The following is a 122,811-nucleotide window of genomic DNA, read 5'->3' on the forward strand; positions in this document are numbered from 1 at the left end:
ATAGACGTCACAAACGCAACAGAAACGAGTACGTGTCATCATTATTTATTTTTAAATTGTCTATTTTCTGGCTATACTATATTTAACATTGTAAATATTTGTTCACATTTGTCAAATATTTAATTTTACATTTACGAAAATGTGTATTTATCGTCATGCTATATTCGCCTACATGATGATAAAACTGTTTTAATCTTCTCCTCTAGTATACAGTTCAGATTTTAGAACTTTGAGCCCTAACAAATACTTATTACTTAAAATGTCTGTGATGTTGGGGGATTTTTTTGGGGGGTTGTTTTGTGTTTTTTCTTTGTTTGCTTGTTGTTTTTGGTTTTTGGGGGGTTGGGGGAGGTGTGTATTTGAGGAGGGTGTTTTGTTTTGTTTTGTCTGGGGGTTGGATTCGGGGGGTCCTTTCTTTTCTGTTTTTGTTTTGTTTTTTGTTTTGTTTGTTGTTTTTTGCTTGGGTGTTTGGGAGGTTTGTGTTTGTTGTTTTGTTTGTTTTTATTTTGTTTTGGGGGTGGTATCGGGTATGCTTTCGTTTTTGTGTTGTGTAAATTAACACTTGAAGTTTGTACAGATGACCAAAACTATCTTATAGATGTGGTTATCCAATAAAAGGTTGTCTTGTGCAATATCATGCATACAATAAAAACAAATGTATCGCATATCAACAGTGTGTATCGAATCGATTTAAAATATGTATAAAAGTTGTGTATTACATAGTTCTAAGATTTATATAAGTTTTCTTTAGGTGAACTTTGCTAATTAATTGAACTTTACTACAAAAAGTGAATTCTTCAGTACTGTGAACTTCAATTAATTGGATTGTACTACACAAAGTGAACTTCAATAATGTGAACTTCAATTAATTGATTTTACTACACACGAATGTGAACTACAGTTTTACAAGGCGAACTTCAATGAGTTATATTGTGCTGCTCGGTCAAACGACTCGACTATGTTTTTTTCACACAAGGATTCGAACTTCAAACCATTGTTCTTTTTAATCAAGATGGTCATTGATTGATTGTTGTGTGCTACAAAACGTGAAAAATTAATTAATTTTGTGCCACAAAAGGTGAAATTTACTTTTGTGCTACGAAAGGCGAAATTTAATTATTGTGTGCTACAAAAGGTGAAATTTAATTTATTGTTTCATGCTATAATTTAAGATGATAAGATGACAATAGAAAAAAATTAGTCTGTGACGTTAAAAGGGGGAAATACTACCTACTAATAAACTGATTGTAGGGAAAAAAGTCAAAGGAAAAAAGTCAGGGGAAAAAGAAGTCATAGGAAAAAAGTCAAAGGAAAAAATCAATTGATTCCATTACACAGGTAGATTCAGTGAATTCTCTTTTTACTTGGGCCTAAAAAGACTTGTGTGTTTCCGGGAACTCGAACCTACCTAGAAAACAGGACCGACCTAAAAACAATATTGGATGTATATTTTTGTTTTCGATTTATTACTGTAGGTACGTACATAACATTTTACATGGGTGTTTTTTTAGACCTAGTCGAAATTAATTCCAAGGAACTGATTTGTTTACAATACAGTGTGAACTTAACTGAATATGTTTTTGTTATATATACGTATATTGTAAATCTTAATGAATTGTCTTTTCAATAGGCAAAGATCTTTAGATTTCTGTTATTATTGTATAATTGTCCGTTTCATGAATAAACATTTTATGTATAATTATAGACTTGTTTTAAGTATTTGTTATTTAAAGTCCAAAACCCTTTTTTCAATCCATGAAAATGGACACTAAGTTTGATTAATCTACAAATCTGTAACGCATCTGGATAAAGTTACAATAGTTGAATAGAACAAATTTAGTTTGTGACGTTAAAAGAGGGAAATACTACCTACTAATAAACTGATTGTAGGATAAAAAGTCAAAGAAAAAGTCAAGGGAAAAAGAAGTCATAGGAAAAAAAGTCAAAGGAAAAAAAAAAGTCAATGGAAAAAAAGCTCGTCTCTCTAACCATTACTTCTCAGACGTACGTGCGTTTTAAGAATTATAAAAAAAAAAAAAAAAAAAACCCCATTACAAACACCAGGATAATTAGAAATACTTTGGGTGTATGAAAATGGCTAATCTAAACAGTAAAACGCAATTATTGTGTAATTTCAGTTATCAAAAAACGGCTCTATTAGTTTAAAATACGCCGTAGTGTCGATCACTTTAACACTCGGCTAATGTATATAATATCGAAATGTCATCGCTCGGGAAGACAGAGTCGTTATTACGATAACTGTTTTGTTGTTAAGATTCTTAAGATCATAACATGTTTAGTTTGGTAATTGACCACGTGGCTGTGTCTCACATTTAGAGGCTTCTCCATCTAATTGTCAGTATGAATTAGAAATAATCGAACATCACTGCGTAACAAAACACTGACACATATAAGGTACAGCTATTAGCATGATTAGCAGTCCACACACCGGAGATGGTTATCGAGACTAACAAGTACCACGTGATTACCACGAGAAGTCACCATTAAATTATTGTGGCGCATGCGTTGTGGATTCCAACTTTGTCTCAGGAAAGAGAAAAAAAGAAATGTTTGTTTTAGACACCTCAGCACATTTTAAACTATGACTATTAGGTGTCTAACGTGCGAATATTTTGTCACTTGGTTGATAAAAAGAGGGAGAGGGTTTTCTCTGTTGCTAGAATTTAGTTGCTCTTTTTTTTATAGCGATAAAGTTAAAGTTTGTTTTTTATTTAACGACGCCTTATAGCGATAAAGTTAAAAATTTCTTTTGTTTAACGACACCACTAGAGCACATTGATTTATTAATATTTTATGGTCATTTTGACACAGTCATAGAGAGGAAACCTGCTACATTTTTCCATTAGTAGCAAGGGATCTTTTATATGCACCATCCAACAGACAGGATAGCACATACCACGGCCTTTGATATACAAGTCGTGGTGCACTGGCTGGAACGAGAAATAGCCCAATGGGCCCACCGACGGGGATCGATTCCACACCGACCGCGCATCAAGCGAGCACTTTACCACTGGACTACGTCCCGCCCTTATAGCGATAAAGCAACAAGGGACCAGTTACGTCGCCAGCTTGTGGTGTTTGTCTTGTAGGGTGGAACCACCTCAGTGGACTCATTATATGATTGTTTGTCCCGTCCCAACCAGTGCATCACGACTGATATATCTAAGGCCGTGGTATGTACTGTTCTATAACCATCGATTACTTCTATTTCTTTTCTTTTCCTGTTCTGTCCTTTCAGTTTATTTAATCGTTTTTATTTAATCGTTTTTCACAAGTGCAGTCGCCATTATTGCACAATTTAATGTTTGTAATTAGGAGAGGGCCTCGTAAGTTGGAAACATTGTGCCCATTCCTTTTGTGTGTGTGTGTGTGTGTGTGTGTGTGTGTGTATATACAGTTATATATATATATATTAATATATATATATATATATATATATATATATATATATATATATATATATATATATATATACAGTAAAATGTTTTCAGTCACTGCACTGCCCTGCATATGGGAAAGTACATATAAAAGATCCCTTTCTGCTGATCATCCTAATGGGAAAATGTAGCGGGTTTCCTCTATAATTGCGAATCAAAAATCAACATACAATATACTATAATTAAAAAAATCCTACGACATAACGCACCCAAAGCGAGCGCTTTTCCACCGACCCTCATCCCGTCCATGCATGTTAATTTCTTTGGAAACTTAACTCTCATAAACCTTGACTGCATCCGAGTGTGCCACGCAAAATGGTATCAACAATAAACCATTCTTATTGTATCGAGCTGTGATGGCCGAGTGGTTAAGGCGTTGGACTCGAAATCCAATGGGATATTCCCGCGTAGGTTCAAATCCTACTCACAGCGATATTTTGTTTTGTTTTTTCTTCTTTTTGTTTTTTATTTTTTTGTTTTGGGTGGTTTTTGTTTCTTTGTTCAAAGCTATTTGCTATATTGTTTATATTATTATTATTATTAAATAAAGTGATGGTTTGAGACTACGCGTAAGAAAGAAATGTGAACTATCTCAGATCAGTTTAATAGTCGTATCACTCTTCATAATGTGTGACCAGAATAACAGATGGTGATAGTGGTCTAAGTAAGTTAGAAAACATGACTTTGTCTTCATTTACATGATTGTTTTTCAATTACAATAAATGTAACACATTAATGAGAATTAGGCACTACGTACAGGGTCGTAGTTAGGGTTTTTTGTTTGAGGGGAAAACTGAGTAGTTAATAGTCAGTGGCGTAGGCAGGATTTTGTATTGGGGGGGGGGGGGCACCTGTGTAGTGGGATATGATACAGGAACCTTTTTAATGTTATTAATAAGCGAAAAGGTAAACATTTCCCGGGATTGGGGGGGGGGGGGGGGGCATGCCACTGTTAATAGTCTAAAACGTTAAGTTCCTATGTTTTCCGGGGTTTTTGGGGGGTGGGGGCGCAACTGACCCTCCCCCTCCCCCGCTAGCTACGGCCCCGACGTAGATGCTGAACGGATGGATTGATGTTTAACGACGCCGCAGTTCCAAAGGAAATCACAACTGGCTGTGAAACAAAGATAGATTGAGCAATGAATAAAATGTATATGTTGTGGCCAATCCCTTAAAATAAAACACTGTATGCTGTAACTTAATTATTAGGGCGGGACATAGATCAGTGGTACAGCGTTCGCTTGATGCGCGGTCGATCTGGGATCGATCCCAGTCGGTGGGCCCATTGGGCTATTTCTCGCTCCAGTCAGTGCACCACGACTGGTATATCAAAGGCCGTGGTATGTGTTATCCTGTTTGTGGGATGGTGCATGTAAAAGATCCCTTGCTGCTAATCGAAAAAGAGTAGCCCATGAAGTGGCGACAGCGGGTTTCCTCTCTCAATATATGTGTGGCCTTAACCATATGTCTGACGCCGTATAACCGTAAATAAAATGTGTTGAGTGCGTCGTTAAATAAAACATTCCCTTCCTTAATTATTATTGAAATATTCCAAACTAAGTTACCATTAAAAACTGTACAATGAATGAATGAAACATTAGCTAATTACATCACAGATCAAACATTTCACAACATTGTGAACAAACAACATCTACGAAGAATAAAAAGTATCAAGTGAGTGTGTATGTGTGTGTGTGTGTGAGAGAGAGAGAGAGAGAGAGAGAGAGAGAGAGAGAGAGAGAGAGAGAGAGAGAGAGAGAGAGGGGGGGGAGAGAGAGATGTTTTTTAAAACTAATTTTAGAAACTAAAGAAATACTGGATGATTTTTTGCTAGCTGTATTCTTCTCTGTCACTGAAAACCTCCACGATGATGTTGCCACTACACACCGAGGTGAAGAATATTAATAGTATAAATTTACAGGTGCGCTACAACAGCTTGAGCTTGCTCTGAATGTGCACTTTAAACGCTATGACCTAATGTCGGGTAGTATTTAACCATTGTCATTTCACCGAGCTAGTACTTAATAAGGAGTTGGGCAAAAAAAAAAACCCGGCTCCAAGTACACAATTGCTTTGAACCCAGATGGGGTCGGACAAAAGAATACACACACACACACACACACACCAAATACTTGCTGCTGGTGTACTTGACGGATAACATCAGATGGGAGAGACAGAAGAGGAGGATGACACAAGATGGGAGAGATGGAACAGGACAGCAGGAAGAAGGACAGACGAAGGAACGGAAAGACAAAAGGGCATCAACAAGAACCTGCCGGCCTTGTTCCCCATACACAATTGCTGTGAGTCTCCCCTGTGTTCTCACGCCACGATCTGAACAGATCAGGCCCTTTTAAGGACCCCTATGTGCAATCTAGGGAGACAACTCAACGCCATCTAGGTCCACTTAACGAGCTACTCTCGGCATACTAATCTACCAAAAATATACATAGCTCCCTATTTTAAATTTTTGGCGGACCGTTCAGAATTGCGCCTAATTTCCTTCACAAAAATGCGCACCCATTCTCCTTGGCTTAATCCTACGGGACTCTCCAAATTCCATAGCACCATACCACCCCCGCCTGTTACCAGCGCCGGTCGGACTGCTGGTGCTCCCTTGCACCAGTCAGTGCAGGCGGTCCCCCACCCCACCCCTTTCCTGTCCTGGACAGAAGAGCCGGCATCTGTGTCCAGGACAGTCGTGCGCTACAACTAGAGTTGAAAATGGGCAGAATTTTGAAAATAGCAGTTAAAGGCGCTCTGTCACGGATGGTTGACCTAATTAATGACCTAACAAAGTATTATCTGAAAATATATACATTTGATTTGTCGCTAAAAGTACTTTATTTAACCATCTACATATCTACCATAACCCACTAATTACTGATATTTTGTAACAATAATTGAATTAAAATAACGGCTATTTGGAGCGAAGAGGTGTGACGTATTATTTTTGTAGTCACGTGATGGGCAACCCCCATCTTCATAAATCAAGGCTAATATTCGTTCCTCGTATTCAGCCTTGATACATGTCGTCAAGAAATCGTGCCACAAAATGCTTAAATTTCATTGGATGCGATGAGATCTGATTGCAACGAATCGCAACGCTCCTTATAGATTCCCTTGTTATTGTAAACAAAGATGGCAGCGTCAGCGTCCGTGGAAACGTGTCGTGTTTGTCACGATATGTTAAAAAAAAAGGTTTCGGCGGTTAATTTTTGATATTGCTTTCAAGATTGTCACCTGTTACCGATGCTGTGATTGGTCAGCGATGTCATCGTGTAAGGGACATAATCGGTGTTACAAATTTTCTTCCAATAGAGGGCGCTAGTAGTGAATATCAGTAATCTTGACTACATGTATCAAGGCTGAATACGAGGAACGAATATTAGCCTTGATTTATGAAGATGGGCAACTCCCGAATAACTGCAATGTCAAAACGATTTGCCAAGCTCCTGTAACGAGAACGCTTGACCGTCCTATGCGACGTAGGGTAAATCGAAAGGAAAACAATGAAAATAAGTTATAAAAAGATATATAAACATGTACTGAATGATAATAAGCTTATACATTAATTTATTTTAGGAACAAAAGCATTTTAAACGGCGACGATTCGACTAGTTAGGCCTTTGCATGTACAGATAAATTTATCGTTTGTTGTTCGCGGAAAAATCTAAACACCTAAACACCGCATTTATTTTTCAGTTTGTCAACCTCATACCGACTTGCACCAAGCACCAGCCAATGAAACGACAGCGTTGCGAGATCTGGTTGGTGACGTCACGGGCCGGTTTTCATCGACGAACAGCTGAGAATGGATGTTGACGAGTTTGTCAACATTGACAACGAAGCAGAGACATTTGCTAATATCACAGGGCTAGAAATGAAAAAAAAAATTCTACATGCACCAGATGCATGCTGAAAAAAAAGTTACATGCACCATTAAAATTCTGCATGCACCAAAAATAAAGTAAATCCTGTTAACAATGAGGAAAATACTATTTTAATTACCTTATCTGAGGTCGAAAATGTTCAAGGCAATTACGGTACTTTGTATTGATCACAGATCTGGCGGAGTTCAATTTGTCAGTGACGACAACAACTGTGTTATGCGCGTGGATACCCCAAAGTCGGTCTCGACCACCTTCCCTAATACCGTTCACGGATATAACCGATATTGCCTGCAATTTTCGCAAATATATTTCACGGAAATGACCGAAAGGGCGCCATTGTTGTAAGTAGGATTATGGGATACAAAATGGATGCGCCCATAAGATAAGTTATTGTTTTCATGTGGCGAACAGATTACAAAATGCATACGCAAAATTCAACAATTTGAGTCTGAATTTGGTAGACAACAGGATACTAGTATACGCAATACACAGTACTTGAAAAATATTAGCATGCACCGCGTGCACCCAGTTTTAAAAGTTACATGCACACGCAAAAACCAGTATGCACCAGTGCATACATGTACTAACACTGCATTTCGATTGCGAGTGCGAATAATTTTAACATGCTCATATACCACTAGAGTTTCGAGCATGTCCGTCCCGGGGCCTTTCTCTGGATGGTCAGTGACTTGCTCCGGGACAGAACAAAATTAAGGGGACACTTTTGAAATTTACGTCCAAAAATTAAATAGTGGGCCTTTAAAATTTTGATGCGCATCTCTAATTAATATAATTAATAAAGAAAATTCTACTCATTAAATTTGGTCGCTAGATTAGATTGGGCAGTCAAAATGAAATTAGATAGATAACACGCCTGATTTGGGATGGAGTGGGGGGTGGGGGGGGGTAGGTGAAAATGGGCAGAATTTTGAAAATAGCAGTTAGTAAAAGAAATTAGTAGGATTAAAATTAGAAAGAAAAAAGTTACAAGCCAAAAATAAAAAGAATTGACTGCTCGGTCGAATATTTATATAATTTGGAGCATTTTGGAAGGACAGTCCAAAAATAAATAAGAGAAAGAAGAGAGGATCGGACTATTTAATAATATTTTTAAAAAAAGAAGAAGTAATTTCGACATGAATTTTTGAACGAAGGTCTAAAAGTTTTTAAAGTCCGATCTATACGTCCACGTGAGTGGCCTCGTTAAGGCCGTTAGGTTGTTACGTCGGCGAGGCTGGAGTGTCCTGGAGGTTCGGCAGCAGATGTTGGCGTCGTAACAGGGTACTGACTACCGTACCGTAGTCGGGGCCGCAGACCGCTCGGATCATCTTATGTAGATTCCGGTTGTCCAACTTGTTCGAAAGTATGGCCTGTCTATAGGTCTGCTCCCTCCGGTGCGTCACGACTACGGTGTGGTGAGTACCGAACATCTTGCTGTGAAGTTCGTACTCGCTGCCGTCCTCCAGGGGTCTCCAGTCCGCGTTGAGGTAACTGCCACGGAGCTTAGTCGGGTCTGTCGTGTCCCCCTGCATGTACTGATGAAGGTGTTTCTTCAGTCCGCTCACTGCGACGGTCCACTCGGACTCTTCGGGGGGGGGGGGGGGGGGGCGACTACCGGCGCTGGTCTCTCGGTCTTGGCTGGCTGGTTGGTCGGTGATGTTGCCTTCCTCTTGCCAACGGCGGATGATCGGGCCTGTGGCGTGGCGACTTGCTGTACCGGCGATACCGGCCAGTTCTGCCTGGGCCACGTGACGGTCGGAGATGGAGGGTCGTCGTGGGGTGTCTCACACACCGCGGTGTTGAGTCGGTCCCTCTCGGTGGTCGACGGTTCCCGCAGGGCTGGGCTGGGGGCGGCATCGCAGAAGGGACCGCCGATGGCGGTTGAGCCGCCAGCTTTGGTTCCCCCCCCCCCCCCGTGCCGTTCCTGGCGCGCTTTTCCTCTTCCTCCATCTCCTCTTCTTCGTCGGTACGATCGCGTCACCGTACACCAGTCACGGAAGCCCGTGACCCAGTGTACGAGACGCGATACTCCAAAAGTTTTCCATAACTGCATAAGAGTCCCCCCAGGTGGGGGGGGGGCAACTCGAGAGTACACGGCGACACGTCTGTTCTCATCGTGAATCAGTTCGGAAGTCCTGCATTTCGAGCCCTGTATCAGCGACGAGCAGATTCTTTAAAGTGTTAAACAGATTCACGACGAAACGACTGATGACCAGGAAGAAAGAGTCCGACGCTGAACCGGAGCCCATTCCGTCGGCGGTTAGTGCCAGGGATGCCATGAACACGGTGATACGTTTTGTAGAAGGGAATCAACATTCTGTTGATTCAGATATTAAAATTTTGACAGCCTTCCAAACACGACTGAATGAGATAATTCTATCAGGTGCTCAGCAAAAAAACATTCTGAACTTTTTCAAAAAAGATTAAAGAACAAAAATAAATGTATTTCACAGATCGATTGAAACGCACGTTTTAGTGTATTGACTTGCCATGTTTATAGACAAATAAAATAATAATGTTGTTACCTGGTTGTTGTTACTTTTGTTACTGTTATTTACATTTAAAACATATGTCATATTCTTGACATTCAGCAACTTAAAACAAATTTAAGTTTAGTAGTAAACCCAAGGCGACTCGATATAACGCCAAAATTATTTTGGAACATTGGTTGGCGTTAAATCGAGGTTAAATAAATAAAATTATCAGCTTCTGAGATTATCTTAAAAAGAAAATAAATACCCACCAACTACGGACAGTACACAAACTAACAGTTTAGCTAGTTTCGCAGATCGGTACGGTTAGAGGACATTATGTTGTGTATAAAGCAAAAATGATTGTGCCACAATGTTTTTTGTCTGTGCAGGCATATACCCATCTCCTTGTACAAACAATTTTTGTCTGTGATACATTTTTCGGGGAACATGTCTCGACCCCTCACCGTAAACTTCGCTCGCCTCTGTGTAGACCTCCTTCCCATGCTAAAATCCTTGCACACGCGTCTGCAATGGTACTGTGTACGGAGCACTGTAAAAAAAAAAAAAAAAAAAAAAAAAACAAAAAAAAAAAATTAAACAACAAAATAACCCTCGTTCCCCCTCATCCCCCCAAAATAAATAAAATAAAAATAAATAAAAATAAAAATCGCTTACTCATTCCCCTGCTCAAGCAAATTTAGTTTTCTGTTGTTTTTTCCCCCGATAATTGTTCGGCGGAGCGTGTCACCCCCTCAGTCTAGACCCCACCCTTGCTAAAATTCATGCACACGCGCCCGCAGTGGTCCTGTTTACGATAGCTCCGTAAAAACCCCCACACAAAAAAACCCAAACAAACAAAAAACAATAATAAAAACAATAAAAAATAAAAATAAAACAAATAAATAAAACAAATAATAATAATAAACAAAAATCGTGAATTTATGTTCCAACTATTTATTATTTTATTTCAGCGTATTCGCCGTGTTTTTGGGGTTTTTTTGTGTGGTTTTTTTTTTTTTTTGGGGGGGGGGGGGGGGGGGTGTCAAGAAATAATATATTTTAAATTATTTTGAAGTCTCTACGGTGGCCGTGCACTGTATATACAATTCAAAGGTACTTTACACGGCTGTCGTATATATAGCCTCATCAATACTCGGTTTTGTCGTACGTTTCAGACTCCTAATAAACGAGTTCCAATTTTTAAAAATGAAGCTGCTCACAGGTTGTCATGGGATTCCCTCAATCATGGTTCAATTAAAATGTTTTGGGTGATACAATAGCAAGGTGTGTGTGACGGTACATGCTCTTAATTTGTTTTCGCCTGTGGCGATTTTACTTGTGTTAGAGGGCCGTGTGCAGTTTAATTGCACTTAAGCCCAGATGGGCAACTTGTTACGTAATACTTCGCGCGATCGGACATTCCAATATGCACTTAGTCCAACTGTGGAGGCCATGTGGCGAGTAGTTACGTAATACCTCTGCGAGTGCGGGTTTTACAACCGTGATTTGGCGACGATGGCGTCAGTAAGTCTGACGATCAGAGAAAAATAATACCGACTCTAGTAGAGTTGGAATATGAGATGATACGTGAGGTACCGCCTTGTACCCCCAGGCAAACTCCTGATTTATAATAAATAGCTAGTGTTTTAGAGATATGGAGGAGAACGAATTAGGAAGGCTCCAGGGGATCACGGACGTCTTCCACTGAACGAAATATATTAGTTCAGACGGGACTTTGGTAATTATATATTTTCTGCTCTGTGTATAACCTTGATGTGATTGATGTGACTTTAAATATTTTAATACTGTATTATACCAATATTCTTTAGACAGTGTCTTCGGTCATCTGACGAAGTAAATCGTAGACTTTTTGTTCTAACATTATACGAGTATTTGGTAATATAAAGCTTAGCCAGTCATCCTAGCGGACCTAGGTACACTGTAGGTTATTGTCTTTATTGTGATCGGTACCAGTATTAATTCTGTGTTACAAGGTTACTGAATGAGTAGTTAGGGGTAATTAAAAATTAACCCGTTAGGAATAGAGCTGTAATTCCTTTATTAATTAAGTTCCCCTGGAAGCGTTCCTAAATTATCACACGTTACTGAACGAGTAGTAAGGGTTAATTAAAAATTAACCAGTTAGGAATGGTGTTGTAATTCCTTTATTAATTAACTTCTCCTGGAAGCGTTTCTCAATTATCACACGTGTGGGTGTGGTGTAACGGTGAAGTGATTCGCATATTGTGTAACTAGACACCTAGAGATTAACTAATTAAGTGATCAGTTCTGGGTTGTTATTATTGCTGTTATTAATTAACTACTACGGCTGTACATTTGTCAGCGTAGATTAATACAGATTCCAAAGTGTATTGTGTTTTGTTGTGTTTCTAGTGAGCTAAACGTGCTATAATAATATATACTTTATATAAGATCGTATCTCTGATCATATCTAGAGACGAGCCATACTGGGGTTTAACCGCCTGTTACAGAGAGATCTAATAGATATACAGTTAGGAGAGATATTTTGATAATCGTGTTTTATTCAGTTAGGGGTATTATAGAATCCCCGTGACAGGAGTAGTATTCCAAATTAATGTAAATGTCATTTATAATCCATATTTAGAGAAATAAGACCCACTAAATCTGTGATTGAGCGCCTTTAATAATATTTAAAAAAAGTAATTTTGACATAAAATTTTGAACGCAGATCTAAAAGTTTAAATCCGATCGATATGTCCACGTGAGTGGCCTCGTTAAGGCCGTTTGTGTGCACAGCTTATAGGGACGAGATGGGTTGCATCCCGTCAAGAAAACTCCTAGGCTGACAATCGTTAGACGTTGAAGGTGTAGTGCTGTGCTGAAATACAGATCTTGAGAAGCCGGATCCGTCTGAATTAGAGATTATCAGACTAGGGTATAGTCCAGTCGTCATGGATTGGTATAGTGGTGCGGACGGGCCCGACTCCGGAGGATACGAGATGGTATCACTTTAAAGCAAAGTAAAGTCTAGAAAAGAGTAGTAGGGGCCGACCCCGCTTCCTATTTCTTCTTAGAGTGGGGCGGTCAATCTTCCAGTGCTGCTAGGACAGGCTCGGACATGTAGAGACTAAACGCGAACAACCGTGGCGTTCTGCAGAATGGCGGTCATACGAGTTACGAAAAAAACAAGTCGACATAGTCAGCCGGAGAAATGACGTGGAGGAAAGGAATCTCGCTAAAAAAGAATCCAACTTGGTGGTGCAGGCTGTCGAAACGAGAAGCGTTCCAGCGTTCAATCAGTTCCAATGGCCGCATACATCCCTGTAGAAAACTTCATTTCGCTGACAAAAACAACGAAATGAAGGATCCCCAAGTCGAGCACATGCAGTGTGCACAAGCGAAACAAACACGTCTTACCGCGTTGAGCTCCAGACTGGGAATGGCTTGTTCTGAATGCACATTAAACACTCTGACCTGACCTGACCTGACCGAGCTGTGATGGCCGAGTGGTTAAGGCGTTGGACTTGAAATCCAATGGGATATACCCGCGTAGGATCAAGTCCTACTCACAGCGGATTTATTTTTTAAAATCAGGTTTTCATATATTTCTTCAAAGTTTTTTTCTTTTATTTAATTACATCACTAGAGAACATTGATTTTATTAATCATCATCTATATATATATATATTCACATGTAATAGTGGAGCTAATTTTAATAAGATTGGACACCACCGAGGCCGGTCCGACGGTTTAGGAATGCTCACGCAAGGCTTTTGGACTGGTATGGATATTCAACGGTGTATAAGGTACACTTTTGCTTAATATCAACAAGTATATTATTATATTTAATTAATAAAACGATTAAATGTGACGGCTACTATATATAACGGGGGATGCCATTTTGTACCATACGCCCTCTGGCGAGCCGGTAGTTACGTAATATTTAACGCGTCACGTCAGGAATTATTCAGGTCAATAGACTTCTTTCTCATTCCACTGCGCATGTGCCCGTTGCGGAGTTACTCGAGGACGCAAACCGCGAGATCTCGCCAAAATAGACCTATCTGCAAATTGTGGGGTAAAAGCAATGGGAGGCCACGACCATTGTTCAATTATTAACTGTTCCAATCGCATATGTCCGGGAAATTCGTTATCCTTCCATCGATATCCAGCCAGTGGATATCGGAAACGTTTGTGGGTAATCGTTTCACGTAGAAAACGATTTTAATGTTATTCTAAGTACGAGGGTTTGTTCGGCACATTTTGTAGGGGGGAAGCCAGTGAACGCATAAGGGACCAAAACCTTACCGGTTCTGTACAGGACGTTCCTACACAGGGCGGTCTAGTATACTTAGATATGGTGGAAAACACATTAACAGTAAAGAAAATAAATATATATTTTGTATATAAAGAAAATATATGTACATTTCGGATTATACTCAATAAAATATATAACGTGTGCGTGTGTAAATATATAATATATGTAGTCAGGACAGCTCTGTACAGAACGTTCCTATGCAGGGCGGTCTAGTATTCTCTACTTAGATATGGTAGTAAACAGTAAATAAAATAAAATAAATATATATTTTGTATATACAGAAAATATATGTATATTTCGAACAATACTCAATAGAATATATATATATATATATATATATATATATATATATATATATATATATATATATATATATGAACTTTTAATGTTGTTATTACTCAGTATGTTTCAAATTTAATTATAAGTATTGTCTGTTATTACTTTTACGTTCATCTAGGTATGAACACAAAAAATCATCTGCAAACTTATGTGAGAACGGCTTCGCCGATTCACACAGTTTACGGATGATTTATTTTGTTCATACCCCGATGAACGTAAAAGAAATAACAGACACTCCTTAAATAATAATAATAATAATATATAAATATATATAGAGTGATCACGGCTCTGTACAGGACGTTCCTACACAGGTCCATCTAGTATTTTATATACTTAGATATGGTGGAAAACACATTAACCGTAAAGAAAATAAATATGTTTTGTATAATACTCAATGCGTGCATGTTGACACTGTATAAAAACGTGTGTATGGGTAAACAGAACGGCACCTACCTTCAACCCCCCCCCCCCCCCAAATCCCCCTTTTTTAAATTCCCACTTTATGGATATACATGTAACAGCATAAAATCTCTTCTTTTTTTTAACTTTTCCCAATTAGATAGACACTAAGAAAAATGCAACAAAACACCTTCTGATATATATATATATATATATATATATATATATATATATATATATATATATATATATATATATATATATACAGTAAAACCTGTCCTAGCGGCCACCTGTACTCAGCGGTCACCTGCCTTAAGCGGCCACTTTGTTCCTCCCAAACGATTTATAATGTAACTGCACCTGTAATAAGCGGTCACCTGTCTAACGCGGCCAGCGGCCACCTAAATCGGATCCCAAATCGCTAAAATACCTGCATTAAGCGGCCACAGTAAAATTTTACTCTTATATAAAAGGGATATTTTAACAACAGCGATAAGGTGCAGCAAATAACCGATCTTCACACCTTCAGGAATACTAGTACCCATTCAGTCCCGACATCTCCACTGTGTATCAATTAAGGAAGTATGAATCTGACATGCATCTAATTGCCTCTGGGCAGGCTACGCTTGACATTTGTAGATTCACTTACTATGACAATACATCGCATGAAGTCGGAATTAAATAATTAAATGGAAAAAGAAAACAAACTTGCGGAGAACGGTTAATTTAATATATTCTATTTGCATTATTTCTGAAGGAGACAACATGTTAAAAGTTGATTTATAGTCAACTATGAAGCACATATCCGTTAATTAGCAGTACAAACGGTAAAACAAGAAACAACAACAAATGTTTTAAAGACTATATATGTGGCAACCGGTACTCAGCGGTCACCTGTCCTAAGCGGCCACGTTTATCTACTCCCTTGTGTGGCCGCTTAAGACAAGTTTGACTGTATATATATATATATATATATATATATATATATATATATATATATATATATATATATGTGTGTATATATATATGTGTATATATATTGTATATATCTCTCTCTCTCTCTCTCTCTCTCTCTCTCTCTCTCTCTCTCTCTCTCTCTCTCTCTCTCTCTCTCTCTTTCTCTCTCTCTCTATCTCTCTCTCTCTCTCAAATATATATATCGATCGATGCCATAACCTATGGAATCTGTCAAATGTTTTGTTTATACTTTTTACGAGATAGTCTTTTAATTTGAACCATACCGCTGTAATTTTCAGCGGACCGTTTTCTAAGGCCATTATACCATCTAATTCGAAATATGTACATGTTAGTTGCCAAAGTTTAAAAGTCTCCTACGAAGCTACTCAAGTCGCCCATAACAACCTGTCTGTCACGCCCCCCAATTTGTAAATAGACTAGTTTCAGTCTATTTTGTCAAGGGGACGTTACTCTTCGCGCGCATGCGCAATAGGAATGCGAAATACCTCTATTTTTCGTTGACGGCTCAAAGCAGCTAGGTTTAAACCTTCGGTCAAGATCAACTAAACCTAGATCATAATAAACCATTATTCATTTCACATCCTATTTCACGTGCGAAATCATTATCTCGCTCAGCTAACCAGGCTGTTCCATGAAGCGAACATTTCATGCACCCCGTCACATTTTCATGTTTTGTTTGTTTTTGTCAGTTTTGACAGCCCGTAGTAACAATTATGCCTCATATGAACGAGAAATACTTATTTCTATTATTAGTCTAAGTGAACATAGGGATGTTGTCGAGGACAAAAAAGAAAGGAAAAAAAAGCAGACAGCAGAAGCAACAGGGAAAACAAGTGCATTGACGACAATAACCACTAAATTCAATGCAGACGAAGGCACCCGAAATCGTACAATTAAACAATTAAAAGGATGCTGGAAAAACCTCAAAACAAGGGCCAAAACCAAAAAACATTGTGAGGCAGGAAACGTTCCACACCGGGGGTGGCTCTGCTGTACAGAGTCTAACTACTGAAGATAACGCGGTTGAAGGAATTATCCAAAATGTATATGACCCTCTGCCTAATAATTTTGATGATGATGTCATACTGAATGAAAATGGTACGTGTATATTTTAATTATAAAAATAACTTATAACTTTGTTTTCTATAATATTTTAAAATAATTTATTACCAATTTCAGGCCATTTAAATGTGTTTTGTAAAAATTGATTTCTCAGCATTTTTTATTTGTTTTCAGTGTAGGGCGAGCAGACATATTTATATTTTATTTGTATTACTTTTGTATTGTACACCAACTGACAATTATCTGGTGGGTAATACCTGGGGGGGGGGGGGTTAACTTATATACGACCAGATGCAAGGGAAAATCCCCAACTCACCCACTCCCGCCCCTTTAATCTAGTTCTGTTATCAATAATGTTACCTATTTTAAACAAAACAAGACCACGGTGTTTATTAAATAGCTTTAATTCAATTTTTAATATGACAAATGGGAAAATTACAATACAGTGTTTATACCATAAAATACAATAACAATTTTATGTTACAGATATCCCATTTGAGGTCCTAATTACTAAGGAAGAAAATGTTTTATTTAACGGCGCACTCAACATATAAATCACAAAGGAAAAGTCGCAGTCACCCTACGTACAGTCTGAGGTAACTGGAAATGTTGCAGTCAGTGCATCTGGTACTACAACTGGCACCTGCTACTTCATCGCTGTTTTTTCATTTCAACTTATTCTCGTGCTTATATCCAATTAAGGTTTAAGCACGCTGTCCTGGGCACACACCTCAACTATCTGAGCTGTCTGTCCAGGACAGTGGGTTAGTTGTTAGTTGGTTAGTAGTTAGTGAGAAAGAAGAGGGTGTAGTGGCCTTACATACACCCACTGAGCCCTTAAGAACTCGCTCTGGCTTGGAGCCGGTACCGGGTTGCGAACCCTGTACCTACCAGCCTGTAGTCCGATGGCTTAACCACGACGCCACCGAGGCCGGTATTCATCGCTGTCAAGTGTGACTTATAAGAAGTCACTTACAACTGCAAAAAGAATGCAAGCAACTTGTAAAGATATGGATACAATTTTAAATTTCAAAAAAAATTGAACATCGTGTAAAGATGAAAATTTACAAAAGAGAACTTGAAATTATGGAAACTGAACATAATTTGAAAAGGGAATTACTGAGATTGAAAATAGAAAATGAAAACATAAAACAAAAATAACTGCCGATATACCTTATCAGTTATCTTCCACAATATCTTGTTTGTCCACGAATGGTTGCTCGTCTGTTTACAGCTTGATCCAGTGGTGGCAGATTGTCGTAACGGTTGTCGTTGTTGTTATCATTGTCAACATTCATAACGTTTCCCTCATCTACTGCTTCCGGTACAATCCAGTTTTAACAGCTGGTAAAGAACTGCTGCTGCAGAAATCAAACCAAGGGTACGGTGCAGTTTCAAACGTGTTTCAAAATGTAAACAAGGAAATCTCCTTTTCCAAACTCCAAACAGGCGTTCTATACAAGAACGTGCTCTTTTATGATAAAAATTGTATCTTCTCTCAGCAGGTGTCTGCGGATCAGCAAATGGTGTCGTCAGGTAGTATCTGCATGCATAACCACCATCACCCAACAATATTCCCAAGATAGTTTCATCTTCAAATTTGATACGTAGTCTACTGTTGTCAAATGTGCGACTGTCGTGTGTGCTACCGTGCCAACGAATAACCATGTTGCTGATGTTCAGGTTAACATCACACACCGTCTGTACGTTGATGGAGTGATAACCTTTTCTATTTCTAAAAATGTCCGCATTTGTTTTGTGTGTACAGTCCATGGGCGGATCCAGGAAATATTTTTAGGGGGGGACCAAAAAAGAAGGGCACACTGACTCGTCAAAAGGGCACCTTACTACAAGTTTTGATATTTACAATTAATATGAATTCCTACAGTTCTACGTCATAATATACTAGCAATAATGAAGTAAATTGGCGTCACTCGCGTTAGAACCTCAATGGGGCCCCATTGAGACTCAATAACACAGACACATATCTGCAAGCTTGCGCATGTACACGAAAATCTTGATTTCATTTATCTACAATATAATTATTGTTTACTTAAAAAAAAAAAAATTCTACAAACGAAAAGGGCACTTGGACATTTTGAGGGCACTTGAACAATTTTTTGGGGGGACGCGTCCCCCTGGTCCCCCCCCCCACCCCCTTGGATCCGCCCATGCAGTCAATAACACCCACGACTACTGGGAATCCACTGTAGTTGAAAAATGTTTGTTTCGTAACATCTATCTCGTATCCAGATGGGAATTTTATGTATTCCCTGTGTCGTGCAGCAATGACTAAAATGGTGCTATACTCATAGACGTTAATCCGCACATACTATTTGAAACGATCCTGTTGCAAGAAACCTCAACGTGACCAATAGTTGTTGCATGGGTTGCATGTTTATATATTGTAATTCATTACGAAACATGTTATGCGCACCTTCTTTGGAAAAAACGGAACCGTTGCAGAAATTCGTCGTCACTGTATGCATCAAATGGGTTAAACTGTAATCTAAAAACACGCGGTATGTTGCATATACGCCTATTTTCTAGCATTATTTCCATATCGTCAACGTCCGAGTCCGCCATATTTGTATGGATCAAGCTCTTAAACGCCTGATATTGGGCGTTTAATTTGAACTTGGTTTAAAAGGATTTTGATCCAAGATTCAAATTTGATCAGCAATGAGAAATGAAATGAGCGGTCGATCCTTTCTTAAACCGAGTTTAAATTGTGAATCGAGGTTAAACCATCAACGAGAAATCGGGCCTAGACTGAAGAAACACATGTACCTGATTTTTGCGCAATGTTCTGTAATACTTTAGTAATATCCACCCCAGTAAGCCAGCAATAAGTATATATTATTTTACAATACAAAATAAACCACCATTGTCAAAATGTCGAGATAACTGTATCATGTTTTATCCATGCAATAACCTACGTACAATTTTCACAATTATTTTGTTATAAGCAATATATGGATTATCTTTATGCTGAGACATTTAGATATGCACTGACCAGACTTTGCGTAGCATCACAAAGATTATCGGTTGAAACAGGAAGATGGAACAAGCCTAACCCTATTTTATTAGAAGACAGAACGTGTCATGCATGTAATGACAGAGGATGAATATCACTTTGTACTTGTCTGTCCACTGTATGATAGTATACGAAACAAGTATATTCCACAGTATTTTAGAAAATACCCTAGTATGTTCAAATTCTTTTAATGCTCAGGTATTAAAAAATTTAGCTCTGTATTGTTTAAAAACATTTCAACTAAGGAATACTATATTATCCATCGAAAGCTTCTCCCCGTCCTAGCAGCACTGGAAGATACGACAATATTTAAGTATATGTTTAATTCATTACGTGTTCATGTAACAGAAGTCTTTTGGGAACTATATATATATATATATACAATAGAATCTCAATGGCTCGAACAACCAACGGTCGAACCTACCGGTATTCTCGAACCAAGAACAATGTCCCGATTTTCTTCTTCTATTAACCCCTTTTATTTTGGTGATGATTGGTCGAATACCCCCTGGGTCGAACAGAAGCTTTCTCTCGAACCAGTTTATTGGTCCGAACTGTAAAATTAAACATATTTAGCTCGAACGACTAAGTCTGTCCGAAGAAATACAAAAAATTATTTATGTACAACTTTTTCATCGACCCTTTCACGTCAGTCACAAAGTAAGTTATTATAAATTTGGAAGTGGAACGAATAAAGCCTAGATCATATGCCGCCTTATCATGTTGTTTATTTAGCACCTATCGGTAATTATCTTTCTAGTACAGATAATTGTACTACGATAATCGTTAGCTGAATGAACCTTGCATGTAACACCAATCAATTAGTGAGCCTTGGCAGGCCTCGCCGGTTTACTTTAATCATTTTAATCGCTACTCTACGCATGTGCGTCGGCATATTTTGCTTTTAACTTGAAATACACGAGAGATCAATGTAATGTAGTGATTGCAACAATAACAGGTAGGCTAAAGGGCCTCCGCCTGTGCTTCATGCACTTTCATTTTTTCTCAACGTTGTCAATATGTCGCAAAAGATTCTACAACAGCATAATAAAGAACGATTTTTTTAATTAATAAATATTTATAAATACAAACTATCAGTGTGTTTGTTATTTGTTTATTTAACGGTGATAAATAATAGTTACAAATATGTATCTCATCCGACATTTGACGGCGACTTTGTTACTCATGAGTCAATCGGACCATCTCGCCCAAGCCAGTTTTATGGAAATATGCGAGGTGTTCGTGTTACAGAAGAACCCGACAACGGCCAAATGCATGGTTCGAACTACCCGATGGGTCGAACAGACTTTGATGCACCGATAGTGTTCGAGCCAATGAGATTCTACTGTATATATATATATATATATATATATATATATATATATATATATATATATATATATATACGTACTGGATTGCATAACATGTTAATGTGCCTATATTCAATTAAGGTTCAAGCACGTCTCTCCCTGGCACAATCGCTGACTTCGTCAGTGACTGGGTCCGGTACAGAAGTGGGCGGGGTTGAATATGGGCAGAATTTTGAAAATAGCAATTAGTACAAAGGTTAATACATATAGAATGTGGGGGTTTTTGGGGGGTTTTTTGACTGGTCGGCCGAATATTTATATAATTTGGAGCATTTTAGGACAGTCCAGAAATAAATAAGAGAAAGAAGAGAGAATCGGACTATTTAATAATATTTTAAAAAAGAAAAGTAATTTCGACATAAAATTTTGAACGAAGGTCTAAAAGTTTAAAAGTCCGATCTATATGTCCCCGTGACTGTCCTTGTTAAGGCCGTCAGGGTGCACAGTTTGTAGGCACGAGATGGGTTGCATCCCGTCAAGAAAACCCTTAGACTGGCAGTCATTAGACGTTGAAGGGTAGTGCTGTGCTGAAATACAGATCTTGAGAAGCCGGATCCGTCTGAACGAAAGAGAGTATCAGACTAGGATATAGTCCAGTCGTCATGGATTGGTATAGTGGTGCGGGCGGACCCGACTCCGGAGGATACGAGATGGTATCAATATAAAACAAAGTAAAGTCTTGAAAAGAGAAGTAGAGAAGTAGGGGCCGACCCCGCTTCCTATTTCTTCTTAGAGTGGGGTGGTCAGTCTTCCAGTGCTGCTAGGACAGGCTCTGACATGTAGAGACTAAACGCGAACAACCGTGGCGTTCTGCAGAATGGCCGGCATACGAGTCACGAAAAAAACGAGTCGACATAGTCAGCCGGAGAAATGACGTGGAGGCAAGGAATCTCGCTAAAAAAGAATCCAACCTGGTGGTGCAGGCTGTCGAAACGAGAAGCGTTCCAGCGTTCAATCAGTTCCAATGGCCGCATACATCCCAGTAGAAAACTTCATTTCGCTGACAAAAACAACGAAATGAAGGATCCCCAAGTCGGGCACACGAAAGCACGTGCAATATGCACAAGCGAAACAAATACGTCTTACCGCGTCAGCTCCAGACTGGGAATGATACGTACTGAAACGGGGTGTTTTCTTAGTTAATTGGTCTTTACCGGTACTTTCAGAGGACTTCACCTGTTATTCCTGCTTGGCAGGTGTATATTTGGTAGGTAGACAAACCATTAGGCCCTAATTACCGCCGTCTAGACACAAAATTACGTACAGGCAGTATTCTTTTAACATCACAGGGTATTGGGATATAGCTGTCTCCCTAAAATGGTAATGGAATTATCAGCTGTCATGCTTTATTACTGTAAATCATTCTGTAAAACTCTAGATTAAGTAGACTTTCCCATCTAAAATCACAGAACTGACGAATTACGTAGTCCCAAAGAAAAGAACATTATCACTTGGATATCGTGAGTGGTCGTTTTTGCTCTAACGTACCCTACCAATAGGCCTAATAGTAATATGGTTTTTTTCTTTGGTTTTTTAAGAGAGAAAAATACTATAACCCTATTTCGTTCTATTAATACAAATTAAAATATATTTATTTAAATAGTTTATTACATGATCAAGTCATTTATGTTGTGTTACAAGTCAGGTTGATGAAAACGAAGCGCCTTGTCGTAAATGACTGCGTTTGTTTACACTGTACGTGAAAAAACGTGTTACTGATGATTTAACCGTTAAAACATTTGGAATGAAAGTATGTGTCAAACTACAGGTATGCGTTTGTCAAATGGTCGTGCGAAAGGTGACACAACTGGACGTTTTACATTTTACAATCATCTTGGATCAAGTGTTATTGATTATATTATTGAGCACAGACGTAACGCTGTCAAACTTTCAAAAATGCAGGTTTGTGATTTTAACGAGTGGTCAGACCACGCTCCGGTAACTTTTTGTATGAACTACACCAAAGCTGATGAATGTCATAGGACATGTATTCACAACCAAGTTCGAACCGGTACTGTATTCAGGTGGAACGCTGACAACGTACAATAGATGAAGAGTGAACTGAATAAAAAGATAAACGATTTTCACGAATGTTGTAATAAACTGGAGGCGTCGGCAATGACCGTCAATGAAGGTGTCGAGCGCATAACATTCATTCTGAATGACATCCTGAGTCCTTATTGTAGTAACACATTTTATATCTCAAATAACCCAGCTCGCCACAAGCCCAAACAAACGAACAAGCCATGGTTCGATGCTAAGTGTAGAACGTTATATAATACCTATCGAACTGCTCTGTATTTTTTAACACTGAAAGAAATTTAATGAATAGACAATTTTTATGTGATGCTAAACGCCAGTATAAGAAATACGAACTCTATGTAAAAAAGAAAATATCTTAGACTGGAAAGTGACAGAATTGGTTATTTAAGAAAAAGTAACCCTAGTCAGTTTTTTAATCCTACTAATTTACCCATTCGTCTAGGGTCAAGAAGAGTAGTTGCAACCGCATCAGTGGTAGATGCTAATTGTGTGCATACTCTAGCAGGTGTCCCAGACCCTCCATCAACTCATCCATATGTTTTTTCTATCACACCGTCAGAAAATCAATCCCAATCAAATGACATATTCTTTGATCTTTCTGACTCTGACCTCACTCCAACACAGAAGGTACAGCTACAACAATTTCTCTCAGGTCATCGCACAGCATTTGCTAAAGATTGGTCTGAACTGGAGAAAACTGACTTGCATCATCACAAAATTGACACAGGTGATGCTAGACCTATCCGACTTCCCTTCTACAGACAAAATATACAGGTTAGGAACGAATGCTCAACACAAGTCCAGCAGATGCTTGGTGCGGGTATTATTCAACCGAGTTCCTCTCAATGGCATTTTCCAGTAGTCATGGTGAAGAAACATGATGGTACTTGCCGCTTTGCTGTTGACTACAGGAAGCTTAATGCGGTAACAAAATCAATTATCTTTCCATTGCCTCGATTTAAAGATGTTATTGACTTGGTTGGTGAATCACAAGCCCAGATGTTTAGTGTTCCTGACTGTGCTAGCGGATTCTGGCAAATTCCTCTTGATCCTGCTACCAAAAACCGCTCAGCTTTCATAACCACTGATGGTATTTTTGAATGGAATCGGCTACCCTTTGGATTGAAGAATGCTCCAATGGCATTTCAACAAACCATTTCATCAGCCCTCAAGGAGATGAACTGGAAGTACATCTTGATCTACGTTGATGACATCATTGTTTTCTCAAAGAACTTTACAGAACATCTTCAACATTTGGCATGTGTGTTCCAAAAGATTAAAGAAGCTGGGTTGACACTGAAACCTAGTAAATGTCGGTTTGCTGCGAAAAAGGTAACGTATCTTGGACATTTGTTTAGCAAGAATGGAATTGAAGTGGATAAGACAAAAATTGAGGCAGTTGTAAACATTCCAACTCCAAAGACAGTCCATGATGTCAGACATTTCTTAGGAATCTGCAGCTACTACCGAAAATTTGTTCATAACTTTGCAGGTATTGCTTCTCCTATGAACAGCCTGTTAAAGAAAGATGTTCCTTTCCATTGGACAGACCAGTGTCAGAAGACTTTCTTACAACTCAAAGAAACCTTAACATCTGCACCTATTCTCGCCTATCTTGACCCACATCGTCCATTCATCCTGACAACAGACGCCTCTGGATCTGCACTTGGGTATATTCTGAGTCATCTGGATTCTTCTGGACAAGAGCATGCTATTTGCTATGGAGGACGTTCTCTGCATCCAAGTGAAAGAAATGGGGAACTACACAGTTAGAGTGCCTGGCTGTACTGGGAGGGCATCAGAACTTACAGGGTGTATCTGACATCACAGAAGTTCAAACTCTACACAGATCACAAAGGTCTGACATGGCTGAAAGACATTAGAGCAGATTCAGGACGTTTAGCGAGATAGTCACTCATGCTACAAGAGTATGATTTTGACATTATCCACAGAGCAGGAACCGCGAACAAAAATGCTGATGCCTTATCTAGATTACCATATGCTGAACAAACAACAGTACCAATAACAGATGACATTCATTCACTAGATCTACAGACAAGACAGACAAAAGATCAGATGGTGACACCGATAGTTACAGAAGCTTCAGTCTGTACAAACAATAACACTGATCTATCAGGTCATAACGAATCAAGTTCTGCATTTAGCTACCATCCAGAAACGGCATCACACAATACACAAATCAATCGCCAGTTACATGCCAATGATGCGACATCGATACAATCAGACCGGTGGAATCATGATCTTATGACCACTGAAGACTCAGTTAATCAGCCAACAGCTGAGCCAATTCAGCTTTCCGTTGAATTTCATTATAACCATGAAACAGTTCCATTGGGTCCATTTGTTCTGCCAGTAGAAACAAACCTTGATGAACAGAACATTGCAGACAGACAACATAAGTCTCCTGATTTAAGACCTGTGTTCGACTACATTGAGAAGAATGAAATACCATCTACTTACACAGAATCACAGTTGAAGGGTCTCCAAGGTCGTGCCCAAGAATACGATGTCCGAAATGGCATTTTATACCATTTTTATCTGCCAATACACAGAGGACAGAAGCACAACCGCCCGCCTATGGTAACACAACTGGTTGTTCCTCTTCAAGACAGAAAGGATCTTCTAATTGCCTATCATGATTCAAAAGCAGGAGGATGTTATTTTGGAAGAGATGCAACCCGACAAGCGATTCTTACCAATTATTTTTGGCCAGGTATGTACCAAGACATAGAAAACTGCATCTATTCCTGATAAGAGTGTCAAAAGTCAAAACGCAACACTCATGCAAAACCTGCTGCCATGGTGCCCATGCCTATAGAAGATACCTTCTCTAGATTACATGTTGATATTCTTGGTCCCTTACCAGTAACCAAAGAAGGCTACAAATACATATTTCTAGCAGTCGACTCATTCACACGCTGGACTGAAGCATTTCCTCTACGTACACAGGAGGCAACAGCAATTGGAAAGGTTCTTTTCAATGAAGTATTTACAAGATACGGTGCACCACGCACTCTCCTTACAGATCGAGGACGCCAGTTCACCTCCCTACTGGTGAATGCAATTTGCGAGCTGTTTGACGTGAAACACCATTACACATCATCATATCTTCCTCAAACAAATGGCATGTGTGAAAGGAGAAACAGCACAATTGAACAGGTCCTCAGATCTTACGTCAATAAAGAACAGACAAATTGGGCTGACATCCTTCCGTGTATTATTGATGGCAATGCGAAACACACCATGTCAGTCTACAGGTTACTCTCCACATTACCTTCTTTTTGGCAAAGAGATGCATCTTCCCTTTGATACGTCACTTCTTCCCAAACCAACGTCTGTTTTTAAATTAATACAATTACTGTCTGTTCAGAATAGAAAACAACTTTGTAACCTTCGAAAATATTTAAAACATGCATTACATTTAAGATCGCAACATGTATAACTGTCCATCCTCGAAATACACATCCACTTGTTTATGTTTATGCTGATGATTATTTATATATGACTTATAATATTGTATATACTTGTATGCTTATGAGCCACACGGCTTAAAGTAAATAAACTACTACTACATACAGGAGTTGGTAGGAGCTAACGTCACTTCGCCCCAAGGTAGACTACCGGATGAAATGAAAACAAAAGAAAAGAGCCCCCCCCCCCCCCCCCCCCCCCCCAGTTAGCAGGAATAATAACGGTTTTTTATTAACTCTAAAATTTACGTGTTTTTCATTTTTTTAAAGTGTCAGTATGTGTCGGTGGTCCGGGTTTCTAACACATACGGCTCATATATGAGTTTTGTTCCCCTTTAAAGGTCAAATTAACATGAGAATTCCAAATGTGTAAATAAACGGTGCAAAAGGACTCCGCAAAAAGATTCTGATGCACGATATTTCCGGTTCACCAATATAGATTATAATCTGTTGCTGTTTTAACTACGTGTGTATCTGTCCCACGGACCTAAAATGTTCACTGAAGGTGGCAAATATCCATACAGCAATGGTTGCGAAATATAAATGTTACACTTCCCATACTTTTTAAATAATTATATATTCAGTTGGGTTATCGTTGGGTGGGGGAAAACGTCTTATGTTCATGTATTGCACAAGGTTTAATGTTTAACGGTAATGAAGGAAAAATCAATTGATTTTTAAGAAATTACGTGTTGGTCATTCGTACATATTATGAGCCGATTTGCACAATATATTAGTGTGTCATCGCATGTCAAATTTCAACCATTTACAAACTAAGCATTTTATTTGGAGTACAGGAACTTTTTCCGATAGTAAAATAACTACACGAAAAGTTTCTTTTGTTTCACGACACCATTAGAGCACATTGATTTATTAATCACCGGCTACTGGACGTCAAACATTTGGTAAGTTTAACATATAGTTTTAGAGAGAAACCCAGCTACATTTTTCCATTAGTAACAAAGGATATTTTATGTGCACCATCCAACAGACAGGATAGAACATACCACGGCCTTTGGTATATAATACCAGTTATGGTGCACTGACTGGAACGAGAAATAGTCCAATGGGCTCACCGACGGAGAGCGATCCCAATTGAGCGAGCGCTAATAACCACAAGGTAAATAACTTACGCAAATTCAAATCAGGCATGCACTCATAAACAGTGAAATATCGTCCGACTGTAATCGTGTGAAAAATGGCTTAGTTTATTCACAAACGAATACCCTGTAATTTAATATTAATTTGTATTGGACGTATTCGGTAACTCGCATAAATAAAACCCAAGAAGTAAAGACGTTTTTCGTCTACTTTTTAGGCTATCGAACGTTCGCATGTTCACAAGATAATGCTAATCATTGTTGTTATGTAGAACTGTACCGAGTTCCCTCCACCCCGACAGACCGCGACTCTTCGGGATCGATGTAATTTACAAATAACGCTACGATTAACTTGCCTCCCTCGTAAGCGCCGTGAGATGAACACGCATCGTTAGGCTACGTTTTTTCACTTTATTGCGCCTTTATGTCGATAGACGTCCAAAGAGAATGATTTCCGAGAATACACGAGAGGGCGTTAGATACAATTTATATTACAAATTGTTTTAAAACGAGCGAAAGCGAGTTGGATATGTTTTTGAGTGTAGTATTCTGATTGGTGGGGTTTTTTTTTTTTTACATATTATCATAAAATTAAAGTTCCTTCGCAACTAAAGCCTATTTTTGACAATTACGCTTGGAATGCTAATACCAAAAAGGTAGAAATCAGTTTCGGAAGTGTTAATTTCAGTTGACTGTTTAATTTTGGTCAGAATAGAATAGACAGAATAGATGTTTAGCGACACCCCAGCACGAAAAATACATCGGCTATTGGGTGTCAAACAATGGTAAATACAAACAAGTAAAGTGATGAATGAATGAATGAATGAATGAGTTTTGGTCAGATACGCGTCATCATTAAGAGCAGGCGGTCAGGTTTCTTTAAATCAACCTCGCTATATTATACCGTAAATGATTGTGTAAGACATTTTGTTCCATTCGTCCTATAATGTAACAACACTGTGAATATCTGTATTTAATAAAGAAAGAAAGAAAGAAATGTTTTATTTAACGACGCACTCAACACATTTTATTTACGGTTATATGGCGTCAGACATATGGTTAAGGACCACATAGATTTTGAGAGGAAACCCGCTGTCGCCACTACATGGGCTACTCTTTCCGATTAGCAGAAAGGGAACTTTTATTTGCGCTTCCCACAGGCAGGATAGCACAAACCATGGCCTTTGTTGAACCAGTTATGGATCACTGGTCGGTGCAAGTGGTTTACACCTACCCACTGAGCCTTGCGGAGTCGGTATCTGGATTACAAATCCCATGCCTCGACTGGGATCCGAACCCAGTACCTACCAGCCTGTAGACTGATGGCCTAACCACGACGCCACCGAGGTCGGACTGTATTTAATAAAGGCGTATTATAAAATTAGTAGTATTGATCTGTCGCATCGGCGGATCTAGAGGGATATTACAGGGGTCCCATTACCTCCCGCTCCCGCCTGTACGAAGCTTAAGTGCTCTTTCTAATCTTTTTCTTAATTTATCATCCACAATATACAACACAAAATTGCCCTGAAACTGCGTCTCTGGACGTCTTTATTTTAACCTTTTCTGGGGAGCATACCCTGAACCCACTGGAGATATCCATTTGGGAACTTGGCTCATTTGCATTCGACAAACTCAAATCAGACCAACAACCCACCTCACCTCCTACAAAATCCTGGATCAGTACTGCTGTCGCGTGCAATACTTTGATTACTCAAGCACTGACGATCAGTTTTCGGAAATGCCCTAATCATTTAAAGTCTCTCGCAATCTATAATACACTTCAAGTTGACCAGATTTCTGCATAAGACTATAAGTAGTATAAAATAACATAAACGTTAGCTAAACGAACTATATATATATAGCAAGCTCTTAATCCATCACAGGCAACACAAAACAAACCCATAAAGAATATAACTTATCAGAAGAATCTGCACTGATGACGTTTAATCTTTGTCTTGAAAATAACAAATTCCCAAGTCATCGGTGGCTGTCGTCCCATACGCTTATTCTTAGCAGGGGTCGAAATTGGCCGAAATTCCTGCCAGACCGAAGCAAAACCTATCTGACCAAACATGATCATAAAGTATAAAGGCAAACTAATTTCCGGTCTGACAGAACGGAAGGCAAAACTATTTGCCGGTCCGTGGTGATGTTGACCGTCAAAAATAATCGGAACGGCAGTATTTTGACCACCTCTCAGGTACTCTCAAAATACACATCTCATAAATCGTTAGTGCAGTTAAGTTGCACTGTGAGAACTCACCTATAAGTTATAACTCTAACAGGATATTGGCAAATTGAATGTACTACATGAGGTGTGACGGGTCAATATCGCTTGGTGCATAAAGTTTTCACTTATGTTAACGGATGCTCCGTGAATGATGTGATAAACATAGAAATGCATCGTCTTGGGAAATGACACTTTTTTTGTAGGCAAACCACCCAACAGTTATTCATGGCATTGGAAGCAATCAACATCCTGTCAAAACATCCGTTTGACTTTATCTTGTGCAAATACACACATACGATTTTCAAAATGTTTTTGTAATTTCTCAATCAAATTTGATTTAAGTGTGTTGAGTCGTGTTGACCAAAAAAAAAGTTATTCCTATTTTCCCCTGTATTCCAAATGAAGTAATAGGCTGAAGGAAAAAGTAAAGTAAAGTTTGTTTTATTTAAAGACGCCGCTAGAGCACATTGATTTTTTATCTTATCATCGGCTATTGGACGTCAAACATATGGTCATTCTGACACTGTTTTTAGAGGAAACCCGCTGTCGCCACATAGGCTACTCTTTTTACGACAGGCAACAAGGGATCTTTTATTTGCGCTTCCCACAGGCAGGATAGCACAAACCATGGCCTTTGTTGAACCAGTTATGGATCACTGGTCGGTGCAAGTGGTTTACACCTACCCATTGAGCCTTGCGGAGCACTCACTCAAGGTTTGGAGTCGGTATCTGGATTAAAAATCCCATGCCTCGACTGGGATCCGAACCCAGTACCTACCAGCCTGTAGACCGATGGCCTGCCACGACGCCACCGAGGCCGGTTAAAGGCTGAAGGAAAGAGCTGATTAAATGTGTCATATTGTACACAGCTTTAACGGTTCAACACTTAGTCGGAAATAATGAACAGTATAACTGGAATTAAAACCAGGAACGACATCGTAAACGTCTGCGTTTGTTTGGTAATTCTGATTTAGGCGGGACGCGCTGTGTTCAGCTGTGTGCTTAGCCGACTCGACACGGCTAGCATCTATAACATGATGAATTACATCGGCAGGTTATGGCTTGTGAATTATCCACTCTAGTTCTCTCGTTCGGATGATGGATAGGCCGATCTAAAAGTGGTTTTGGGGTGATAACTGTTTCCAATATATTGGTGAATGAGTATTTTTACACAGCGCTCGCACGGTTTTATGATGGGGCGTTTCTAATTACTCGAGTTCTTGCATCTGAAAAACAGACCATACTCAATATCCCTGAAAACGCATTTCTTATCAATGCATGTTTTCTCATTGATGTATCCAGAGAGGGACAAAGTGGTCATGCTCCATCCCGTCAGTGGCGGTATTTGGGGATTAAAACCCATATGTTATCATCCATGTGTTCAACATTGGTATGTACAAACGCACGCAAACATCCACATATACATGTATATAAATACACACATGTATACCTATATAAATACATACAAACATGCAATATACATATATATTCATACATATCTACATACTTTCCAGTGCCAAGTTTGGCCATAACTCTTATTCGTTAAGGTCAGGTCAGGTCAGGTCATAGGTTTTAACGTGAACATTCAGAGAAAGATGTTGTAGCACACGCCTGCCATGGGTGCAGGGATCGACTTAAGCCGGCTCCTCCGTCCATGATACGTTAATGGACCGTTTGGTTAATAGGCCCACGTATTTTGTCGGTTCACTGAACATTCGTTTTGTGCATGTCTCGGTAGCCGAAAAGTTAACGTGATTGTCGAGTCTCAGCAACGGCATAAAAAAGAATTTGTGAGGCCAGAAAGGTATCTCTAGTGAGTGAGATATATATATATATATATGTTTGTATGTAGTAATGTGCTGGGGAAACCCGACATACATACATATATACATACATACATACAGTCATTGAATATATGTATGTTTAAGTCAAAACCCGACATACATACAACAGAGATATTCAAACTATAAAAAATACATACATACATACAACATATAGATATTTATATACAATTATATGCATGTAAACGCGCACGCTTGTTTCACGGTCGGTCTAGGATCGATCCTCGTCGGTAGGCCCATTGTGTTACTTTTTGTTCCAGCCAGTGCACCACGACTGATATATCGAAGGCCGTTGTGTGTGCTATCCTGTCTGTGGGAAAGTGCACATAAACAATCCCTTGCTGCATTAGAAAACGTAGCGGGATTCCTCTGATGACTACGAGTCAGGATTACCAAATTCTTGACATCCAATAGCCGATGATTAATAAATCAATGTGCTCTAGTGTTGTCGTTAAACAAAATGAACATTAACAAACGAACGCGCACACACAGACACCCATACATAGTAGAAAACGAATAATTTAGCTGATGGTTGACATATTGTTTCAATAATCTCGGGGCAAGCTGTTTTTCGTTACAGACGAGCCACAAACATATTTCGATTAGAAATAAAACATGGGTGATAATTATACCTTTTGGTCTTTTAATCGTTATCTCGAATTTATAGTACCTATTCTTGGCAGTTTGATTTATCGGCAGTTACAAATAACATGGTTATTGCTTGTATCTGGTCGTCAGTTGTGGGGTATAACACAGTGGAAAATCGACTGTTCCAATTTTTATAATTGCAAAGAATTTCCCCCTAATTACGATTTATGACCGTCTGTGGCCAGTCTGATGTTTATAGTGAGCAAAATATGTTAACGATTTCTACTGGCGTAGCCAGGATTTTATACTGGGAGCCAATGTGTGTGTGTGTGTGTGTGTGTGTGTGTGTGTGTGTGTGTGTGTGTATGATGTATGTATGTATGTATGTATGTATGTATGTATGTATGGATATCTATATATTGTATGTATGTCGAGGTTGACTGTTACATACATAGATATTAACGCACTGGCGCAGGGGATAATTAAATCCTGTATGTATGTATGTATGTAAGTATGTATGTATTATTTTATAAAATTTAATAGAAGTTTTAAAAAAAAGGTTTGATGGGGGGCTATGACCACCGTGCCCTGTCCTACCTCTCTACGCCACTGACGATTTCCCTTTAAAAAATATCATATACAGTTTAAACTTTGGTTCTTTATTGTATTTACTGTATTTACAGAACTGGATAATGGCGGGGAGCGCTTAAAGGGACATTCCTGAGTTTTCTGCAATTGTTAAGATGTTATCGATTAACAGAGACTTTCTAACGATTATAATTATATACCAAATATGTTTTTCTGCATAAAATATTAGTGGCTGTATATTAAATGTGTTTCTGATCGTTCTAGTATTTGTACTAGGTTAAATTTAATTTTATTTCCTAAAAATTATTTACAAAATCCAGTTTGGGCTTCATACAAATATTGAGATGACCAGAAGCACAATGGATATACAGACACTGAAATTTTAAACAAAAAAATATATATATTTAATATGTAAGTTTAATCGTAGAAATAGTTTTAGTCCGAAACATCTTACAATGTAGCAAACTCAGGAATGTCCGTTTAAGCATTATCCATAACAATACATACATGCATGAAAAATACATTACATTAATAAAATAAATAACATATTAAAAATAAACACCTAATGTACATGTATATAAACTAAAGGCACATATACACATAAATAAACACAGACACATAGAATAAAGAAGTAATTTACGTATACATGTACAAACTAAATACACATAAATCCATATAAACACCAATAGATCAAGACTGAGAAACTGACGTGTATGAATTAACGCTACCAGTGCGCTAGTCGATCTCTCATTGCATTTGCTCTTATTAAATACTGTAATCTTTGAACCATGTGTTAAGAAGCCACCAAAGGGAGCGCCTAAACTTCGCCCGTTAAAGGAACAATCCTAAGTTTGTTACATTGTAACATCAGGGGTCGAATTTTACACTATTCCGCTATTCCACAAATAGTAAATTTCTAAACGGAATAGTAAAACAATTCTTCCAATATTCCGTCATGAAAGTGAAAATAAAGCATGGAATACCGAAAATCGCCTGCGACTATTCCGCTTACGCTTTTTCGTTTGTAATTCCAGCTAGTACGCAGTAATGCATAGACTGGTATATAAACAATTGTTCATTAAGCAATGTTGTACAGGGCGACATAGCACAGTCAGGAAAACTAGTGGTACATTAATAATTGAAGGGATAGTACATTTGTAGACGGAATAGTGCTTTTTAAATTCACTATTCCTTTGGGATAGTGGTAAAAAAAATAATTTAAAAAAATCAACCCCTGAACATGTAACATAACAGATCCTTATAGGGTGTATACTACCAAATCAAATCCCATAGACGACAATAGTAACGTATGTGGCTAAAACTCCTACCTGCAGTTTATCAATCAACATAAAGACCGGCCTCGATGGCGTCGTGGTAGGCCATCGATCTACAGGCTGGTAGGTACTGGGTTCGGATTCCAGTCGAGGCATGGGATTTTTAATCCAGATACCGACTCCAAACCCTGAGTGAGTGCTCCGCAAGGCTCAATGGGTAGGTGTAAACCACTTGCACCGACCAGTGACCCATAACTGGTTCAACAAAGGCCATGGTTTGTGCTATCCTGCCTGTGGGAAGCGCAAATAAAAGATCCCTTGCTGCTAATCGGAAGAGTAGCCCATGTAGTGGCGACAGCGGGTTTCCTCTCAAACTCTGTGTGGTCCTTAACCATATGTCTGACGCCATATAACCGTAAATAAAATGTGTTGAGTGCGTCGTTAAATAAAACATTTCTTTCTTTCTTTCAATCAACATAAACGCCACGGATATAAATACTACCACCTCTCACCCTTAAAGTGAATCAAAACAAACCTGAGTGACAAGCAGCTCATTTCTGAGATAACGGGTAGTATCTATGACTACCCTAGTTTCGCACAAAATTTGCAGGTACCCCATACATGTTTCAAGCACAAGACTACTTGACACAGTGGTACTAGATGAAATAAAATTGCACACATTTTTTGCCCACATGAAACTTTTTTTTTTTTGTACAACCAACACACTTACATTTATCACAAATCACAGGACTTGTGGTGTTCATTTCTCTATCAAACGTTGTGTGCACCTTGAACTTTGACCCAGCCGGAAGTTATTTGGTTTAGTACGATCTTTAACGATTACATAGAGGATATTTCATGTTGGCTTTTTTGGTCAAATAGATTTATATCTCATCGAGTGAAGTTTGCAATCATATCTCACGAGTCGCGCTTGCGCTACGAGTGTGATATGATTGCAAACTTCACAAAATGAGATATAAATCATATTTGACAAAAAACATGACATTTCTTATTTATTATATAACTTTTGGCAACTTACCTTTATTTTTAAAATGCCAGCAGTAAAATAGTTCCGGCTTTCTTTGAGTGATGATAGCACATTTTATCAAATTTTCACTCTAAAATGTGTTATCGTTACTGACTGACTGATAACACTTTTATTTCACTGATATTTTAAGATATTTCACTAAATGTTATATAATAAAATTATATATTAACGTTATTTTCCTCTTTAGAATATCATTATGTGTATAAACAAGGTGTTTGTTGTCTAACCTAATGTTTGTAGTAGCCAAAACCAGATTTACCTTCCAATAATTTTGTACATACGAAAAAATATATATATATTACGAAGCGACCGTAAATACATTGGATATACAGACACTGATATTTGTTAAAAACCACAATATATTGGATATGTAAATTTAGTCACCAACAAGGCTCCGTCAGACGGAAATATCTTACAATGTCTGCAAATTGAGGAGATTCCCTTTAAGACAAAACGCTGCTACATACAGGTTAGTGTCCTCTATACTATATACTTTAGGATAATAAAATGGTGACAGATGGTTCCTTAACACAGCTGACTGCTTTGTGAAGGTCTGATTGTAGACATATTTGCGTGGTTAGCATTAAACCGGGCCTATTTTAGTAGAAAACGTCTGTTCTGTTTAATGACACCACTAGAGCACATTGATTTATTCATCATTGGCTACTGGATGTCAAACATTTGGTAATTTAGACATATAGAGCCGAATATGCAAAGCCTGTTTATGTTTTGCACGCGTATAACTACATACATTTACAATGCTTAAACAACTGCGTTTAAGAAAAACAGGCATCGTAAATTCGGTCCATAGTCTTAGAGGGGAGACCCGCTACATTTTTCAATTAGTAGTAAAGGATCTTTCATATGCGCATTCTCACAGGCAGGATAGCACATACCACATCCATTGATATACCAGTCGTGGTGCACTGGCTACATTTCAATAGGAATACATCGTGGTTTGAAACGAACACATAATTATCAGTGGACACAACATCATTTCCCGTTCCAGCTAGTGCTTCACGAATGGAATAACCAAAGTCGTTGTCGTGCTATATTCAGTGTGAGAGAAAAACTAAATTAGAGGGTCTGCATTGAGTTTCTTCTTGCCAGGGGTGGATTCAGAATTATGTACAGGTGGGGACCACAAAATTCTAAAAATAGCAGTTTGAGTTTCAGATTGTTGGGACATCGTTAAACAGGTACTGAGTTTGTTTACTTGTTTTGGTGTTGTTTTTTCCTCCATTTTTCAAAGCAAATTTAGCTTCGACTAATTTATCATTTTGCTTCATGGAACTTAGTGGAGAAAAAATCCGAAGAGCTAATTAGAATATGCTAGCAATTAAAGGAAGGAGCGGAGGGCGTCAAAAACCCTGCGCAGATGAACCTAATATTAAGAAAGGAATTCGTTTTACATGTATGTTAGTTAACCAAAGAAGTCAAAAGACGTCTACAGAGGTAATTATATCTTGTTGCGAAAAAGGTTTCTGTTTTTGTAGCAGAGAGGAATGAAATCTAGCAGCTGCACAAACATACGAAAACGTATTACCGTGTAGTCATTTCACTTTATTTTTGTTGTTATATCCAATTACGGTTCAAGCATGTTGTCCTGGACACGTTTCGTCTAGGTGAGCAGTTTCTCCAGGACGGATATGAATCACACACTAATTTTTTATTTGCTTTGAAACATAAAGTTTATATCTTCACCTATAACAACCAAATAATTTCATTTAGGCACTTACTAGTAAAACATTTTTATTTAGGGGTGAATTTTGAGTGTGTCACACGCATTAACTAGGGACGTCACTGGTTCTTTGCAGACAACTGACAAAGAAACAAAGATGGTGACTATGCTATATTTAGTCACAAATTATTCGGGAAACTCCTCCTGTCGTCCAGTACAAGACTTTTAAAAATTATTATTATTCAGTTAATATGGAAAGATTATGCGTGGAGTCGATTAATTTGTAGTTATTTATTACAAATAAATGTGAAAATAACAAAATATTGTAGTTTTAACTTTGATATAGGACCTTTAACTGACACGCACCTATGCTTTTATAAGTTTTAATAAAGAGAGAGACAAAACCCGCTGTAGCCACTTAAGATTATTATTTGGCATTGCACTAGTAGCATATATATTTTTGTGCATTCTTCCTACAGGTAGAACAGCACTTACCAATACCTTTAACACATTACATGTGAATCGATCCCTCGACCTGCTACAATCAGTTGAACTGAATGAATATTTTTAACACACTTAAAATATTTTTACTGGTCAAGACATCGCCCACGCCACCAACCTCTATTTGGATAATAGTTATACACACACACACACACACACACACACACACACACACACACACACACAATAGCAGAAACACACAAAATGGTATGAAATGCGTTCACTACATGCTCAAATGCCAGTATGTGGACACATAAAAGTCACGTAACGGTGTCATATTCCTCGTCACATTAAGAATGCCACGACTCGGAGAAGAACAAAGGGAGCGAGCGTTGGGCATGGTTCAAGGGGGGACTTCGCAAAGCCAAGTTGCTAGGACCTTCAGAGTCCATCCATCAACTATTGGACGACTTATTGAACGTCATCAACAGACCGAGAGTGTCCGTGGTCGACCTCGACCTGGTCAACGTCCCGTTACGACCCCACGCCAAGATCGGCAGATTCGACGACACCACCTCCGTGACCGGTTCAGAACTGCGACGATGACAGCAAGCAACACGATAGGATGTCATGGAAGGCCTATCCATCCGATGACGGTCATCCGTCGACTCAGAACGGCTGGACTCAGATGCAGACGCCCGTACAACGGTAACATCATGACACTGCGACATCGTGCTGCGAGACTACAGTTTGCTCTCCAGAATGGTAATCATCCACCAGACTTTTACCGGAGCATTGTTTTCTCAGATGAGTCCCGTTTCTCTGTCTCCTTTGCCGATGGAAGAGCACGTGTGTACAGGAGACTCCATGAACGGTACGCTGACGGATGTGTGAGGGAACGTAATCGGTTTGGCGGCGGTTGTCTGATGGTATGGGGGGCAATCAACTGTGATTTCAGGAGTGATCTCATCATTGTCCACGATGCCCTTACAGCCTAGCGTTATGTTGACGTTATTCTAAGACTTTTATACAGACTTTGCGCCGTACGAAGACCAGGAGGTCCCCTTTTGTTCAATAAGATTAATGCCCCTCCATGACTGCAAGAATTGCCCAGGCATTCCTGCAACATGTTTGAACTGGCCCGCCGTTTCACCGGATTTGAACCCAATTGAATACCTGTGGGATGAGTTAGGATGTCGTGTACATCATCCACCACAGCGTAACGTCGCAGCTTGCACAGGCGTTATTTGGAGGAAAATTCCTGTGGCTTTTTGATGTTTGTGCCAATCCTTTCTTCGTCTTCACGCATACTCACGGGTGATACTGACCTTGATATAGGGGGTTGAACTTTTCGATTACGATGCAACTCGATTACTGATGATAACTATGTTTCCATGTGAATGTATCTCATGAATACCAGTCATTAATGTCATATACATTATCCATCAATTCATAATAGTTATTTATGAAAAGTAGTTTTTTGCGTTTCATTGTGTGTCAGTATATATATATATATATATATATATATATATGATGGGATTCCGTCAAGCTATATTAGTATATGTTATACATATGAAGGGGATTGTCTAGCTCTTTGTTGTGTTCATATTAAGGACCCCTTGTCTACAATTGTTGTTCATATGAACAGACATTTGATATATAGTTAACAAACCTTTCTAGGGAATATTTTTGGGTGCCCGCAGCGACGTCCGATTCCTTGCATAACCTTTTATTTAAATTGGCCGAGTGGATAGCCAGAGGGGGCATGCGATTGTGTCTGGGAAACAAGCTAGAGGTGTGGCGTGGCAGGGATTCATGGATCGAACTTTGGTAAATATAATTGTTGTTGATGTTCCTAAGATGTGTTAATGTTAGAGACGGTTTTTTTTATAGTAGAATGTGTTCTCTGTTATGATGGTCTGGTGTTGAAGTATTTAGCCTGTACTCACTGAATAGCGTGAATGGCTATATTATATAAATATATTGCTACAACAACTGTTAGCTATAATGTATTACTTAACACACCTTTATTCAGTAGAGTTCTAATAAGTTACGGTAACTTATTAACTTAACGATCCATTCCTTGCCACGTAATTCCAAATAAGAAAATACTTATAAGACATTGTTATTTATATTTAAATGTAATATATGTATTGGGAGTAATTGTGATATTAATAATTACCATTTTAAAACTCACCCTGGTCTTTTGTTGTTTATTTTATTTAGATACCAGTAATTTGCCATATAAGCTAATGTCACACCTTCCCTTAATGTTCTTGTTACGGGGCACAAAAAGCACCTATTCCGTAGACGGGAAGAGCCAAACTAATTCGGTGATTATACCAGAAAGTATATCACCTATTTGTGCCGGCCCCGTGACAAGAACCTTAAATGGGGTTCTCGTTCCGGGATTGTGAACACGCCAATTGAGAGCTCGTTAATTTTTATTCCATTGCAAAAGTGACTTGAGAAATTTTCATAAGTTTAGTGACATCTAGCTTATTTTTTGTATCCATATAAAATATTAACACGATCAATAAATATGAATCAAGATTTGTTGAACAACCCTACCATAGACACTGTTAAGAAAAGCAAAAAGGCCGAATTAATTGAATTGGCAAATATACATAATGTTTCAATAACCCATGACAAAACGGTAACTGATATGAGAGCTCGGGTAATAGAGACGTTATTTGGGAGTATGGACGAACAGAGTAAATCAGAAAATGACGGAGGAAATATATTAGAACATATCCCAGAGATTGATAGTTCAATTTTAACTGTTCAGCAGAAAATAGAATTTCGAAAATTAGAACTTCAAGAAAAACAGTTTGAGATGGATAGAAAAAGAATAGAGAGAGAGGAAGAGAGAGAAGAGTTTACTCGGGCAGAAAAGCAGTTAGATAGGGAGTTTGAGTTAGCTAAACTTAAAATGATTCATGAACATAGGATGGAGGTAGGGGGAAAAACTAGTCAGGATGACTATAATAACTCCAATGGTTTTAGAGTTAATGACGCCTACCGGTCTGTCCCTAATTTGGAGGAGGGTGAAGTAAAGAGGTTCTTTCAACAGTTTGAGAGAGTAACCACGGAACTTAAATGGCCTGCTGAATATTGGTGCATTTTAATTCAAAGTAGGTTCCGTGGGAAAGCTACTCAAGCGTATAATGCCATAACAGATGAGAACGCTAGGGACTATTCCATGCTTAACACTGCAGTGTTAATGAATTAACCCCTGAGGCATACAGACAAACGTTTCGAAATCTTAAAAAGTGGGACAGTGAATCTTATTCGGAATTTATCAACAAAAAGGAAAACTTATTTGACAAATGGGCACGGGCACAGAATGTACAGGGCGATTATGACCAATTAAGAGAATTAATTGTTTTGGAAGAAGTTAAAAACTATCTCCCACTTCCAGTGTCTGTTCGAATACATTTAGAAGATCAAAGGTTTAATAAATTGCATACAGCTGCTACTACTGCCGATAACTATGCATTGATACACAAAGCTCACAGTAACTGTCCCAGTTTGATCAAACCTCCAGGTAAGGAATTTAATGTCAGTGGGTTTACAAAACCTGGAGAAGGTGGGGAAACGAGCGATTTTTGATCCATCGTGCCGGCGAGATTTCTCGAGACTAGAAAGACTGAGTCTACACATAAGTTGGGGTAAATCATTTGTTCCTAAATGTGGATATTGTAAAAAGGTGGGACATGTAGTTTTCAAATGCTTTGCAAGGAAACGTGATAATGAACGGGTTGTTGGGTTTGTTAAAACGGACAGCAATCAACAAGTGGACATTTCTTCTGTTTCAAGGACATACAGAGAACATGAGGTTTGATAAATATATTTCAAAAGGGAATATTTTAGGCAAACCAGTGACTTTATTCCGCGACACAATTCCGCGTGGCAATCTTTAATTGTTAAAAATGCAGTAGATGACCCCCAGAGTTCAGATACTGGGCGTAGTGTCGTGCTGCAGTCGGTAGGTGGAAATTTCATAACGGTACCGATTCACCGATTTAAACTAGAATCACAGTTTACATCTGGCGATGTTCTGCTTGGGGTGATAGATGATTTACATTTTGAATGGGTGGACATTTTATTGGGTAATGATTTAACAGAGAAGTGTTGTCATGGGTGTCCCAATCTAGAGATAACGAAGAAGCCCGTTAGCACAGGAACAGGGGTTGATGTAGAAATTTTTCCAGCGTGTGTTACCACTAGGTCATTGACTAAGAAAAAACAGGCTCTTGATAACGACACAGTTGATCTGTGTAATACACAAATGGCTAGGATATTGGATGGGACTGAGTTGGTAGAAGCAGTAACGCCTAATGATCTTGATTTGGTAACTACTAATGAAGAAACAAAACAACCGGTCCACGATGTAGGGGCATTTCCCAGGTTTCCTGGAGTAAAGATAAATTGTGTATTGAACAAAAATGTGATCCTATGTTAAAGGATACTTGGGAACAAGTGATAGATCGCGCGCAGATAAACCGAACGAGTGAATGTTTTTATGTGCAGAAAACGAGAAAGACTGGGATTTCGGAATTCCTTTTGTCTTATTTGCAGCTAGGGATTCTAAGCAAGAATCGTTGGGGTTTTCTCCCTTTGAGTTAGTTTATGGCCACACCCCAAAGGGGCCGCTAAAGCTGTTTAAAGTTAGTTGGGTATAGGAGAATAAGTCGGAAAATATGCTGAATTACGTCTCTAGGATAAAAGATAACAAAGTTAGCTAAAAAAACATTTAGCAGGTGCCCCAATCAAGATAAAGGGGCAATTTGACAAAAGTTTAGGGAATTTAAAGCTGGGGACAAAGTTCTCATGTATCTCCCCATACCCAAGTTATCACTACAGTCTGAATATTACGGACCGTATGTCATAAATCGTAAGATTAATGAAACAGGTTATATTACTGATACACCAGACCGTGGTAGCAAGACAAGATATTGTCATGTTAATTTGCTGAAGGCATATCATGTCCGGGCATAAGAAGCAACAGTCATGGTAGTGAATAGAACCAGCCATGATGCAGCTGAGCAGACTACCAATCAGACATAAAGTTGGACAACAGTGATATTCTTGCCAACCGTAATGTTGTTATGCCACACCTCTCTGAAGAACAATGCAGAGAGATAACAGAAGTGATTCACACCCATGTGACATTGTTTCCAAACTCTCCAAGTGTGACCGACGTCCTCACGCACAAAGTTGATGTTGGAGATGTCAGTCCAATAAAGCAACATGCTTACCGCATGAATCCTCAGAAGCGTGCCTATCTGAAAAAGGAAATCGACTATATGTTAGACAGTAACATACTCGAGCCCTCCAACAGTGATTGGAGTTCTCCATGCATTCTGGTGCCAAAGCCAGATGGAACATTTCAAGTGTGTGCTGACCTGCGAAAAGTGAAACAATTAACCAAAGCAGACTCTTACCCATTATCAAGACTGGATGACTGCATTGACAGCATTGAGCATGCTAAGTTCATCACAAAGCTCGACCTACTAAAGGGATACTTTCAAATACCTTTATCAGATCAGGCAAAACGAGTACTAGCCATAGTGACCTCTGATTGACTTTTTCAGTTCCGTGTAATGCCCTTCGGACTGAAAACTGCTCCAGCTGCCTTCCAGCGTTTGATGAACTCTGTGCTAGCAGATATGCCAAGTGTACGAGTGTACCTCGATGGTGTAGTTCTTGCAAACGATACCTGGCAGGAACACATAATTCACCTAAAAGAAGTCTTCAGTAGGCTGCAAGGTGCAAACTTAACGGTAAATATATCCAAGTGTGAGTTTGGAAAGGCCACCGTTACCTTTCTTGGACATACAGTTGGACTGGAACAAGTGGCTTCGTTAACTGCTAAAGTGGAGTGTGTAGTTCAGTATCCAGTACCCACCAACCGGAAGGAAGTACGCCGATTCCTTGGCATGAAAGGATATTACAGACGATTCTGTCCAAGCTTTGCCACCGTTACTGCCTCACTAACCAATTTATTAAAGAAAGGAGAACCTTTTCGGTGATCAGAAAACTGTGATAATGCATTTAACAATCTTAAAACCATGTTGTCTTCCAAACCAGTGATGGCTGCGCCAGATTGCAGTCTACCATTCAAGTTGGCAGTTGATGCCAGTGCAACTGGCTCAGGTGCTGTCTTATTTCAGGAGAATGAGAGTGGACTAGATCAACCAGTAAGTTTTTTTTCTAAGAAATTTGATTGCCATCAGAGCAACTATTCCACAGTGGAAAAGGAAGCCTTGGCAATGAGTCAGGCCCTTAAACATTTCCAGATATATCTTAAGGGCGCATCACATGAAGTAACTGTCTACACAGACCATAACCCATTAGCTTTTATTCATCGAATGAAAGAAACCAATCAGCGTATACTGAGATGGAGCCTTCGACTCCAAGAATATTCTATTGTAATTATCGATATTGCTGGGAAATGCAACGTCCTCGCCGATGCCCTATCTTGGACCTAAAACCAGCCTTGCAGATCATCCAGTGGAATGTCTGTGTGTATTTCAACAAGTTTTATGTTAACATTTCATCAAACAACAGAAATTGAAATTTGGATTGGTGGACACTCCATTTTATGTAATATATGAATTTATATGTATGTATGTGTATTGACCCAGATGCATCGGTTAATGCATAGTTTTTTCACAATATTGTGTTTCAAGTACATTTTTTTTATGACAGTATATTTCCGTACCTTAGGTATGGTAAATATCCTAATTTGATGGGGGCGGGTATGACGGGATTCCGTCAAGCTCTTAGTGTGTTTACCCTGTTAAGGACCCCTTGTCTACAATTGTTGTTCATATGAACAACAGCACATAATTAGGGCCTTCAGTTGTGCAACAGGCATTTGATATATAGTTAACAAACCTGTGTTTGTAACAAGAAGTTATTACTAAATAACTTCACTATCTATTGACCAATTGTTAAGTTTGAAATATGTATATTTACAGCCAGTCACCGGGAACTAGTACCTGTTACTGGTTAGTAATTAAGACTGGTATATTATATGATATTTATGATTATATTGTAGAAAAACCTAACATATTTACTCTTGTTGGAGTATAGTTGCGTATACTGATTTAATTGGCCATCAGTCGATTAATCCATTATTACCAGTGGTTTAGTCAGCCAAGTTACACTTAGACTAAGTGTCATGATAAGTGTAATTAACCATTTACTGTCGCTAATTAACACAAAAGAAGTAAGAACGGCGCTCTTCAAGCCTTTCTAGGGAATATTTTTGGGTGCCCGCAGCGACATCCGATTCCTTGCATAACCTTTTGTTTAAATTGGCTGAGTGGATAGCCAGAGGGGGCTTGCGATTGTGACTGGGATACAAGCTAGAGGTGTGGCGTGGCAGGGATTCATGGATCGAACTTTGGTAAATATAATTGTTGTTGATGTACCTAAGATGTGTTAATGTTAGAGGCGGTTTTCTTGATAGAAGAATGTGTTCTCTGTTATGGTCTGGTGTTGAAGTATTTAGCCTGTACTCACTGAATAGCGTAAATAGCTATATTATATAAATATATGGCTACAACTACTGTTAGCTATAATGTATTACTTGACACACCTTTATTCAATAGAGTTCTAATGATTTACGGTAACTTATTAACTTAACGATATATATATAATAAATATATATATATATATATATACACACACACACACACACACACACACACACACACATATGTATATATATATATATATATATATATATATATATATATATATATATATATATATATATATATATATATACATGCCAGTGCCAGGTCTGCCCACTGTTTCGTGCACGTAAGCGGGATCGACCGCGTAGATTGTAGGCCCCATGCATGTGGTTGAGTTAAAGAGCATCCTTTTTATGGATGCCTCGATAGCTCAGAGCGCATCATGGTTAGTCTCGCAATTTGCGGGCGATTCGGTGCCACAGAATCGAGTCCCAGCAACGACATGGAACAATTTGTGAGGCCACAAAGGATTTAATTATCCCCTGTGCCAGTGCGTTAATATCTATGTATGTAACAGTCAACCTCGACATACATACAATATATAGATATTCATACATCAATACATACATACATACATACATACATACATACATACATACATAGATACATACATACATACATACATACATACATACATATAATGCGTGTAATAGGAGGAGGTAACAAACATAACTCTGGAATAAATGAGAGAAAATGCTAGTGTATAAACCCCACATTTTGAAATGTATATTCTTCGTCCAATAAATGTTATAGCTATTTAGAAGCTTTTGAAAAATAGTAAGAAAGAAAGAAAGAAAAGAAAAAAAAAAAACAGGAAAAGTAACCAAATTATTCGATTAATGAATGAAAAACATCAATATAATATGTAAAGATAGAAAGATAGAAAGAAAGAAATCAACCGACCACCCAAACCAAAAATATAAATAAATAATAAATAAATAAATAAATAAATCTGTTTGCACAAATTGTTACGCCATTTCTCTTGTGTGTGTGTGTGTGGGGGGGGGGGGGGGGGGGGGGGGTTGTGTGAGGTTGTTGGGGTTTGTTTTGTTGTTTGTTTGGGTTTGTTTGTTTTTTTGTTTTTTTGGGGGGTTCATACAAGTGTATTTAAATCAAAATTGGCTGCTGGTGACAAACATGTCAAAACCAGATTCTGTCTGTGTTGAAAAGCTCTGTTGGTTTTATTGTTGCACAATAATGTAAACCAGATTTAGCCAGTAACGTTTTGTTCTGATACACTTGACGGCCTTAACCTTTAGAGTGATTGCTCGTGATTATGCGAGGATAAAGATGGATTTGATGGTTTCTCAAATTTGAGTAATTTACTCACATAAAAAACCACCAGAAGCAGAATTGGCAAATAACTTTTAAAAATAGCATTTCCTTCAAGCCCATCGTTGTCAGTTAAATGCAGATAGCTTAATGCTATTCGAAACAGCTGTCTTTATGTCAGTCACACCTCCCTTTAGGACGTAACGTTATCAACAGGCAGTATTAGTCAAATGACATGTTTTAAAGTGACAGACTTTAAACATTACGGCGTATTTTCACTATTAGAGCCGTTTTTGATAATTAAAAGCAGACATTACTTAGATCGTATTTCCATACATCCTAAGTGTTTCTGGTCATCCTGGTGTTTCTAATACTACAAAATATCCATGGTTGTTTTTTGTTTTTGTTTTTAAAAAAGCACGTGCTTCTGAGAAGTGACGGTTGTCGAGACGAGCTCTAGTTTATTTTTAATGGTATTTTCCGTTTCAACGTCATATATTCTTGTTCACTCTATTATTACTTTATCCAAAAATGTTACCGGTTTTTAGAGTAACCAAATGTAGTGTCCGCTTTCATGAGTTGAAACTAGGCTTTGCTACTTTAACACAACTGCCAAATACCCGTGTGAAACGCTGTCGGTCTACGATCGACCCCCGTCGCAAGGCCCATTGGGCTATTTCTCGTCTCAGTCTGTGTTCCACAACTGATTTAACAGAGGCTGTGGTATGTACTACTCTGTCTGTGAGATGGTATATATCAAAGACTAATCTAAGACGTGGGGCCAGTGGGTTTCCTTTCTATCATATAGCCGAAAATGATAATGTTTTAGTGCGTAGTTAAAGAAAAGACTTCTTCTTTCCTAAATACATTTGTATTTCAACTGTAGAAAATGCACCAATAATTGCGATACCACCAGCCCCGTCCAACATTTGATAAATTCTGGAACAGTGCTTACCGTTAGTCCAAGGCGGACCATTTTCTACGGATTATGCTTACCGTCTGATATTCAAAAACAGTTGCTCATGAAGTACAACGACTACAGTTACTGTATACATGTAATGATGCGTTGCCAGGGCCCACGAATTCAAAATATATTTATGCAACACGTATCGTTGTTAAGCAACACCGGCAGGTAGCGCTGTTGACGTCATTCTGGCGGTCTCTACTCTTGAAGTGAGCAATAAAAACATTTAATGAGCTGCCAAACAGTCTGCCAAATAGTTTACCTCCCATCGTCTTTTACATGATCAGTAATAGGGAGAATATAAATACTATAGTCTTGTTCAATTGTTTAGACCCTAAGCTTTTTGCAAATGTTACGTTTAATTCCTATTCAGTCCTTGTTTTCTTTACATTTGCATGAAAACAAACCCAAACCCCGACAGTTTTTTTATACAATTCATGATCTAAAATGCACGAAGTTGACTTATTTTCCATTTTATAAAAATCTATGTATGTTGTCAATACAGGTTCGTTCTCCTGCCCCCGTACAAAATGGATATACGCCCACACACACACCTACACATCGATGGTCCTTAACCACATAACGGTAATTAAAATGTGTTTAGTGCATCTTAAATAAAGCACTTCTTCCATCCTTCTACAAACTTTAACTATAGAAAATACAGCAGATCCACTAATAACTGCGATACCACCGCCCCCGTCCCCGTGTGATACATTCTGGAATTACTGCCTGATACATTCATAAACAGCTGCTCAAGAAGTAGTGTGACTGCTGTACGTAATAATAATGAAGTGTTACTAGCGCCCACGCAATCATATTTACGCAGCACATGCCACTGTCAATCCACACCGCCAAGTAGCGCTGTTAACGTTGTCACGGGTTATGTTGTCAGGCACCACTATCACGTCAAATCATTGTTGACGTCATTCTGGAACTGAACTGAAACGAGCTACCCGAGGGCCTAGTTTAGTGTCCTTTACATCATCAGTAATATAGTAGGGAGAAAATACATATACCAGTAAATGTATATATGCATAGCCTATGACTGGTGTTGGAAAGTATGATACGGGTCTATACTGCACGTCCCTATTCTGTGTAGGACCTACTTGATAGTGTGAGTAGCAAAGTCAGAATCACAATTTCCTGTTTACATAAATAGGACCTCCAGTTTGTTGATTTCTTGATGTCCTACTCTTTATCCCAGTCCTTGTCTCTCCGACCGCAGCAGCTGTTTGCAATTGATTTACTTTGGTCATACAGGTCGATGTTTTTTATTATTATTTTGTTAGGTGTAGATAAAAACAAACAAGTAGATTATTTTGTATAGGTAAACCGAATTTGTGTAAATATATTTAGATAATGTTGTTGCTGTTGTTTTTGTGTTTTTTGTGTGTTTTTTTGTGGTTGTTTTGTTTTTGGTTTTGGTTTTTTGTTGTTGTTTTTTGGGGGGTGGGCTTTATTTGTTGTTGTTTCTTTCTTCTTCTTTTTTTTTTTTTTTTTGGGGGGGGGGGGTAATTTAAAAGCTTTTTTCACATTTTTAAAATCCAGAGAGAGAGAGAGAGAGAGAGAGAGAGAGAGAGAGAGAGAGAGAGAGAGAGAGAGAGGGAGAGAGAGAGAGAGAGAGATGGGAAGAGATATATATTTAAAGACATAGACAACAATAGTGATAGCTATATTGAACTTTTCATGGAGTCTTCTAAATTCATTGAAATCGTTGACATCCTCTCGAGACGCGTCCTGCTCCTTTCACCAGACGTCTCACAATTACGGGCTAATGTTGCTCAGTTTTAGGGATTAACCCAATAACCGTGTGTAAATGTTCTTTAATCCCTTGTGACCAGCTTGATGTTAACGTAATAAACCTCGAATAACATTAATTAGTTCTATGGACGGGGTTACTACGTGACAATGAGAATGCGTTTTCAACTTTAGATATAGCAGCTTAACCATTTTGCATGATAATAGTGCTTAAATAAAATAGAGAAAACCAAATGAGCGGCCTTTTGATATAAGCGAATAACGAGTTGTTTCGACGAGTGAAAGTGAGTTGAGTACGGTACTTTTTAGACGAGTTGTCTGTTGTGTCAGTTATTTCAGTGGACGATTCGGAGTTAATGTCAAGGTCATAACCATGAACCAGCCAATCGGATATCTCTAAATCGATCTCCTACATATTGGGTATCGGCATATAAAGTTTGTTTTGTTTAACAACACCACTAGAGCACAGTGATTAATTAATCATCAGTTATTGGATGTCAAACATTTGGTAATTCTGACTTGGTAGTCATCAAAGGAAACCTGCTACATTTTTCCTAATGCACTTTCCCACAGACAGGACAGCACATACCACGGCCTTTGTCTAGTTGTGGTGCACTCGTTGCAACGAGAAAAAAACCAATCAGCTGAATGGATCCACCGATGTGGTTAGATCCTGCGACACAAGCACCTCAACCGACTGAGCTAAATCCTGCTCCCGGTATCGCCATATATGTTACCATATATCACTCAAGGTGTTTTCTCGGATTGGTGTATAATAAACAGGGTGTTTTTAATTTTTGTTTTGTTCTGTGTTGTTGTTAGTTTTTTTTGTTTTTGTTTTGTTTGTTGTTGGGTTTTTTTTGTGGGGTTTTTTTTTTTTTGGGGGGGGGGGTTGCTCTATGCTCTCTATATATGACCCTAGAATAAATTTATTATATGTTTTTTTGTTGTTTTTTTTTGTTTTTTTTTTCTGTTTCTTATATTTTCAGTCATATAATAAACAATAGCTCGGGTGTTCTATGAAACTAACATATCAACAGGGCAGGGCTAAAGGACACTCGAGCTAGATAAACAGGCGAGAGACTGTACCAAAATAGGCTTAATGTTACAAACATCCACATATTATAGGCAGTACTAAACCAAATAACTTCCGGCTGGGTCAACTAGGGTAGTCATAGACGCTACCTGTTATCTCAGAAATGAGCAGCTTGACACCCACTTTTTTGTGATTCACTTTAAGGGCGAGGGTTGGTAGCATTTATATCAGTGGTGTTTATGTCGATTGATACGTTGCAGGTAGGATTTTTTAGCCACATATGTTACTATTGTCGTCTATGGGATTTGATTTGGTAGTATACACCCTAAAGGTACATGTCCGTGTATTCGACACTGTAGGGTGTATACCACCAAATCAAATCCCATAGACGACAATAGTAACATGTGTGGCTAAAACCCCTACCTGTGGCGTATCAATCGACATATACACCACGAATATAAATAATACCATCCTTCACCATTAAAGTAAATCGGAAAATATTCGGGGTTAAGTGATAATGGGTAGCGTCTATGACTACTCTAGTTCCGCACAAAATTACAGGTACCCCATACATGTTTCAAGCACAAGGCTGCTTAACACAGTGGTATTAGATTAAATAAAATTACATGCATTTTTAGCCCAGATGAAACTATCTTTGTTACAACCAACACACTCACATTTATCACCAATCACAGGACTTGTGGTGTTCACTTCTCTGTCAAAACTTCGTGTTAGTATATTACCTGTAAGGTACTTCTGGCTAATAAGGAATGTCAATTTCTGAGTATTAACGGTGGGGGGGTTGTTTAATTGAGTTAGTAATGATAGCACGGGCCATTGTATATCAAACCTTTTACATTTAATCGTATACGTATTATGATTTTTGCGAATTATTTGCTCCCAGGAACATTACGAGTCAGGCACTAAAAATATTATTGGTAGTAAAGGCAGAGATGAATTTTACTAATAGAATACTACATGAAATTGCATTTCAGGACATCTAGTTTTAAAATTTTTACGGGGAAGCATATCCCTAGAAACTTTGCTTTGCGCCCTCCATATCAGTCAGCCCCCCCTTCCCCCAATGTCTACTTGTTTCTTCCGTGTCTGGAGTTTGAAATATTCGGGCAAAATGTGCTAACGTGAGACCTTTTTACCATGTATTTCCATCATTCTACCCGCAATATTAGTTGTATTCCATGTAAAAATGTGTTTGCAACCCTATAGAGCTGTTTGGCATTTTTTTTTAATTTGGGGGAAAAAACCCTGCCAAAACCTTTTAATTTTAACGCATAGTCTTAGAGAGAAACCCCGCTACAGTTTCCCCTTAGTAGCAACGGATCTTTTATATGCACAATCCCATAGAACGGATAGCAACGCGCGTTTAATATGTCACTCGTGGTGCATTGGCTGGAGCAAGAAATGGCTCAATGGGCCCACCGATGGGTGATCGATCATAGACCGTGCATCAGGGGAGCATATTACTACTGGGCTACGTCCCGCCCCTCGAATTATCAAAGACATAAACGTATACATGTCTAAGACTTACCAGGAACTCCATACATGGGGTTAAAAATAGTTCAGCTATAAACATGTAGATTCAAGCTTCCCGTTAAATGCGAAAAGTACTTTTGGTTTGAGCCAAATATCATTTAATGATTAAATTAATAATCAAAAAAAAAAAAAAGAGAATTCCGAAACTTTCCATCGATTTGATGTGACAGCGTGGCCTTGTCGCTAACATTGATCACCATCAGTCCTAGAATAACCTACTGCTAACCGTGACGCGAGGGGAATCGTGACCAGCATACTGCAGGCCGTCATCGCGATATTAAGTTATTCCTTCGTACCATGCGGTATGCCGATCACAGTGTGGCCACCGTTTATCATCGTTTTAGTGAGATTGAATAGATAGATCTATACGACAGGGCCGTACCTAGTGTACAACCAAAACCAGAATCACAGCACAGTAACACAAGTCCTTCCTTCGCCTCGTAGATGACAATTCCCTGTCTTGGACACAATTCTCTGGCGAAGCAGTGGCGTAGCGTGGGTGGGGCCACCGAGGCGGTTGCCCCGGGCGCAAAATTCTGGACTGGTAGAAGGGACTCGGGAGTGCTAACAGTCCACTAGTTAGGGGGTGCAATACTTGCCTTGCCCTGGGGGCTGGCAACCCACGCTACGCTACCGTGGCGAAGGCAGAGGTTTGTGCCCACGACAGGCGTATTTGAACTGATCCATGGGATGAATTAATGAATGAATGAATGTTTAATGACATCCCAGGACGCACAGGCGTACGGGCTCCCATTTCTGTAGGGGGGAGGGGGTGCAGGCTGGCTTTTGCTCGAATTAAACGAAAATCACCAAATGTGGATAACAACATTTATACATATTCGCACAGCTATATAGGATTGCAAACGAATCACTACGCATTTTTACACGAATCACAACTAATTTTGAGGGTAGAGTAAGGTCTAAGATTAGCATATTTTCCCTGAATATCTTTATCATGTATGTCCGAATTCGAGGTTTTGCTTCAGCACTCCCCGTCTCATATGCTTATGCCAGCACTAACAATACATCGGCTATTGGGTGTCAAACTATGGTAATTCCAACTATGAAGTGATTATTTGATAGAAGCATGTCAAAAATTGCACCCACACCCACAGATGTACTGCCAGTTTCTGTGAGTGTCACCACATAGGTTATGTCTCAGAGTCAAATTTTGTTTTTTGTTTTGTTGTGACATATTCGCACAGCTATATAGTATTGCAAACGAATCACTACGCATTTTTACACGAATCACAACTAATTTTGAGGGTAGAGTAAGGTCTAAGATTAGCACATTTTCCCTGAATCAATATTCAAACTGTCACCCTCATTGGATTTTACATCAATATAGGCAAATCATAGGCTCTTGCCCTCTCTCCGTCTCTCCGTCTCTGTCCGTCTCTCTCGTTTGTTCTTTTTCTTTGAGCGGGAGGGGGGTTCATACCGATGTTTGCCCAAATTAAACGAAAATGCCAGAATCTCGACAACGTTTGTTATATGCACATTACTACCAAACAGTTATATGGAGTTCCAAACAAATTACATAGAGTACAACTAATATTGAAAATAGAATGATGGAATTATATGGTGAAAATGTTTCAGGCCAGCTGATGTTGCCAGAACATCTCCATTGTTTTTTGCCTGAATATGAGTTTTTGTTTTTGTTTTGTTTACCGACACCACTGGAGCACATTGATTTATTAATCATCGGCTATTGGAAGGAAGGAAATGTTTTATTTAATGAAGCACTCAACACATTTTATTTACGGTTATATATCGTCGGACATATGGTTAAGGAGCACACAGATATTCAGACGATGGTGTATATAAAATATCCCTTGCTGCTAATAAAAAAATAAAAAAGAGTAGCCCATGAAGTGGCGACAGCAGGTTTCCTCTCAATATCTGTGTGGTCCTTAACCATATGTCTGACGCCATATAACTGTATATAAAATGTGTTGAGTGCGTCGTTAAATAAAACATTTCCTTCCTTCCTCGTCCACAGTAAATAGACGTTTTGTTACACCTTTCTGATTATGCCTGGGAATAACTCCCTGAATCCGACTTGTTACATCAATGAGTAAATTACATAATTTATTAAAACAAAGTCGCTTCTCAGTTTTGTTTATTGATTTATTAGTGTACAACAAATGCAACACATATTTTTTAAAGCGTGTTACTATTGAAAACACAATAAATAATGATAACAGACACGTGATTGACAATGACAAACACGTAAAAATATTATCCCAGAGGTCTCACAACTGGGGAATTATTCAGTTTCACTGACCTCAAGTTAAATCTCCTCACTATGTCATATGGTGTATTCCCACCATTACTACGCTTTAAAGTTGTTGACAGATTTTTTCAGTTTAATCTTAACTGTCGCAGACCAAAGTCTTCTGAGATATAACTGAGATCCTAGACTACGCCTTTATTTATAGTTCTTGTCTTTACTGCAGTATTTTCCACTTATTTATTACTCATTTTTATTCAGGTTCGTAACTAAGTAAAATACGCAATAATTATAAATATGCAATAACTATAAGTTTAAACTGGTGTAACGTGAGGTCTCCTTTGAACCTCACACACACAGACAGACACACATACACATACAGACAGACAGACACACACACACAGATATGCACACACACAGACACATACACACACAGACACATACACACACACGGACAGACATACACAAAGACAGACAAAAACAAAGACAATAAAATCTACACACAAAATAGTGTTCTTGTTAACTCTTGTTAGCCTCTGATTTGTCAGCTAACAAGGTGAGTTTTTAATTGTTATTTGTTTTATATGAGCCTAACAACAGTCCGTTGATGTAGTCAGTAAACTGACGCTCATTATTTACAGCAGCCTGATTTGTGAAAACAACACTAGACAAGCAGCATGCTCGGGTGGAAGGACATCTGCAAACAATTTGACTGGTACCATCATGTCCTATCAAACAACATTCATTTAACCGTAGGCTAAAACAACCAGTATAGCCAGTGTACCAAGACTTGTATATCAAAGGCTATGGTATGTGATATCCTGTCAATGGGATGGTGCATGTAAAAGATACCTTGCTACTCATAGAAAAAACATAGCAGGTTACATCTCTAAGACTATATGTCAAAACTTATCAAATGTTTGACACCCAATATCTGATAATGAATAAATCAATGTGCTCTAGTGGTGTCATTAAACAAAACAAACTTTAACATTAACAACCAGTATATCGAGCAACTGTGAGTGCTCATCCTCATAAACATGTTTCAGTGATTTGCGTATCACCCATGTCATATGGAAGAAATCTATATATTGGCCAACAAACCTTCACGAAATCACACGAAATGAGTGATAATAAGGACACACGTGACTTTGCAGCAATTGCAACATGCTTCTGGTTAATAGTCTTTATAAGGAACAAAATAATTACGCATTTTCTTTCACTAAATATTAGCATCCATATATCAAAATAAATTACAATAAATAAATAAAAATTATGGTATATTTAACATAACTAATGAATGGCTTATAATTTAGTGAATACAATCTGTAATATTATTAATAATATTATGCTTATTATAACAATTCAAGACAAAAACAAAATGGGTTCCAAATTAACAACTAGTTTACATATTTAACCTGCAGTTGTCTTTCAGCCACCAGATACTAATGACAATATAGTGAAATACAACATAATAGCTACAGCTGTTATGTATGGTGAGAGATGACTTTTTGCAGGAAAGTCTAGGCAAAACTGTATTAGGCCCTGGGTGCCAATTTGATAAACATCACATGGAAAAGAAATGAGGGAATACATGGTATTTGAGACCAAATTAAATTAACTATTAGAGTAGCTATGCCTGTATAAAATAGACATATGTAATGTGGGATTGAACAGAGTATGCACTTCGGATTTTTTTGACTGGCCAAATGGACCACTCACAACACTTTGACTCACCCGTACAACTTTTGACTGGCCTGTGACCCAATTTCGTTAAAAAAAAAAAAACTTACTTAAATTGCACTTTAAAAACATGTTATCATACCATACAAACAATAATAACAATACAAAAGAAGGAAACAGAACTTGTTTTAGTTTTATTACAAACTGTTGTAATTAAATTATAATTATTATGTTGTCACAAGAGCCTATATGGGTTTGGTTGCGCAGATACTAATAGGAAACCAGTTGAAAACAATAAATAAAAAATAACTTTCCAATCTCTTACAAACATTAGTTATTTGCATTCTGATACATAATACACTATGCGGCAATTTACGGTCGACAGGCGGGCAACACGTGATAAGGTTTTAACTTGCCCAACGCTATTTTGTCTCACCATGGGCGATCAGACGACCGTGAAGTGCACACCCTGATTGAATGTCAGCACTTTGGGATTGACTCCCAGTAACTTGATTAACTTTTTGATACTGTGGACGAGGTTTTTGATTATAGTCAACATTTGCTGTTACTGTTTACGTGTTCCCTTATTTCTTTCCATCTATTAACATTCAGATGTATCTAAAAAGGCCACCAAATGATCTACAAAAACAGGGCCCAATTTCACAAAGCATCGTAAGCTAAGTTTTGCATGTAACCATAAATCTACGACTAAACCACGATTCTTATTACCACTAACAGAACACTAATATAGTTTGAAGTACACATATTTCATTTTCTTTTGTCCTTAAAATACTCCATCTTCCACAATGATGTACTTTTCTGTGTGAACAATGTTTTGTGAAATAGATGACAAACATGTGTAAACATATGACCAGAATAACTGCTAGTCACAGACATAAACTTACAATGTTTTGTGAAATGGGCCGCAGATCCTTAAAAGGAGGTGGCTGTTAATACGCAGGTTCAAATAAGGAACAAGTTACTTCACATATATGTTACTGTATCATTGTGGCCTCTACAGCAGGTGCCACAAGCTCTTTTAATACAGTAACTGTTATGTAATATCTCTTTCATCACAGGTACTGCTGTGATAGTCTCAAACTGATTCAGATATGCAAAAAACACCAATGTTCATTTTCACATGGGCATCGGACATTGGGTGTAGGGCAATCTGATTAAAATTAGATCTACTGAGTCTACCAGTAGATCTAACAGCATTGCGTGGACTCCCATGTCCAGGTGATATTTCAGCTATAAATAACAATTGAAATATCGACCAATTACACTTTGCCTTTTATAGCATTATCCGGGAGCATACAAATTCTAAAAATATCGGGAGAGACTATTTATACAATAGGCGAACTTGTTGGTCCATTTCAACATTGAAAAAAAACAGGGGAAAAGTGCAGTAATAAACTCTGGATTGTATACTAGTATAAACAGATTTTATGGCTATACCATCACGTTTTTTTTTTCTCGTTTTGAAACTAATTTTATATAAAATTTTATATTGCAATTAGTTTCCAGCATACTTTGTAATTGACCCGAATCATTTCGTATACCCTCGGCATAATCCCGAATGTTTTCAAATTCTTTTCAAATCACTGGCATGATTTTGCAAGTAATGTTTTGATTGGTCGAATGAAAGGTCAACTGGACATGAGCTCCAACGGGCTGCTGTTAGATCCACATGTAATAGTGGAGCTAATTTTAATTAGATTGGGTGTAGGGTCACTGGCTCCTACCAACTCTGAAAATAATGCACTGGCCGCCGCAATTAAAAATCAAATTAATATATAGCAGCCCCCACCCTCCAATCCTCATCTTCCAACGTCTATGACAAGTGCACAAGTACTTTAGTAACAGAAGTTATTTTAAGACCAGGAATGTCCTGTTACAACTGGAGTTATCACACTCTGTAAGTAAATCTGCATTGTTTGATATTGTATCTAATCTTTCTGTAAAAATCTGCCTTGTCCAACACAAATCTCCCACACACTGTGTTAACTTAGTTCAAACCCTGATCCCGATTCGACAGCGTACAACAGTTTTAACCTCATTGTTTCGAGGTCCTTGAACTCGGGGAGTTTGAGCAGGTTCATACATGTACTTGCCGTGGGAAGCCTCTCTGGTTCATGGGCCACACAAAGAACACAAAATGGAGGGTACAAATCCTGAAATACAACAAGTATTTACAAGAATGAGGAACTACACAACTTATTTGAGATGAATTTTAAAATATGACTTCTTCAAAAGAATGATATATTGAATAACCTCATGGAAAAAGACCCTAACTATTAAAAGTTATCATTATAAAATAGGCAGTGTTAAAAAGAATGAAACACTAAGTAAGCCAAATGTAAATATACCCCACCCGTGTAAAGAAAATAGATGCAAAGATAACCTGTAAAGTGGAAATGTTGTCACCAGGCAAGGGTTTTTAAAAAGTTAATTAAAAAAATAAATTGTTTTTGTTTGTTAAATAAATCATTAAGTCTAGGATATGGCCAGACTTATTACTTTTAGCAAGCTTGAGGTTTCACTTTACTGTATGATTAAGTTAATTCTAAGTTAACTTACTTTAAATCCAAGTAACGGTGGTCTAGAACAGCTGGTCACAAACTTGAGTAACTGCCGCTTTTGTTCATCTGTAAATGATTCAACTGCCGTCCAGAAATTCTTTATCACAATATGATCTTCTGTAAAACCACCTGAAAAAACCCAGTAAAATATTAACATGATTATCATCTTTGTTTTAGTACTTGATACTGGTTGTAATTGATTATCATTTTCTGAAAGAAACATTAAAATTTCAACATTATCATCATCTTTGTTGTTTTAGTACTTGATACTAGTTGGAAGTTCATTATCATTTTCTTTTTATGTACAATCAGGTAACAATTTATTGTGATGCAATGAGTCGAGAGCTCTGCATTACCATCAACAAATATTCAGACACCAGCTTCATTATCGAAGATATGAAGAAAACCTTAAGTATTTTCTCTCTTAATGGGTATGGGTACTCTTTACGTGCCCATATCCAAAATAGGTTCAGGCATGCCCATCCCAGGTCCAGATTCTGACTTGTCAGAGACCGGTCCTGGGACAGGAGGTTCTCTCTTAATGAATACTTAACCTGAACCCTGAACCTTCTCTCTTAACAATGGACTAGCTTGAGCATCACAACAGCCAATCATTGGCCAGAATCTTCTAATGTGTTCTGGGTATTTTTCCTTCTAAAAGATTTTTACTACATTGCACATGATAATAATTTATGGTAAACTCCTACCTGAATAGTTGGTGTGCCTTCGTAAATCTGCAATGTCGATGGGTACGTGAGCACCGGAGATAAGGACCTGCAGCTCCATGGGGTCAAACATCTGAAGCCATTCCAGACTGATCACATCGGCCATTCCCTGTCGAAATGATGAGCAGTGACTTCGAATCTGAAAGAAAAACATGTAATTTCGTTTAATGACACGATTAATCATCAGCTACTGGGTGTCAATCAGTTGATAATTGTGACATATAGTTTTCAGTGGAAACCCTCTACATTGGATCATTAGCAGCAAGGAATCCTTTATGTGCACAGGACAGCAGATACCATGGCCTTTGATATGTCAGTCATGGTGCACTGGCTGGAATGGGGAAAACCTAATGGGGATCCGCCAAGGGGATTTGATCCAAGTACCTCAAGCAAGCACTCTAGCAACTGAGCTAAATGCCACATCTCTAAATCAGATATGCTTCAAGGTCAGTGCCCATATGGCAAGTGTCGTAGTGACATCACAGCCTATGACAGTTTTATGACATTGTAACACTAATATAGCTTCTAAAATCTGTAGCCTAATTATTTCTTAAAAACATGGGATAAAATGGATTATCTTGTTTCAGTCCATTCATTCATTTACCAAACCATTTGTTTGAAGGATAAACCATTTGCAGTTACATGAGACATACATTAAGTGGTAGTTCATGGCTGGTCGATTTGTATTTACCACTTTAATATTCATATTTCATGCTTGTGCATTATTATCAAGTAAACCATATTAAGTTACCTGTTTATTAAGTCGATAATCTGCCATCAAATGAATGTATTCAATCATGTTATTCTTGTTGACGGTTATATTTCTCCCACCTGCCTTCAATTCTTCAACCTGACATAACAGAAAAAACATTTCAGACTGATTAAATAACATAATATATTCATAACAATTTAATGTTCACAGCATTAAAAGGTTTTTTTGGAGCACATTGATTAATCAATCATCAGCTATTGGATGTCAAACATTTGGTAATTCTTCCACACAGTCATCAGAGGAAAACCTGCTACATCTTTCCTAATGCAGCTAGGGATCTTTTATATGCACTTTCCCAGATATGATAGCAATTACCATGGCCTTTAATCAGTTGTGGTGTACTGGTTGGAACGAGAAAAACCCAATCAGTTCAAATGGATGCACCGAGGTGGTCCAATCCTGCGACACAAGCACCTCGAGCGAGCACTCAACCGGCTGATCTAAATCCCACCCCTTGCTGCAACACAAGCACCTCGAGCGAGCACTCAACCGGCTGATCTAAATCCCACCCCTTGCTGCGACACAAGCACCTCGAGCGAGCACTCAACCGGCTGATCTAAATCCCACCCCTTGCTGCGACACAAGCACCTCGAGCGGGCACTCAACCGGCTGATCTAAATCCCACCCCTTGCTGTGACACAAGCACCTCGAGCGAGCACTCAACCGGCTGATCTAAATCCCACTCCTTGCTGCGACACAAGCACCTCCAGCGAGCACTCAACCGGCTGATCTAAATCCCACTCCTTGCTGTGACACAAGCACCTCGAGCGAGCACTCAACCGGCTGATCTAAATCCCACTCCTTGCTGCGACACAAGCACCTCCAGCGAGCACTCAACCGGCTGATCTAAATCCCACTCCTTGCTGTGACACAAGCACCTCGAGCGAGCACTCAACCGGCTGATCTAAATCCCACTCCTTGCTGCGACACAAGCACCTCCAGCGAGCACTCAACCGGCTGATCTAAATCCCACCCCTTGCTGCGACACAAGCACCTCCAGCGAGCACTCAACCGGCTGAGCACTGGGTTGAAAACCCATGATTTTTCACTATTTCATTAGCATATTAAGTATGAGCTGTGGAGCATAAGTTTAATAAAAATGTTGCAGTTACCTTAGTCTCTCCAAATTCATCATTAACAACAGTAAAGTCCAATCCCAGATCACTGACATCACCATCATATGTCTTTAAAAATAGCAAGTTCCTGAAAATGTAAACAGGTTTGTGGTTTTTTAATTTATGCCTTACAAAAACAGTCTGACAGAAGAATACATGTTCTCCTCAATGCTTGTTCCCTATGATTTAATACCCTTGGTATTTATGAGTAACACATACTTTAAGCTTTAAAATGTCAACTCTTGGGATGTCAAATAAAACATACCTCGGCTCAATGAGATAAAGATATTTGTCATTATCTTTTGTTAAAGTGCTGTGCCAGACCATACATTAAAATTTGAAATTCCACAATTAAATGCTTTCTTAATTCACTGCAATAATATTTTACACCGATATGTAAATCAATAATTACGAAAATGCCCCATAAAAGTATTAAAACATCACTCCCGAAGAAGTGCCGATTGTTTTCTAAGATGCACACAAAAAATAGCTTCTTTTTTTCTTTCTTTTTTACAAAAAAACCCTACATTTTTGTAGGATGGGACAGACTAGGCTATAGATACTTACTTGATTGTACTTTATTGTTTTAATGTTCTCAAACTGTAAAGAAAAATCTCACAAATGAACGAGATGCAAACGACAACAAATCGGATCTCGATGATTGCACGAACCGTGCATGAAAAAACAAACTGACCAGAGTTGAAAGCATAATGCAATTTGGGACATTGACGATATGCACCCCAAGGTCGTTTCGGTGTGGATGGCGTCGGCTTGTTGTCATTTGTTTTGTGTCACAGAAAAATTGTTGGTACGACATCTTTTTTTAAAAACCATAACACATGGTATTCCCATATCTCGCTTAAGCCGACAAGCCAGTTCGGACGAATCGAAACTAAAGTGCCTGCAGTCACAACGGTCTCCGGCATTTTCTTCCTGTCCAGTATTTTCACATTGTTTTAATCAAATTCACACACAGATTTCTCACAGCAACATTACTAGGAAATGCGCGAAGACTAAATTTATTGGCTTTTGTATTGCTACAGCTGCCAACAACATGCCGTTTAACCATAATAAACACAAAAGAAGCAATGAACAATGGCGCTGACTATCGAAAGGAGTTCCATTCGTGACGTCACGGATCAAATCTTACGGAAATTCCCGAAACGAATTCAGCTGGTTCTGTTTTTCAGGGGAAGATTTTTAAATGGAAAATATATCGGTATATAATTTTTTTAAATTTTTTTTTTAAATTTTCTAATCATATTAAATAATATCTTGATTGATATAGCTCAATACATCATACATCTGGAACACCACTTTAAGTTGAAGTAGCACAGAATCCAAAAAAACAAATCCGGATTTATTTCCAGAATTCCAAATTTTACATTATTCAAAAATTGTTCCTATTCTTGGTTTTTGACTAAAATCTCATAGAAACTCCCTAATTTTCAATACTATTCAAAGATTTCATTCTTGTACAAAATTGTATGAGGTGACAACATCAAAGGAAATATCCAGACTTAACTGTCTAACTTTTCTCTTCTTTTTTTTCCCCCTCCCCATCCCCTCCAAAAACTATAACAGAAAAAACCCACAGTAAAATCTTTAACCAATTTGCTAAATTTGCTAAACATACAAAAAATATTTCAAATACTACAAGACAATCATCAAAAGCATATATAGAGGATTCGTCACGAGTATTTTTTAATATGGGAAATATCAACCGAGGCTTCGTTAATCTGTATTTGTCGAGGCTCTGCCGAGACAAATACAGATTAACAGGCCGAGGTTGATATTTCCCATATTAAAACATACGAGTGACGAATTCTATTTATCATATCACTGTCAATTTTGTTTATTTTCCACTTAAATGATTAATAAACAAAACCCCAACGCTCGGACGTAACAATCTGTTATGACGTATGAATACATGTACATGTCAATCACTCAGCTGATAATCGGTTTGTCAATACACGTTGAAGGTTATCTATGCTTTCTGAAATTAGGTTAAAAGCGGAAACAAAGATTGTAGCTATTTAAACAATTTAATACTAATTTAACAGTTTTATATATAAACAATGAAATTATAATAAAATAATTGACAATAGCCAAATTTTTCTAAATAACTTTTCGCGGCATTTTACCGAGTACTACGTCATTGTCAGACATAGGCCTATCTACGTCACTGACCTATTTAAGGGCTTCATCAAGTTCAGTCTGAGTGTCGAAAATAAGTCTTCGTCGTTTTAGGGGGACAACAGGACTTTTAGGCTGAGCTACATTTATTACGATGTTGCTTTGGAAAGAGGTAAGACTGTTCGGTTCGTAATGTCCCCCGGTTTCTTTTCGTACACTGATGTAAAACTTGCACAGAATTACATCAAGTTCTTTGGGGGGCCTTTCATGTATTGGTCTGGACTCATTGATTGATTGTAGATAGTTTTCAAAAATGCGCATGTCGTATAGAGTTTTTTTGGCAGTATTCTTATTTTCATTTTCTGTAATGACATTACCAATCATCGTATCATCTACTTCTACAAATCTACGAGTTTTGTTTATGGGCCTGCCGGATTGTGGCGTCTGCTTCGATGTCCGTGGATCTACCCTATCCCCTGTTTGCACTAACTAAACGTTCTGGTGACAATTCAGCTTGAATCATAACTATATAATTACCGGAAGGTAGAGTTGCTTTGATTGTAGCACTTCATTTTTTATCGATAGTAACGCTATCTCAGACTTCAAAAGACGCCATGTTTGTTTGTCAACAATTTTGACAGGTGAAAAAAGTTCTACGTTTTCGGTATATAATTTGCATAATAATGTAATTTGCATACTTATGTTCTAAATATTTGCATACTTATGTCTCAAAATATGTGATTTATGTAATGGGCGTGCCCAATGCTATTCCTTAGTAGTGATATGATAAATAGTTATACATGATGGATGTTTTGCCAAGGATATAAAAATTGATTAAAATTGTACATTATAAGATAGTCATGTAAAAGATACATACTTGTACATGACAGGGTCCAGTGATGCTAAATGGTGGATATCCAAGTCAGCCGTACTTCGACTGAGAATCTTGTGCAGAAAGAAAGAAGCAAACGGCAGTTCTACCAACATATTCTCATACAGGGCCTGCAAAGACATTGTTTTCAAAGTAAAAATTTTATTAATGTAATGTTTAACATTTTCAACAATAAAATTTAACAAAAATAATTGTAATTGATATCAAAAACAATTGTGATAAAATGTATTGAATATAAAGGTAAAGAAACGTGATAGGCAATGATCTGGTAACAGCATGTTAATTAGAGAAAGTTACAGACAGACACAAAAAGAGGATAGGATGTAATCTAAATCTACCACTGAAGGCTTTGAAACTTAATATTAAATTAACATTAAAGCATGCTGTCACCAATGCACATGTAGTGCATTGGTTGATGAATTGTAAAAAATAGGAATCCAGATGCCATTACAAGAATATGACTAGTGTATGTCCTGTTGAAAGAAAGATAACTCTCTTTTATTTATCATTAAACTGAACAAGCAAGAGAAACAGTTAAATTAATAAATATTTGATGGAAAAGAAATACAAGCACCCTATACTAGTCATAAACCTCACCTACTTCAGCTGTCTGCCAAGAACAGGTTAAATGTTAGTTTAGAAAGAAGACTGCACAGGGGTCAAACACAAGTCTTCTAATTGAACTATGCACTCATTCAGGGCTGTAGTCACTACTCAGAATTTACAAGACTCAACATTGAAATGTTTAACACTATGACAATGCTACTGAGGCTGGGGGGTTATAAAAACAACTAAATTACTTGTAAACACCATTACTATATTTTAACAATAAATCAATACTAATCAATTATTAGTTATAAAGTCCACCAACCTTGCCAAGCATTCTTCCAAGAAAGAAATAATGTTTAGTGAAGTTCTCCACGGCAAAGTTTGCTTGAGGGTTTGGATACAGCAGTCTGTCGTTTGTGTACTGAAAGAGGCCACGGTTGGGATCAAAGCCTGTTTTTAACAACTCCGACAGAAATTCCCGGAAAATGCCGCCACCATCAATCCCAGCCTCATCTAGACCAGCGGCATTCACCAGCTGTATCCTCATCTTCAACTTCATGTTCGGTTCTGAAATTATCAAAGCTTCATGAACGCTAAACCTGATATCTTCAGTTTTACCCACCCAACATCCATACAGCTGCTTTCTGTAAGATGCTCAGGGGAAGGAAAGAAACAGGCCACACACAAAATAATTGACGATTCTAGCTAATGGTTGGCTGTTAGAACATTCAAAGCAGCCCTTTATAAAAGGTTAAACTATAAAAAGAAAATAAGTGGTAAGTGATATTCAATGTTTGGCTAGTAAATAACTAATAAAAGTCAAATGTTGCAGTTAAGTCTATTTTGTAAATATGAATAGCCTGCCCCCACCCCAACACCCAAATGTTAGTGTTTTTAAGCTCTATCTCCTTCTGTTGGTGACATATCTAATTATTACTATTAATTAGTAAAATTTTATTAATTTAAAATAAAGTAGGGCTAGTGAATGTTTAATCGTGGCTAGTACATTTTTTAAATCACTGATCCCAGGGCTAGTGGATTTTATATAAGTTGTAGAAGCCGTGTAAATACACATCATTCAGCTTCTTGTCTTGTTATGATCTGTTTTCTATACTGATGTCCTATTGGTCCTAATGATATTACTATTTACCTTTTACTGAAGGATAACCATAAGGGTTTCTTTTATCACATCATCTAATCAAAACCAATTAAATCATATAACAGAAGAAATGTTGTTATTTATATAGTAAATAACAACAAAATACCATTTTCTGGCGAGAGTTTTTCAAAAGCATCTTCATAGATGTAGTTCCGTCTGATCATCACGGACACGGACGGGCCAACCATAAAGTTTGACATATCACCCTGGTGTTCTTCCTTGTCAGCGTTTATCAGATGTTGTAGGATCTGTCAAAAATAATAACAAGAATTGCAGAGAATTAAATGTCTTGCCTACAATAAAACTGTTCATTGCACTGTGATGAACTATTAACCAAATTTCTTTGACCTAGAACTTAGTTGAGAAACTGACATAAAAACGAAACTTTAATATTAACCTTTAACGCAAAAACGTTGATGCTGCCACCACCACCAGCAGAAATGAAATGCCTATATCTCCGAGTCTAGACCATAAACTTTTATATGCACAGGGCCTGGTTACAAGCACTGTATTTACTAACCAGCTTTGGATAAAAAATTCTTTAAACAGTGGCTGTGTTAAAAGTTTTTTTTTTTTTAAATGGTAGATAAATAATGTAAAGGGCCTCTTGCAGTTAATTGGTACTGTATAGACAGTGTTGTAATTAGCATAAATTAAATAACTCGTAGTAACCTGGTTAAAAATATGATGGCTTGTCATTAAACCTTACTTTTGTTCTTTAATAAACACAATACTGACCTGTACTCTGTCAGTGAAAGATACAACAAATGGAAGTTCTGTTAGTATGATCAGGTTTTTCACCTCACGGTTTGCAAGAGGTGGACCATCATTGTCTGCAACAAAACAGTTAATCGATTATATAATATACACTGGTAAAATATTTCTGTATGTGAAGTCAAATCTCTTCCAAACATAATTTCCAAGTTAGAAAGAACTTAGTAAAATATTGTATACTACAAGTTCATTGTATCAAGTGGTAAAATATTAATTCAATCTAAATTAAATTCTGTCAATTACTATACAACCTAACAGACTAAAATGCATTGTAAATTGACTGCGAGTGTGTTCTGTATTGTGATTGGTTAAGCAATTTCTTTTTCCGGGATCAAATAGACAATAACACCCGGAAAGCTAATGACGTCATTAGAAAATGACGTCATTAGCCATTGGAACAGCCGAAGTTGACGATTCAAGGGTCTACAGTTAGATTGTTGCCAGGTATTTTTTCAAGAAATACCAAATATACAGTTAGTTCTGTAGAAAAACGATTCAGCTTTACAATGGACATAACCATATTGGAGTTTTTAGATTTGCAGGTGTTATTGTCTATTTGATCCCGCAAATGTTTAAAATAGACAATAACACCCGCAAATCTAAAAACTCCATATTTTTATCTCCTAATTATCAGTTAAAACATTACAAATTTTAAAAGTAATTAAGTATAAAAAAAAAAGTTATTAGAATGATTATTCTTGATGTTGATTTAACTGTTATTTCAAATAAATATTAAACAAACCTCAGCAAACTGTAAAACCTACCGTAACCGACTTGTGTGAGAGTTTGTAAGGTGCCAAACGGTCTTCTCAAAAAAACAGCATTTTGGGCTCTGTAAATCTGGGAAGGCTGAAAACAAATTGAAATAAAAAATTATTTATCTAACTCTACTGGTATGTACTGAGTATCGTGAATTAGTCAACTTTTTGTATCATTAAACAGACCTCACTGTGTAAAACATTGAGAGGAATGATTAATTGCTGCCCTAACTCAGATTGTGAGGAAAGGAAAGGAAATGTTTTATTTAACAACGCACTCAACACATTTTATTTACGGTTATATGGCATCGGACATATGGTTAAGGACCACACAGATACTGAGTGAGGAAATCCGCTGTCACCACTTCATGGGCTACTCTTTTTTCGATTAGCAGCAAGGGATTTTTATATGCATCATCCCACAGACAGGATAACACATACCACGGCCTTTGATATACCAGTCGTGGTGCACTGGCTGGAGCGAGAAATAGCCCAATGGGCCCATCAACGAGGATCGATCCCAGACGGACAGCGCATCAAGCGAACTCTTTACCACAGGGCTACGTCCCGCCCCCACGATTATGAGGAGTCATTTAAGATGTTACCATATTGATACTACATAAATTCACATGCTAAGGGTAGATAAAAAATAATCTCCTTGAATTAGTCTGTGATGAGGAGCAAGAGTGATAACTTCCCTTTAAATGGCGAGATCAACAGATAAAAAGATACACCAAGATTGCATTAACCTGTCGAGCGTTAATACACTAAATCATTGGTATTTAGTTTGGCGAACTGGTATCAAGAAAGATAATGCCCACAAAGTTAATTAAATCATATTCAAGCAAACTTTGTGGAGCCATATTTTTTTATAACAGTAATTTATATTTCACCTGATCTTGAGTGATGGTTTTCCAGTAAATAACAAAAGCATACTATTCTAGCTTTATGTACTAATACTTTTATTAAAAATAAATTACCTTTCATCTTAATTTTGGTTATCAGTTTGTGGTAAATAACAAGTGCATCTTTATGGCAGCTCTGTATAGCAATACTTTTGATTACCAATAAATTACATCTCACCTTATTATTAGTAATTATTGTGTGGTAAATAACAATGAAATTTTCATTGTAGCTTTATGCAGCAGTATTTTTAATTCAAGGTAAATAATATTTCACCTTATTCTTGATTTTAAATATTTTAAAGTATCTGCAAGTACTCCTTATTCTGTCATTATTTTCCGGTAAATAACAATGAAAACTTTATGTAATTTAAATTAAAAGTAAATTATTCTTAGAAATAATTTTTGGGTAAAAAAAACAAGGCTACTTTCATACTAAGTTTAGCTGTGTGCATTCAGTGGCGGATCCAGAAAATCCATTTAGTGGGGGCGGTGGGGGGGGGGGGGGGGGGGGGCAATGATATGTGGCCACAAACATTCCCAAAGGGATTCCTCGGATTCTCCATTGTGAATAGTGAAAACATTAAATAAAAATATAACTGTCGCAAAATTTAGAGGGGCCCCCCTTAGATCCAAAACTACTTGTAAATTAAATAAAAATAAGTTGTGTATCACCTTCGCTGCGTTAATCTGTATATGAGAGGCCAGCCAGTGTCCCCTCGGACAGAACTGCCTCCTGGTGTCTCGCGTGTGCAGCTGCCTCACCAAGGAGGAGATAACTCTGAAGAGGTAGGCCCACTGACTGGTTTCCTTGTCGTGGTTCTCCCCGGCGGGGACTCGACTCGTCACGCCCGTCTTCTGCAGTGCCTCTTTGTACGTATCTTTAACAGTGAACCGCGCATCAGGGTGAGCCAGTTCAATAATTCCTAGACACGCGTCACGTAAAACTTGGCACATGGGAATCAGTTCTTCAGTGGTAAATGGCATGCTGCGGACAGAGGCTGGAAATAATATGATTATTAAAACAAAAATTAAATTCAATAATGAGAAGTTTATAAGATAGTCTGCCAGTGGGTATATTTAAACAATTAAAATATACGAACACATCTACTAACTTGATGGGTTAAACTACAATAAATTAAACTCTTTTTTTTTTAAGTATGGCCTTAATTCCAATAACACTGGGGCCAAATACATTTTTTGGGAGGCTTGATTGCATTTATGGACAGACGATTGAATGAACTGACTGATGGATGAATGGATGGGCTTTGAATCACTGAATAGAGTAAATAGTGAGATGGATGGATGGATGGACAAATGAATGGATGGACGGATGGGTCGATGGTTGGGTACTTTGGATGGATGGATGGATGGATGGACATGGATGGTTTTGGATGGATTTATGGATGGTTTGATGGGTACACAGGTTTTAGATTGATGGAGAAATGGGTGGATGGATGAATAGATGGATGGATGGATCGATGACCATCTAACTGACTGATTGATTATTGTACAGATGAACAGACAGATGGCGAAATGGATTAAACAATGTGATGGATGGATAAAGGATGGACAGACATATGGATGGTGGACTTGTAAACAGATGGGACAGTGTGATTAGTATTTGTCAATTTGCATGAAAACAAATTCCTTGTAACTGTCATAACAAAAAATGACAGTGTACAGATTTTAATAGAAATCGTACAATACAGGTACTAACACTGCTCATCTCCATAGAATTCTGCGTCGTGTAATGTTATCAAGGAGTGACTGAACATGGAACAAAACACCGACAACATCGGCACAATCCTATTGACGTCCATCTCCGTCATCGGCAAACCACGAGCCAGCATTGCCAGCAGTGATGTTTGTGACCTGAAGTAATAACGAAGTAAGCGTTACAGTAACACAGGTAAAAGTGCTTTTAAATAGTCTGCAAATTACAATTACAAACTATGCGGGGCTTCTAGATTATGGTGGCCCCACTCCCATGCCTAGTGATATTCAGTGTTGGCCTAGTAAATTACTATTGCCATGCCCGACAGCTAGTGAAAATATTTCGTCAAATGTTGCAGTTAAGTCTATTTTATAAATATAAATATCCTGCCCCACCCCAACCCACAATATTAGTGTTTTTAAGTGACATATCTGATTATTACTATTATTTAGTAAAATTGTATTAACTTAAAGTAAAGTTGGGCTAGTGAATTTTTAATCGTGGCTAGTAAATTTTAAAAATCACTGATCCCATCACTGGTGAATTTTATAAAAATTCTAGAAGCCCTGCTATGACAATTTTTTTAACTTTTAAATATTTCTTTTAATAAACAAAAAAAATAACTCTTTTACAGGGTCCTTATTTTAGCTGGTTACTGACAATTAATACAGAATATCAGCCAGGTTATATTCACACCAACTAACTGGTAACTTAACACCTTTGAATGTACATTATACCTAATAATTTTCTGTATCATGTGTATTATAGGTTATCTAAGTAATCTCTTTCTTTTTATCACAGTGCAATTTACAGACTGAATGAATACAAATAGTTTAACATGAATGACAATTTATCCATGTGACCGTTTTGAAAAAATCTAGTTAATAATATATTTAATTAATCACCAACAGGTCTTGTGCTAATATCAGAAATCACACAACAGAATATATCCTGGAAATATTTTTTTTAATTAAAGTATAAACAGTGTTTTCAGTCAGCTGTCTCACCCTGTAACAGTTGGTGTGGACATTGTAGCACATGTGAACCACAGGTTGCGGATTATCTCAGTATTGAAGGCAAGGGTGTAGAGTAACCTGAAAGCATAAAATAAACATTATATATACAAATTAGTTTTAATATACTAAAACTACGTTAGAACAAGACATTCATAGGTCTTGCAAAGGAGTGTTTGCGCAATGTTAACTTACCAGCTATAAGGAGTTTAAAGTAGTTTAATTCTGACACTGCATCTAGAGAAAGATAGAAAGGGTTGTTTGTTTGCCTGTGTGTTTATCTGTTTGTGTTCCTTAATGCTTTATTGTTTTGGGACAAAATTACAGCAAAGACGAAACCTTTCAACTATATCTGGTTTTGAAGCATGACTTCCAATTTTAAAAAACAACTTGTGAGAACTTATTGGAACACCGTCATGAAATGCGTAGTCTCATGAGAAAACATTTGTATGACAAAATAAAATGCTACGTCAAACATTAGTTTGTTTAAATACACTTTATTCAGAACATCAAGGATGAAAATAATTTTAGAACAAAAAATCTGGAACACTTAAAATGTAGGTAGGTGTTACTGTGAATTTTTCATCAATGTCATTAACAGTTTTCAGATAATAGCAAACTCATGACATCTGTAAAAGTTGGGAGGATTTTTCATATCTGCAACACTGTTGTTATAAAATGTGGTGTTAACAATTTGAGCTATATTCTGTTAGTTGACAAAATAATTCCATGTAATTACTGATATTTTGTTGAACAATAACTGTGGGTATCTAAAATCTGGGATACTTCAAAAATAATTTGGCACATTTTTTATTCACTCAGAGGTAACTCTGCAACTAAATTCTAGACTCAAAACAGCATTTAGTAAATTCTGTAACTTCTAGAGTCTAGATTTTAAAGTTGTATTCAAGCACAGACATAGAAACGAACCTCAGCCTGTGTACGGTGATTCTCTGTTGTGACAGCAGAGTGTGACAGATGACGGACACGGCCTCAAGAAGTCGGGCATCACACCGCTGGTGTAAACAGCTCAACATGCACTTCAGATGACTCGGGGTGTCTAGCAGACGCAGGCACTCCTCCCGCAACTCAACAAGATTCTTTATTCCTTGTCTCTAAACATAATAGTTAATGTGTACAAGATTACACACGTGTACAATACTACACAATTGTACAAGACTACACACGAGTACAAGACCACATGTGTAGAAGACTACACAGACTACACACGTGTACAAGACTACACCCGTGTACAAGACTACACCCGTGTACAAGACTACACACGTGTACAAGACTACACCCGTGTACAAGACTACACAGATTACACACGTGTACAAGACTACATGTGTACAAGATTACATAAATGTACAAAACTATACACGAGTACAAGACTACACATGTGTACAAGACTACACACGTGTACAAAACTACAGTCAAATAGAACGCATCTGTAATAATGTTTAGTCTACAACTCATTCAAGTCCATTTGTTTTCATCTACAAACTATTTTAAAATATGAAATCTTTGCATTTATTATAATGAAGCCAACAACATAATGAAACATTTAAAAAAAACTACTTCAAATAGTGAGAGAAGAAACCTGTTGCTTCTACATTAATTAAACATGCCACAAAGCAGCCATGGGTTTTTTTTTAGAATAGCATATTATATAATAGTACAAAGTACTACTTGGAATAATGAAAAAAATTGGTTGGAATTTCATTCTTTATCATCAGTTATAATCGGTTTGCACTAACTGATCAACTTTTGATTATCAGTTAGAATTATATAAACTTATGAAAGATGACAATGACAATCGATTATGGATTTTTCCAATCGATTATTATATCAGCAGAGCCCAACCTATCAATTTTCATTTACATTCAATTATTGGAACATTACTAAAAACTCAATGGGTCTACCACGAAGGATTGTCCCATCACACCCCATGAACAAGTTGACTTACTTCATCAGGAAACATGTCTTCTTCAGAATCTGAATCATCGTAGTCTATGTTCACTTTGGGTGTGGGCAGGGTTGGAAGTAAGGACTGCAGTAAGGTCAGGTATAAGAAGCTCATGTCTGCATGGAGATCAGCTTTAAAAAATAAATTTTTAAAACATGGTTTTCTGTCGATCAACACAGCACAACTGCTATTAACAATGCAGCACAACTGCTATTAACAATACAGGACAACTGCTATTAACAATGCAAGAATTAAAAATTAAGTTTCAGTAAAGTTGAACTAAATATTTATGATGCTAATGTTTAATATTGACTTGTATTTCAGTTTAAAAAGTATATTCAGAGACATGTACTCAGCAAGAAAGACAATTTTATATTTTACATAGATGAACATCGCAAATATCAAGAAAAAAAGCTAACTGCAGAAAATGTATTTTATGATACATAGTTATGGGAATATATAAAAGATGCAGCCATATCAATTTAAAAAAAACACTTGTACTGAAAGCTATTGTCTGTAAACACCCTTAGTTTTGTCCTTGTGTTTGTAAGTTCCTGCAATTGAGAACTGATAGATTAAATCAGTTGCTACTAATGTCCAAACCACATATTGTTAACAGCTAGGATAAATTACTCTCCTAAAATTAAAGGTAGGAGAATAACTCATCGTAGTTGTTAACAAGGTGGTTCGGACTTTAAACATGATCCCCCCCACTCTCCAATGATCTCAAGACAATCCTTACCACAAGGTTCGATTTAAATACGTTTAACACTGAAAACTACCAATGACACCAGCAACTGAAAACAGCTGGCTGATAACTCACCAATGTATTTATCAGCCAGTGTGAGGACGGCTGCCAGGAGCCAGGGACTCCATTCCAGCTGCGGCTCCTGCTGTTTTCTCTTAGTTTTATTTCCAGAAGACGTCTTCGTCACAAGCGCTTGTATCAGATCAACAAAGGGGAATGGATATTTGCCATACGCCATTGCAGGAAGGAGGAACTGTCCCACTTGGTCACTGTAACTCTTGCACAAAAATGTACAGCACACACGTCTCAACACAAGATGACTAGAAAAGATATTTCAGAGATTTGTTAAAAACAATACATCATAATGTCATTATTTGTAAAAAAAAAAGAATGTAATAATACAGAATAACTAGTTAATGATGTAGGATATTTGCTTTATTCTGTGACTGTAAGAATGGGAATTTCTCATTTGGCCTTACCAAGATAAAGCAGATATTCTATGTTATTAACTAGTTATTCTCATTATCCTGAAGACAATAAAAATAAAGGAAAAAAGCTATTATTTCAGCTACATTGTACAATGATCTAGAGATCAAATGAACAATTTTGTAACGTCAAAAGTCATAATCTACTAGTATATATTTATGGCTTTGCTTTAATCGGTCATCATAATCAGCCAATAGGAACAGTAGTTGCAGGATAAATAGGCATAAATAACATATGGAATAGCATTTGAATTACAAAAAAAATCATAAAAATTAACAGATAATTATTTTACAACACATGAAGAGCTCACCTTAGCTAAAGGAATGAAAAAAGCTTGGATCATTTTTTCTTTTTATAAATACTTACCCTGACCAGTTCATGAGATTAGTGGCAAACATGTCTGAGGTCAAGGGTTAGGTTATGTATGAAAAGAGCATTTATTAATTATTTGTCTAATATAATTTTAATAAATTAATGACTAAACTGTTTTCAATAACTACCTGAAGTCTTTGTCTGAGATATGCGACGCCAAACTGATCGGGTTCATGATTAGATCGAGAATACTGGACGCAGCTGGTGTGGGCGGGAGAGTTGTCCTGATGATGTCAGAGGGAACTTTCCCATTTAACAGTCTGTGCAGACACTCAAAGTAACCTGCGGAAATATTGTATAAACAATACATCACAGAGCACCAAAAGGACAAAAAAGTTACAGTTTTGTTTCACGATACCACTAGAGCACATTGATTTACTAATCATCAGCTGCTGGATGCCACACATTTGGTGATTTTGACATATAGTCTTAGAAAGGAAACCCACTACATTTTTCCATTATTATCAAGGGATCTTCTATATGCACCATCCGACATACAGGACAGTACATACCATGACCGTTTGTATTTCAGTCATGGTGCACTGGCTGGAAGGAGAAATAGTGAGCACTTTATCACTGGGCTACATCTTGTCCCAAAAAGGACAGAAGTAGATTACTGTACCAAAAAGGTTACAACCTTGTATTGTAACATGTTTTAAACTCCAGATTGTTCAATGCAACATAGTTTCTTGTCATCCTATTTTTTATTTCCTTTTATTTATATATTCAGGAAATCCCATAATTTAGTAGCTGATAAATTTGAAATATCTTCAAAACATTTTTTAAGTAAACTTTACAAATAAATAATATGGAATAACAAAATTGTAAAATTAATTAATGATTACATGGTATTAAAGTTATTGAATAATAAATTCAAAGCTTGAACAATTATTTGACATTTAAATTAGATTCACCTCTTTGGACCAGGTAGTGAATGACGCTATACACATATACTTCCGGCTTGGGAACTGGTATCTTGAGTAGCTTGTATGTGTCCATAGAGGTGAACACTTCCAACATCCTCATGGGAACAGCAATGGGATCAGAAGTAGAGGCAATCATATCTAGATGTCTGAAAACAAAAGGACAACATTTTAACAAGTTATCAAATTTTATTTTATTGATATGTTTTTCCTGTACTGATATTACATTGTATGGTAAACATCAAAGGAATAATAAACTTTACAGCAGTCCGACATGTTTTGCCTGGCTGCAGGAGAAAATTGTGAACAGTTATCTTCCCTTGGAATTTTACTGTGATTTAATATGTGGTACATTACATGCAAAAATGTACAACGTAGCAACATCAGAAACCAAGCAAATGTGGCTCACAGCGTTATGTGCCTTTTACATTTATATTAGTGTGTCTATTAAGGACTTTAATAATGAAAATAATGTAAACTTGATAAACTTGTTGTAACGGTTACCAGTTCTAACCATATTTTGTGGTAACCAGTATATAGGTTACACATACTCTGCTTATTTCAATGCCTGTACGGCAACAAATACATAATTATATTTATATTAATTCAAATTAAGTTACTGATTTAAGAATTTTAAATGTTTCTGTAGCCTCTATTAACCTTTACATCAAGTTTTATTTAATAAGTTCAGTACCTACCTTTGACAAAAGATCAACAATTTCTTGAGAGGATACAACTGGCTGTCTTGTGTGATGGAATTCAGATAGGCATCCTTTTGTTTAAGAACTTGCTGACACACAAATATCTATCAAAATATCAATTACAGAATTATAAAAATGCATACCATGTCAAACATTTCATAAGGTCTAATTACCCAGATATATGAAAAAGTCCTAATTGTTTTTAATTTTTAAGTAAATGTGTTAACAGTTTAAAAGAAATAAACCACAAATAGTATTATTAAAATGTATGACAAATGGGTAACTCTACTGTTATATCCACAATAATTTGAATCCCAATTAAAATTCTGCTTTAGCAAAAACACAAACATGTCTTTGTTTTAAAAAAGGTAACAACACAAGCAATATACAGTATGAATACTGGTACTTAGAATACGCTATCAAGACATCATGTCTAAACATTGGAGGATGGAACCTAAATTAGTGTTCCTTAAGTGTTATTATAGGGTGGGCCTGTGACCTCCTCTTGAAGATGAACATTTATGGTTTTTGTCCTAGATTCGACATGTATATTAATAAAGATAACAATGTTGCTTGTGCCCCCCCCCCCCAAACACTCACTTCCCCACTAGAGACTGTGAACCCCTCCCCCATTCAAAACATCATTCCTACGTGTCTGTATTACCATGGAAAAGACCGTTATTGTGTTTTGTCAATTGTAATCCAAGAGATAAATTACAATAACCAGTAAATGGAAATATTGTACATTTACAGATAATTAATATGTCATTAAAATTTAATTTTCCAAGTACAGTTACAAACTAATGGCAACTTCAAGCAGGTAACCCCATACCAGTCTTTGTCCATCTCGTTCAGGTCTGTAGAAGAATGATAATCTTCGGACAAGAAGACTGAGAATCGAAATGTCGATCTTTGGTTGTTTCAATACCGGCTGTACAGTTGAGTCAAAATCATTGCACAGAGTAACATTCTGTAAAAACAAATAGTTGAGTAAAAAGCTTTGCACAGTGACTGTAAAAATAAACAGCTGTGTCAAAACATAATGTCAAAATAAATAGTCTAGTCAAAATCACTGCACAGAACATTACGTAATAAGAATACTGGTGAGGTACATGATACGCCAATGGAGTTTGATGGAAAACCATATCTATATTAATGAATATGTTGCGGGTATGATACAATTCTAAATATATGATTTTTTTTGCAATGGGATGGATCTGTATGCAAGATATGGTCCGGCAAAGGATTTACTGTTATGTGCAGTAGACCCGTGAAAAGTAGGTCATGGTGATCTAGTAATAGTACACAACACAGCACCATCCCAAGTTGTTCCAACATGTGAGGTTTGATGGTCCTGTATATATGCATCTGTATGCAAGATATGGTCCGGACAAGAACAAGTTAACAGACGGACGGACAACACCATACCATAATACAACCCATAGATGGGCGTATAAAAATTAGTACTTGAGTCAAAATCACTGCACAAGTAACATTCAGTTAAAATAAACAGTTACGTCAATATCACTGCACTGAGATATGTAGTGTCCCACAGACAGGACTTCACATTCAGCAAGGGAGCAGAAAGTTCTAGTCCGCTTGCCATATGTGAGTGAAACTTCTGACTGACAATAAAAAAATGTAATATAAGTACTTTTAAATTATTACTTGTTTCACCCATTTTAAATTAATATCAATGTAAACAGAACTAAAGCTGCAACAAAAATGAGATTTCAACATGTTTTAGTTTTACGAATGATCATATGAAGTTGGTATTATAACAATATCATACTGTCCAGTAGGCCGACAGACTTGTCATATCTGCTGGACAAGTAAATATTTTGTTGGTATTGGTTTGGCAGACTAGGTAGATATTTTTAATTTCTGCACCCCTGATACAGATATCATGGTATTTGATATCCTTCATGTAGTCATTGGTATTTGTTGGAATGGGAAAAAACTTATTCGCTCCACAAAAGGGGATCGATCTTATGACAGACTATATCTCAGGCAAGTGCTCTACAATGAAACTGGGTCTTGAATATTGAATACCTATTCTAATGATATTCTTGGAATAAAACCCTCTGCAAAAGGATAAAAGGAAAAGGTAATATAAATGACAACCTACCAGATTTCTTCTGCTGACGTAGCCTCGGTAAAATGCCTGGATATGGGTCGCACTGACATGATTATGTCTTAGATTCTGAAACAAACAAGCTTTATGTAAACCAAACAATACTATTTACAGCAAATGTACAATACTGACGACAACTAATTCAAAATGAATCTTCCATGCGAACATTTGTATAATATTATCATGACAGTTGTCATGCACAAACTTAGTGCAAGTATACAGTTTTCAAGTACATTATCTAGATTTTAAAAGAAAATGGGATAGAAGGCTATAAAAACAATACGGACATTTGGAAAAATATTTTAATATTTTATATATCAAACTTGTATCCCTCACACAAACAAATCCATGCATGCTAATGGAAACCGTTGTGTACAATTAAATATTACTGACTCAAGTATTTTAGCATTTGTGAATGTGTTGACAGTAAATAAGCTGTATATCTTCACAAATAAAAGCAAATTATGATACAAATTAATGTTTAGGAACTGCACATTTTAATTACTGATCAGTGACTGAGTTTTTTGTCATTGTTAAATGTTTTAGAGTAACTGAGCTTTCTTTAACAACAAATATGACATATAAATATATTCTTTTCTTTAAATAATCAGTGACTGTATATTAAATCAATAAATAATGTGTCAGATGAAATTCCTGGGAGGTATATTCCAGTTTGAGCAATTACAAACATTAGAACAACCAAAAACCGAATATACAGATACCTGTATTCAAAATAAGAAAATGTATTTATGAATATGATATTTAAATTTTAATATTTAAAAAGGCTTTATTAGTCTGTCTGTCAGAAACATGCTATAAAGATAGCAAATTCAGGACAGTCATTTTAATATTATAAATAAATAATGTTATATAAATAAATGTAGTTGAAGTAAATGAATGTACTAGTACCTCTCTTTTTTGTCTTGCTTCTTGTGTACGCTGAAGTAAAAGATTCTTTGGCTCCTAAAAAATTTTTTAAAGTATAAAATAAAATAAAAAATTCATGTTAATCTGTCAAAGGCATAAAACAAAAGAAAAAAGTTTTAATTATGAAACACAATAATAATAAATTATGTAATTTATGATAACACTGATTCCACCCAGAGCAAAGTTAACGACTCAATGGGTAGGCATATGGCTAACTTCCCTCTCACTAATTATTAACAATTAAACCACTGACCAGGACAGACAGCCCAGATAGCTGAGGTCTGTGTGCCCAGGACAGCATACTTGAACCATAATAAGATATGAGCATGAAAATAAGATAACCAAATTCATAATTTTGTTTCTCCAAGGATCAAGTAAGGTTTCTGCAAACTTTTGTTGGAACTGGTCTAGTAGATCTGAAAACAAATAGTTTAAATGCATTTTCTATATATATAGTAAACTTCACCCCTCCCAAGGTGCAAATGGTGAACCCAACATTAATAACATTAATTCACAAATTCAATAAACTATCTATATTGACCTTTACATGTATAAAGACTTATTTTGTGTGCTGCCCCTCAGGCCCCTGGGGAGGGCACAAGTTTGTTTTTACATTTGACAAGGATGCTACCAACAAACTTTATTTGCATTTGGCAATAAAACTGAAAGAACATGTACATGTAGTTTTTGAGAAGATTTTTAAAAATTGACTTAGGGCTTATCCTTACAGGTCTCTGGAGGCTTTCGAGACATATCAGCCCAGTACATATTTGGCCCCAGACGTTTCAGCCCCTTAACCATAGTCGTTTTGTCAGTGGTCGATATTGCATGGTTTCATCTATAAATTACCCAAATTACAAACTGTACACTATATTTTCTAGTGTGTCCACTTGTGCGTATGCGGTGCAGACACGTCTTGTGTGCTGGTCCATTTATGCGGTCACCAGTACAGTTTTGTATCCAGCTGTTTGTTTCTGTACCTACCACTACATGATCCCAGTCCTTGGGACTACACAGAAACGATCATTTTCCCTCCTGTGTTGGTAAAATCACAGAACAGAAATTTCACTTCCCAAGATTATTATATCGAGTACGACTATTTAAAAAAAACTATATATATATATATATAATGAAACTGTTTCCGATGGATTCCCATGATCACAAGGTACAGAACCGAAAAAGTGTTTCACATGAAATTTGAAATCCTATGGCCTGTGGTCCAGCTGGTAAAAACGTATCCGCAGTCATACACTGCATAAATGGATACAGTCTGAGTCCTATAGTATTTCATTGTGTGGGTTTTCAGCTGTGTCCGCATGCGCACAAATGGACCTGCTACTTTATTTATAAGTTTTTAACTTTGCAATACAGGTCAAATCGACCTAGACAAAAAGGTAATAAGATAACATGAATTCCAGTATCATTCCTAGTCTTTATTAATTCAATATCACATGTTGTTAAACTGTATTTCATTAAAAACCACAGGTGGTCATGTTGCCACTGAAACACTGAATCTGAGAATCAAGAGAATGACAATGCAAACTTGTTTTCGTTTTTGTTTTTCTGAGAGAGAAAAAAAGTCTAAAATATAATCTACTTTAGATATTTATCGTATTTTTACCTTTTTACTTGCACCTCTGAGTGACTGAACAGGTTTTTGTTTAAAATCACCTTCGAAACTGTACATTGTTATAATAATGAAATTGCGAAAAAAAAAATTGCAATTTTTCTACTGTTGTTATACAAAATAGGGCGTAACACTATCAGGAATCTGATTATTTTGTTGTTGTCAATACTATGTACTCCAGTACGAAGGAATGATCCACCTGCTAATATTTGGAAGTTTTGTATTTGCATTCAGTAGTTTCATTAAAAGTTATGTTTGTGGTTCAGTCAAGCTATCTGGGCTGTATGACTATTTGTGCTCTACTATTTGTGTAACCTTCTTTAAATAAACATTATCATTATTATGACCAGGACAGATGTTATAATGATTACTTATTAATGAGAGAGCATTAAGGACCGCAAATAACAAGAGTGAATTAAATATTCTTACATCAGAAAGCAACATGTAGAAAATAGTTTTGCTAGAGCAATAAGAAAATTTGTATGAACAAAGGGGATAATTATTCTTATCAGCACATAAAATTAACTCTGACTCAGAATTCTTGAGACGAAAGCTAGCATCTATTGTCAAAGAAACTCCTATATTATATTTTTAATCAATGCTTTAATATATATTGATATAAATGAAACCAATAATCAGTTAGATCATAAGAGAAAATAACGATTTTAGTGACTTTGCATTTCTTCTTATAATAAAAATTGGGTGCTGCCAAGGATATGAGCGTAATAATACGCATAAGAACACAATTGTGACGGTGTGCCAGTCTATTGCAAAGCATTTCCGGGCATAATTGGACTTGTTTGATTAGTAGCATGTCTTCCCCTGTCTCAACAAATAACACTAATGATCCACGTAGACCAAACAAAATCACCAGGTAAATACATACACATTATATCAGAATGTAAAATCACGAATAAGGTTAATGATTGCCCGAGAACCTTATTTGGGTCTCAACTAACAGTTTTGTTATCCAGCATTTTTTGTTAATATCATTAAATATGCAAATTTTTTAAGTCAAGTTTGAAGTTAAACTAAAATTAACAGAGTGGTTTTACATTTAAAGACATCACAAAAGGACATTGATTAATTAATCATCGGCTGTTGGATGTCAAACATTTGGTAATTCTGACATGTAGTAATCAGAGGAAACCCACTACATCTTTCCTAATGCAGCAAGGGGTGGGATTTAGCTCAGTCAGTTGAGTGCTCGCTTGAGGTGCTTGTGACGCAGGATCGAACCACCTCAGTTGATCCATTCAACCGATTGGGTGTTTTTTTCCACTCCAGTCAGTGCACTACAACTGGCCAAAGGCCGTGGTTTGTGCTTTCCTGTCTCTGGGAAAGTGCACATATAAAAGATTCCTTGCAGCATGAAATTTTTTTTTAACATGTTTCCTCTAATGTCTACGTGTCAGAATTACTAAATGTTTGACATCCAATAGCTGATGATTAATAAATCAATGTGCTTTAGTGAATCAAATGATGTCGTTAAATGAAACAAACTTTAATGCAGCAAGGGATCTTTCCCACAGACGATGCAAGCATCTAAATTGAGCATTCAGCTGACAGAGCTAAATCCTGCCTTCCCCCATGCATTTACAATGCTTTGAAACACACGTTTTAAGAAAAAAAGGCCTTTGTAAATTCAGTATTGCTAGTTTCGCAGATATGCATTACTAGGTTAGTGACAAAGATGGCAGCATTCTCAAAAGTGTTTATTATTATTATTTAAATTATATTTTAGTCATGAAATTTATTACATGCAGCAGTCTTTTTAATAGTAAAGAGCAGAAAGCAAATTGTTGTGACGTCAGCAACTATACTCAAGTGAAAGAAATAATTTTTTTTTTATTTAAGGGCGCACTCAACACATTTTGGGGGCGGGATGTAGCTCGGTGGTAAGGCGTTGAATGTGTCGTTAATAGTGCTGTAATGATAAACCGGTATACCGCGATAATTGATCAGCTCGATACGAACTGTGGTACAGTTTTGCGTATCGCGATTTTTATACGCTATTTTTTTCCTTGTATCTTATTTGACTTGAAATAGGCAAACCAAACAAAAAACACATCATTTTATTAATTGGTGATGACAGGAAATGTAACAATCACGTCAAGCATAGTTGGCTTACTTGTTGGCATACAAAGTGATAGGTCGGTTATACTTGGTTCTAACTTCTAAACAAAACGTGTTAAAAGTCCATTGAAAATAACCAGTTAACGATAATTACAAATAAATGTTTTGTTACTTACACATTATCTTTCGTTGTTCATTTACTTTGGAATACGACTACGGCTATCATCTTCAAAGAAATAAACCAACAAATGAGAATCACACTTCGCTGTTTTTCACTGAACTTGGAATACTTCGACCGATCGTTCAAAATACCTCGGCTCTGGTTCGGTCGATCTGGCGAAACATTGCGACTCAATACGTACATTTCCGTGTCAAGCGAGCAGCAACAGAAAAGCCAGATAGTAAGGATTTCCGAATGTGACAATTTATGAATAGATTGACACCGTCACTCCGGTGTTCTAGTAGACTAGTATTGTGTTAAAAAATAAAAATATGGCCTAAAACATTTAGCCTGACAGTTGAAACTAATAAAGATCATTAAAAAGTTATGCCTTCTGTTTTCATTAAAAAAAAATCCCATAAATATTAAATTTAAATAATATCAACTATATTGCAATACAGTTTCTTATATCGCAATACGGTCTTGACCGTATCATTGCATCCCTAGTCGTTAAATAAAACATTTCCTTCTTCAACACATTTTATTTATGGTTATATGGCGTCAGACATATAGATAAGGACCACACAGATATTGAGAGAGGAAACCCACTCTTGCCACTTCATGGGCTACTCTTTTCAATTAGCAGCAAGGGATCTTTTATATGCACCATCCCACAAACAGGATAGTACATACCACAGCCTTTGATATACCAGTTGTGGTGCACTGGCTGGAATGAGAACTAGCCCAATGGGCACACCTTATTTTCCTTTGTACCTAGAACATTTTATACTGTCCATGGTAAAAAAATATATATCTAGTGGCTAGTTTGCCATCATGCTTTTGTATATATCCTTCCTTGTCCCAAATTTCTTAGTATATTTAATTTTATTATTATCAATATTTATTATTTGTGTTACAGCTTTCATTCATTACAATACAGGAAACTATATCCATGTACGTAACAGTAGACTTCAAGTATCCAGTTCATATACAGGGGTGCACAAAGTACTCGCCCATTCGACATGCAAGTAAAAATTCTGACAGACGAGTTAAAAAATGGAACTACTCATTCGATGGGCAATGTCTTTTTTAGGCTAATTTTTATTATTTTATTTTATAATTTTTTGCATCAAATCTGCGAATCCACATCAGTCATGCCAAAATTCCAAATCATTCAAACCATTCAAACAAATGGTTCAGAACAATGCCGAAATACACAATACATGTACCGTACTGACAATAAGTCAGTACTTCCTAGAAATGGCTGGTTTACAATGAAAATATGTTGCTGGTGTTTTGAATAGATTGTTCTGTTAAATACTTGCAGGATGTCACTTGAATTTTGTAAATCTGTATTCATGAAAAAATTGTGAAAACATTTATTGAATTGCAGGCCATAGGATTTCAAACTTCATGGGAAACACTTTTTCAGTTCTGTGCCTTGTGATCATGGAACCCATCGGAAACTGTTTTATTGTATGTGTATATATATATATATATATATATATTATTTTTGTTGAATATTCGTACTCGATACAAAAATCATGGGAAACAAAATTTTGGACCTGTGATTTTACCGACATATTATCGGTGACGATCATTTCCGTGAAATCCGAAGGCCTGGAATTGTCAATCAAGGCGTGGTGCTTGATTTTGTTTCCTACGTTATGTTGATCACTTACTAAAGGTCCTTAATGATATATCATTTGAAATGGAGACAGTGTATATTATAATATTGTTAAACAGTAATATTGTTCTATAGGCTGGTGGACTAGTAAAAATTCTGGCAGGCTAGTAAATTTTAGTTGGTTCTGGTCCGGCGGGCTAGTGAAATATGTTCTATTTCTGTACCCCTGCTTATATTTAGTAAGTTAGCAAAGATGTGTCCAATCTATTTGATCTTTGTTTTATACAATATGTTTTTAATCTACCAAAATATGATTACCTTTTGTTTTACTAGGTTCAAACCAGCAGCACCTGGTGGTTCGATGGACGACCCGACACCTGATTATATGAACCTCCTCGGAATGATATTCAGTATGTGTGGGCTCATGATGAAGGTTTGTACAAGTTGTGGAATTTCTTAGCAGATTTTGTCAACATCTTTATCAACATTAGCATTTGTCTGATGATAAACTGTAATTTTTAGAGACACTTAGTATCAGTAATGGCAACCAAAATCAGTGTTCGAGATTAAATTTCTTGGCCAGTATCCCAAATGGATACTAACATTTCAAAATCTGGTATCCCACCTGAGAATTTAGTATTATATGGCATCCCAGTGGGATACTGGGTTCTTGAAGTCTGGTATCCAAAATTAAATACTGGTATCCCCGGGATATCAGGATACCGTTAATCTCGAACACTGAAAATGTGTTTCCTATTTCACACTCACTGCCAAAAAAATAAAAAAAATTTGCTTATACACTGCCATATAAATAAAAGTGATCTTTTCCTTGGTGCTCCTAAAAAAAAAGGTGTGTTTGAATGGAAAAAATATATTGTGAACAAGAGAGTAATAGAGTTGAACTTTTTTGTTTGATTCCCTTATAGTCCAAGAGCCCAGGGTCATTTATCTGATGAAAATGACCATTTGTTTGGTGGCTAATTTTGGAAAGAGTATACCTTGGGCTATCAGAAAAGTTAATCCTTAAGTGTACCCAGTGGTGGATACGGTCACAGGGTAAGGTCAAAGGTCAAATGTCAAATAAGTGCATTTTACAAATTTTTTGAGAAATGTTTTTCAGTAACCATATTATCCACCCAAAGTAACAAAAGAGTCATTTTATGCACAAATAAATGAGTAATAAGACTCCCTACCTTTAATTTAACCTTAAAATGTGAAGAAAATCTGACAGAAAAGTGTATATCTCGTAAACCGGTAGACTTTTGCAAAAGAGGGAGTTATTTTACTGATACTTACAAGATGCTACTTTAGCATGCATATATTTATGTTCAATGCTGTCAACACGTAGAACACTAGTCAATGCAGTTTTTCAAAGAATATAGGTGACTTCCGGTGCAAACTTTGGACTATGGAAAAGGTCAATCTTGACGATTAGCCAATGGTGGACAAGCTAATGAAACAAGGTCAAATCATATACTTGAATGGCCAAAGAACCTACTCAATCCTCTTCGTCATCGTCTTCTTCATCAGAAGAGACACTGTAGGTGAGATTTTCATCATCCTCTTCTTCTTCCTCATGATCGTTGAATGAAGCATCTTCTGCCAGTTCTGTGCAAAGTTTACTTGGACTCTGTGGGCCCTCAAACCAAACAAATTCCAGTTTGTTATTGTCTGTGAGTCTCCATCCATGGCCATGTGCTGGAAATTTGATTGGATTGGATTGTCTGGCATTTTTCCATAGATGTGCAACATAGTTTGCCCTCTTTATCTTTTGTTGAAGAACATCTTTGCATGGTGGTAGGCAACAAGGGTCAGCAGATTTGATCTTCTCCATTGGCCTGTCTTCATTCCTTGGAGCATATGACTTCTTGAAGAGGACAAACCGAGCGTCATTCACATCTGTCGCTTTGTAGATCCCATACATACAGCAAACAAATTGCTCAAGAGTTGCAGAAACCTGGGGCTCAACATTTTCACTTGATCCTAGTTCAGCGAATGCTGATATGTATTCTGCATTCTTGATCATCAGTCCATAGGGTCTTGCCTTTGCTTTACGAAGGAATGCGGCCGTGTAGTCACATCCAGAGAAGGCGTGAAAGACTGGGAGTGCAGAACACACAGGTGGTGTTAGTTTCTGGGCAAGTTCTGATATGTTGATCAGGCGTCTGGTATTCCTCGAGCTGGTGCCAGTATCCATCCAGATGGTGACATTCAAATACTTCTCGTGATAGAGTAGTAGTATAAAAACATCAGTGTCGCAGCTACGAACAACAACAGTCTGTGATCTGGCTTGGCATAGTTTCCCAATGAAATCAGCATGGAAGATGATTCTGCTGTCGGCTTCTTCATGAGCACTATTCAGTTCCTTCACTTCCTGGGTTTGGATGTTTCCATCGTCGGCTTTATACAAGTAGCAACTTTCTTCGAGGCCAAAGTAGACTGTATGACCTTCTAACACTTCAACATAAGTCAAAGATGTCCATCATCTCGAAGGAAAAGCAGGAGTGCCGTTTTGAAGGATGCCGATAGAAGTGCTTGGTTGAAGTTTGCTGGTCTCCGTTGAGATGGTCCAGTAATCGTATACCTAACCTGATGGTTTCCTCTCTCTCCTCGCGTTCATACCCTTTGATGAAGGGTCCTTCGTTGTATGTATCGCAGACAATATGGACTACCTTGGAAAATGAACAGGCCTGTTGAAGTACAAGTCTTGCAATGCCACCGAAGGTTTGAGGTAGCTCTGGTAGTGTGCGCAAAAAGAACATGGCATCAAGAATGTAGACATCAACATGACCAGTTTCTGTGTTTGCAGTCCCCTCAGCTTCCAACTTCTTCATTAAGGCCGACTTATCCGTTTTGTTCATGGCTCCATTTATGTGACAAAGGGAAAGTGGCACTTCTGTGAGTGGGAAGGACAGAACGTTAGTCAAATCAAGCTTCTTTGTGGCAGTAAGAAAGAGCAATCTACCGAAGACATCACGTGTGCATCAGATTTCCTTTATCTTCTGGTCTTTTGATGAAATTCTTGTCTTTAATGCATCCCCTGTGAAGTTCTTGACCTTTCGACGCTTTATTGGCTTTTCGAAACGTTTTGGGTCAGCCTGGCACTCTGTGACAAACTCTTTATACCATTCATTCTCTTTGTCTACAACTCCAGTAAGATCATTCTGTACATCAGCAGAAGTTGCACGACCAGTTGTGAGGCAGTAAAGCTAAGGCAGGTTTTCTTGAAATGGATTCAAGGTTTCTTCCAGGCTTTTCAAGATTACTTGTAAGTCATTGTTGTCCCTTTTGATTCTGTATGGCTTTAACTCTTGCGAAATTTCCTCATTAAGAGTAAGACCAGCCATATCCAGGAGACATCCTACAATAGCTCCCCTGAAAGATCTTGTAAGCGTCCACCTTTTCCTAGCATTGACGCACTGAGTGAATGCTGCAATGCCACCATGTCTTGACGCTGCATCTTTGTTGACAGTTTGCTCGAGTGTAAGGTCTACAGCACTGCGTGAGAAATTCTTTGCTGTGCGGCGAATAGAGAGAGCTCCTCCTTCAAACATGTCACGGATCCCTTTATGAGTGTTGTCCATGTTCAACAAATGCAAGTGAAACCTTGTCATCCATCTGGCATAATTGGGGCGATGTGTGGCGAAAAAGATGGGGCACATACGACCAAGGGCGTGGATGTATAGATCGACATCATTTGTTCGGCAGGCATAATCAAGTAACAAGTACAAGTGAACCAGATCTATGTAGATTATCCAGAACATAGCTGTCTTCCCATGTTCCCCACTTCTCGTGGTGTCAGTGTACTTGTTATATCTGTCTAACAAATTGTTGCAAGCATCAGACTGAAGGACCTCTGACAGACTCGCTTCTGATGGATTCTCAGCAAAGGAATCCAGCACAGTCTTTACCTCATCAGATACAACTCCATGCAGTTCAGTAAACCGACGGAAATGCAGGATCTGCAGAGCTGTGGCAAGAAGTGGATGCAGACGTTTACAACGATTGAAATGCTTTCCGCTAAGAAAGCCACGCACAGAACCAGAGGCTAGGACGTCAACATTGCACAATATCTCAGAGGCACCTGATGAGTCAAGGAGATAACCTAATGAACCGAAATATGCCATTGTGATATGAAATGTCCCAAAGCAAATGAAGACATTATCATATTTGGGAGACTTGTGCCTGAATCTGTAGGGCTGGCTTAGCGATGGCCAGATCATAACTAACAATGGCATAAGGGTCTCCACACTCATATGCTACCTTCTGTGCTATGCGAAGTGTTTGTTGCACGACATTCAGTCTGGTTGGTGGTAGGTCTATATTTTCCATATATCCTATTACCTGCTGTGGGAGGCTATCATGGTGAACAAGGGAATTCCATCCCCTCCACATGGGCGTGTCTTTTCGTAAGAAACAGGACAACATCCATATATGGTTCATTTTCTGAATCTTCCTGAGGTTTTCTGGGGGATTAACCTCATACACCTCGAAGGAAAATGCTGACATGGATGGTTTCCTCTTGTATGGCTCAATATTCTTGCCTGGTGGGTCATATTGTCGCCTTCTTCGTTTGGAGGGGATCCATAAACTTTCGTCTTGCAGTCGTCTTTTCTGTGGGACGTTCTGAGTCTCAGTGAAGTTACCCTGTTCACGTGGCATTGTTAATTTGTTTTGATAGCAGATGCCAACAGTGTCATGGAGTGTGTCTTTCCCCCGGAGAGGGTTTCTGTTAGTTCGTCATAGTTATCAAATGCAGTTATCAAATGAAAAAGGAAGTTTAGCAACATAATATGCATGATAAAATCTCATCTTTTAAGTATCAGTAAAATAACTCCAACTTTTGCAAAAGTCTATCGGTTTACGAGATATTCGCAATTTTGTGTCAGATATTCTTCATATTTTACTGTTAAATCAAATATAGGAAGTCTGATTACTCATTTATTGTGTAATAAAATGACTCTATATTAGTTTGGGTGGGTAATATGGTTAATGAAAATCATTTTTGAATTTGTTTGTAAAATGCACTGATTTGACCTTTGACCTTGCCTCGTGACCTTATCCACCGCTGGGTACACTTAAGGATTGACTTTTCTGATTGGCCTAGGTATACTCTTTCCAAAAACAACCACCAAACAATGGTCACTTCCGTCAGATAAATGACCCCGGGCTCTTGCTCTATTAGCTCACAGTCCAAGAACCTTAAATACCAATACTGACTTATGCTGTAGTGTTCCTTTGATTTCTCTTAAAATAAAAGCAATTTTTAACTTAATTGATTTTATGTATCCGTCATACCACATGTGGACAGTCAATAAAATGAAACACAATAATAAGTAGGTGTTCTTGTAAATTATGTTCCCTTTCTAACATGGCTCTTTGCTGTTTGACTAGCCACATGTTTGTAATTCTCTTGTATTTTTGTTTGAATTTAAAGCTCAAGTGGTGTGCCTGGATAGCAGTCTATTGTTCATTTATCAGTTTCGCCAACTCACGCACATCAGAAGACACCAAACAGATGCTCAGTAGTTTTATGTAAGTCAGTCTGTTGCTTTATTTGAAATTTCCTAGAAGCCATTATGTCAGTCATCACAGGGAACTCGGATTAAAATTAACAAATTACATACATTTTGACAGAATTAAAAAATAAAGGAATGTTTATTTACTTGAACAAATTTTCAACATAATTACACGTGCATGCAATCATTATGTCATGTTACTGGGCAATATAGTTCAGTGTTATAACTTACAACTTACCACATACATTTTTTGTTTAATTAGGTGACAACAGTGGCATGTAATTGCTGGTGATTTGTAATATGATAAATAAAAATAAGCAAGATTTAATTTTTGTAGTCCTCGAGTACCCCCCCCCCCCCCCCCCCCCCCCCTTATTTTTAAAGTTTATTTTCAATTATTGCACTCTACCTAAATCCTGTGTCAGGAATTTTACTTTTCTTTTACATTGTTTGTATTTCTTTAAACATGTAAGTGTACAATATATTTTAATGTTTCAGGTTGTCTATATCAGCCGTTGTGATGTCCTATCTACAAAACCCTCAGCCAATGCAGCCTCCATGGTAACCTAGTTCATAAACAGAAGACCAGTTACAATCCTCACTTTTCTTATGGCAGTACAATTAGCATTAATGTCTGGCCACTGTGGTTCTTAGTTTGATACTGGAATCCAAGAAACTTGAATTACATTATGTGGTCAGCTATTTTACTGGCATGTTCAAAATTAAGATAACATTTGTTAATATGTATTTTCAAGATAACTGCTAGTGGTTTGGTTATTTGATTCAATACTGAGTTTGTTTTAAGCTGAACGCTACACAATTGTATTTACAGGATTAGGTTTTCACTATTCTGTTTTAATAATAATGATGATTACAACATAGTTTGTTTTATTAATCTGTTTTTAATCTATATATATAGAAACCACTATTCCAGGCTTTCTCAAATTATTGTTAAATTTTGGTTTGGGATGCACAACATTGTTTAGGTGTATGTTAACTGAACTACCAGTAAACAAAATGTACATAAAGAACCTGTCATCATTACATTAACTCGTTTTATTCAGAAGAAAGGGATCATTATATGCAATTTTCTCTGCCTTCAGTTTGATGTACCAGTCATGAAGCTGTGCTTTTGAGACTAAAAATACCAAACAAGTAACAAAAATGGTAGATATTGTTTCTTCTTGTAAATTATCATTGACATAGAGTACATAATGATGGATGAATATGATTGAATGGCATTGCAGGTACTGTTTTATTTTAATATTTTATGAAAGTAAACCAGTTGTGATGTATGTCATGGTGTTGTTGTTTTTATTTGGTTGTCTCAGCAGTCATCAAGAGGCTTGGATCCTATGGTCCTATAATCAAAACACTTGAGGCAAAAAAATTATATTGGCGAATTGCTCATAGATGACTCGCAGGGCTTCTAGATTATGGTAGCCCCATTCCCATAGCTAGTGATATTCAGTTTTGGGCTAGTAAATAATTACTTTAACTAGCCAGATGACTAGTGGAAAAAACCTTTGTCAGATGCTTCATTTAAGTTTTATTTTGTAAATATGAATATTCTGCCCACTTTTCCCACCCCCAATCTAAGGGGTTTTAAGCTCTATCTCCCTCTTTAGGTGACGTATCTGATTATTACTATTAGTAAAAATTGTATCTATTTAAAGTAGGGCTAGTGGATTTTTTAAAATTCTATAAGCCCTGGACGAGTCCCTTTTTTATGCTTACAATTTGTACAGTCCCGGTCAAGAAATTCATGTGGTCAGTGTGGGGAAACCCTGGTGATAGCTCTCCCAACTGAGCTAGATCACACTCTGCTATGGTAGAGCTGAAGAAGATTGTACATCTTATTTCAAGTCATGTAATCTGTTCCGACTCTGCCTTCAGTAGGTCAGCTACCATATGACCTGTCTTATACAAGCCACTTCATGCCAGTGAGAAAAAGAACACTGATATTTATCATAAATAGTTAAATTTATTATTTTTACATTTTTTGTCACACCTATTCTCTCGCACTGTCTCATATTTCATGATCACTGTCACTTGCATATCGGTTGTCAATATCCCTTGACACCAGTTCCACAATGTCATTATCATCATTGTCATCATCACCTAAATGAATATTAAACTCTTCAATCACAGGGCCATTGTCCACATGAAGAATATATTGCTCATCGTAGTCCTCGAAATTATCGTCGTACAAATTCTCACTGTCCGTATGTTCCTCATTTATCGAAATCCGATCCTCCTCTTCTGTGAAATATCCGTTCATCAAAACCTGATTATTTTCATCATCTGAGAGATCGTCGTCCATCAGAATCTGGTCACCTACTGACACATTGTTCGTTTCATCGTTATTACTGGTACCATTGTTCACTTCATCGTCCGAGTGTATAACCAAATGGCCTTCTGTCGGGTAATGAGATTCCTCAAATCCGTGTTCAGCGTCCGGATTCTCCTCCTCCTCCCAGTCCTCGGACTCCAGATGATTGTCCTCTTCCTCCTCCTGTCTCTCACTGTCCCATTCCCCCAGCTCCTGGGCTATCCGTTTGTATCGCGTCTCACGTAACACACCTTTCGCTCGCAGAGTCTTGGGGTGTTCCGGGCCCAGTATCTCTTCGCTGACTTTGGCCCACTTTTTGAAGTATTCGTAAGCCTTTTTGTAGTCATTGTTGTCTTCATAGACAATACCAATGTTAATATACAGTCTGGAAGTGAGAATGTGTAGTTCACCGTACATCTGCATACACAGATCCATCGCCTCGTTATACAGCTGAAATTAAAATATGAGATATTTTCTTACAGCAATATTCGAACCAAATTGCACGTATTTACAAGTGCTAGCTTAATAACATGCTTAAATTATTAACAAGGATACCTACTGTTATAGTTTCGCTTTGGCATTCATCTTTCTTGTAGCACAATTTTGCTTTCATATGAAGCCTCAACGGACCCAAATGGACACTTAAATATACTGATGGAAAGAAATGAAGGAACCACGTGAGTAGTAACATCAAATGTTGACTACAACCAAAATCCTCGTCCACAAGTATCTGGAAGTTAACCGTGTTACTGGACATCAACCACACAGTACTGACATGCAGTGCCACAATATATCTCTGTAGTTTATACAGACATAACTACGGACATAACTACTCCAGTAGTGAATTACATTTGGTCTCGAACACCATTCGTTCCCTTATTTATTCCCGTATATAAAAATGTATGCACAAGAACTAAATTTAGATGATACACTAATGACCATGTATTAGCAATCCATGTGGATGTGTTAATTATTAGTGTATTATTTGCTACAGGAATGGAGAGCAACTTGGTTGCAGGCACAAACACACTAATGTGACATACAAACAAGAATTCTGCATAACTAAATGTCTCGCCTATCATGAACATTTTCGGTACACTGTGATAGGTGGAACTACAAACCATGTTTTATTGACCTACAACTCGGTAGTCTTTGTGAGAAACTGATCTAAACATGAAATTTTTAGCACAAAAGTTGATGCTGCCACTGTCGTCAGAAAGACCATACCTATATCTCGCCTTTTAACTTCTCACCTTTAACTGCTCCATGCTTCCTCTTGGAGCCAGGACACCTTTTGTCATGAGAGCCTCCGCATAATGTCCCATGTCATTCAGCTGGAGAGAACAAGACAAGTACAGATCATAGAAAAAAAAAAAAAAAAATAAATATATATATATAGTCGAACCTGTACATAACGGTCACCTGCCTATAACGGCCACTATAATCCCCTCCAATACATTTCCTTCCTTATTTGACCTGTCTTTAACGGCCAGCAGTCACTATTTTTCACCCAAAATCACAGGTTGAACCTGCTGTAACGGTCACAAGATGATCATCATGAAGACATTTTTTGGTTTATTTCTTGACCCTGGTTATGTCTTTACTTTTTCCATCATCTTAAAAATTATAAATTAAATATGTTTATATGGCCATGTCTGTAGCTTTGGGTTTATTTTCCATCAAAGTAAAGTTTCATTGTAATTCTCTGATCGTAATTGAAAAATAAACGGGTACTCAATAACTTCCGTGACACGCAGTTACTGGTGATGTAATTCGATTGGTTCTCAGCATCCTTACTGAACAGTAGACGACTTCCCATTGGCTGTACATAATGTCACCTGTATCTATGGTCACTCTATTGAGTCTCAAGAAACAAAACAAATGCGGCGTTATGTTAGGTGTCTGATTGTTTCTAGCCAGACATGATTGGTAAATAAACATGAACTGCTGAAGGCTGCGGTCATTAAATATGTCCCATGTTTGGATTATTTAATGACGTACGATCTTATTCAGCTGTAATCAACGGTCATACTCCACTGAGGGATTAGCAGTGACATGAAACAAACAAATGAGTTACATATGCCACAAGGGTAATAACTTTCAATTAAACAAAATAACTTCTGCAAGTCAATGTCAGTGTTTGCGAAATCTATTAACAAATATGTTTGCATGTAAAATGCCACCGAAAAAAATCATACTGCTTTAACAGAGAATCGGCTTTATTAACAAATCTGACAAAGGCAATTTAAGTGCGTGAAAGATCGCCGATCATTTTGGTGTAGGACGTTCTCAGATTAATTCTATTTGAAAATGGAAAGCTGATGTTCTGGCCAATTTTGACAATAATGTTTCAGCCGAAAGATAAAGGCAGAAGAAAGCAACAGGCAATGGTGACATAAACAAGCTAGTGTGGGAATGGTTTAAAAATGCGACAGTTGTAATATGTCTTAATATATGGGTTCTAATTTTGAACCTGTATATACGGGTCACCTGTCTATAACGACCACTTTTGTCAGGTCGCTTGGGTGGCCGTTATATTCAGGTTTGACTATATATATATATATATAAACAAGAAATCATTTAACTTTTAAGTATCAGTTTACAGTCCATTTTTTTGTGACACAAGTTGAAGATTACCGGAAGAAGTTAAAAAAAGTTGAATAAGTTGGTATCTACTAAAAAAAGATTTTAATTTATCTGAACCCAAAATATAACTTATTTTTAATACAATATTCAAACCTATGCTCAGGGAAAAATACAGTATGAAAGACATGCTTCACTTAAGAAGCTTCTTTTTTGCTAGTTACAATGTTATTTTTAGCAACGTATGTTTTTTAATATACAAAGAAAAACTTCAGATCAGATAGCAGATTGTCTTACCTCTTGAAATATTTTAATAGCCTTGTCAATGTACTTATTGCCCTCTGCCAGGGCCTCGCTTCCTGACAATTCGGCACCCCCTCCACAAGCCTCCCAACTCTCCATGTTGAAGGCCAACTTCATCAAACTCATGGCCAGTTTGAACTAAAATAAACAAAAATAATAAATAAATGAACAAAAACATTAATCCAATTAAGTCGAAAAAGGATTATTAGAATACTAGTAACTTGGTAGTCCTGTTTTATACAAACTGGAGAAAACTTGAGTGTTTTTTCTTTTATAGATACATTACCTGTCCTCAAACAAGTGCACCTCCCCCCCACGCAAGTGGTCTGGTCCGAACATCCCAACAGCCAATGGGATGGCCTAAATTCTTCTACTGCATACTGCTCTCTAGTTCCGGTCACATGACTGTGACTTCCTTCTTTTTCCCTGAGCGCATCGCACGGAGAACAGGAAGCGGGGAGGCCCGGGCGGGATGAATCTTGAGGACAGGTAATGTATCTATAAAAGAGAAAACACTCAAGTTTTCACCATTTCTATAGACATTACCTGTCCTCAAACAAGTGCAGCATTCAACAGATGGTGGTGGGTGCCGAGATCCGTAGATGCTTGTGATAACTCAACCGGAAAGAGGCTGACTAGTGGAAGAATAAGGCCAACCTTGGTAAGCCCTCCTCCTAGGGATGCCCGTCACAGACCAATGCAGGTGATGTTAGTAACAACAACCAGAATGGTGGCATCCATCAGCAGTGGCAGGTACGGCTCCTAGAACACATGGACCAGGAGGCGGAAGCCACATCTCATGCTGGTTCTGACAGGGTGGGAAGACGTAGCCACCAGGGATGCAGGTGTTAGGTAACCCTCACGTATTGAAGTGTTATAGTTTTTCAATAACAAGCGACAACCTAATGAGGTGCATCCGTCCCCCCCGAGTGTTTTCTGTCTAGTACACCAAAGAACTGTTCGTTCAATAACGACTACAAATAACCACATGCAGTGCAGGGTAAAGGTCATCGAGACAAAAGTTCCGGCACCAGTGCGTGAACTGTGCAAAAGAACAAGTCTAAGCAATCCTCACCTGTCGATTCGGTGGACATCTCGGTATGCAGCCCAGAATCAGACAGACATCAACGGCGACGAGGACGGCTTGTATTCAACAGAGTCTGTGCAGCAACAACCGGACCCAGATGATGGAACCCCTCAACGTCTTCTGTGGAGACATCCCTCAGATAATAGTTGGCGAAGATGGAGTCCGTAGCCCAGAAACAGCCAGTGATGATGTGCTGAATGGATGTGTTGCAGTGCAGGGACATCGTGGCGGCCAAGGCACGGAGTTCATGCGGATTGGAAGCAGACGGAGCAGGTAAACCCTCCTTCTGATAGGTGGTCAGGATAGAAGACCGGATCCAGGTGGCCACCGTGTTCTTGGTAATATCCCTCAACCGACTCTGGTTACAGGAGAGGAAAAGTCTTTTGCGATGTTGTCGAAAAGATCTGGTCCTCTCGATGTACTGGTGCAGGGCTCTAACAGGGCACAACGCCAAGTCCTCAACGTCCGCCGGACCAACGATAGAGGAGAGGGCCTGCACAACATACGAGCGAGGCGCTTGGTCTGGTAACTGATTCTTTGCAACAAAGTTCATGAGTAACCCCAAGTTGACTGCACGCCGATCTCGGTGAAAACGTACCAAGTCTACATCAAGAGCATGGAGTTCTGAGACATGGGCAGCCGTGGCGAAACCGAGTAAAAACACCGTCTTTCGCGTCAAATCTTGCAGGGAAGAGGACTCGATCGGCTCATACGGTGCGGTCGATAACGCTCGTAACACCAGATTCAGGTCCCATCTTGGTGGCCGAAACCGGTGTACTTGATCTTCAAGGCGAAACCCTTTGATCATCTTATGGATCTCAGGAATACCCGATAACTTCGTTCCAGTAGTGACATCACGAACAGTAGCGATGACTGAAACGTACCCAGCGATGGTAGACCCCTTCAATCGTAAAGTGGTCCGCAGATACAGCAAAAAATCAGCAAGACGAGGTATTTTGCTGGACACACCATCGGTGAAAGCAGAGCCATCTGACGTTGTAAGCCGCAGTAGTAGATGATCTGTGCGCTTTCAAAATGGCCGCCGTAGACTGTGAAGAAAAACCTTTCTTCCTCAAACTCTTGGAGATAAAGTCCACGCGTGCAGTTGGAACAACTGCGGACGTGGATGGTATAGTCTTGACGTGGGATGCAGCAACAGATGATCCCAGTCTGGCAGCGGTAAAGGATGTGGATCGGCAAGACGTATTAGATCTGGATGCCACAGCGGAGCAATGAGTAACAGGCGACAATGGTACAGCTGAAACCTCTGCAGCACCCTTGGAAGGAGGATTGGTGGAGGAAAAGCGTACGCGTCCATCTGTTCCCAGCTGATGGCCAATGCGTCGAGATCCTGAGCTTCGGGATCCGGCACCGGAGACACGTAAACCCTCAGCTGATGGTTGAATCGTGTGGTGAAAAGATCGATGTTTGGTGTCCAAAGTCTGTCGCACACCCATCGAAACGCTTCCGGATGGAGCATCCACTCCGTCGGCTGTGGAGACGACGGCCGGGACAATGTGCCGGCTAGTTCATTGGAAACCCCTGGAATATGACGAGCCCGAAGTTGCAATGGAATTTCGTCGACCAGCTTGTAGAGACGATAAGTCAACTGCAGCAGACTGCTGGAGTGAGTTCCGCCCTGACGATTGATGTAAGCCGCCGCGGTAGTACTGTCTGTGGCCACCATGAGAGAGGCTTCCGTCAACATCTGTCGCCAATGAAGGATAGCATAGTAGACTGCCAACAACTCTAGCAGGTTGATGTGGAGTCCGAGTTCGCCGGGAGACCACAGCCCTGAAGTAGTCTGGTTGCTTAGATGGGCTCCCCAACCTTCCAGTGACGCGTCGACGAACAGGTGATGAGTGGCTATGAAGGCCCGCATAGAGACACCTTCTAAGACGTTCGATCGGAGCTGCCACCATTGCAGGCTGGAGCGTAGATCGTCCGGAAGTGAGATGATCAAGTCCGGATTGTTGAAACGAACAAACGGGTTGAGAAACATCTGCAATCACCGCAACTGGAGACGACCTCTGAGTGTCAAATCCTGGGCGGAAGTGAGGAGACCCAGGAGACTCTGCCAACCGCGGAAGGTCATTGGAGCGGTGAGGGCTATGGCAATCATGGTCTGGATCTTCTCCCAACGGTCTAAAGGAACTTGAACGAGGCCCAGGTCAGGTCGAAGCCAAGCGCCTATGAACTGTAGAGACTGCGTGGGAGCCAGTCGAGATTTCATGATGAAGACAACATGTGCAGTCAGCCCTGTCTTGCTGTGACACCTCATCAGGCAATCGTCGAGGTATGGGTAAAAGGATATACCTCTGCGATGCAGGAAGCGTGACATCAGAGTCGTGATTCTGGTGAACAGCCATGGCGCTATGGATATCCCAAAGGGCAGGACTGTCCATTCGTAATGCCGACCCTGTAGCACAAACCGCAGGTAGTGATGAAAATCGGCATGCATCGGAACGTGCAGGTAGGCGTCCTTGAGATCTAGCGAGGCAAGCCAATCCCCCGGTCTGATCACGGCTATGACATCTCGCAACGTTAACATCTTGAAGGTCGGAGGAGGAGACAGGTAGTGGTCGTTGAAGACCGCCAAGTTGTGAATCATTCGCAGCTCCGGAGAATCTTTCTTCGGTACGAGAAAGATGTCCGAGTAAAAGCCGGGTGTTAAGTGTGCTTCCGAAATGCTGCGAACGGCTCCCTTCTCCACCAGCTTGTTGACGGACTCCTGTAAAACCTTGACTTGCGTGACGGAATGCCACGGTTCTCGATGGTGAAGTGGTCAATGGAGGGATGGCAGACAATTGCAGACGATACCCTGTCTTCAAGATCGACGTGACAAACGGATCTTGGCAAAGTGTCTGCCAGTTTCGCCAATAACGGCGAAGTCGACTTCCGACCATGGATCTTCAAGTTCGTCAAAACCGAATCGTTGTTCTGGTTCAAAATCAGGGGCGGGCGTAGGTTGAAGCAATCTGAGCAGTCCACGATCTGTTGGCTGGCGTCAACGTCAACCAGGCTTCCCCTGGGTCCGAGCTGGCGGACCGGATGGTCGTCTGACCGGAAACCATCGAGAAGGTTGACCTCGAAAAGAACCTTTCCAGCGCTTAGATGGTGGTTGTGGTGTGAATGTAGACTTTCGCTTCGTGGATTCCAACGTCGAAATAAGTTGCAACGCTTTGACAGTTGCTGTCGACTGTTGGTCCTTATCATTGGCCTTCACCACCTCAGAAACCTTGCCTGCAAACAGCTTCGTTGCGGACCACGGTTGAGCTAACAGCTCCTTCTTATGCTGGAAATCCAAAGTGGATCTTTTCAGATAAGCCTGGCGACGGTATTGCATCAACATCGAGGACATCGAAGTCACCGAAGACGTCAGGAAAGCTAGCATCTGCGCCGATTGCTGAAACAGCGCGTAGCACCGTGCATCTTTTGCAGCAAGGAAAACGTCCAAGTAAGATAACACAAACAAGCAACGTCTCTGGGCAGTATCCATGGCTTGTACTTGTTTGTCCGTCAAATCCACGGTTGACGACTTCCCAAGACGGTGAACATCTTCATCCAAAGACGGAGCTCCATCTGTAAAGGGCATGTCAAACACCGGATACATACGGTGACCCCAAGACGGGAAGGCGACGAAAGACGCTGTGTCTTTAAAAGTGCGGTCTAAATCTGTCGCCACCTCGGATACGAGTGTACCGGCTGCCAAGGAACAGATCACCACATCTTCCGGAGGGACATCAGTCGCTATCATCGGTGTCGGTCCCTTCTTGGACGGCGTTGGTGGATGTGGCAAGGACGGCAACATGTCATAGACGGCCGCCAAGCAATCCCTCATATTCATATGGTCAGGAGAGTCAGGCTCATCAATGATGGAAACCGCTGTAGGCGCTGCATCTCCAAAGTCTCGAAGCACTCGAGCACAGGCTAATCGATCCGCCGAAACAGAAGTCACTGGTGAACCGGACCGTCCATGGTCCGGTTCCATCGAGAACCCTCTGAAGCCTCAATAGAAGGTCTGCGCTGCCGATCCACGGAACCCGTGCAGGTCGTGAGGAATGGCTACGGGCCCGGCTCCGGTCCCGGCTCCGCTGCGCCGAAGATGACTTCCCCGCTGAAGATCGGTGATCCTTGGAGGCCGTGGAACGTCTAACTGATTGAGTCGGCTTGTCAGAGGGCTGCGTAGGAACCGCAGGCCTGTCATCTGAAGTCTTGCGTCCTGGAGCCGCACCCCCCGAAGAGGGGACTTGAACCGGAACTGACCCCAAACCCGCCGGGTCTGGTAAGGCCGCCATCGACGCCATGGTCTCTTTCAGCATAGTGGGTAGCATCGAACGTAATACATCTGCTACGGAGTCTGCAATTGACGGCGAAGATTCCACTTTCTTGGCTCTCGCCGACACTACCTTCAAGTACGCCGCGAACTCGACAGTAGACAGGCCCGAACACAGGTCGCATCTCGAAGAGAGGCTACAAGGAACACGGCAACCCGGACATAAATCATGAGGGTCGCCGCCTGCAGTGAACGTTTTACAGCGTAAACACGCTCGTACCTGTCGCTGAACATTAACATCCGACATGATAATAAGTTTTCAATCTGTGAAAGAGAAAGAAAAAGAATCCATGACACAAACACAAAGCCGGTCAACAAAGACGCCATTTTGCAAATGGCGTCCGACACGACAACCGGCAATATAACAACATTTCATGTAATTAACACTTGGCAAGTCAAGCGAAATACGCGAAAAACATACGAAAGCTAACGAATTAAGGTGAAAAACCATTCCACCCAACACAAAGCCAGTCAATACAGACGCCATTTTGCAAATGGCGTCCGACACGACAATCGGCAATATAACAACATTTCATGTAATTAACCGCTTGGAAGTCAAGCGAAATACGCAAAAGAAACATACAAAAGCTAACGAAAGCTAACGAAATCTAAGGTGAAAAACATTTCACCCAACACGAATACAAAACCAAAGGTCTTATAAAAAAAGTTGACTCCAAACAGAGCCAAGCAAAAGGACGTCCAGACCCTTTAGCGAAGAGAAAAAGAAGGAAGTTACAGTCATGTGACCGGAACTAGAGAGCAGTATGCAGTAGAAGAATTTAGGCCATCCCATTGGCTGTTGGGATGTTCGGACCAGACCACTTGCGTGTGGGGGAGGTGCACTTGTTTGAGGACAGGTAATGTCTATAGAAATTAAGAATGTAAGGATTTAGAAATAGATTTTGAAGCAGACATATGCCATATTTTAAACAGGCCTCCGAGAATTGAAATTTGGTGTAAACCATTTAGGGGTTATGGGAAAACAAATTCAGGTATGTTTGCACAACCTGTCGTGACCATGTAAATGATGTCCTTATGACCAGCCTTATGTCCAATGGCTTGACTACGACACCACTGAGGCTGGTAGGTACAGGGTTCGCAGCCCTGTACTGGCTCCCACCCAAAGCGAGTTTTAACGACTCGAAGGGTAGGTGTAAGACCACTACACCCTCTTCTCTCTCACTAACAACTAACCCACTGTCCTAAGACAGACAGCCCAGATAGATGAGGTGTGTGCCCAGGACAGTGTGCTTAAACCTTAATTGGATATAACAATGAAAATAAATTTGAAATGAAATGAAAATGGTGTCCTAAATTTAATGTGCAAATGAAAAATAGATTACACAAAAGTAGACTTGTGCGTGCAATGCACAAACGAAACCATCATTCTCACTATTTTCAGAGTTCTGTTTACGAAAGGTGGGTCGATGTAACTTAGTTACAGTCATAATGCTTTTGTATTTTCTCAAAAAAAAAGTATTACAATGAAGTGCTGCTACTTGCTTAATATAAACATTTTAGGACAAATAACAAATGCTATTTTTATGATGATAACACAATAAATTACCATACAGTAACAAAGATATTAGTAGTGACCAAAGTAACATTATGTGAGTGACAAACTTTGTGATATGATCCTGGTAACGTCTTCCTGATAGCTATTGACTTTCTGCCGTAATATATTGTCTTCCTGAGGTCAGGGACTTGACACGGAGAAACAAAGTCATTTAACTTCAGTTTCTGAAAGCAAGATATTAATACAAATGAATATGGTAAAACATTGCTCACTTTATTAATTACAGTTACTTCTATTTCAAAAGAATTTAAATCATATGCTTTTTTTAAACAATAAAATGTAGTAATATTTGGAAAAGTATTTATTACCTGGCATGGCTATAATTTACTAAACACAAACACGTGTAGATTTCCAGTTTAAAGTAACTATTATACTTTCAGGACTTTCCCACAGAATATCCCAGAGATTGCATCATTTTAAAAATGGTTTATTTCTAATATTTGTTATTACCTTTTATCCCAAATTTTTTTTTAAACTTTCAAACAATTTTTAATAATGTTTTAGCAAGTACCTTTAAAGAGCCATTAAGCACCTAATTGCATGTATGCCGGTGAATCTTTACACTGTATATTATTAGTAACAAAATGAGATAACTTGCTTCATCGTATATCTCGGCCATCAGTGCGAACAGCTCCACCATGCGGTGAGGTCGTGCACCCAGCTCTATTTCCTCGATTTTCATTGCAGTTTTCAGCAGCTCCAGTGCCTCATGGTGCTTGCCTGCTTGAATCCTGAAATATATTATGTCGGTCTTCAGTACAGAGGAAACCCACTACATTATCTTCTTTAGCAGTAAGGGATGTTTTATATGCACTTCACCAGCACAGATGGGTTTGCTGTGAAGGGTGTGTGTGTGTGTGTGTGTGTGTTATATCACCAAAAGCTGTGATGTGTGTCGACTTGACATAAATCAAAAGTATTTACTAAATTAATTCTTAAAATCATTCTATACTTTTAGTGATCTTTAAATTCATAAAACAAGATGATACATGTATAAATAGTAAGTTGTTTCAAACACACATTTGACAAATAATTACTCTTGGAATCACCAGGCATCTACAATGACCATTTAAAAGTAACATGATAATTTGGATGTTGCTTCAACGCTGTTGTCTAAATTGAAACTGCTTTAAACCCTGCTTTAATTGCCAAGATAAAATGAAGAAATCATCCATACTGAAATGCTGTACTGTCAGAGTATGACAAATATTTAGAAAAGTCACTAGCCACAGAGCTAGTGGGTTTGTGAAAACCACTAGCCCACCAAGATAAAGCACTAGCCCAAATTCATGATCAATTATAACTGGATTTTTATATAATTTTTGTAACATTACACATTTACGAGTATAACAGTAAAATAAAACAAACACTTAAATCATGTTGTAACTTTCGTTTTTTTTGTCATGTTGTACGTTTGGTTTTTTGTCAAGTGTGATCCATCGTCATTGTTCCGTTTTTGCTTTTTCCCTTCCCCCGGGGAAAAATAATTGAGCAAACCCACTATATCTAAACCCACTATCAAAATAATTAAATTTAAATGAGGGTATGACAGTGTGACACACGGTAATAGATGGTTCAGTGTATTCGGTAGTGGGTTATACATTTAGGGCCCTACTATTTATGTCGCCAGGAACGGTGATGCCAGTTGCTCAAATACAGGGCATTATCCCGTGTCGGACCAATATCAAAAGAATATAACGGCGACATCTAATCCGTTCATCAAAGGTATCATCTTGTATTGGCAGCTGTGACGGATTATCCAGACCGCTACATCATACATGTAATAGGCCAAGCAGAGTCATTGCATGTGCAGTTACCATTTAAGTCAATTGTTTTCCTGATTGCCAACAACCACATGTCAGTGAAGTGTTAAATTTGAAAACAATAGGTAAATAAAACAAACATTGAAATTCAAAGTATGACTGGGGTTTACTTGATTGAGATTAACCTGTCGTCGCGATTGGTGATTTCCAAGTTCTTACCCTAAAACATATGTGCGAGATTAACTACCACGTGACGTATCCAACCAATCAAAACACGCATGTCATTAGACTTATTTCCTGTGCCAGAAACATGAAAGGGAAAAGTAAACAATGCATGCTGTAACTGTGGCGATGTAGAGATAGCATGTTACTACAGTTTGCAGACCTAGTTCAAGCGGATTATTATTATATACTGATTGCGTTGTTGATATTATTCGATGACAAACGTCACAATCAAATTTATTAAACGAAATTTCATCCGTAAGAAAAAAACAAAAAAACACACGATCAAGCGATAAATAGGGGGGCTAGTGGTTTTGCATTTCTCACTAGCCCAAACATAAAAACCACTAGCCACGGGTGTCGGGCTAGCGGATTTGTCGAACTCTGGTACTGTGAAACAATAACTATGACACATACACAACCCTGCAGACTTTTTCATACTGTATTGACACCGATTCTTCATTAACTGTCTCGTCTTCCTCAAACTTGGTCAGAGCTGCCTCGTAATGTGATATCATTTCTGTTGAGGTGCCAACCTAAACAAATGGAAATGAAAAACAGACTTAACATAGCTATACTTTCCTTTCTCCTTCTAACAAAGTCATTAATAAAATAACAGTTATTTGCAATCAACATCCATTGCATTACCCATCATGCTTCCACAAAATAACAAAATAAGAGGCACATCTAGTCATCGGCATCAGTGGAGTTGCACCCAAAGCAATGAATGTTTAACAACACCAAAACACAAAAAATACATTGGCTATTGAATGTCAAACAAATGTAAATGTATGAATGAATTGATGATCAACATCTATTAAAATTCCCACCCAACACAAGTCTGGCTTGTCAGTGGCTTCATTAGCTTTTATTTAAAAAGTAACTTTTCCCTGCCATTCTAAAAAAACTGTCCTTTACAAATCTGCTTTATTCCTACCTTTCTCCAAAATGAAAGAAGAAGTGAGCTGTATTCATCGTTATACAATTTGTCAAATGTCTGCCAGTCACACAGACATTGCCACAACCTGTATTTGTCTTCAAGGCATACAAGGTGATGTGGGTACTCCTGGAAGAAAAGAAAATTATACAAATATTATAATAATTTCTCATAATGCAATAATCTTCTCATGTGAAACAACACTGTAATATAAATGGTATTCTACTGGAACCCATTTAGTATTATCTATAATTTGCAGTAAGATTATGTGTATGGTTATGAACTTTGAATCACTTAAAATTTGCAGGGTTTTTTTTTAGAAATATTTTAAAATATTTTTTACGTAACTTTAATTTAAAGGTGGTTTCAGTGCAAACAATTTTTTTAAATTTTTATAGTTTTTAAGAAAACCTGGTAAGTAAAAAAAAACCCAACCCAACAAAGTAAGTATAAATGGAAAAAGTTGAGGTCACTAAAAAAATAAACACCACTTTTATCACCTGTGCGACAAACACACACAATACAATACGTCTTTATGCACAAGAGGTAAAAATACCTCAACTTTCCGATCCATGTTAGTAACCTGAGCAAAGTAGTCTGCCAGTTTTTTGTGCCACCAGTAGTATGCATCTGGTTTCTCCTCTTCGCATCCCTGTTCCTCCTCTCCATCATCTTCACACTTCTGGAAGTACCTAAAAACAGTGTTTGTTGATGAGTTCATTCAACACATGTCCCTCTCTCAATAACACCTGAAAACAGTGTTTGTTGATGAGTTCATTCAACACATTCCCCTCTCTCAATAACATCTGAAAACAGTGTTTGTTGATGAATTGGCTACATCAACACAAGCTCTCAATGATATCTGAAAACAGTATTTGTTTAAACGTCTTTTCCATTCAATAACATTTTGTATCTGTTGATGAGCTGGCTACATTGAACATAAGCTTCTCTCAACATAGATTATAACTGAAAACATTATCTGTTGATGAGCTGGCTACATTGAACATAAGCTTCTATCAACACAGATTATAACTATATAAAGGTTCTCTCAAAATAGATAAATGAAAACAGTATTTGTTGATGAATTGTCTATACTGAACATAGATAAATGAAAAACATATCTGTTCATAAGCTGTCTACATTGAATATAAGCTCCTCTCAACAATGATGTCTGAAATAGTGGTTTTGTTTGTATGTGGTGATAAGCTTCTCTCAAAATATTTGTGGTAGAGAAAACTATGGCTATTTGGCTCTAACAAATGGTTATTTCAACACTTTCAAGACAGATGGACAAAGAAAGAGAAATCCACGGGATGGCATTTTCACATAAGACTACTTCAAAATAAAGAAGAAGCACGATTTCGCAAAATACCAAGGTGTTTTTCAATTTTTACAAACACTTTTATCACAGCTACTGGTGGGGGGGGGGTTTCAAAGACTACATATGGGGTATCAGCAATGAATGAGACAAGCTAATGCTCAGTGATCTGTAAATGAATTTGTCCTATTTACTTTTTGCGGACAGCCTTGCTGAGCGCCCTGTGATAAAAGTCGAGCCGGCCCTCCTTGCTGTCTCCATACGGTCTGAGGAATGGTCTGAGCGTGGTGAACACATGCTGCCACTTCTCCTCGGCGAGACACCCACCCTGCTTGACCTTGTCCTTCTCTGAACACTCCTTCTCTTCTGCAAATACACCCAGATATAAGTTATAGGATAAAAGATATTACGTGTCTATTAAAGGGTAACTTGATCATAAATAAATACCTCCTGTCTTGGACAAAAGAAAGAATGATGCACTCAACACATTTTATTTACAGTTATATGGCGTCAGACATATGGTTAAGGACTGCACAGATACTGAGGGAGGAAACCCGCTGTCGCCACTTCATGGGCTGCTCTTTTCGATGAGCAGCAAGGGATCTTTTATATGCACCATCCCATAGACAGGCTAGCACATACCACGGCTTTGATGTACCAGTTGTGGTGCACTGGCTGGAGCGAGAAATAGCCCAATGGGCCCATTGACAGGGATGGATCCCAAACCGACCGTGCATCAAGCGAATGCTTTACTACTGGGCTACGTCCTGCCCATGTCTTGGACAAAGGAATGATAGTATGCTTTTCTAATTAAAACAATTAATAACTGCATGCTGCTGCCACAAAAGCTACTCATATCAAATAAAAGCAAGACATATTTAATATCAACTTTGCTACAGACAGGCTTTATGGGCAGGGACTGGACACAGATCAATCCTACAATTTAACGCACCTCAGGCAATCACACCACTGCCATGCTATATCCTATTCCTTTACTAGCAGTAACTTAACGATTCAACATAAATTGCCATTTAAACAGGTGTGATTTTTCGTAAGATGCCCTCTAATGCAGGTTTGACAGTTTTCATTAGGATAAATGAGTATAATAATTGTAGCATGACAAGTCAAGAACTATATTTTAGACACATTAGAAATCTCGAGGGGTCCGGACTGGTGAAATGTAAAAAAAAAGAGGAAATCTAGAGGGGTCCAGGGGCAATAAAAATTAAAATGCGAGGAAATGCAATGTTCCATGAGAGGAAAACCACTGATCCAAGGAGAATTCCCACCCCTGATAGGTATATTTTGAAATACCAGTCATATGTTCTGAGGTGGCTACTTCAATATAAGTAACCAATGGCTTTCAGACATGACATGTGTGTCTCACCTTTCTCATCATATGGTGATGGTGGCATCAAAGTGTCTTCTTCTCCAAGTATTTCACGAAGCTCACACTCCAGCAGACCAGCAGCTGATGCCTCCAACAAACAAAGAGTAGCAACAACCAGGTTACCTCCCCTTTCACTCTCAAACCGAGACAGTAACTGTTCCAATAAACTGTAAAATATAATGTAGACTGTTAACATCTTCTTAAAACAAGATCAACAGAACTATGGAATAATATTTTAAATGAATGCTATGACAAGATATGACCATAATTTTACTTACATAAAGGCTAACATGATATTTTTTATGGATACACAAATGAATATCCATGGCTTATTTTCAATAAATGTAGACTCAGATTCTTCACCTCGAATGACCTATAGTCTTCTACCATACACTAATTTACCATCTAACTTATATAAATGAAATCTAATGCTCCTCTCCCAAATTAAATGTGATAAAATTATAGGCTAAATTTATGTAGCTAAACTCCTGTGTTAAATATTAAATAAACATGGAGGTTTAGTTAAGTTACACAGGGAATTTGACAAAAGAGGTAACATACAATTTCTTTTTTAGCTATTATCTTTCAGCAAACAAGCCCAGTGAAAGATGTTAATAAACTGACTCTTACTTCAAAAGGCCTTCGGGGAAATTGTTGATTTTTTCTGTAATGAGTAGACTGCCATCCAGCCGACAGAGTTCCTCACACGCCACGGACAGCCACAGCGGGTTTTCTGACGACTGATGATCCAACAGTTTACACAGCTGGTGTTCTGGCAGTTCCTTGCCATTTCTACTCAACATGTCCTTCACCATATTCTAAATAATTAAAATTACACCTAGAAATAGTTCTACCGTAAGGAGTTTTGTTCTGTCAGAATAGATAAACAAGGTTAAAGTTGTATGCCACCTTTATCATTCAACTGCAAGGAAGTGAAGGGAATAAACAGCGTACTAAGGGAAGTAATACTGGATGGATGGATGGATGGATGGATGGGTGGGTGGGTGGGTGGGTGCGTTTATGGATGGGTGGGTGGGTTTTGGGTGGGTGGGTGGATGGATGGATGGATGTTTGGATTGATGTTTGGATGGATGGATCGATCAATGGATGGATGGATAGATGGATGGATGGATGGATGGATGGATGGATGGATGGATGGATGGATGGATGGATGGATGGATGGATGGATGGATGGATGGATGGATGGAAAGATTAGACAGGATGGAAAGAAGGATGGACAGATAAGATGAATGGATAGATGTTTTTTTCAACAAGCCCATACCCATATCAGGCACATAATATGTATAAAAGAGCTAGGTTACATAGTTTTAATCTTGTTAAGAAGTAATTTCGCAATACAAATTTAAAGTTGAGAGTCTGGACAGAGTGTACTCACATTCCAATTCTAAAATCAGTTTTGGTCAAGTATTACTGTGCTTGCAAATGTGAACTCACGTTTCTTGATATCACATCCAACGGCTTGATATGTAGTTCTATAGATTTAGTCTCTCTGCTCATCAAAGCAGTGTGGTGAGTAGTGTCATTAATCACAGAAAAAATACACCGAACCTGTGGAGCAAGTTTCCGTGGCAACCAGCTAATCACTCTGGCAGCCTGGTCTTCTCCAAACTGGAAAGTAATAATAAAATTAATATTCCTGAACTTCAAAGTTATGCTGTAAATAAACTGTAAAACTTACAAAATCCATAATTCTTAAAAGTACAGTAGATAATTGTTTTTTCTGTTATGACATGGGTACCAGGAAGTGAAAAGCAACTCTCTTTTGATTTGAAAAGCATGCATGAAATTTTATTTTAAGTCCTGCAGTCCATTAATATTATTGCAAAGCCAAATAAATTTGAACTAGAAAAGAACCAAAGGAAATGAATATTTCAGCACATTTTAAAATACTGGTTGAGACCTGAAAAAAATCAATACAAGTGCTGTACCATTATCAATCATCAGCCATCGGAAGTCAAACATTTGGTCATTTTGACATATAGTCTTAGAAAGAAAACCTGCTACATTCTTTCATTAGTAGCAAGGGAATGTTTTATATGCACCATCCCACAAACACACACCACAGCCTTTGATATACCAGTCGTGGTGCACTGGTTTAACAAGAAATAGCCCAATGGGGCCCACTAACGGCCTAGACTAACCGCTCAACAGGCTTTACCACTGGGCTATATCCTGTCCCCTGTCTGTAAGAAAGTAAAAAAACACGGTTGAATATAGTTTGCTGTCTCATTATAACATATAGCTTATTCAAGCTATAGATACATAATGATGGTATGAAAACTCTTCACTTTATTAGAATGGCAGAGCTGACCTGGTTAAGAGCATCAATGAAGATGATCAGAGGTCTTGTGTTGGGGTTCGACAGCACACTACAACACAAGTGAGCCGTCGCATCCAAGTCCTTTGGCATATTGCTCGAATCCTGTGAGAAACAAAATAAAAAAGTCATGAAATATTTTAAGAAAAGAAAATTCAAGTCAATCTTTTGTTATCCAAACAAGCTAGTTCATTAATTGTCAAAGGACATTACTTACACAAAATAAGAAATAAAAGGTCAAATCCACAAAAATTAAATCGAAGAAGAAACAGGATAAAATGTATAATATAACATCACAATGTTATTCATACTATACTTAGAAATGTACATGCCATGGACATTTAGTACTAGCACCGATACACCAGTGGAGTGGGGGCAAATATTACTCGGATCTAACCAAGTGGCCACCTTCACCAAAAAGGCACCTGTCTTAAGATGCCAGTGTTCCATTCTCTCAAATGATCCACACCTGTCTCAAGATGCCAGTGTTCCATTCTCTCAAATGATCCACTCTAGTACAAACTGACCTGCAGTAAGCAGTCATTTGACTTCAGAAGACAGGTTTCATCCTCGCTGATGTCACAGAGATATCACTGTATACTTGTGCACTAATTAACCTTTAAAAACTTTAACATGTTTTTTGTCAAAAATTAATCTAGTAGTCTAATTATTAATACCTTGGCAACCTCGGTTTCCCTTAGTAACCTCTTCAACATGGGTTCCAGGTATGTGGATCCGGGCACAGCTCCGACAAAATGGTAAAACACATGCCAAGATTTCCCTCCATCACTGAAACATAATCACAAAGAAATTAATGCAAAAATATTTAAACAGTATTCTTTAAAATTACAGTGAAACCCCTCTGAACTGGATACTCACCGGGCCAAATAAAAAGTTTTTAGGGGTACCCAGTTTAGTGAGGTTACGTTCTGTATTGATATTAAAAAGGGACCGTGAAAAACATCAGGTGATGGAATTCTGTTTTACAGAGGGTCCGTTTCTGAAGGGTTTCACTGTATTGCATTTCTAAAATGTATATTCTTCAGGTTGATACAATGTATTGTAAGAATAAATATGAAACCGTGTTAGACACTGATGGTCGAATGAAAATACTTACACGTGGATTTCATCATTCTCCACTTTTTGTAGTATCACATCAGCAGCTTTACATAAAATAGAAGATTTGCCACAACCAGGACGACCTAACAACAACAATGGCACATCCTTTTCTTCCTGAAGAATATAGTCTTCAATCTGCAAAAAACCCATAATGTATTGTAACAGTTATAGAATAACAGAAAATAATAATGAAAATTTACGCAACTCAATAATGTGATGCACAGTTTGTCCACTATTCGAATACATCAGTTATATAATTGATGGTACCCAAAGGGATTGTAAATGCAATTGAAGATAAAGTTTGCTTTGTTTATTGATATCACTAGAGCACACTGATTGATTAATCATCAACTATTAGATATCAGACATTTGATCATTCTTACACAGTCTTAGTGCAAATCCACTACATTTTTTTTATTAGCAGCTCTTTCCTATAGAGGACTGTACATATCACAGCCTTTGATATACTAGTCATGGGGAACTGGTTGGACAAGAAAAAAAACAATCAGAGAAAGGCTCCACCAAAGGGGTTCGATCTTATGGCCCGAACACCTTAGGCAAGAGCTGAAAGATACATAGGCCACTTCCCAAAAAGAAATGGTTTTGAAAATTGGGGTGTTAGATAAATTTTCAATCCATGAAGGAGGATCATTTCTATGACCACCATAATTCAGACAAGTACTACCACTAAGCAACATCCCACCCTAGCTCGAGATATATATACTTACTTTCTGTACAACACTATCTCGACCTAGAACCAGTTGACTCTTGTGGTTGAGAAACTCCCTGTGGGCAGCCTGCACAAAGCTGTCTGGGTGATCAGAGAGCTGGGGACTTTCTCCGCAGTAGTCGTACGCTATTCTCTGCTTCAAAAACTCTAGTATCTGAAACACAAGTATTTTTAATCAGGGCCAGCTCTGCCACTCGCTAAATTCATCAACTGTGAATTTTAAAACAACTGACGAATTTTAAGTTAATTTGGCAAAATAATTGCCAGTTATGATTGATATTTTTTTGAAAAATAACTATTGATGTTTGCTATATTTCAAGTTTAATAAATGATTTACCAAATTTTCTGCTTGCCCAGTGCTATCTCTGCTTAATTGCACAAATCAAAGATATGTACTCAGAACAAAAATCTGAACAACGTTACAGAATCCTGAAAAGGACAGGATTATTTTGAACTTTTTATCAAAGAACAAGGACAAAAAAACATTTTTTTCCGCAAACTAGAATCCAGAATTTCAGTTAAATGCAGAAGTTTTTCATCTCTCAAAATAAGTACAGCAAAACAAAAAAACAAAAAAGCTCACTCAATACAACTGTGTCTTTATTCATTATCCAAGAAAAATAAGACCTTAGATGACTAAATATATTAGCACACTTCTGGAAAGATGGCATTGATATAACACTTCTGTTGGAACACTGAAATGTCATTTATGATCTTTGTGTAACTTCAAAGTGATTAAAAGCCCCACAAACATCTCACCTGTGTTTTGAGGACATCATCCAGCTTTAGCTGAGGTCTGTGTTTGTGATCGAGTCCCTTATACTCACAAGTGTAACGTTTGATTCTTTTGGCCTGAAGAACAAAATTAGATGCCAGTCATTAGAAATACATTATACAACACAACTATACTCTTACATGTTTTATTTTATACTCAGATTTATTCCTAATTAATTACTTAGTTCTTTGCAAATAACTAGTATATGCAATAAGGATACACACAATTATCAATTGTGTGATGGGAAATGGCAGGTAAGTGGCATTTATGGCCACAAGAAACAAGCATTCTGAGAATACTGCTAAAGCAATACATACATTTTCTTATCTTAAAAATTCAAGGGCCATAACTCTGAAAAAAATGTGTAACTAGCCATGAAAGTCAAACTTAATTTTTAATAGTACATAACAAAAATTAATGAATGAATGAATGTTTAACGACACCCCAGCACGAAAAATACATCGGCTATTGGGTGTCAAACTATGGTAAATGCAAAAACAATTGTTTAATGATCAACAGCAATATAAAAATTCAATAGTTCAATTAAAACACAGTGTAAAGAACTGTGCAAAAATACAAATATCACAGATAGATAAAATTAAAATTTACAATAAAAGTCAGTATCTCGAAGAAATTGTAATAAAAGTTCTGGATGGAATCGAAAAGATTCCATCACATTTCTGACCAAATATATCTTTTTGCATTTCTTTCAGAAATTGACACTCCACCAAAATGTGGCATACCGTCAGAAGACACTGACAGCGCTCACACTGAGGTGGAGGATCTTTCTTTAAGATAAATGAATGGGTTAAATATGTATGACTGATGCAAGCATGACACAAGACTATTTCAGTACATATCAAAGTTATACACAAAATTGTAACTCAAAATCTCAATGCATTGTGAAAGAAACATCAGAAAACACATTTTCGTATCTCCGAACTTCAAGGGCCATAACTCGGTGAAAAATGGGTAAATCACCATGAAAAGTCAATCTTGATCTGTAACAGTACATGATAAAGCTATACACAAAATGTCTGCTCAATATCTTAAAGCATTATGAAAAAACATGCGGAAAACTAATTTTTGTATCTCCTAAGTTCAAGGGACATAACATAAATCACCATGAAAGTCAAACATTATTTATAACAGTACATAATAAAGCTATACACAAAGTTTCAGCTCAATATCTCAAGGCATTGTGAAAAAAGATTTGGAAAACTGCATGTGGGACAGACAGGCAGACACACAGACAGAAGGACGGAGATGAAACCTATAGTCCCCTCCCGTTGGACTGGTAGGGAACTAACAAGCACCTGATGTGGCTGGAGAAACAAGAACTAGAATGTGGAAGTGGGTAGCAAAACAAGTTGAAAGATAGATGGAGTTGCAAGACAGGGAGAAAATGAGATGGAAATCAGACAAGAGAAAGGAAAAGAGGAAATAGTATAAAAATAATAACAATAACAGTTATAGAGTGTGCAAGTGTCAGTCGAACAAGGGTATCACCTGGATTTATTTCTTATGTTAAAAAGAAATTGGTTTTATCAAATACAGGTAGGAATGCCAAAGAGGGCATTAGCATTGTGTTGCCACTACATGTATAGTGTACAATCTACTGCCATGTGGATTTCCATAATGTTTTTGTTTGGTTTGCGGCTTTTGGGGGAGGTTACGGGGGTGGATAATAATAGAGATTAATATTTAAAAGAATTAAAAACTCATTTACTGGAAACTTCTGAGAAATTTTATCTCGTGGTCCACATATTTTTTCCGAAGCAGACGTTCTTTGAACAAAGTACTTTTGTTCATCAGTGGGAATTGTTTTTAAGAAGGAGTCATTTCTGAACAGAAATATAGCTGAAATTCAAAAAAAAAAAAGATTACAAATAAAATCCAGTTATTTCATAAGCATTCATGTTTACAAAATAAAACAATAAAATATTTTCAAATTATTTTTAAAATAATGCCACACTGTAGTCATTGAGCATATTTATTTTAAACTGGTATTTATTATTTAAGATCAAATTTAATAAAGGTTATTATCACACATTTACTTTAGATTCATATTAATTTTAAAATATAATGTGCAGAAAACCTGCATTTAATGTATATTATTAAATAGACGTGGCTGTTTAGGAAAGTTAAATGTGACTATGCTATAAATTCCTTTTGTAAAATCGACCCTAAATATGTTCTTTATTATTATGCATTATAGTTAGAACTAGGTAACAGTCAGCTGTTGACTCACAGTTTAGATTGTCCTCGCGGTAGGCACCATAAAGCACTTGGAGATCTTCCACTAACAACCCGTATGCTTCAATGTAGTCTTCTATCACCTCGTCAGCATACTCACCCCACATCGGCACCCAGCCAACAGATTCACTGAAAATAAAATGGAACAGAAAATAAATAGTATCATCTGTCAATGGTAGGTGCTGTGAAACTGACATTAGTGAAATATAAACTGAAAAATGATACTCAGTAAGTGACATATGAATATTATTTCTCATAAATTATGATACAACATATAACAGCATATGCAATATTCTAATTACTATCACAGACTTGTTATTTCCTTCTTTTATTCCATGATACTATGTTGGCATATCACATTTTGGGTTTTTTTAATTATTTATTTAAAGCACTGTTAAAATTTGACAAAATACTACACACAATCTTTGAGGTTTATTAAAATATCATTTTAATTTCCATTCTCAGTGTTATACATTTTGTATATATATGCTTTTAAAGTTTTTTGACAGTGAAGTGAAGTTCTAATAAACAAATGTTTGTTAGTTTAAAAAACAAGTCTATGACAGGTAAACAATCTATAACAGAACTACAGTTAGAAATGCCCGAGTCTCACCATGACAGATTGATAAACAAGGGCATTACGTTGTTGTAGTAGCAGTTCTCGATGCTGGTTTGAACCTTCTCCAGGTCAGACACGTTCCGTCGATCGGGATGACGGCCACCCTATAACACACACAAAATATCTTTACAACACATTCAATTTTGTAACAGATGTAGTACAAACAATATTTAATGTTTTTAATCAAACTACCAAGATTTCCACCACCACAGGTAATTATTCTACACTACATTTCTTGTCAATGACTCTTAATGTAAAAAAAAAAAGAACATGTTTTATTTACCGACACACTCAACACATTTTATTTACGGTTATAGGACATCAAACATATGGTGAAGGACCACACAGATAATGAGAAAGGAAACCCACAATCGCCACTTCATGGGCTACTCTTTTCGATTAGCAGCAAGGGATCTTTTATATGCACCATCGCACAGACAGGGTAGTACATACCACAGCCTTTGATATACCAGTCATGGTGCACTGGCTGGAACAAGAAATAGCCCAATGGGCTCACCAACAGGAATCAATCCCACTGGGCTACATCCCACCCCTGACTGTTAATGTTGCATTTATACTTAAAGAGATTTGCAACAGATTTCCCAACATAAGGAAGAGGAATTTACTTTCAAACGCTTTCACTGTGAATGCTGGAAATTCAATGTGTCTTCACATTGTTTTCAGGTCATTCACTTTTTAATGTTTTTAAAATAGCATCTTTGCATTAGTCAAGATTCTTAGGACCAAATAAAGACTGCATATTAAATATGAATAATATTAAAGTATTCACAAAGCAGACCAACATTTATATAAGCCATGATAGCATGCAAATGGATCCCTTATGAATCACCAGGACTATGTTTTACTTGCATGCACACTATTAATAGACCATTTTATATCAATGAAACAAACAACTCCAAGCATTATCATACTTGTGTGTTGTAAAAGAATACACAATATATTTAACAAATTGTATTACCCATTTTACAGACTGTTCTATGAATTTTAAATTCTTCTGTTCACACCATGTTCGTAAGTCCGGTAAAATCTGCAAAATAATTTTATATATTATAAAAAAAATATATATATATATATATATGCTAAAGTTAACATTATTTAGCTAAATATTTGGTATAACAATATTGCAAGAATTACAATAACAAATTTTAATGTGACATTTAATTAAGATTAATGTGCTACATAAAACTAGAGAAGATACATAACATTATCAATTTGAACTCAATCAAATGTGTATACACACTGAACCTTTTTTTTTTTGGGGGGGGGGGGTGTCAGATCTCACCAACCTTATTTTGCTGAAACATATATACATGTTCCATCTTGTCTATGAGGTTCAAAGTATGCATTAAATATATCTTCTAGAATTATCACATACGGTGTAGTTTAGTTATAGAAATAATAACTGTAGGACATAGTCACAAGTTATTCACACAAATTCTGCAACTTAAACTTCAAATTAAAACAAAATATCTTGTATGTTGTTTTCCATATGAAATATATTGTAATTTATTTTCCATACAGAGTTGCTACTTTAATCTGTAACAAAAATTAACACTTACAGTGTTTCCCCCATGATTTTTGTTGGCAAAATAATTTGACTTTAACTGAGCCCTCAAAGAATGCGAAAATGCTATGGTAGTTCGGAGGCATGTTCCCCAGTAGTTTTTTTTAATTTCCAGTTGTTTTTAGATGCATTATGGAATACATGAGGGTGTCATGTACATTTATAGAAGAAGATATTTTAAGATAGATTTTAATAATAATGTTTATTATTATTAAATATTTGCATAATGTCAAAACAATAATTTGAAAAAGAAATATAAAAGTATTAGACTAAGCACAAATGGATAATACATATGATATTACTGAATTACTGATTGTAAAATGTATTATCTGTTATTATCTATTTATCAAAAAGTAAAACCCAGGTCTTCTAGAATTTTTTTAAAATCCACTAACCATGGGATTGGTGATTTTAAAAATGAATTATCCATGATTGACTATTCATTAGTCCTACTTCTGTATGTATATCAGGGGTTCTACTTCTAGAATTTAAAAAAAAAAAGACTTCCCATACTGACCAGTGGATAAAAAATGTACTGGTCATGATAAAAAATTCACCTGCTAAATTGTAATCACTCAGTGACTGATAAAACAAATAAAAGAAAGTAAATATATATATATATATATATATATATATAATTGGTACATTTTTAAATCTGTGCACTTTAAAATAATTTCTTTCAAGTCTTGCAAATTTAATTATGTACTGTTTAAATATAATTTAAAAAACAACACAAAAACAAAAACAGACCAAACAAAAAACAACATTTGGAAGTTCATAAAACAATATGGTTATGTGCAACCTTTAAAAAAAAAAAACCCTGATCTAACGAGACTGGTCACCGTTTATTTTGTTACGCCTGCACTGTGTTAGAGTAAGAACTGTTTGGGTACCAGTCACTTAGTAGTTAAAGGAATTTTGTTAACTTGGACTTTAATAAAATTACATATATAAGTATATTCATTTCAGGAATGGGGCATAGATTACTGGTGACCAGTAATCAGTAATTAGTGAACTGTTGCACGTGAAAGGAAATCAAAAGTATTGACTTGTAGATCCGTTTTCCTATTTACATATGACAGATGTTGGTTGATTTTTTTTTGATTTTTTTTATTCAATCATCATGATGATGGTTTATTTGTTTTCCTCTCACTGGCCACCTGGCTTTAACAATGTACATATTTGTGGAATACTAGTATATTTATGACTACTAGCATTTGCATTTTATTTTTTTTACAATATCGGCGAATTAATCATGGAAGTGAACTCGACCCTTTTTTAATTGGTTACAATTTTTACAGTCCTCAGGGTCGGTGCGGGGTCCTTCCGGCCTCTAGGGGAAACACTGACTTAATAGCTGAACTTTAACAAACTGTGCTGGTGTGAAAACACATATTTTCTTTTTCCCTAACAAGTTTTCTCTCTCATGACCTGAACATTATATTACACAGAAAATGTTCTCATATTGTACCTCTTTTCGAATGATTTCCCTTTCTGCGAAGAAGTCGTCTGAGTAGGACGTGATGAATAGCTTCACTGTTGTGACATCACTTGACCAAGCACCTTCGGGTGCTGAACAGGCCATTTTTCAAAGTGTTCCTGAAACTAGCAAATGGAAACTTTTAAATATAATTATATAATGTATCGGTTAAGTTGTCATTCACTAAATTGCTAAATACAAGTCTTGAGCAGCCACATAAGGAATTGGACAAAAGCAACCACTTAACAGGTGGCCACTGAATACAGGTTCACACTTTTACAGTCTTTAAAAACATTTGTTTTTGTTTTTCGTTCTCTTTTTACCATCTATTCTGCTAATTAATGGATTTGTGCATTATAGTTTACTGTAAATCAACTTTTAATGTTTCCTTCTTCAGAAATAAGGGTCGGGATGTAGCTCAATGGTAAAGCACCAGTCTGATAAGCACTAGCCCCATGTGCCTAGGATCGATCACCATTGGGCTATTTCTCATTCTGCCCAAACAAAACTGAAATTATTTACCAAAAAACATGTGTAAGAGGATGGAATGGACTATTATAAGTATCTCAGGGATGTTCGGACCAGACATAACACATGCATCAATCTTTGAACTGTTAGGACCCATAAACAAAAATGGTTCCGTTTTCGCCAAAACAGGTTCAGTTTTTAGTATTTTACCAAAACATTGAGGTGCTGTTATAGCCAAATTGCTTCCGTTTTCGCCAACGAAAATGGTTCCGTTTTGGTAGTGGTGCCATTTTAGCCTGGTCCTGTTAATTAAGTGGGTTACAATACAATTTCCCCTCCTTTAGCTGATGGCATCTTCTGACACCTATGTAATTAGCCTGAGTACTCTGACTGTAAGAGAGCTAGACGGACATTTGGACATAAATACGCTCTCATTACAGTCAGAGACCAACCTATGTATTTTTTGGGCAATCGCCGACAACTAAAAAGTTGGCAAAGATTTCCTCTCTAATACCACAACAATCCTATGTTTGACATTAAATACTTTTACATCGATCATTTTCTAGTTAATTGATTTTTAAAAATCCACATATTAATCACTAATACACACACTACAGAAAGAAACCCGACAGCACCCACATTCAGCTAAGCTTCAGCAAACTCCGGACAGCAGAATTCTAAGTTCGCCGACCTATATCGTGACGTTGCATCACATGATCGCCCACTCAGCCATTCCGTCTACTAGGCGGAATCGCCCAGTAGGCAATCACGTGATCTACGTCACGAAATAGGTCACCGAGCTTTGTAATTCTTGCGACAGAGTGTCATGAAGCGTAGCTGAATGTAGGTGCTGTCAGATTTCTTTCTGTACTATGTGTATTATTGATTAATATGTGGATTTTTTTTAATCAGTTAATTCAAAAATGATCGATGTAAAGGTATTTGACGTCAAACATAGGATTGTTGTGTTATTAGAGAGGAAATCTTTGCCAACTTTTTGGTTGTCGGGAATTGCCAAAAAAATACATAGCTTGGTCTCTGACTGTAATGAGAGCGTATTGACATGTAGGCACAAAAGAAACTGTAAACATAGGCCTGCATTGAAAGCAGAGTGGCACTGAAATTTCCCAAATGGATGTGTAAACATTTCTGCAATTTTAAGTCTGTCTGTTCTAGTAGTAGTAGATAGTAAATTTTTGACTACATTTTAAATTTGATGTAATCAAGATTAGCTTATATAGCAAACGAATATTGAGGAATGGCATAATGTGGTAACGGTAATGTGGATGATATATTCTAAATGGATAAACAATAAAAAAATATATATATAATAAAAAAATGTTTGGTCTGGAGATTACAGCTTTAATAACATGGCTTCAAGATTATATTTGCCAAAGTTGGTTGCTAAACACACATAAGAAACAATAATTTCCACATATCTACCTTAAATATATACGTTGTTACGTAGTTACAATCCTATAGAAACCGCTGTCATTATGACATGTTCAAAAATTCTTGTTTTGTTTATCACATATTCCTTCTTTTCTATATTTCTCCATCTTGGATGATTTAGTCAATCAAGAGTTGCAGCCCCTTTCTACATAATCATTTGTGGGGTGTCGGCCCCAGTACATGTTCGGCCCCAAACGTTTCTGCCCCGGACGTTTCGGCCCCTAATGCAATATACGGCGATCTAGTTTTCGTGTATACAGATATATGCTATAATTGGTATAGTAACACTTTAGATAGTCACATACACCGGTAATAATATAATAAAATACAAATTTGTAACATTAATTTGTCGAATAACATTCATGTCTTAATGAAAGAAAGAATTTTTTTTTTATTTAACGACGCACTCAACACTATTTATTTACGGTTATATGGCGTCAGACATATGGTTAAGTACTACACAGATTTTGAGAAGAAACCCGCTGTCGTCACTTCATGGGCTACTCTTTCCGATTAGCAGCAAGGGATCTTTTATTTGTGCTTCCCACAGGCAGGATAGCACAAACCATGGCCTTTGTTGAACCAGTTATGGATCACTGGTCGGTGCAAGTGATTTACACCTACCCATTGAGCCTTGTGGAGCACTCACTCAGGGTTTGGAGTCGGTATCTGGATTAAAAATCCGATGCCTCGACTGGGATCCGAACCCAGTACCTACCAGCCTGTTGACCAATGGCCTAACCACGACGCCCACGAGGCCGGTCATCATGCCGGTCTCGGTGGCGCACTGGTTAAGCCATTGGTTTCCAGACCACATTTTTTGTGATGGTACCTAATTTCTGTACACATGTAACCCCTACTGATGTCAAACATCTGTGGTTCCAATTCTAGCCACATGCAAAGCGCCCCTATTATGGGAAGTAGAACAAACAAAGCAATTTATTGCAATAATTTATTAAATTGTATTTACATGAACAAGAAAATCAGTTTAATAATTATATGTTCATTTTTGTATGGTGATGATTCAGTGATAATTAAGTTGAATAAATATATCTTTTAAATGTCATCCTCACTGTCGGCAGTTTCAGGCATGGATAGTGCATACATATTCCCAACACGTCGTAAAAAGTCTGATTTTTTTACTTCTTTTGCCTCGTAGCTGTCTCACAGTTCGTTTGGTTTTCCAAATACAGTTTTCGTTGGTTGGTTGGCTATTATTTATTCTTTAACACTCAGATATTATGTTAAATTAAAAAAATTAATAATAACAACAAAAAGAGAGAAAGAAAGAAAGAAAGAAAGAAAGAAAGAAAGAAAGAGAACGAGAGAAAGAAATTACAATACTTACGATAAAATTTAATAACAAAACACAAGTGACTGAATAATTTTATTTAATAAAACAACAATAACCGGGGCCGAAACGACTAGGGTTATGGGGCCGAAACGGACAGGGGCCGAAACATCTAGGGCCGAAATGTCTGGGGCCGAATGTGTAGCGGGGCCGAAACGTCTCGAAAGCATTTGTGGTTCAACTATACTAAATAAAGTCCCATGAGCGACATTGTTAATGTATTTAGTTAAAAACACTATGCGGTAAACCATGAGTTGGTCTGTTTGTCGTTCGGGCCAATGCACCACGACTGATATATCAAAGAACGTGGTACGTGCTGTTCTGTCTGTAAAGAAGAAACATTCCAACTCCAACTGACATTGTCACTTGTTAAATATTGTTACTAGTATATACAGTATAATTGTGTTAGGATATTGTAACCATTATAACATGTCTTTTTTCTTCTTTTCTTGCTGTTGATATTATTGTTCATATACGGAAATAAATGATGTTGAATGACTGCATTCCGGCCACAACCAATAAGCTCAGTGCAATGCATTTTTATACCAAGCATATTAAAAGTAGAGCTGTGAACATATTTATTAATATAAGAGTTATATATTTGACATGTTTATTATTGCTATCAATATCTATTTACATATATATTAATTATTAGTATACAAATTTAAAGAGTGTGCAAATCATTATTTTGGCAAACTGGTGAGTAGGTTTGTACAGTAAATATACTATAGTTGGGGTTTTTT

The 122,811-nt window shown here is 37.7% G+C and overlaps 3 protein-coding genes and 2 non-coding genes across 6 annotated transcripts; 3 read left to right on the forward strand and 2 right to left on the reverse strand.

Annotated features, from left to right (window-relative positions):
- Positions 1–3,808: 3,808 nt before the first annotated feature.
- Trnas-cga lies at positions 3,809–3,890 on the forward strand. The gene has a single exon. It is a non-coding gene; the product is annotated as a tRNA-Ser (tRNA).
- Positions 3,891–13,299: 9,409 nt separating this feature from the next.
- Trnas-uga lies at positions 13,300–13,381 on the forward strand. Its single transcript has one exon. It is a non-coding gene; the product is annotated as a tRNA-Ser (tRNA).
- A 43,908-nt stretch (positions 13,382–57,289) lies between these two features.
- On the reverse strand, positions 57,290–80,797 carry LOC121376335 (ubiquitin-protein ligase E3C-like). Its single transcript, XM_041504180.1, has 23 exons — positions 80,661–80,797; positions 79,022–79,075; positions 78,107–78,181; positions 76,811–76,948; positions 75,976–76,082; positions 75,269–75,426; positions 74,483–74,636; positions 73,572–73,816; positions 72,749–72,879; positions 71,713–71,897; positions 70,777–70,863; positions 69,773–69,927; positions 68,728–69,053; positions 67,157–67,241; positions 66,357–66,451; positions 65,725–65,866; positions 64,782–65,026; positions 63,896–64,020; positions 60,880–60,970; positions 59,747–59,845; positions 58,978–59,134; positions 58,269–58,399; positions 57,290–57,862 (listed from the first exon to the last, which is right to left on the reverse strand). Exons 1-23 carry the CDS (start codon positions 80,724–80,726, stop codon positions 57,692–57,694), a joined length of 3,222 nt encoding a protein of 1,073 aa, XP_041360114.1. The 5' UTR covers positions 80,727–80,797; the 3' UTR covers positions 57,290–57,691.
- A 610-nt stretch (positions 80,798–81,407) lies between these two features.
- Positions 81,408–91,343, forward strand: LOC121374901 (PAT complex subunit Asterix-like). The gene is made up of 4 exons (XM_041502026.1): positions 81,408–81,540; positions 84,863–84,962; positions 89,967–90,064; positions 90,547–91,343. Exons 1-4 carry the CDS (start codon positions 81,479–81,481, stop codon positions 90,611–90,613), a joined length of 327 nt encoding a protein of 108 aa, XP_041357960.1. The 5' UTR covers positions 81,408–81,478; the 3' UTR covers positions 90,614–91,343.
- Positions 91,344–92,012: 669 nt separating this feature from the next.
- Positions 92,013–120,829, reverse strand: LOC121374900 (TPR repeat-containing protein DDB_G0287407-like). Of its 2 annotated transcripts, none has more exons than XM_041502025.1 (23): positions 120,709–120,829; positions 118,789–118,922; positions 116,712–116,780; positions 115,727–115,836; positions 115,109–115,242; positions 114,587–114,717; positions 112,842–112,934; positions 112,081–112,236; positions 111,351–111,487; positions 110,911–111,022; positions 110,228–110,338; positions 109,351–109,524; positions 108,526–108,713; positions 107,893–108,062; positions 106,700–106,871; positions 105,744–105,879; positions 105,188–105,316; positions 104,668–104,786; positions 102,864–102,996; positions 102,313–102,429; positions 95,261–95,404; positions 93,634–93,714; positions 92,013–92,830 (listed from the first exon to the last, which is right to left on the reverse strand). In XM_041502025.1, exons 2-23 carry the CDS (start codon positions 118,900–118,902, stop codon positions 92,078–92,080), a joined length of 3,483 nt encoding a protein of 1,160 aa, XP_041357959.1. In that variant the 5' UTR covers positions 118,903–118,922; positions 120,709–120,829; the 3' UTR covers positions 92,013–92,077. The 2 variants fall into 2 exon arrangements, with proteins under 2 accessions (XP_041357959.1, XP_041357958.1); XM_041502024.1 differs by having other exon boundaries at positions 118,789–118,916; positions 120,709–120,828.
- Between the last annotated feature and the right edge of the window lie 1,982 nt (positions 120,830–122,811).

This window comes from Gigantopelta aegis, chromosome 6 (assembly GCF_016097555.1).
Source record: "Gigantopelta aegis isolate Gae_Host chromosome 6, Gae_host_genome, whole genome shotgun sequence".
Lineage (NCBI taxonomy): Eukaryota > Metazoa > Mollusca > Gastropoda > Neomphalida > Peltospiridae > Gigantopelta > Gigantopelta aegis.

Bases quoted from the DNA above. Each gene is read 5' to 3' on its own strand.
- LOC121376335 (XM_041504180.1), bottom strand. From the start codon at position 80,726: ATGTACAGTTTCGAAGGTGATTTTAAACAAAAACCTGTTCAGTCACTC. The intron at 76,949-78,106 runs GTAGGTTGTCAT...TTGTTTTTACAG, and splicing joins ACGTCAGCAGAAGAAATCTG to AATGTTACTCTGTGCAATGA. The intron at 69,928-70,776 runs GTGAGACAGCTG...TTATTACTTCAG, and splicing joins TCCACACCAACTGTTACAGG to GTCACAAACATCACTGCTGG.
- LOC121374901 (XM_041502026.1), top strand. From the start codon at position 81,479: ATGTCTTCCCCTGTCTCAACAAATAACACTAATGATCCACGTAGACCA. The intron at 81,541-84,862 runs GTAAATACATAC...TTGTTTTACTAG, and splicing joins AGACCAAACAAAATCACCAG to GTTCAAACCAGCAGCACCTG. The intron at 90,065-90,546 runs GTAAGTCAGTCT...TTAATGTTTCAG, and splicing joins CAGATGCTCAGTAGTTTTAT to GTTGTCTATATCAGCCGTTG.
- LOC121374900 (XM_041502025.1), bottom strand. From the start codon at position 118,902: ATGGCCTGTTCAGCACCCGAAGGTGCTTGGTCAAGTGATGTCACAACA. The intron at 115,243-115,726 runs GTGAGACTCGGG...TTTTATTTTCAG, and splicing joins TTGTTTATCAATCTGTCATG to TGAATCTGTTGGCTGGGTGC. The intron at 92,831-93,633 runs GTGAGAAGTTAA...TTTTAATTTCAG, and splicing joins GAAGCATGGAGCAGTTAAAG to CTGTATAACGAGGCGATGGA.